A 119,985-nucleotide genomic window follows, 5' to 3' on the forward strand; every position below is an offset into this window, starting at 1 on the left:
TTCACACTTTTCTCTCTCCATCTCCCCTTACCCCCATCCCACCCCACCCCCAAGATTCCAATTTTTTGCCTGGCAATCTTGTCTATTTCCCATAGCCAGGAGGAGAAGTATATGGTTTTCCTTGGGTTTACCCTCTTGTTTAGCTTCTTTAGGACCACAAATTATAGACTCAGTGGCCCCCTATCCATGGCTAGAAACCAATTATGAGTGAGTACATCCCATGATCTTCTTTTTGGGTCTGGGTTACCTCACTCAGGATAGTATTTTCTATTTCCATCCATTTGCATGCAAAATTCGAGAAGTCATTGTTTTTTTACCGCAGAGTAGTACTCGAATGTGTATATATTCCACACTTTCTTCATCCATTCTTACATTGAAGGACACCTAGGATGCTTCCAGGTTCTGGCTATTACAAATAATGCTGCTATGAACATAGTTGAACAAATGCTTTTGTCATATGATAGGGCATCTCTTGGGTATATTCCCAAGAGTGGTATTGCTGGGTCCAGGGGTAGGTTGATCCCAATTTTTCTGAGAAATTGCCACACTGATTTCCAAAGTGGTTGCACAAATTTGCAGTCCCCCCAGCAATGGATGAGGGTACCCCTTTCTCCACAACCTCTCCAGCAAAGGCTATCCTTGGTGTTTTTGATTTTAGCCATTCTGACAGGTGTAAGATGATATCTCAAAGTTGCTTTGATTTGCATTTCTCTGATCGCTAAGGAGGTTGAGCATGACCTTAAGTATCTTTTGGCCATTTGAACTTCTTCTGTTGAGAATTCTCTGTTCAGTTCAGTGTCCCATTTTTTAATTGGGTTAATTATCATTTTAACGTCTAGTTTCTTGAGTTCTTTATATATTTTGGAGATCAGACCTTTTTCTGTTGCGGGGTTGGTGAAGATCTTCTCCCAGTCAGTAGGCTGCCTTTTTGTCTTAGTGACAGTGTCATTTGCTTTACAGAAGCTTCTCAGTTTCAGGAGGTCCCATTTATTCAATGTTGCCCTTAATGTCTGTGCTGCTGGGGTTATACATAGGAAGCGATCTCCTGTGCCCATATGTTGTAGGGTACTTCCCATTTTCTCTTCTATCAGGTTCAGTGTGTTCAGATTGATATTGAGGTCTTTGATCCATTTGGACTTGAGTTTTGTGCATGGTGATAGATATGGGTCTATTTTCATTCTTCTACAGGTTGACATCCAATTGTGCCAGCACCATTTGTTGAAGATGATTTCTTTCTTCCATTGTATACTTTTAGCTCCTTTATCGAAAATGAGGTGTTCATAGGTTTGTGGGTTAAAATCCAGGTCTTCTATACGATTCCATTGGTCGACTTCTGTTTTTATGCCAGTACCACGCTGTTTTCATTACTGTAGCTCCGTAATAGAGTTTGAAGTCAGGGATGGTAATGCCTCCAGAAGTTCCTTTATTGTATAAGATTGTTTTGGCTATCCTGGGTTTTTTTTCCATATAAAGTTGATTATTGTCCTCTCAAGATCTGTGAAGAATTTTGATGGGACCTTGATGGGGATTGCATTGAATCTATAAATTGCCTTTGGTAGAATTGTCATTTTTACTATGTTGATCCTCCCATTCCAAGAGCAAGAGAGATCCTTCCATTTTCTGGTGTCCTCTTCAATTTCTTTCTTCAATGCCTTAAAGTTCTTGTCAAATAGATCTTTCACTTCCTTGGTTAGAGTTACCCCAAGATATTTTATGCTGTTTGTAGCTATCGTGAAAGGTGATGATTCTCTTATTTCCCTCTCTGCTTCCATATCCTTTGTGTATAAGAGGGTGACTGATTTTTTGGGGTTGATCTTGTATCCTGCCACATTACTAAAGGTGTTTATCAGCTGTAGGAGTTCTTTGGTGGAGTTTTTGGGGTCGCTTATGTACACTATCATATCATCTGCAAATAACGCAAGTTTAACTTCTTCCTTTCCAATTCGAATCCCCTTTTTCCCCTTATGTTGTCTTATTGCTATTGCTAAAACTTCAAGAACTATATTGAAGAGGTATGGAGAGAGTGGACAGCCTTGGCATGTTCCTGATTTTAGTGGGATGGCTTTAAGTTTCTCTCTGTTTAATTTGATGTTCGCTGTCGGCTTGCTATAAATAGCTTTAATTATATTTAGGTATGACCCTTGTATCCCTAATCTCTCCAAGACTTTTATCATAAAGGGATGTTGAATTTTGTCAAATGCTTTTTCAGCATCTAATGAAACGATCATATGGTTTTTTTCTTTCAGTTTATTTATATGATGGATTACATTGATAGATTTGCGTATGTTAAACTAGCCCTTCATCTCTGGGATGAAGCCTACTTGATCAAAATGGATAATTTTTCTAATGTGTTCTTGGATTCAGTTTGCCAGTATTTTGTTGAGAATTTTTGCGTTGATGTTCATGAGTGAGATTGGCCTGTAATTCTCTTTCTTGGTTGAGTCTTTGTGTGGTTTTGGTATCAGAGTTACTGTAGCATCATAAAAGGAATTTGGCAATGACTCTTCTGTTTCTATATTGTGAAATACATTAAGGAGTATAGGTATTAGGTCTTCTTGGAAGTTCTGGTAGAATTCTGCATTGAAACCATCTGATCCTGGACTTTTTTTGGAAGGGAGGTTTTTGATAACAGCTTCTAATTCTTCGCGACTAACAGGTCTATTTAGGTTGTTTACCTGGTCCTGGTTTAACTTTGGTATATGGTATTCATCTAAAAAAGTGTTCATTTCTTTTACATTTTCCAATTTTGTGGCATACAGGCTTTTGTAGTAAGATCTAATGATTCTCTGAATTTCCTCTGTGTCTGTGGTTATGTCCCCTTTTCATTTCTGATGTTATTAATTTGCAAATTCTCTCTCTGCCGTTTGATTAGCTTGGATAGGGGTTTATCAATCTTGTTGATTTTCTCCTGGAACCAGCTATTTGTTTCATTTATTCTTTGTATTGTTTTCTGTGTTTCTATTTTGTTGATTTCAGCCCTCAGTTTGATTATTTCCAGTCTTCTACTTCTCCTAGGTGAGTCTGCTTCTTTTTTTTCTAGAGCTTTCAGGTGGGCTGTTAAGTCTCCAATGTGTACTTTCTCTGTTTTCTCTAAGTGGGCAGTTAGTGCTATGAACTTTCCTCTCAGGACTGCTTTCATAGTGTCCCATAGGTTTGAGTATGTTGTTTCTTTATTTTCATTGAATTGAAGGAAGACTTTAATTTCTTTCTTTATTTCTTCCTTAATCCAGGTATGGTTCAGTAGTTGACTGTTCAGTTTCCATGAGTTTGTAGGCTTTCTGGGGGTAGCATTGTTGTTGAATTCTAGCTTTAATCCATGGTGATCTGATAAGATACAGGTGGTTACTAATATTTTTTTGTAACTGTGGATGTTTGCTTTGTTACGGAGTATGTGGTCAATTTTCGAGAAGGTTCCATGAGCTGCAGAGAAGAAGGTATATTCTTTCCTTTTTGGGTGGAATATTCTATAGATGTCTGTTAAGCCCATTTGATTCATTACCTCCATTAATCCTCTTATTTCTCTGTTAGGTTTCTGTCTGATTGACCTGTCCATTGGTGAGAGAGGAGTGTTAAAGTCTCTATTAATGTGTGTGGTTTGATGGCTGCCTTGAGTTTTAACAATGTTTCTTTTACGTACGTGGGTGCTTTTATATTAGGGGCATAGATATTCAGGACTGAGACTTCATCCTGATGAATTGTTCCTGTTATGAGTATAAAATGTCCCTCTCCATCTCTTCTGATTGATTTAAGTTTGAAGTCAACTGTGTTAGAAATTAGTATGGCCACACCTGCTTGCTTCTTAGGTCCATTTACTTGATAAGCCTTATCCCAACCCTTTACTCTGAGTAGGTGTTTGTCTTTGTGGTTGAGGTGTGTTTCTTGTAGACAGCAGAATGTTGGATCCTGTTTTCCTATCCAATCTCTTAGTCTGTGCCTTTTTATAGGTGAGTTGAGTCCATTGACATTAAGTGATGTTAATGACCAGTGGTTGTTAACTCCGGTCACTTTTTTAGTAGTCGATTTTGTGTGTTTCCCTTCTTTGAGTTGCGCTGGTGAAGGGTGTCTAGATGTCTGAGTTATTGTGGTCATTGTTGGACTCCTTGGTTAGTGATTTTCCTTCTATTACTTTCTGTAAGGCTGTATTTGTGGCTATGTATTGTTTAAATTTGTTTTTATCCTGGAAAATTTTGTTTTCTCCATTTATAGTGAACGAAAGCTTGGCTGGATATAGTAGTCTGGGCTTGCATCCATGGTCTCTTAGTTTCTGCAGTACATCTAACCAGGACCTTCTGGCTTTCATGGTTTCCATAGAGAAGTCAGGTGTAAGTCTGATAGATTTACCTTTATAAGTAACTTGGCCTTTTTTTTTTGCAGCTCTTAATATTCTTTCTTTGTTCTGTATGCTTTGTGTTTTGATTATTATATGGCGAGGGGATTTTTTTTTTGATCCAGCCTATTTAGTGTTCTGTATGCTTCTTGAACCTTCATAGCTATATCTTTCTTTTTTTTTTTTTTTTTTTTTGGTTTTTCGAGACAGGGTTTCTTTGTGGTTTTGGAGCCTGTCCTGGAACTAGCTCTTGTAGATCCGACTGGTCTCGAACTCACAGAGATCCGCCTGCCTCTGCCTCCCAAGTGCTGGGATTAAAGGCGTGCGCCACCACCGCCCGGCTCGCTATATCTTTCTTTAGGTTGGGAAAGTTTTCTTCTATAATTTTATTAAATATATTTTTTCTGGACCATTGAGCTGCACTTCTTCTCCTTCTACTCCTATTATTCTTAGGTTTGGTCTTTTTATTGTGTCCCATATTTCCTGAATGTTTTGTGATGAGAATTTGTTGGCCTTGCTGTTTTCTTTGATCAGCATGTTTATTTTCTCTATGGTATCTTCAGAATCTGAGATTCTTTCTTCTATCTCTTGTATTCTGTTGGTTATGCTTGTTTCTGTAGTCTCTATATGTTTACCTAGATTTTCCATGTCCAGCCAGTCTTCTGTTTGCGTTTTCTTCTTTGCCTCCCTTTCAGTTTTCAAGTCTTGAACTGTTTCCATTATCTGTTTGATTGTTTTTCCTTGGTTTCCTAGGGTATCATTCACTGATTTACTCAATTCTTTAAACTTTCTGTTATACTTCTCATCCATTTCTATAAGGGCATTTTTTACATGCTGTTTAATGGCGTCAATCACTTTCATAAAGTCAATTTTTTCTCCTTCTTCATGATTAAGGTGTTCATGTCCTCCTGTTGTGAGGTCCCTGGGTTCTGGTGGTTTCAAATTATTTTTCAGATTATTGGGTGAATTCTTGCAGTGGCGCCTGCCCATCTCTTCCTCTGAATGCTCTCCTATGGATCTTCTTTTACAGGATCACGTCTCCTTGCCTACTGATGTACCTTCCCAGTGATGTTACTCCCCAGTGATGGTTCTCCTGGTGCTCCAGTGATGTCTCTCCTGGTGCCAATATCAGATCTCCCTGCCCAATGATGGCTATCCTGGTGCCGAGATCAGATCTCCGTGCTGGTTGGATAGTTCGTAAACAAAACGCCTACCTTGCTTGGTGCAGGCAGGCCAGTGGAAGAAAGGAACTGCCGCCCACCTGTTTGCCCTGAGGATTCGCCCCCAGCGCCCAGACAGGCTGAGCTGAGTGGTGTTATGTGCCCAAAGAGGGAAGGGGGCAGAAGGAAGAAGGGTTCTGGATGCAAGCTGGGTGGGATAGGAAGAGAGAGGCAGTATGCGGGGAGTAGAATCCCTACAGGGAGCCCAGGAAGGATGAGGGGAGGATGAGGAACTTCTGAGTTCCCTGTCCCGGGATGCTGCCGTGGGTCCGAAACTCACGCCAATGATGGCTCTCCTGTTGCCAAGATCAAATCTCCGTGCTGGTTGGGTAGTTCGTAAACAAAGCGCCTACCTTGCTTGGTGCAGGCAGGCCAGTGAGAATAATCGAATCTTTGACGTATGAGAATGTCAATTTATAATTGAAAAGGACCCTTGGGCCTTTAAAGATCAGATCAGCACCCATGGATGAATGGGTCTTGCATATTATGAATGTTGAGATACTTGACTATGGTACTGAAGCTTGAGTAGGAGAAGCAATTTCCAATGGAAAGAGAAGACATCAAAATACCAAATGTTTTAATTATGGTAGAATGGGACATCTGAGAAGAGATTGTAGACAAGGGATTCCTAGGAATAATGTCTTCTCTGAAAATGGGAGGAATAAGAGGACTCAGTCTTCAGGTGTATGTAGGAGATGTGGTGACAATGAACCAATGAATGTAAGTCAACAAAAGATAAACAAGGCAACCTGATACCATCAGTAAACACCATGGGGGGGCTTCTTGTAGGCCATGATGAACGTAGTTCAGTCATGCCCAGTTACTGTGGAGAATGTGTCCCACCAGGAAAATTTAAAAAATCCAGTGATCAATGTAAAAAACAATAGTCTCAATGATAGAATAAATGTGGAGGATGAATCAAAAACCCCAGTAGAACATAGGAAACATATATTCTGGCAGATTTCTATAAATGATCAAAGACCAAAGATAAAATTGTGTACAAATGGCATTTATATTGAAGGCTTACTAAACACAGGTGTGGATGTAAGTATCATTACTCCAGAATCTTGGCATTCAAATTGACCTCTTCAAGAGGTAGATGTTTAGTTCCTAGAAATTGGAACCCTATCTCAGATTAAACAAAGCACAAGATGGGTTGAATGCCTAGGGCTAGAAAGACAGAGAAGAAGATTGAGTCCATATGTAGCTAATGTTGCAGTGAATTTGTGGGGTTGTGACCTATTGTAGCAATGGAATACCCATATTAACATTCCTGTTAGGGTGTTGAAACCACTGAATTTATACCAATGATACAAAATTGACTTCATTATTCATCCAGGTGAAAGACATAATCAGTAATAGGCTTTGTTCTATATACATAACACACACCCAATCCCATACATGTCTGCTAGGTCCTCTAGCACAGGTAATGCACAAATTGATCAATTGTTGATTGGAAGTATGTTGCAGGCCTCTGAATTTTATAAAAAACATCATGTCAATAGCAAAGGTTTAAAGAAAGAGTTTTCTTTTACATGGCAACAAGCTAAGGAGATTATAAAGAGATGTCCTACTCGCTCTTTCTTTAACCAAACATTGTTGCCTGCAGGGAGTAACCCCAAGGGTACTCAAAGGAAAGAAATTTGGCAGATAGATGTGTTTCATTTTGCAGAATTTGGTAAATTAAAATATGTACACCACACCATAGATATGTGCTCAGGTTTTCAATGGGCAACTGCCTTGCACTCAGAAAAGTCTGATTCAGTAATCACACATTTATTAGAAGTTATGGCCATCATGAGCATTACTGCACAAATAAAGACAGATAATGATCCAGCATATGTATCTAAAAATAAAATTTTTTTGCTTATTATAATATAAAGAACATTACAGGTATACCAAATAATCTTACAGGTTAGGCAGTTATATAAAGGTTAAATCGTACTATAAAGGATATGCTGAACAAACAGAAAGGGATGGAAAATACCCCCAGAAATAGACTGCATAGTGCTTTACTAACCTTGAATTTTCTTAACACTAATAAGAAAGGAACAACAGCAACATAGAGGCATTGGATAATAGAAAAAACTTCTGAACTGAATCAACCAGTGTATTTCAAGGATGTCTTGACCTCACAATGGAAACCAGGAGATGCGCTACATTGGAGAAGGGTTTTCACTCTTGTTTCCACAGGAGAACAAAAACTATGGATACCATAAAAATTTATAAAGATTCATTTTGAAAAGGAGAAGCCTATTGAAAAAGGGAAATTACAGCTCATCCACAACAGTGACAACCATACAGGACACAAGGAAAAAGACTGTCAAACCTTACCAAGAGACTGTAAGATGTTTCTGAAAAATTTCCTGCCTCTGAAAATGGTCTGTCAGTTACACGATGCCTTAGCCAAAGTTGGTTGCTTCAACATTGCAAGTGAGACTTTGGGTGATTGCTCAGGTAGCAAATTGTCTCCATTACATTCTGCTCACTTTGGAAGCTGCTTGATTGTACTTCCTGCCTGCTCAAGTAATATTATCTCCCTTCTCAGGACTTTGATGGGGTTGAATATTAGATAGTCGCAGTTTGTACTCTTACGATCTAGCCAAGCCATTTCCAATATAAGACTTAGACTTCATAGAATAGAATTTTTATTAAAACATTTAGCATCTGTTTCTTGTTTAATATTGTTTATGATGGTTGTAATTCTAATTATAATTGATATCTGTTCCTAGTGTATATAGTTTTGTATTGGGTCTGGAACTCTCTTATTTAAACAAAAGGAGGAGGTACTGTGGAAGCACCTTCAGCCAAAAGCATTTAAGACACCAGCCCACTTGGGCATGGTCTCTTATACTGAAATGCAACTGTAAAGCATGTGCTCTCTCTCTTGCTTCTGACTCTCTTTTCTGGCTGTGAAATTCAGTTGCTGCTCCCCATTACAGCAGGGGATTGCAATCTGTGAGTCTACCCCTAATCCTACTTCATGTTCTGGCTTTGTGGGAGTCTAGACAGTTTGGATGGCCACCTTCCTAGACCTGGATGGAAGTGGGAGGACCTTGGACTTTCCACAGGGCAGGGAACCCTGACTGCTCTTGGGACTGGAGAGGGAGGAGAAGAGGAGTGGGGGGAGGGGGAGAGGGGCGGGAGGAGGGGGAGGGAAATGGGAGGTGAGGAGGAAGTGGGAAAATTTTTTTTAATTAAAAAAATGTACCCCTAGTCCTCACCAAACAGAGTCATCAACTAGAACCCAAATGTTTAAATTCCTGAGTCTAGGAGGGACAGTTCTCAATCAAAATACCACAACTTGATTTTGTTTTTAATGTATATCTTGAATTTTATTAAGCCCAATTTATAATGATGTGTTTTTAATGTATATCTTGAATTTTATTAAGCCCAATTTATAATGATGTCATACCTTAAATTTTTCTACATTGTTTTCATTTATTAATTTGTTTGTGGGTAGGGAAGTACAGGAAAAGAGGGCACAGGGCAGCTTGCAAAAGATGGTTCTCTGTCTTTGTTCCAGGGATCAAAACACCTTGTCAAGCTTGGAGGAAAACATCACTTTCCACTGGGGCATCTACCTGACTCCACTTTAAAGGTTTTAATCTGAGGTAATTTTGAAAATTAATACCCTTTTGCTCGGAGGACACATGAGTAAAATGAATACTGAACCAAAGTGGCCACCTGAATGTGAGAAAGTCTTTTGAGAACATCTGATAATATATCCATCCTTGATTTCATATATATATGTGTGTGTGTGTGTGTGTGTGTGTATGTATGTGTGTGTGTGTGCATACTATACTTTGGGGTTGAACTGAGGCCCTCCCACAAACCAGGTAAGCTTTGTACTACTGACATACAACTACATCTCTACAAAGGGCCTTTAGATGGTCTAGATTTCTCAAATACTTGTTTTTAATCAAGAAGTCCATGACCAGTTTTGAATTATGAGGGAAAAATATTCCAGCCATCTTTGCTACATGATTTTTAATAACCTCATTAAATTTATGAGTGTGCTAAACAAAATGATCAACTGTTTGACAAGAGTAATTTAAAAAATGATTGAATATAAGAGATGATACATTAATGAAAAGTAGCATTTTGAAAACAGCATGTTTCTAAAAAAACAGTTTACAACCCCTAGATAGATACAGACATATGCTGAAATCTTGCATTAAGAAAGAATAATTAAAAAAAGAAAGAATAATTATTTCAATGACACAAACAAGATACATATTTTCAGTTCTAAATACCTCCACCATGGAAACCTCTAGTGTCTCAGGAATGGGCAAGTTCTAATGCTCTTTGCAGATATGTGAGAAACACTTGCTTTGATTGAGTTAGAAGAGAAATTGCTGTTTGAAAATGAAGGCATCTCTAAAGTTCAGTGTGGTAGGGTCACCATAATCTTCACTGGAATAGTCTTTTTTTTTCTTTCCTTTGGTTTTTCAAGACATGGTTTCTCTGTAGCTTTGGGGCCCGTGGGATAATCTTAAGGACTACCCAATGTTCTGAAAATGCTATCAGTAAATATTTTTATCATGAGTAAAATATTTTTTGAGGTTCTTCAGGATAAGAAAAGAGTTCCGATAGTTTCTCTCATGATTCATAAGAACCAAATGCACAACGTTCATGGTCAATAGAAACCTCATTACAGCTTCGTTTTCAATTCTCTGCCATTCTCAACCTCAGGACTTCTGTGCACATCCATGTGCTCACTTTCCTTCTCTGTGAGCTTCATCTCTGCATGTTCAGTCTCTAAAGAGTCAGTTTCCCCAGGGAGTTGGACCTTCCTCATAAGTTTTAGAATGAAGATTGCCGGGAGGTAGCTTGATCCTCTTAGAGCTGCTGACAACCCAAGGTAAATGCGCCTGTTGAAAACAACTAATATGTATTAAATCTTACTTTGTTCAGTGAAAGAAGTTTGTATATCATCACCTATCATTTAAAATCAGGTGATTATTTTGCCCACGTACTTTATATAATCTACTTTGCTGAATTATTAATCCTGTTTGTTAAAATGTGAAAAATTCCAACATACAAGTATAAATGAACTTCTTAAGGTTGGTGATGGCTAGTTTCCTTGGTCAACTTGACTAGACTTAGGATTGTTATAAAAATGCATATCTGAGTATGCCTATGAGATGTTTTCAGAAATGTTTAGCCTAGGATGAAGTTCCACCAAGAACGTGAATACCATATGCTGCACTTCTAGGACTCAGTGCTTCCTGACAGAGCATGCGACATGACCAACATCCTCAAACTCCACCACCATGCCCATCCTCTGCCATAACCTCACATTCAGACCCATGCCACCTCAGTCATTATCACCTGTTCTCCTAAATATTCTGCCAAATATCCTGTATCAGGTTAAGGGAACTTCCGTGTTCTGTTTGCTCAAATTTTGATGTATAAAATGTATAAATTGTCTTTAAGTCACTTTTCAATATTTTTCCCTATTCAACACTTACTTGTATGCTATTTTATGCCAACAAGTTTTGTGATATTGAAATACTTGTATGTCAATAAATTTAATGACTCACTTTTATATATTAGTATATTGAATTTGATAATTTTTCATGCATATTAAACATAGAGTGATCATTTTTTCTTTATGAACTATGTGCATGTGTTGGGTGTCTGTAGTATTCATGAATTTTGGAATTGAAGTGACAGGAAGTTGGGAGTTAGACAACATGAGTTAAGGGAACTGAACTTATCTGCTCTCAAAGAGCAGTATGTGCTCTTAACCCCTGAGCCATCTCTTTTTGCAGGGCTTTCTCTCCTACACACCCTGAGCCATCTCTTTAGACCAAAATTATTTTTCTGTTTCTTGAACTTGTTCAGTTAAAGCATGAAGACTATAAAAGCTTCCTGAAATGAATTGGGTAATTTCCCCTTTCACTACTTCTGAGAATAACCTTTATACTGTTACAAGCATCTGTACTTTGTAAATTTGATAAAATATGCTTTAAGGTTTCTGGATTTAATGTGTTTAGGAAACAGGTATCTTGACATATACATATTTCTAAATAATCTGAAAACTCCCTTCATGTTCTCAACATACATAAAATCTGGTGTGATGGATACTGCTGTCAATTTCATACAATCCAGAATCTCGTGGGAAAGAAGTTTTAGTGAAGGCCTGTGTGGATTGTCTTGACCTGTGAACATTTTTGTGGGAGATATTTTGATTACATTAACTGTGGTGAGAAGACCTACCACTCAGTGGGTGGCACCATTCCTTAGGCAGGAAATCCTGAACTACATACATGTAGAGAACATGATCATGCTTTACTTCTACAATAGGAAAGTATAAAGATATTATGTATGTGATGATGCTTAAGACTTCAGATACAACAGTCTAGAAATACAATTGAAACTTTCTCTAGATGTATAATAGATTAACAAATATCTTAGTTTATTTTTCTGCCACTGTTATAAAACAGCCTGACAAAATCAATTTGAGTAAGAAGGGGTGATGTTTGCTCAAGTTCTGGGTTAAAGTTCAGCATTCTGGGTATGTCAAGACAACTGGAACTGTAACCCACACAGATACACGGACAGAAGTGGTTGACTGTTACTATAGGCATACCAAGCTGAGAATGGGACAGCAGACACCCCCAGCCATACACACATGGGAACAGGACAATGGCCAGCACTTTTCTTTCCCAGAACTTTTCAGTATCCTCCTCACCCAGAATCAGCAGAACTGGGGCCTACCTAAAGAAGGCCCAAATTCCTTTTGACTAATGAGTTTTTAGGAGCAAGAATGAGAACAGTGTAGTCTGTATCAAACAAAATTTCTCTGTGAGCTTTCTTGGGCCTGTTGCCCTAGAGAGCCAAAAAGGTAATAGCTAAAGTCTGTTTTAAGATCAGCTTAGCAAGACCTCTGGGCTTGGAACTGCAGTGAACCCACAGTTACTCCACGATACTGTTCGTGACTAGTGCCTGTGTAGCACTGAGAGTGGTGGGAACCATGCAGGAACTGCTTTTAGTCTAAGCAGCAGTATGAAAGCACACAACTGGATGCACCCAGATCTCAGAGGCCAGGCTCCCCAGTCTGCTGGTTCTTGAGGGTAATTCTATGTGTGGTAACTTCCTCCCCATTTGTGACAATATCAGCTGGCTTGTACCACAATCCCTCTGCTGAGCCACGTTTTGTTCATGAGGCAGAACAAAACCACTATGGGTTCCCAACGATGAGACCATCAAATTCATGTATAAGGTTTCTTCTCAAGATAGCCCCTGGCTACGGCACCCGATGTGTTCTATTAAACTGCAAGGGCAGCACACAGATCGGGCTCTTTTTATATCAGGCTGCAAGCGTGAGAGGGCTGTGAACTTTCCAGGAGTTAGAATATCAGGATGCGTGCTGCTTAAACGCGCTGGGACTGTCATCCTGACCCTGAAAGAAAGAAAGAGTCTCCTCACTGTCCTTAGGTAGGAACTGAGAGATTTTGTTTCCCCCTACTGTGTTATTGTTCCCGGCCTCCAGATCTTGTTGTCTTGTTTATGTCCAGTGTTCTGCCATGCTGGTGCAGTTCAAGATGCAGTTCTCCCCCTACTGCTCCCTGGCATCTACACAGACACACTGCTCCCTTAATGAAGTATTTTTGGAGTGTTAGATTAGAAAACCCACTCACGCTTATATGCATCAAGCACTTTAGAAATAATGGAGAAATATTAAAATATATAACTAAGAAAATTATACCATCCATATGCATTTTGAAAATGAAGCCAAACAAAACTTATTGCATAATAAAATATTAGATATGAATGGAAATTTAAGCACTACAAAAGTAAGTCACAAAAATTAACTTTACCTCAAATTATTTATATCATACATCCTGCATGCCCCAGGCACACCACATTTCAGAGTTCCCCAATGTATACAGGTTTGGTCTACTAAAGCGCCAAAATAAATAGGTGCCGGAATGCCAGCTGCAATGAAGAGAAAAACATCCCGTTGCAAGGATGAGAGAAAAGAGAGAGAAGTATTGTTTTATTTGAAAGTACTTCAATTTCCCCATTAAATAAAAAATATAACAAAATAAGTATCAATGGCTCTGTGCTTTTAGAAATCATAACTAACTTAATGCAAAGTTTCTAGATCAGAACAAATAAAACTATATGAAAGATGCTAATAAAGTATTCATCGTATTCATAACCATGGACCTCATGTATTTTCTTTCATGACCTATGCTTTTTTTTACACATTTAACTATCAAAACCATTTCCTTCTCATTTTATTCTTGAATATACTGAGAAATGAAAGGTGTAATTAAGTTCACGTAAACTCTTTAAAGATAAAGGGAAACATTTATCATCTCTATAGGTACTCCATTCTCAGACTTAACACAAGTTGCCATTTCCAAAGGCAAGGGTTTGTGAACTGGAGTTCAGGGTCACATGGATAGAGTATATGTATGCTAAAGAAGCCACAAAGTTGTTGAAATTCCCTGGATGTGGACAGTTGGAATCGTGTAGAACCAGAGCCAAACTGTCTTTACCTCTCATATTGATCATCCATTATCTTTTTTTTATTAATTCATTTTTTTTTGTTTTTTTATTTTTTTATTAATTTATTTATTTATTCATTAAAGATTTCTGCCTCCTCCTCCCCACCACCACCTCCCGTTTCCCTCCCCCCTCCCCCAATCAAGTCCCCCTCCCTCATCAGCCCAAAGGGCAATCAGGGTTCCCTGCCCTGTGGGAAGTCCAAGGACCACCCACCTCCATCCAGATCTAGTAAGGTGGGCATCCAAACTGCCTAGGCTCCCACAAAGCCAGTACATGCAGTAGGATCAATAACCCATTGCCATTGTTCTTGAGATCATCCACTATCTCATATCCATGCATCTATCACATGAAGCCTTTGTGGATGTACTGAATTAACAGGATGCTATCCTCCACTCACCCAAACACTAAGGATGCCATCAGATAGCATCTGATCCTACAGCAGAGAATTCCCTGCTTTGTGGTCACCAACCTACTTCACGTTCCCACAGAAATATTTGAGAAGTGCCTTATACGTGACTTCCTTTCTTCTATAACTATAAACATCACTAACTGCCACCATGTTGGAACCTGATACTTGGATGACTTGAGTCTGTATTCCCATTATGGTGACTCATGCTTGATTCTATAACAAATCCTGTTATTCCCTTTAAGGTGAGGTTTGTAGATTGACAAGATAGTTGCTATCTTTTTATTTGGAAAAAATTAATTAGTTTATTAAATACTTAGTATGGTATTGGTGTGATGTGTTATGGAAATTGTTCATACCAAATGTTCTTGTGCAAAATGCATGTAATCCAACTCCAAGTGACTTCTCTTCAGACTTGACACACCTGAAAAGTACACACACACATGAATAAAAGAACATCATGCAAACCCTGGCTGTCCTAGCATCCTACTAATGACAACGATAGTCACAATGGTTAAGCTTTTTATCCTGAAGTGATAATACAGCTCTACTTATGAATATAAAGAAGGAGAATACGAGTTCTGAAAACTGTCCTATGATCTGCACACATCTAAAGCATGGTGGAGACCATTAAATGCTTAGACATGGACTGCTAACCTAGATGGAGAAATCCTTGATTACCTTGGTGACCACTGAGCTGTACTATCATAATGAACACAAACCTTTGAAAACACAAATCAAATAAATCTTTTGTTAAGTTGTTTGTCAAGTATTTTGTCATGTTGATAAAAAAGCTAATATGTTATATAAAATTCAAACTAAATGAAGGGCAGACAAACAGAGAAAGAATCTATCATGTAGACTATGACATTAAAAAATCCTAATATTCAGCACTTGGGAGGCAGAGGCAGGTGGATCTCTGTGAGTTCGAGACCAGCCTGGTCTACAAGAGCTAGTTCCAGGACAGGCTCCAAAACCACAGAGAAACCCTGTCTCGAACCCCCCCCTCAAAATGCTAATGTTTCATAGAGATAACAAGTTTAGATGTTTGTCTTTTCTTCAACCACCTACAAAAATAGACATAAGGTGGTTTTGAGAATTATATACAAAGGGGAAGCTTATGAAGAAGTCATGATAAAATCTGAAAATTATTAGATTTCTTAGGAAGGAATTAAAGGGAAGCCCCTTTACAATTTGCTGTTTCCCCACCAAAAACACCCTTGAATAAGAAAAGATTAACAAATTTTGTTGAGATTTCATTTTGGAAGTGATTCCATGAAAGAGTTCAAGAAAACATAGAGATTTCATTTTGGATGTGATTCCTGAAAGAGTTCAAACATAACAGACTAGAAGAAGAAGAATAGCTTGCAAACAGTAGTAGCAATCATCAATCATTTACATTGCAATCATCAAATTCAGCAAGAAAGAGTAAAGAAATATGAGAATAATTTGAATAGAACTTATTTCTATTACATCAAGAAATGGCACATTAGGTTATAAGATAGCTTAGTGGGTAAACTTGCTTGCCAACAAGCTAGACAAAATTAGTTCAATACATGGAACCCACATGGTAGAAAGAGAACCAACTCCTGCAAGATGTCCTCTCATTTCAACATGCAAACACACATGTGAATGAACAATCACACACATCCACACAGAGAGACACAAAATGTTTTTAAAAATCACACATTAAAACATCAATAAGCCACATTTTCTATGCCCAGTTATAGAGTCAACTTCAAAAAGTAAGACAATTGAGAAAGACAGTGAAGCATGAAAATTGGAACAGGCATGTAGTAAACATGAGAGCACCTCTTGAGAGCGCTTGGAGATTTTAATAGGAGTGTATAACTACTTGCATGACCTTAATCTTTGACTATCCTGCTCTATGAGGAAAACTTCTCCTTATTAAATGAGCATGCTTCTTTGAAATACAGACACCTGGAGTAGTGAGGAGAAAGGAGGCACCATGTAGCCACATCAGCTGAATCAGTCTAGCACATGATGGAGTGACAGATGACACAACCAGTTTTCCACAGTTGTAAGAACTAGCAATACCCAATACCTTTATCTGTCTGTGAACCTATGAACAAGGCATATACCATATCTCCATTGTGTGGATATAAGAATATAACATCTTACCATAGAAAGCTAATATATAAGGTCATATATCAAGCCTATTCCAGTGAGTGGCTATGATGGGTAGAAGCAGGGGAAAGAAAGAACCAATGGGAGAGAAAGGAAAAATCAAGGGTGGAAAGAAGAAAAGGAAAGGGGCATAGAGAGGAGAGAGAGGAAAGGAGAGGAGAGAAGAGAAGAGGAGAGAAAGGGAGAGGAGAGGACAGAGGAGATAAGAGCAGAAAAGAGGAGAGGAGATGAGAGGAAGGAAGGGAGAGGAGAGGAAGGAAGAGGAGAGGAGAGGAAAGAAGAGGAGAGGAGAGGAAGGAAGAGAAGAGGAGAGGAAGGAAGAGGAGAGGAGAGGAAGGAAGAGGAGAGGGGAAGGAAGTGAAGAGGAGAGAAGAGAAGAGAAGAAAAGAAAAGAAAAGAAAAGAAAAGAAAAGAGAAGAGGGAGAATAGGAGGGAAGTGAAGAATGAAAGAGCAAAGGGATTTAGGAAAGGAGGAGAAGGTGATGGGGTGGAAAGGGAATGTAAGGTAGGTAACAGAAAAGAGCACAGGGAAGGGAAGGGAGGAGTGAGAAGCTTGGTCCATTCTTTAAGGATAAAATGTTATGAATCACATGTCATAGTTAACTTTGCTTCTAAATTCCATTTACATTTTCCAATTGTTAGTGCATGTGAAGTTTGCTAGAGTAGTAATAGTGACTGATAACTGATAAATATTAAAAACTTTGAAACATGACTCTGCTATTCCTCACTTTATTTAAAAATTTGAGTATCAATTATGGCATTAATGTATCCCATAGTTAGAGAGTACCTACAATTGTATTCATGTACCTCCTTGTTAGAGAGTATGTAATACTGCATTTATGGTTTTTGTTAAAGGAAGGTTGAGTTCAGGATGATATTTACATAGAGGATTTCAAAACCTGACAACCGAGTTAGCCGAGTCATAGAAAATGAGTGTTCGACAAATACTCTCTGCCTGCCAATACAAGACATCCATTCAAGTAGGCTTAAGGCATAAATGGAGAAAATAGAAAAGAGAAGAGGGGATATTCCAGCAAACTTTAAAATACTGTTAAATATAGCAACGCTCAGTATAAGAGTCTTGATAAAGGTATATCAGAGCATTGAGGTACTAAGAACCATGACTGCAAGGGTCTGTCCTGGGAAATGGAATTTTAATAAGTGACCAAAAATTCTAAATGGCATTGATTGGGTACTCAGAGTGTAAAGGTGTTTGGCACAGAGGCTAAATGACCCAAGTTTTATCCCAAGAACCCAGAAACATATGTAGAAATATAACATTAAAAAATCCTAATGCAAAGGCATGCATCTGGAATCCCAGCATTTTCATAGTGAAATAGGAGAAAACAGAATTACTTGGGAGCTTGAGGGTCAGGTAGGCTAGAGTATACAACTAGCACAGCAGTAGAAATAGTAAGGGAAAACTTGCCTCAAAAACAAGAATAGCGGGAAGAGCTGATTCCCCAGCATTGTCTTCTGACCTCCGTGTGCTCTTAGTGGCACCCACGTGCCCCCCCACTACACACACACAACATACACTCACATATGCACACACTACTAAAAAGTAAAGAGAGAAAGCTAAATGAGAGTTCCTTATTACCTCAGAAAAACCATATACCCATGTAAGGCTGCTAGCGCGTAGATGAAACTGCCAATTGATGACAATATTAAAAAGTACTGCAGCTTTACAGTACAGTCAGGGCCTTTGTTGCACAGCCCAAGGACTGCAGATGAACTTCCTGAAGACTGGATGCAACTGCAGTTATGAAACACCTGTGAAAAAAATGTATTATTTAAAGAAGAAAAATGTTGGGCATAAAGCTTCAATGTTTCTTACAAGGCTATTTAGATCAAAATGAAGAGTCTCAGGACCAATGATATATCTTAGAGGAAGTGCACTCATCTAGAAAGAACAAGGACCAAGTTGGAGCACGAACACCATTAAATAAAAAATAAGAAGTAAAATAGAGGTTTCTTTTCATTTTTATTAAGCATAACCACTGCTTTTTTGCTTTTGGTATCTCAGAATTCTATCATAAAATACAAAGAGATATACTTAATAAATTGCTTTGTTTTTCTAAATATGTGGAATTTTCAAAGAATCAATTATCCTGAAAGAACACTTTATTTTTTATATTTATTTTCTTGTTTGCTTGTTTTTTTTCTTTTAGGTATGTTTACATATGTGTGTGTATGTACCTGTCTATGTCTGAATACATATGTACCATGGCAAACATGTAGAAGGCATGGGTTAAGCTATGGGAGTTAGTTCTCTTCTTCTCTCCTGCAGGGACCCAGGATGTAGTTCTAATGGTAACACTTGGTGACAAATGCCTGTACCTGCTGAGTCAACATTCTAGACTGAACATAATTTTTAAAAAAGTAAATAAATACTGCTTTGTTTTGATTTGACCCTAGTATCAAGCCTTTCAGAGTGCTGATGGAATACTATCAATTGCATGCTTACTAATAAAGTCATGTCCCCAAGAAGAAGAGTTTAGAGTTTATTTCAACAAAAAGTCAATACTTTTTAAATTGTTGTTGTATTTCTTTTTGTTGTTTTGTTTTTGTTTGTTTGTTTGTTTGTTTTCAGGTGATTTTTATTATTATTTTATAAATAATAGGAATCAAAATTTCCACTTCCACCCCTTCTCCCACTTCCCTCCCCTCCCCCACTCACCCTCCAGTCCTAAGAGAGGACAGGGTACCCTGCCCTGTGAGAAGTCCAAGGCCCTCCCACCTCCATCCATGCCTAGGAAGGTATGCATTCAAATAGAATAGGATCCCCAAAAGCCAGCACATGCAGTAGAGAGAAATCCCAGTGCCATTATCATTGGCTACTCTGTCTGCCCCAATTGCCAGCCACATTCAGAGGGTCCAGCTTGATCCCATGCTTGTTCAGTCCCAGCTCAGCTGGCTTTGGTGAGCTCCCATTAGTTCAGGCACACTGTTCCTCAGGGTCCAGCAATACCACTCTTGAAATATACCCAAGAGATGCCCAATCATACTACAAAAGCATATGTTCAACTATGTTCATAGCAGCATTATTTGTAATAACCAGAACCTAGAAACAACCTAGATGCCCTTCAATGGATGAATGGATAGAGAAAGTGTGGCACATATACACATTAGAGTACTATTCAGCAGTAAAAAACAATTACATCTTGAATTTTGCATGCAAATGGGTGGAAATAGAAAACACTATCCTGAGTGAGAAAACCCAGATCCCAAAGAAATGAATATGGTATGTACTTACCCATTAGTGGATTCTAGTCATAAACAAAGGACATTGAGTCTATAGTTTGTGATCCTAGAGAACCTAAGTAATTGTTGTATTTCTTAATCTGATTAAAAATCAAAATTTATATTTCATTTTGATTATCAGCCAACTCTGTAAGTATTATAACATGTTTAAGGCAAGGAAAAATGCTTAACTGTCTGCTAAGCTGTAGTGATGTGGGGCTGTGGAGACAGCACAGCCTGTAAAGTCCTGCACAGGAATGAGGACCTGAGTTCACATTCACAGCACATATGTGAAAGATGCATGTGTAGAAAAAGTGCTCACAACACTGGTGCTCTGTAAGAGGGAGCAGGTGACTCCCTGGGGCTCACTTGACAGCCAGCCTAACAGAATCAGCAAATTCCAGGACAGAGAGATCCTGTCTCAAAAGCACAAAGTGAATGGGACCTGAGAGCCCACAGAGGAGGTTGTCTTCTGATCTCCATATGCACATGAAACTGCACACACACACACATACACACACACTCAACTGCAATAAATAAATGAATGAAAAAAGCTCGTGATATGGAAAGATAAGTTTTCTGCCTGCCTCAACTGTGTAACTGGCTTAAGACTGACATGGGCTTCATGAGATCCTATTACAAAAAGGACAAACTCTGTCCAGTATATTTTAAATTTTTAATTTTTATGTTTGTTTATGTCTGTGCTTCTGTATCTGTGTGTATTAAAGCAGGTATAATTGATGCCTGAGGAAGGTCAGATTGAGTGTCAGATTGCTTGGAGCTGGAGTTGTGAGCTTTATTCAAAATTTTATTAATTATTTTAAGCGTGGGCTAATTTTTGCTTTTCAGAAGATTTGACCTTAGATCATAGCACATATTAATGCAGCACACAAAACATCAGCCCAGAACACTGAAAGCGTGTTTACCATGTTGATTCCTGTTCCAACAGACTTCTCACAGCCTGCAAGGCAGGCTGACATGTACGATAGGCCGTTGTCTCCACACACTGGATCCCACGTTTTATTTGAGCATCTACACCTTGTGTTGCAGTCAGCAAGCACCTTATGATCCTCATACAAATGCTGCTGAATTCTGAAATAATGTAAAATAATGTTAGGAATACTAAAAAGGTACCCGCACGTTATATTCTTCTCTTCATCTCAGCACATTCACACACACACACACACACACACACACACACACACACACACACACACACACACAGAGAGAGAGAGAGAGAGAGAGATTTCATCTTCTCCCGAAAATAGAGACAGAAATACAAATATCAATGTATGATCTCTGTTCTATGTTTTTGACACAAGTTACCTGCTCCATTGGTCACATAACTGCTTTTTAATTACTTCAGAAACAAACATTAAGTGCCTACCATAAAGAAAAATACTTTGACTGCTTTTCAATTACTTCAGAAAAAAATTGTCTACCATAAAGAAAAATATTCTGATGTTAGAGCTAAAAATGAAAATAGTAATCACTCATTGGTCTATATGATTGGAAATAATGAAAGAGAATTAGCTTGATAAAAATGTGTAATTTACATTTATAAGATAGATGCTGCATTTAACCTACAAAACAGAGTGGCTTGAGTAACCAGACATACTCTAAAATATACAGTGTCCAGAAACTACAATGAGATTAAAAGAGGATACTGAGGGACTGAATCCAAATCTTGTCACTCAAATATAGTGTAGACTGGAGATGGAGTCAGTACAGATAATTCTACTTTGGTATTTTTGAAGCTATTTTCTGTAAGCTCATCAATCCCCCTGTTTCTCTTTTTCATATCTACAAAGTGAACAGAATAATCTTAAAAAGAGAGCCAAATCAGTAACTACATATATATTATATGTAATTACTTATGGTTTTATGTTTGAAATTACTCAAATCTTATAATTCTTAGGATTTAGAAAGAAAGCTTATTTTTAATCCCTTTCTCTGTGTGTATATGTGTGTGTGAAGTTCTTTTGTATATGTGTTGCTTTTATTGGTTAATGAATAAAGCTGTTTTGGCCTATAGCAGGGCAGAATAGAGCTAGGCAGGAAAACAAAATTAAATGGTGGGAGATAGGAGGTGGAGTCTGGGAGATGTCATGTAGTTTACTGAAGGAGACAGACACCCTGAAATCTTTCCAGTAAACCATGAGCCTTGTGGTAATACAATGAATAATACAAATGGGTTAATTTAAGATATAAGAGCCAACTAAAAAGAAATATGGTTAAGTTATTGGCCAAACGGTGTTTTAATTAATAGATTTTCTGCGTGATTATTTTGAGTCTAGGTGGCCAATGAATGAACAAGCAACCTCTGCCAACAGAATGGCACCCAATGAACATTTGGGGATGATGCCTACCACCCACATCAGATCCAGATACTTTTGTGCCCACTCGGGGTTGGGATAAAAGTAGCTGAGACAATGCCCACAGCTCAGCACTCTACACTTGGGCAAACAGTTAAATTGGGTCTGCTTGATGTACCTAGGCAGGAAAGCATGCCAGATTCCTGCCACCATACACAGAGATATTTCCAGGCTTCATAGTGCATTGAATGGAAGATTTAGCTTTTACTCAGATAAAAAGCCTTTATATGCTGCATGGTGCTATCCAGAGTTGAGGTAATTAGGAAAGCTCCTTCCTACCCACCAGTACCAGAGCTGGCAGTGAACTACCTCCACCATATTGAATGTCTGAGAGACAGAGACAGCTTCCAGGGCTGCAATAAGCACACTGCTTACCATTTTAAAGTGCTCCTATTTAGAAAAATAATAATAGATATGCAATAAAGACATATTCAGAGAGAAATAAACCTCTGAATGGGTCACAGTCCTTTAAAAATATACATAGGCTTGAGAGAGAGAAAAAAGAATATAGAAAAAAACAGTCTTTAAAGAGACAGAGTACAGAGAGTAATATATTAAAGTAGTAAAAAATCCACATAAAAAAATCCACATAAAAATGGAAGATATGCAGATAGTCTGGATTGTGTATATTATTTTGCTTTCTTTAAATGTTTTGACTACAGAGAGATATTTGATTGGGGGGCTGCTAAGTTAAACATATATATATATATATATATATATATATATATATATATATATATATATATATACAATGTATATTGACTTCAAAATTTGGGTCTAAGGATATGTTACTTTGAAAAAAGAGGTTCTGCTTTTGTTTCCACAGAGAATGAGATTTTTTCCATGTTAATATTGTTTGATAGACAAAGACCCCCTGAAAGGTCTCCAAGAACCCCAAAATTACATTGTCCAATAAAAAGCAGGAAGCAGTTTGGAGAGAACTATGCCCAAATCCCCAAATATTGTTTATAAATGTTTATTTTCATTTAAAGGAGGATATGCTCTACAGATAAAAACTTTTCATTGGTATGGATCTTGATTTATTGATAGAAATTTAAGGTCAATTTTGTTATATGTATATTATGCTCTTTATTAACATATTGTGTTTGTGAAGCTCATTTAAAAATATCATTAAAAATACAGGTTAATAGAGTCATTTATAATAGTCAAACTTGTAGTCTTGTTAGTTAGGTTTTCTAGATATATAGAGATATATTTCAGTTAGAAAGATAATCCTCAACCCTTTCAAAGACCTACAAAATATGGCATTTAAAATATTTTAATAACTTAAGACTTTCATGACAGTGAGACATATCTGCTCCTGACAGCATCAATTACTTCAAGAGAAAGATGGGTATTGAAGAGGCTCCTTATATAGTTTGTTAGCCATTTGGCTAAGAAACTGCTCTTGCCTGGACTGCTTGATGGTATGTTCTATGAACTAGACATACAGGACACACAAAAAATGATTGCTATGGTTGCCTAAAGGTAATACTGTCCTTCAGGGTTCCTGCTTCATAAAAGAGTCTGCCAGACATTCTACAGGATACAGACAAACTGTGAATAGATGTAAAACAGTCTTTTAAATTTTATGCCTCATAGAAAAGTCTGCTGGATATTATGGGACTGTAGACTGTAGATGGATGGACCAATGTTCCAAAAGAACTTTGGGTCATTCTCAAGACAGTGAGATGTCTCTGTCAATTCAAAAGTTCTGGAAGTTGCTTACAACGCACTTCCTGTTAGCTTAGGTATTATATCCTTCTGGCTTCTTTAATGGAGTTGAAAATTAGATAGTTAAAATTATAGTTTTCCTTAGTTATAACAAAAGATAAAATTGACATAAATATTGTAACTGTAATTCTTGCTTGATAACTGTTTTGTTGTATGTAATTTTACTATGTTAAAGTTAAAACCTTCCTTTTTATTAAAAGAGAAAATGAGAAATGATGGGAAGTCCTTCTGTCTATGTGTTTCTTTCATTGGTAAATGAATAAAGCTGCTTTGGCCTACAGTAGGGCAGAATAAATCTAGGTGGAAAAACTAAATTGAATGTTGGGAGAAAGTAGGTGGAGTTAGGAAAATGCCATTTAGCTACCAAAGGTGACAGACACCATGGAGACTTGCTGGTAAACCACAAGCCTCGTGGTAATATACAGAATAATAGAAATTGGTTAATTTAAGATGGAAAAACTAGCTAGAAATACACTAAGCTATTGATCAAATAGTATTGTAGTTAATACAGTTTCTGTATGATTATTTTACATCTGGGCATCTGGGAAACAAATGAGCAGCCTCCACCTACATGCATGTGTAAGTACACATAAATTAGTGTGCATGTGGAGTTAGAAGATAACCTTCCACCTTGTTGGAAACAGAGGCCCCTAATGTTCCCTGCTAAAAATGCCAGACAAGTAGGCCTATGAACTTTCAGGTTTTACTGCCGGCGCCTCTCAACTCACAGCAGGAATGCTGGAATTATAGATACTGCACCATGTTAAGCTGTACATGGATTCTGGAAATCTGAATTCAGGTCCTCCAGTCTGCTCAGCAAGCACTTTACCACTGAGTTGTCTCCCCAGATCTTTGAAAGGAACCTCCAAGTTTATGATTTATTTAATTTTAACTGATTGGTTGATTATATAATTGCCCCCAAACAAAGTGTTAAATATCCTATGCTTTGTAAAATATAATCAAGCAACCCTTAAAATGCAAAATCTAAGTCTACAGAATGCATGAAATATAACTATATGAGTGACATATATAAATATATACATTTGTTACTTACCATGTATTATATACAATTATGTTAAATTTCTCCCTATTATAGAAACCATGGATGACTCACTGGCCTGTAAAATGAAATTTGAATGCTATCTATTTATAGGACTATAAAATTGTAGGGACATAGCCCCACCCATTGGGGGCGTGTTTGCCTCGGGCTAATGTTTACGGATAAATCTGCCGGGCAGTTCTACCTGCCTTTCCAGTTGTAACAACAAAAAAAGTAGTTGGTTCCAAAAACCCTAGGGTCATCAAGGAAGATACATGGAAACCTGTCCATATAAAATACATAGATAATTTAGGCTGAAAAGTTCTAGATTATTTTCTTTTTTATACTTTATAGTAAAATAGTATATTAGCATGACAACCACCTATATGCATATGAAATCATTAACTTACTCAGTGGTGGTCCCAAGACCTCTTTAACAAGCTTACAATTTATATGGGTTGGTATAAGATTAATAGGTGGGAGAAAAATACAAGATGACCATGGATCATTAACATTAAATTGTAATAAAATGTCATACACAATCTTTGCAGTAAATGGACTAGCAATTGTAGAAATGTTATTATCTTCATGAGGAAACAGCATACCCTTCATAAGAGGTGGTTAAGCCAGCAACTGGCAAATTATCACAGGCCATCATAAAGAAAAAGAAAAATAGAAGGTGCTCAGTCAAGGATACACAGAATGCTATGTATGCAGCTTTCTTGATAGTAATCTTGAACTTCTTCATAATCAAGCCACCAGTGAAATATCCAGCAAAGATTGAAGGTAAGGTATAAATACCTATAAATGAAAATAAGATAGTGTTTTTAAAAGACAAGAAAAAGTAAATGTTATCAATTTCTTTCAAATATCTTACTTAAGAAATTATACTGTATATTTAGCTCTATTATACAGTGATCCTAACTTCTATTTATTCACATATTGCTATTATGTACAAAGAGGTTTTCAAATGTCCTACAATATCACTTTAAAAGTATTATCATTTATTTAACCATTTGCAGAGAGTTATAAATGTTTTATAAGCATCTCACACACCACACATACATACACACATGCACACATAAATGATATTATATATTCATGCATCTTATTTCTCTGTGTATTGGGAATTTGACTCAGCTCCAGTTGATTGTAAATGTAGATGCGAGTCTGTGTTTGTAAAGCATAGAACAATTTGTGTATTACTGATGCTGTCCAGAATGATTCCTCTCTGAATCCTTCCTCAGTAAAAATTCAAGGGGAAAAAGGAAAGGGAAGAGAAAAATCCTGGCTAGGTTGTCTTCATACTTCACCAGCATCAGGCTTGGAAGAATTCACCCATCCCTTGAGATCCATACCATTGCATTTGTTTTTTTACATCTGAAGTTAGGGACTGGGATTTGGACTTTCAGAGAATTTTAAATAATGTGGATGCTATCAATATGTGATCATCAGTTATCAAGAGTAAAATGAACCCAGGAAAAAAATCCCAAGTTGGGTAAAATCCCTGAATTTAGTATGTAAACAGAAACTGCATATTTGTTTCCTGGCCACTCAGATACAAAAAATCACACAGAAACTATATTAAGTACAACAATGCTTGACCAATAGCTTAGGCATATTCCTAGGTAGCTCACTTTTAATTAATCCATTTCTATTAATCTATGTATCACCACAAGGCTGTGACCTACCAGTAACTTTCCAGGATTCTTCTCTTTAAGCAACTACAAGGTGTCTCCCTTTCTCAGCTTACTCTCTATATATCCATTCAATGACTTTATGCTGTTAAGCCACTGGCCAAAACAGCTTTATTAATCAACTGATAAAACAACACATATACAGAAGGACATCCCACAGCATAGTGTACTAACAAGAAAAGCAGAGTGTGGTTGCACAAAATCCTGAGACCACCAAGGGACCAAGTAATAGAACTGAGGAGTAATGAAGAATGCAAAATTTGAAGCCCAGAAATAATATATTGGAGTAAGATACAGAATCCCAGTGAGTTAACTCTATATTCTTCTTTGAATTAACATGTGGCCTCTTGAAAACTGACTGATTTGAACATCTCCAAGATTTTCATAACAATGATAGATTCCATTCTGATTGAAGAGAGACCAGAGAGTATATTTCTGGCCTCAGCCTCTTACTTTCTTCATCTTTTCTTGGTTTCTGATGGAGGAGAGTCATCTGTAATGATGGAGGAGAGTCATCTGTTTCGTGTTGATTTCATTGGTTAAATAAAGAAACTGCCTTGGCCCTTTAATAGGACAGAAACTTAGGTAGGTGGAGTAGACAGAACAGAATGCTGGGAGAAAGAAGCTGAGTCAGTCAGTCGCCATAATTCTCCCACTCCAGACAGACGCAGGTTAAGATCTTTCCTGGTAAGCCACCTTGTGGTATTACACAGATTATTAGAAATGGGTTAATCGAGATGTGAGAATTAGCCAATAAGAGGCTGCAACTAATGGGCCAGGCAGTGTTCAAAAGAATACAGTTTCCGTGTAATTATTTCAGGGCATAAGCTAGCCAGGTGGCTCAAAACCGGGTGGCGGGAAGTGGCCTGCCATTCCTCATATTACAGATTTCCCTGGAGACTACAAAGTATAAATTTGTAAAGAATATCTTAGAGATTTACATTTTGTTGTAGTTTCTTATTTACATCATCTTACTGTTTATCTTACCCTTGGGGATACTGTTTGTTGCATTCTTGTGGAAGGGGAAGTGCTACTGAAAAAAACAATGAAACAACATACCTATGAGAAAGACTATCTCTGCAGTTGATTTTCCATATTGCTGTTCCAAGTATTTAGGCATGAAGGTAATAATAATGACAATTGAGTTGAGGTGGATCACACTTGAGAGGATGAAAAGCATGTAAATTGGATTACATAAGAGGCTCTTCATGAATGGCAAGAAATCTGAAACAAAATAGTTCCAAGATCATCAAGCAAACTTAATCTAGCATTTTGTGCCCAGTGTACTAAAATCTTCTCATAGATACATGGCTTAACACAAATACATTTGATAAATCCTCACTTCTTTGAGAATCATTATTTAAGTTGCTTCTGGAAATGAGTGACATAACTGGCTATATAAGAATCAAAACCAAATTATAAAATCAAGCAAAACTATATAAAGATGGAACCATATCTATGGCCATGTACTTTCATTTTCCCTTTTCCCTCTATTAATATCCTGTATTCAGTATAGACTGACTCGTCTTTTCACTGGAATTTGCAAGGGACTCTCTTTGATGAAGTTTGAATTCAGATACTGATGTTAATACTTATTTGTATAAGAACATGTAAGCAAAATCTTAGAAAGGCTCCAGGAATCATGCTGCAGCTCATCCATCTTCAGTATCCCTGCAGAACTTTGCAACAAAACATTTATTAGAAGAGATCTTTTTAACTAGTGATATTTTTAAACATCTTTATAAAAAAATCACACTATAAGGAATGATGACTCATTTGGTGTGCACCAATCACCTTTCAGAAGTTTTTTTAACTCACCCATGTTTGCTGACATCCCTGTTCTCCTAAATGAGTCTCTACAATTCACATTGATTTTCTGTATGTTTTATACAATGTTATGCTCTTTCATAGTTTTAAAAATTAGGTTGGCTTGGCAGACCACACAAGTCCACATAGCAATCAGTATTAGCCTTTAAGAAGAATGGTTAACATGACCATGATTCTAAGAATGTTAAAGCCTCTGAACTGCCTTCCAGTGGCCCCTTCAACTGTATCCCCAGTCTCCATACTCTCAGTTTCATCATGTCCTAGTCCCCAGTTGGAATAAAGACTCTCTGCTGCTCTATCAGACACCACTCCAGGTGATAGAAGTCTGGTCACCAACTTGGGTAGAGACCCCTGCTCAACCACAGACCACACTGACCAGAAGATAAGAGAGTAAATGGAAACCAAGGAACAAAACACACATCCAACAAAGGAAAACTCAGAAATAAGCACCTAGATCTATAATTACCCCTAACCTAGATGATTAGACACCACCATAAGAACATAATAAAAAACAACCAAGACAATATGTCACCAAAGCCCAGTTACCCCAACACATCAAACCCTGGATATTCCAATGCAGCAGAAACACATGGCAATGACCTTAAAAACAATTATGTGAAGATAATTGAGGTCCTTAAAGAGGAAATAAATAAATCCCCTTAGGAAATCAAGAAAAAGACAAATTGGAGAAAGTGAGTAAATCCTTTTACTGGACCTCAGGATCCAGCAATACTACTCTTGGGCATATACCCAAAAGATGTTCAATTATACTACAAAGGCATTTGTTCAACTATGTTTATAGCAGTATTATTTGTAATAACCAGAACCTGGAAACTACCTAAATGCCCTTCAACAGAAGAATGGATAAAGAAAATGTGGCACATTTACACATTAGAGTACTACTCAGAAATAAAAAACAATGACATCTTGAATTTTGCATGCAAATAAATGAAATTAGAAAACACTATCCTGAGTGAGGTAACTCAGACCAAAAAATATGATTATGGTATGTACTCATGCATAAGTGGATAGTAGCTATAAACAAATGACATTGAGCCTATAGTTCATGAACCTAGAGAAACTAAATAATAAGGTGAACCCAAAGAAATATATATATATATATATATATATATATATATATATATATATCCACCTGGAAATTGGAAACAGACAGGATTGACTGGCAGGTTTGGGAGCATGGGGGTTGATGGAGAGGAGATGGTAGGAGGAGAACAGGAGGGGGGACAGAGGAGAACATGGGGGAATGAAATGATTGAGATGGAGGAAGGAGAGAGATACCTTGATTATGAGAGCCATTATAGGGTTGGCAGAAACCTGGCTCTAGAGAAATTCCTAGAAATTGAAAAGGATGACCTCACCTAGGACCCTGGGCAATAGAGGAGAGGGGGCTCGATTTTGACTTGCCCTGTAGTCAGACTGATGATTTTCTTAAATATCACCATAGAACCTTCATCCAACAACTGATGGAGGCAGCGGCAGAGACCCACATAGGAGCACTGGACTGAGCTCCTAAAGTCCAGTTAAAAAGTGGAAGAAATGAGAATATAAGCAAGGAAGTCAAGACCATGATGAATTCACCCACTGAAAGTTTGCTTGAGCTAATGGGAGCTTACCAACTCCAGCCAGACTGGGAAGAAACAAGCACAGGACCAAACTAGTTCCTCTAAATGGGGTTGACAGTTGCATGGCTGGTGAAGACTGAGGGGCCACTGGCAGTGTCGCCAGGATTTATCCCTACTGCATGTACTGGCTTTTTGGGATCCTATTCTCTTTGGATGTATACCTTGCTCAGCCTAGATACAGTAGGGAGGGCCTTGGACCTTCCACAAGGCAATGTGCCTTATTCTCTCTGAGGGTTAGATGGGGGTGGGGTAGGATGGTGGGTGGAGGGAATAGGAGGAGAGGAAGGAGTGGGAACTTGGATTGGTATTTTTTAAAATTTAATAAATAAAAAAGACCTAACTATACCGTTGAAGAATATACCCAAAATGATGTGGGAGTGATTTCTTTCTAATCTGTTGCTTTCATTGGTTAATTAATAAAGAAACTGCCTAGGCCCATTTGATAGGCCAACCCTTAGGTGGGTGGAGTAAACAGAACAGAATGCTGGGAGAAAGAAGCTGAATCAGTGAGTTGCCATGATTCTCCCACTCCAGAGAGACACAGGTTAAGATCTTCCCTGGTAAGCCAGCTTGTGGTGCTACACAAAATATTAGAAAAAAGTCATTCTGAGTGAGGTAGCCAATACCAAGAAAGACAATCATGGCACATGGTCAATGATAAGTGGGTATTAGCTGTTGAATCAATTATAATCATGCTACAAAACACAGACACAGAAAGGCTAAGGAACAAGTTGTGCTCTAAGAGGGATCAGTGGGTCTCCTTGAGAAGGAAAAATAAAATATATTTTGGGAATGGACTGGGGGTAGGTGGCAATGGGAACAGGAGTGATCAAGTTTGGGGGTAATGGACGAAGAGGGAGAGGTGACTGGAACTGAAGGGTATGTACCTGAGTTATGTGGAAACCTAGTTCATTAGAAACTTTTATGATTCTAAGAAGGTGATTCTAGTGAGCACTCCTAGTAATGGATGATTTGGAGCTTAAACCAGCCATCCTTTGTAAACAGGTAGGACTTCCGAAGGTAGGACTTGGACAACAACCTAGCCACAAAATCTTGAACCTATAATCTATTCTATTTATAAAATGAGGTGAGACAGTGGAGGTGCAGAATTTTTGGGAATAGCAAACCAATGACTAGTCTAATCTGAGACCCACATCACTAATGGGAGCCCATGTTCAATACAGCCTGAATGACTAGGAACAGAAAGCTGGATAACCCAAGCACCTATGATAGAAAAAAGTCAATAAAATAATTATTAATGTCATTCTTATATACTCATAGATGTGAGCCTATCCCAGTAATCATCAAACAGGCTTCCCAACAGCAGCTGATGGAGCAAACACAAAGCCCGATAGCCAAGCATTAGGTAAAGAGACCAAATTGGAAGTTTCCATTGGGTCCTTCCCTTGGTGCCCAGGAAAGCCTGTAGAAGATAGGAGAAAGAAATGTAGAATTTAGAGGGATCAAAGACACCAGGAGAACACAGTTCACAGATGTCAACTAAGTAGGGCTCATATATGCTCACAGAGACTAAAACAGCAATCACAGAGCTTGCATGGGCCTATACTGGGTCATCTGCATATGTGATATACTTGATGTTTTGATGTGACTCCTAACACTTAGAGTGGGGGTAGTTTTGACTCTTTTGCTTCCTCTTGGGACCTGTTTTCTTCTATTGGATTGTCTTGGGTATCCTTGATGTGTGGGTTTGTTCCTACAGCTATTGCATCTTATTGTGCTATGTTGTGGTGTGGGTGGTCCTTCTGTCTATGTGTTGCATTTAATGATTAATGAATAAAAAAACTGTCTCAACCTGTTGATAGGGAAGAATGTAGGTAGGCAGAGAAAAGTAAACAGAATGCTGGGAAGAAAGAAGACTGGGGAGATGCCATGGAGCCACTGGAAATAGACATTGGGAACATTACCCAGTAAGCCACTGCCACAGATTAATAGAAACGGATTAAATCAATATAAGAGTTAGCCAATAAGAAGCCAGAGCTAATGGACCAAGCAGCGTTTTAATTAGGACAGTTTCTGTGTGATTATTTTGGATCTAAGTTGGTTGGGTGGCCAGAAACCAGACAGATTGGCACACAAACATGGTGGACTGAATCCATGTAAAACCTAAAAAGCTTAAAAATTAATTATAGACACAAAAGAAAAGAGTTAAGCATAGTTTGCTAGCGGCATTTTCTTGGACAGGCTTTGTTTGTTAGAAACAAGCAGAGGCATGGCTTTTTATAGAAAAAAGCTGCACCATTTTAAAATGTGGCTTCCTGGGCCATGCCACCAGTGCAAACTTCAGCTATGAAGCATTTCAATGGCATTTGTGGGCCCAGGTGTTTGTGTGCCCACACGGTGTTGGGAGGAAAGTAGCTGAAACCATGCCCATGGCTCAAGCCTCCCTGCCTGGGCAAGCAGTGGGATCCAATCTAGTAAACTTACACAGGTAGCAGAGTGTGGCGGATTCCTGCCACCATTCACAGAGATGTTTCCAGTCTCTGCAGTGTTCGCATGGCAGATTTAGCTATTACTCAGATAAAAAAGAGTCTATTGCTGCACATTCATTCTCAGAGTTAAAGTGCTGAGTTACTACCTGGCAGCTCCAGAGCCTTCACCATTTTAAGTGGAGAGAAGCTAGAGCCAGCATCCAGAGAAAATGCAAACAAGCTGCTTACCATTTTAGAAGCTCTTCAAGACATTAAAGAATTACAGATATGCAGTAAAGACAAATCCAGACGAGTCATAGTGTTGAATAAATGTACATATGCTTGAAAAAGAGAAGAAATAGAGTATAGAGAGTCATAAAATAAAGTTATTCTTCTTTTTAAAAAAATGGGCAAAGTCTTTAAAGAGACAGAGTACAGACTGTCATAAATTAAAAGGAGTAAAAAAGTAAGTCACATAAACACGGAAAATTCACAGAGAGCCTGGAATATGTATATTATTGTATTTTCTTTGAATTTTTTTTGACTGTGAATGAGCTAAGTACAGAGATACATTTCATTGTATGGGCTGCTAAGCTAAAGCAGCATGTATATTATAAAGGTATCTTGACTTTCAAATTTGGGTCTAAGGATATATTGCTTTGGAAAAGAGATTCTTCTTTTTTTCACAGAAGATGAGAATCTGTGGATTGTTTCCAGACCAATATTGTTTGATGGAACAAATGCTCCTGAATAGTTGCTGTAAATACCCCCACAAATAAAATGCTTTGCCCAATAAATAGCAGGAAGCAGTTTGGAGAAACTATGCCCATATTCCCAAATTGTCTATAAATGTTTGTTAACATTTAAAGGTGGATATGATATAGATATGAATAATTTGCATTGGTATAGATCCTGGTTTATTGATACACATTTAAGGTTAATTTTTATATGTATATTTCTGCTCTTGATTAAGTTGCTGGGATTATGTAGTTCATTTAAGAAATATAGGTTAATAGATAATCATCTATAATAGCCAAGATTGTAGTCATGTTAGTTAGATTTTCTAGCTATACCGAGATGTATTTCAGATGGATAGGTATTCTTTAAATCTTTCAGAGACCTTCAAAATATGGCATTTTAATGTTTTAAGAACTTAGGACTTTTCATGACAAGACATATCTGCTCCTGGCAGCACCAATCTACTCCAAGAGGAAGACAGGCATAGAAGAGGTTCCTTATGGAGTTTGTTAGATGAACTGGACATGCAGCATCCACAGAGAAATTACTGCTTAACTTGCCTAAAGTTGAAACGATCCTTCAAGATTCCTGCCTCATGAAAGAGTCTGTGAAACATTCTGCAGGATACAGAAAAAAAAGTGACTGGCAAACTGCCAATATAATCAGACCTGTCTTTGATATTTCCTGCTTCAAGGAAAAGTTTGATGGATACTATGGGCCTGTAGGCTGAAGATGGTTGCCCCAACAGTACAAAAGAGCTTTGGGTGACTGTCCAGGCAGCAAGATGTCTCTGTCAATTCTAGAGTTTTGGAAGTTTCTTACAATTCACTTCCTGTTTACTTCTGGAGTCTTTTATGAAGTTAAAGAGTAGATAGTAATAATATAGTTTTCCTTAATTATGATAAAAGATAAAATATATAGAAATATTATAACTGTAATTCTTACTTTATACCTATTTTTTTTATATGAAATTTTACTATGTTAAAGTTAAAGTCTTCCTTTTTGTTTAAACAGAAAAGGGGAAATGGTGTGGGTGGTCATTCTGTCTATGTGTTGCTTTGGTTGGTTAATGAATAAAAACACTGCCTTGGTCTGTTGATAAAACAGAATGTAGGTAGGCTGAGAAAACTAAACAGAATGCTGGGGAAAAAAAGGCAGAGTAGGGAGACGCCATGGATCTGCAGGAGAAAGACACTGTGAACATTACCAGTAAGCCACCGCCACATGGAGATACACAGATTAATAGAAATGGGTTAACTTAGTTTAAGAGTTAGCCAATAAGAAGCTAAAGTTAATGGACAAGAAGTGTTTTAATTAACACAGTTTCTGTGTGATTATTTTGCTTCTAAACTAGCCTGGTGGCTGGCAACCAAACAAGCAACCTCCCTCCAACAATGTTGAAAGGATATTTTTGCGAAGTTTACTTTTTTCTGAAGGGAAACAGGGGCAGAGTAGATCTGGGGAGAAGGGAATTTGGAGAGAACTGGGAGAAAGGTACAGAAGGGAAACTGTTCAGAATATATTAAAATCAAAAAATAAAATTAAAAATAGAAAACAATATAATTATGTGGCAAATCATATAGTCACACATAACAATCCATACTAAGTCTTTCAGGAGAATTGTTAGCATGACCATGATTCTGAGAATGTTAAAGCCTCTGAACTCACTGTCAGTTTGACTAACTCCTCAGCAACAGTCAATAGTGTTTAAGGGAGATGTGTGAATATTCAAGGCATATTGATGCTGAAGGATTTGAGTGTGGAGGAAAAAGCAATGTCATCAAAAGAGTGTTCCCTACAGTAGTCTGCATGAGAATAACACAGAAACCCAAGAATATAACACATTGTTGACCTCATTGGACAGGTGAGGAATAATACCTTCTTATCCTCGAAGTATACACTTTAAGAATTCCACAGCCCAAGCCATTCCCCCCCACACTAACTCAAATCTCTTGTGAATACTACATAAGTCACCACACACATAACTGGAAAATAATGCCCAATGCCAAGGTTCAGGTATGGGCAGTGTTGACCACTCAGCTTCTCACAGACGCACCACTGCTCTGCATCAGAAGTTAATAATATTCCTGCTTGTTTTCCAGAAGTCTGCTCCTTAGGGAACAGTTTTCCTGTAAAGTATCACACACCTTCAAATACAGAAGATTATGCCACCTCTCAGGATTTCTCCTCCAGCCTTAACTTCAAGGATGCTCACAGCTAAACTGACATTTTTCTTATCAATCTATACAGTTACCTTAGTATAGATAATTCTCTCCCATTGTCTTTAACTTGAATTTCTGGTTATTTTTTTTTAACTTGGAACAATATTTTCTATAAAATAGACTTTTTAAAACAGGTGGGAAAATATATTTGCTCATTGAGTGTCCAGATTGATGAATTTTCCATAAAGTCTAATCTAAGATGTGCTGTTTACAAATTATGTGAGTTGTAATCCAAGCAGTAACTTGGGAAGAAGTTTAAGGCATCTGAGTAGGGACCCTTAGTGACAAACTAGCTTAACTCAGCACAGCAGACACATGCCCCACTATCTGCAGACCCATCTAAACCAAATACAGGGGTTAAAGTTTGTCTGTTTGCCTTTAGTGATTCCACGTTTTTCCTCCTTGGCTTTTTCTTGGTGTTTCTCTTCCTTGTCACTTGTAGTTGCATCTTCATTATACACTAGTCCTTCCTTTGGGAGTGTTTTGGGAAAAAAGAAAAAGGGAATGCTGGCCAGGACATTCACTCCTGCACAGATTAAAAAGCCGAGCCACCAAGCACCGACCCAGCGTGTATCAGTGGGAGTTATGGTGAGGTCATCTGTGGAGAAATACAGATATTTTGTTAGCTTGCATCATTCTTTCGAGCATGAATTGTAGAAAATTATTAAGGTTCAAAATTCCATCTAAACACAAAATTTGAATATCTTTTGTAAACCCATCACACATTAGTTATTCTTCTTATGTAGACTTTGAATTTCTGATTTTCTGCCTCTGCTTCTGAAATGAGAAAACTACAGTGATCTGCCACCTGGCTTGGCTAGTTCAAACCTTTAGAAACAGTGTCTGAGAAAGATCAATTGGATAAAGATGTAATTAAGTAAGAAGAAAAGATTCTGAGAAGCTACATGGTTTAAAGGTTAAAACTTCATTTCAGAAAGACAGGAAAGAAGACTTGATGTATATTTAACAAACTAGTAGCCTGGCGGTGGTGGCGCACGCCTTTAATCCCAGCACTCGGGAGGCAGAGGCAGGAGGATCTCTGGAAGTTCGAGGCCAGCCTGATCTACAAGAGCTAGTTCCGGGACAGGCACCAAAGCTACAGAGAAACCCTGTCTCGAAAAAACCAAAAAAAAAAAAAAAAAAAAAAAAAAAAAAAAAAAAAAACTAGTGTTAATCTGATGTATTCATATCTCAAAATATCACAGTAGATGAGGAAGGGGCTACAGAGACAGTTCAGTGCCTAAGAGTTATTGTTGCTCTTGCAGAGATCCTGAGCTCTATTCCAAGTACCCTCATGGAAACTCTCTACTACATGTAATTCTGATTTAAAGAGATCTGAAACCCTCTTCTGACCTCAACAGGCACGCACACACACACACACACACACATATACATATAAAGATAATAAAAGTATCACATGGTATCTAATTATTTTTTGTTTTGTGTGTTCATTAAGAAAACTAACTAATTTTACCTAGCGGTACAGATAGTGTATTTTTCAAAAGTAATTGAGTATTTCTGTACATCTTGTGAAAATTTTACAAATTGGTGCTTATCACATAACAGAGATCTGTTTTGTTATCCACAGTGACTGCCTCATTATGTGAGTAAATCCTTTGAGATCAAAGGTGTGACTGCAATGTGGTGGAAGAATGGTGGATTTTTTTTAATCAGAAGGTGACATTTTATCCTTACCTTTGTTTCTCTTAGGTCTGAAGTCTGTAGGTGGTGATAATTGCCTAACTGAAGACCAAAGGAGGCAGTGTATAGCTATCTGGAACATTCTTTTACACTATAGAGACTAAATTGTATAAATAAAATTTATTTTACCTGTATTCACAGACCCAATGTCTACATAAATGTTTGCACAAAAGGTTGACAACAATAATCCAATCAAAGGACCAATGCTCATTCCTATTTTTAGAATCCCTGGAAGCAAACAAATACAGGAAGTTATATAAACACAAAGAATTTGCTTTCACAAAAAAAGCCTTGAGATTAAATCATTTTAAATATTAGATTTTTGTCCTTCCTTTGTCAAGCTGGGTATCAAATTCCATAGTCTAGACAAGTGCTCAAAAATAAGCTACACTCTCCCTTAACTCACATTTTTTTATATTCAATGTATAAAGAAATCGAGCTTGGTATGTATATTACATATGCACACATGTATTTCTTTAAATATTGAGAAATCTCCACTGTTTCAATATGGATTCCTAGGGATCAGCACTGGAATCTGAAGGGACTGTTCCAATGGAGGGAATGGTGATGAGATTTCAGATTATCTGGAGTAGAACCACAGCCCATTACTCACTCTGTTTTGTTTCTAGTCTCAAGTTAATGGTTTTACTCTACCCTTCCTTCCACCATAATGAACTGCCTCATGACAGGCCACCAAACAACACATTCTAGTGGCAAAGACCAAAACTTCCAAAGCTGTGAGCCAATGAATCCTTTCATTTATACATCATCATAAGAGGGATTTATTAAAGTGACTGAAATCTTAAAGTCACTTTCCAAATTCTCTTTTATGCTGCATTAAGGGAGAAGGCTATACTATCACAGGCAGTCCTGTCAAAGCCAAGATGTGTATCCTTTTGATGCTTCCATCTCCATGATTTCCAAAGGCTTCTGTGATGGTTAGCTTTAATTCCCAGCTGTCCAGCCAGGAGCTCCCTGGGAGGAGAGTCTCCATGAAGCATTGTCTACACTGGGTTTATCTGTGGCATGTCTATAGAACACGGTCTTAATTAAGTTAATTGATGTGAGACCAAGACCATTGTGAGCAACACTGTTCACTAGATAGGGAGGCATCAGCTGTGTAAAAGTGGAAAAAGAACTGAGTACTACCATGCAGAAAAAGACATAAGCATGCATAGATTTACTATTAATCTCTTGCTGGTGTGACAGGTGCTTCAAGCCCCAGCTACTGTGACTTCTCTGGAATTTTAAGTCAAATGAACCTCTTTCTAAAGTTTTATTTTCTCACAGAAACAGAAATGAAAATAGCACATTTTCAAAAGCAGTGTGTGCTAAAGAATTTCTTGTAATGTGTCTTTATGAAAACTCTTCCCTTTCTTCCAAAGAAAGAACGTGTTCTTATAACAGCAGATCTCTTGGATGCTATTCTGGTCTTCTTTATTATCTTATTATTATTTTCATTTCCATGGTCCCTTTCCACCCCATCTGGCTTCTTTGAAACCACCACAAGCATCTCCTAACTTATCTGAGTTCAGAATTTCTGTTGAGCCATCCCCACTCACAGAAAAACCAGATATGCATAATCTCAACTCTCTAACTTCTGTACACTTTACATTTTGTCTTTTCTCATTCTCGAAGGTTCTATGTGTTAGTCCTCCTCTGACCTCTCAATACCAAAGTCCTCTGTCTTTGTTCTTCTATCATACATTCCCCCACTGTTCATTTCTCTCTATCAAATGATTCCTGAAAGATCTCCAACCTCCACTGTCCATTCCTGCCCTCAACTGTCTCCATGACTCCTCACCTCTCACTCTGTTCAGATGCTTCCTGATTCTAAGATATGCTCTTGGCACCAGTGACCTCCATCATGGATAACTTTTTCCAGTTTTGATCTTTATTCTCTTACTTGACATTGTTGGCTAACTCCTCAACTGTCTGTTTCCCTTAATTTTTTCTCCATACTATACTTTTATTATTTGCTTATAGTTTCTCCCCATGGATACTGATCTTTTTACTTTTTTTTCTCTAGTTCTATCCACTAGGGAGATGAATCCCCAGTGTTCTGATATATGGATTCTTAGTACATAAATGTCTTTGCAAGGCAATCTTGTTTCTTCTTGATTTAACTTAATGTCTAACATAGACAACTGCTTTTTACATTTGGCTTCTCTATCTCTTGAGCTACAGAGACATACCTGAAAATGCATTCCTAATTTCTTGTTTATTTTATATATTTGATTATTTATACACATACATATAGTTGTATAATTATAGAGCAACTTGACATATACTGCCTGCACCAACTATATGAAGAGGTGAGTAACTGGTTTTCCAGCTGGACAACCCCATCTCTAGGCCCTAGGCCCTGGTGTACACCCCAAGCACCTCCCACACCCATTACAGCCCCAATAGCCGGTCAGCAGGTAAGAGTCCTGATGACAGGCCACTCCACCATGATCCCTGCCACTGAACTCTATATTCTACAAGTCCTACCCCACCCTATAAACCCAACCCTCGCCCATGACATCAGCGCCCCCAAAAGCAAAGACATCACCTGCACTGATTGGATAAAGAGATGGGTAGATGACAGTGTAAAAATACATTCAACAACATAAAGAACAATATGACACCCCCAGAGCCTACTAATTCTACAACAGCAAGACCTGAACATCCCAATGCAGAAGAAACAGAAGAAAATCATCTTGAAAATAACTTTATGAAGATGATAGACTACCTTAAAGAGGAAAGGAAAAATTCCTTTAAAGAAATAGAGAAAAAGACAAACAAAAAACTGGAAGAAATCAGTCAATCCTTAAAGATAGCCAACAAAAAGAATCAAACGTATGAAGAAAATAATTCAAGAGTTAAAAATTGAAATATAGGCAACAAAGAAAACACAAACTAAGGGAATTCTGGGTATGGAAAATCTAGGTAAATGGACAGTAAATACAGATTCAAGCAAAGCCAATAGAATAAAGGAATGCAAAAGAGAATCTCTGGTGCTGAACATATGAAGAGCAAATGGATTCATTGATCAAAGAAAATGGTAAAGCCAACAAAGTGACAACAAAAAGCATCCAGCAAATCTGGAACACCATGAAAAGACTAAACCTAAAAATAATAGGGATAGAAGAAGGAGAAGAATACCAGCTCAAAAGCTCAGAAAATATATTCAAAAAATCATGGAAGAAAACTTTCCCAACCTAAAGAAGGAAATTGTTATGAAGATACAAGAAGCTTACAAAACACCAAATAATATGGACCATAAAAAGACTCTTACCATATAATAATCAGAACACTAAACATACAAAATAAAGAAAGAATATTAAGAGCTGATAAAGAAAAAGCCCAAGTAACATATAAAGGCAGACCCATCAGAATAACACCTGACTTCTTAAAGGAGACTATAAAAACCAGAAGGTCTTGGATAGGTATTATGCAGACACTAAGAGACAATGGATGCCAGCCCAGACTACTATACCCAGCAAAAATTTTAATCACTGTAAATGGAGAAAACAAGATATTCCATGACAAAATGATATTTAAACAATACCTATCCACAAATCCAACCCTATAGAAATTACTAGAAAGAAAACTCCAACCCAAGGAAGTTAGCTGCACACACACACACACACACACACACACACACACACACTACCACCAACAATAACAAAGCCAATGAATTAACAATCACTTGTCATTAATCATTAATATCCTTTATTATCAATGGACTCGATTCACCTTAAAAATAGACAGGCTAACAGAATGGACACAAAACAGGAGCTGAACTTCTGTTGCATACAAAAAAGCACACCTCAACTTCATCAACAGACATTACCTTAAAGAAAAGCACTGGAAAAAGACTTTCCAATCAAATAAACCTAAAAAGCAAACTGGTGTAGCTATTCTAATATCTAATGTAATTCAATACACAAACAAACTGAAGGGAAAAAAACATACGGTCAGCTTATTTGATGCTGAAAAAGTTTTCAACAAAATCTAATACCACTTTATGATAAAGGTCTTTGAGTGATCAAGAATACAAGGATCATGCAAGGATCATACCTAAACATAAAAAAGACAATTTACTGCAAGTTGGTCAACATCAAACTAAATGGAGTTATGTCTGAAAGACATAGAAGGAATTGCTTAACATCCTTAGTCATCACAGAAATGCAAATCAAAATGACTCTGAGATACTATCTCAAATCTGTCAGAGTGGCTAAGATCAGAAACCCTGATGACAGCATATTTTGGAGAGGCTGTGGAATAAATGGAACACTCCTCCACTACTAGTGAGAGTGCAAACTTTTACAGTCACTCTAGAAATCATTATGATATTTTTGCAAAAATTTGAAAGACCCAGAATTACCACTCTTGGACATACACCCAAAGGATGTTCAATCATACCACAAGGATACTTGCTCAACTGATGTGGAAAGTCCTTCTGTCTATGTGTTTCTTTTATTGGTTGATGTATAAAGCTGTTTTTAGCTAATGGCTTAACAGAATTTAGCCAGGCTGGAAAAGATATATAGAGAGTAGGTGGAGTCAGGAGAAATTATGGAACAGCTGCAGGAGACAGAAACCAGATGCCAGACAGAACCTCACTGGTAGGTCACAACCACATGGTGATAGACAGATTAATAAAAATGGGTTAATTTAAGATATAAGAGCTAGCTAGCAATATACTTAAGCTATTGTCCAATCAATATTGCAAATAATATAGTTTCTGTGTGATTATTTAGGATCTGGGCAACCAGGAATGAATGAGCAGTCTCTGACTACAGATTGGTGTGCCAATATGGGGCTGACTAAATCCATGTAAAATCTGAAAATTCTTAGAGAGGAATTCTAGACACAAAAGAACAGAATTAGCACAGCTTCTTGGTAGCCAGCATTTTTTCCCTCAGATGTCAAGTAGGAGCACCATAGCTCCTTTAAAATAAGTACAGAAAAACTGGATAGCTTCTTTAAAACATGGTGCATCCTTGGTTCACAAGCACAAATAGTCTGACTCTTTTGGAAGTCACAGAGAAGTTTGTGAGCAGAGTGCTAGATCTTGATTAATGGCAACATAGACCCGCTGTGTGTCTGAAAATGGGGCAGTGTAGATAGCTCACAGAGGTGGCGAACATGCCTCTGCCCTGTTAGACTTGGCGGAGTCAACAGGCAGAGCCATGGAGTTTATCTTAGCCATATGCACTTAGCATTAGGGGAAAAAAAGCACTCTTGGTGGAAAATAATTACAGGAATACAATAAAGACAGATTCAAATAGAAAGGACCTCTGAATGGGTCACAGTGTTGGATAAATGTACACAGACTTGACAGAGAGGAGAAAAAGAATAAAGAGATAGTAAAAGTACAGACAGTCATAGATTAAAGGAGTAAAGATAATGAAATAAATATTAAAGTTTAAATATTAAACTTGTTGAAAAAGTATTAGATTAGAAAAAAAATAATCCATGTAAAGATGGAATATACACAGAGAGTCCAAATTATGTATATTATTGTGTTTTCTTTAAATTTTTTGACTGTGGATGAACTAATACAGAAAGACATTTCATTGTATGGGCTGCTAAGCTAAACAAATAGATATATTTTAAAGGAACAGAAGAACTTTTGGGTGACTGTTCAGGCATCAAGATGTCTCTGTCATTTCTAGAGTTTTGGAACTTGTTTACAATGTACTTCTTGTTTAATATTCTTCTGGGGTCTGTGATGGAGTTGAAGAATAGAGAGTTATAATTATAATTTTCCTTAGTTATGATAAAAGATAAAGTATATATAAATATTGTAACTGTAATTCTTGCATGATGACTGTTTTGTTGTACATAATTTTATTATGTTAAATTTAAAATCCTCATTTTTATTTAGAAAGAAAAGGGGAGATGTTGTGGGAAGTCCTTCTGTCTGTGTTGATTTTATTGATTGATGAATAAAAGTGCTTTTGGCCAATTGCTTAACAGAATATAGCCAGGCAGGAAAAGACATATAGAGAGAGTAGGCAGAGTCAGGTGAAGCCATGGAGCCACTGCAGGAGACAGACATCAGACACCAGAGAGAACCTTACCAGTAAGCCACAACCATGTGGTAATGCACAGATTAATAAAAATTGGTTAAGATATAAGAGCTAGCTAAAAATATGCTTAGGCTATTGGCCAAACAATATTGCAAATAATATAGTTTCTGTGTGAGCAACTGAGAACAAACAAGCAATCTCTGACTACACTCAACTATGTTTATAGCAGCATTATTCATAACATTCAGAACCTGAAAACAACCTATATGCCCCTAAACTGAAGAATAAATAAAGAAAATGTGATACATTTACACAATGGAGTACTAGTCAGATGTTAAAAACAATTATATTATGAAATTTGATGGCAAATGGATGGAACTATAAAAATCATCCTAAATGATGTAACATGGTATGTACTCACTCATATGTGAATACTAGATATAGACCAAAGGATAACCATGCTGTAATTCACAGCCCCAGAGAAGCTAGCTAACATGGAGGACTCTAGAGGGACTTATGGGTTGCCCTAGCAAGAGGAAATAAATGAGATCTCCTGGGTAAACTGGGGGTAGGTAGCAATAGAAGAGAGGGTATGGAGGATGCAATCATACAAGAAGGGAATAATAAATTTTGAGGAGGGATGGAATGGGAGAGCAAGGAAAGAGATATCTTGATAGAGGGAGCCATTATGGGGCTAGCAAGAAACCTGGTGCTATGGAAATTCCCAGGAATCAACAAGGATGACCCCAGCTAAGACTCCCAGCAATAGTGGAGAGGGTGACTGAGCTGGCCTTCTCTTGTAGTTAGATTAGTGATTACATCCAGTACCTGATGGAAGCAGATGCAAAGATTCACAGCCAAGCACCAGGACAAACTCCAGGAGTTCAGTCAAAGAGAGGGAGGAGTGATTATATGAGCAAGAAGGTCAAGATCATAAAAGAGAAACCCATAAAGACAGCTGACTGGAGCTTGTGGAAGCTCATGAATTCTAGACCAATAGCTGGGGAACCTGCATAAGCCCAAACTAGGCCCTCTGCTTATGGAAGACAGTTCTATGGCTTGATCTGTTTGTGGAGTCCCTAGTAGTGGGGCCTGGATCTATCCTTGGTTCATGAGCTGACTTTTTGGAGCACATTCTGCGTGGTAGGATGCCTTTCTCAGCCTTGAGTGAATGCGGCTTGGGGTGTTGGGACGTGAGGGGAGCAGGAAGAGGGGAGGGAAACGGAACTATTGTTGGTATGCAAAATGAATAAAAAATTTAAAATAAATAATAATAATAATAATACAGATTCTCATTTATGAGACTAAGCTATTTACATACAATAAATAAACAGAAGATACAATAATTTTGTATCCTATAAACTTTACTATAATTATTATATTTTAACTTTTTATTGATTCTTTGTAGATTTCATATTATGTATTCTTAACCTGCTCATCTTCTCATCCCTTTTGTATCTACCCTCTGCCTTTGCAATCTCCCTACAAAATAAAGCAAAATGAAACAAAATTTAAAAGACAAAATCTTATTGGGCAAGCCGTAGTGTGATACAATGAGTAACATGGGGTACCCGTTAGTCCATACATCTTTATTTACAAGTGTTCATTATAGTGAATCATTGGTCTGGTTTGAGGTCTCTGACTTCTGCTACACTTCGGATACTGGGCCCTCACTGGTACTCTTCTTGTATATCCGGTTGTTGCCCTATGTTGTGGAGATCCTGAAGCTTTGGATCTATAGGACTGGCCCCTTGGCTTGTTCTATCAGTTCATAGATGGGATAGATGTTGGGGTGGGCCAACTCATAGCCCTTTTTTCTGGCCCTGAGTAGTAGCTAGATTGGTCAGCACACCAACTCTTCCCCATCTTTCACCACCAGGATGAGCTCTCCAGCACTGCCTTAGCTAAACTCATCTAATGCAGCAGGCCACAAGGGGCAGGGCTAGTTCTCCTGCTCTTGTTCCCTCACTCTTAGAGCCAGATCACTCATGCCCACACCACCAGGACCAGCTCTACTGTGCTATCCTGGAGAGGAGCTGAGCCCACTTCCAGAGTACTGAAGCCGGTGAGGGGTTAAGCCAAATTTGTGCAGCTCTATCCTCATAGCCTTCATGGTAAGAGGAACCTTGTACATCAAAACAAGCTGTGACTGCAGCAAGGCTATGGACCCAAACATGGCACCTGGCAGCAGCCCAGACCCACACATGACCATGGCCCTAAGTGGCAAGCAGGCCACCCACCTCAGCTCCTGACTGCCTTCACCTCTTCAGATCTGCCCCCCTCTCTCTTTCTCTCTCTCTCTTTCTCTCCCATACCACACTACATATTTGCTCACCATAATGACATGCCACTGGATGGGCCTATGGTTTCTTCTACCTGCCCAGGGCAGGAGGGTATGTGTGTTTCTTTGACCTGTCCCATCCTAATGGTCCCAGGCAGGCATATGGTTTCTTCTCAATTATTATATTTTATATAAAATTTCTCTACAGCTTTGATAAAGAGATTCACATTCTAATAAGTTATTGTTGGAGAGTGCACATATATTTTTTCTTAGTTATTTGCAAAGGGATCTAAAGAGAAAGACGATATACACACCAGAAAAGATTATTACCAAACTAAAACATTTCCAGAAAGTGAAAAGGCTATTTTTTAAATTTAATTATCCTTGATTAATCTTAGGCTTACTCTTGTCTTCTCTTCTCCTGTGGTTCTTTGCTTGTTTGTTTTTAAGTAATATGTATACAATAAATAAAATATCCATATATAAAAGTTTATGAATGATTTATAACCAATTACAGATGGATTTTCTCAAGAACATGAGCAAATTATTCATAAAATTAAGATAATTTAGGAGAAAACATTAAAAGGTGAACTTGGCTCTTGTCTGCAAATTGCATAGACTTTTATGAAAGTTTCAAGGAATAAAACCAAAATAATGAACTTGGATATTTTGTAAAACTATGACAAATCCTGTCAAGACTTATGGGTTATAAGGAAGGAAACTGTATTATTAAATTCACAAAGAAGCAGAACGCTGAGCCCCAAGTTGTAAGTGAGAGCAGATGGAAGATAAGAAATCACTTGGTGAACATGACTATTTCAGGTCAGGGTGGAGGGAAATGAACTAGCGACCTCCCCCAATACATGGGGGTGGGAGAAACAGCTGTAGAGACAGAGAGGGAACAAAATGTATAAATACATTTTAAAATACTACAAACACAAAATGTACAAAATGAAGTTGGAATGACTTACAGATGAACAAATGAGAAGCTAAAATAAGATAAATAGAAATAACCATTGAATCTAAGGAACGTTTTCTAGGAAATAAAGATGGATTTCTAATGGTTTAGGGATAGGGTGGCAGCATCAAAGAACTTTAGGGTCAGCAGATCAGAGGGATCTCTGGAGTGAGAAGCTGCTTGATAAAGCCGCTTGTGTGGAGCTGCCATTTAATTCCCACATTGACCAATCTTATGACCAGTAGTGACATGGCACTCTGCTCACCGCTCTGGGAATCACAATCATCCAAATCAATAATTAATTTCTACCCTCCCAGAACTCTGCTATCCTAAAATGAAGACAAGGCTTAATTTCCAACTTACCGATGTATAAAGGGGAGTTTTCAGATTTGGCAAAATCTTCTATGTAGGAAATACCCAAGGGCATGATGGGAGTTTCACCAATTCCACGAATAAGATTTCCTACCATTACATATATCCACATTGAGGATTTAATTTCTTTCATGCACTCTGCATTAAAACAAGAGAAAACTGCATGAGCATTGTGACAGTTAAGTGTTACTGAGAGTAAATTCAAAATTTTCTAGAAGCCTTTCTCAGGTCACAAGCCCATGATAGCCATCCAGTGGCTTCTGATACTATGCTGCATAGCAGGCTTGCTTTTGGTACCAACCAGCTCCCAAATCATCACACAAAGGCTTATTATTAGTTATGAATGTGTGGTCTAGCCTAGGATCATTTCTGGTTAGTTCTCTTTAACTTATATTAACCTGTTTCTTTCTATCTACCTTTTGCCTTGGGGCTTCTTACCTTTCTTTCTGTATACTTTACTTTCCTGCTTCCTCCAGGATCTGGTTGACTGGCAGCTTCCTGGCTTCTGGCCCCAGGCATGTTCCTCTTTATCTCTCTTGTTCAAGTCTAGATTTTTCCTCCTACTTATTCTCTCTGCCCATCAACCACTCCTATCCATCTCCTGCCTAGCTACTGGCATTTCAGCTTTTTATTAGACTAATCAGGTGCCTTTTGCAGGCAAGGTGAAACAAATTCAACACATCTTTACATAATTAAACAAATACAGCACAGATAAATGTATAACTCTTTACATCATTAACAAAGGCAGCAGAAACAAATGTAGCACATCTTTTCCTAGTTAAAATAATGTTCCATAGCAATGCTCTCTAGAAATCAATGAGTCACCCTTACTACTTATTTTGAAAGAATACATAGCAATGGAGTGTAAATGCTATTCTAGAGACAATTCTCACTTGGGTTGGAGAGATGACTCTACAGATAGATATCTCTACCCAGTTCAGTGTTTAGTGATAACACGTTGCTTGTGAGAATTTACACCATAGAAACAGGCAAATTGTAAAACCTTGGACTTTTCCTCACCCCCAGGAGGCCAGTTTTCCATCAACCAGTGGTCCCGGTTTGTTAATGTGTGCACTGTCTCATTTCTCCATAACTTTTAAGAAGGAAAGCAAGCACACACGTGTGCATTCGTCTCTGACAACTCATTATGTGCTTACACAGCAAAGACAGAAGTTTGAATTCTCTACAGTTGCAATTATTCTCTAAAAGTTCAGGATTTTAACTGAATAGAAACTGTACTTTTCCTTAGATTTCATCATTTCCTTTCAATTAAATATTCTGGCAGTTGGAGTAGCAACTGATCAATGAAATAACAAAAACAAGGCCAGAACAAATTGAACTGCAAAAGCAGAAATCTTTGAACATTTGCATGCACCTCCCAAGTTTGTGCTAAGCTAAATGAACTTGCACTCCCTAGGGGAGCTTGACGTTGTGTTTGCAGAGAAGTGAAGGACAATGTACCCTGAAGTATGGACTGGTCGGTGGCTGCTGATAAGTGTCCTAAGCACAACTGGGTTCTGAGGTCTAAATCTTACCTATTCCCGGTTAAAGTAAAATCAGTTTCCCTCTCTAGGAATTCAGATTCTTATCTTTGATAAACATGATAATTTCTGTCTACAGATCATAGGGAGACTTTCAATCCTCTTCTAAGGCTGAATGGAAAATTCAAGTGCTTTCTTAGGACTCTATATGTGGGAGATTTTAACTTATACACCAAAATACAAGGAGCACAAGGAATGGATTTTCCAGGGTCAGTTCAAAAAGTGAGCATGGGCTAGCATAGAGGTCACTGTTCCACATTGCTTTGCTTAGAGGGTTTCTGTGACTCAGAGCTTCACAGATGGCTGTTCTTTGTCTCTCATGCTATTTTGATCTCCACAGACTCCCTGTGGAGTGACGGTCCAAGTCTTTGAGACTGCTGCAGATTCTGTGGCACGGATTTACCATAAAATGGAGATGTTCTGACCTGAGGTGATTCTGCTGAGACAGCCCCAGAATAAATGTCCAGGATATATATTGGGTCATTCAGAATATGTGACTTTTGTCAGAACACGGCCAAAAGAATGGTGTATGGTGTACTATAACCTGGGCAACTGTAAGAGAGGCTCCAGATAAGAAAGCAAAGATCCTTTTATCTCAAGTGCATTTCATTCCCTGGATTGTTCATAGACATTATTTCATGCCTCCTATGACAAACGATTACCTTCAATTTATAAGGCATATTTATTCCTGTTGGATGTCAGAACATAGCTGTAGAATCCAATCTGGTCAGTGTACCTAGAATCTGGATGTTGCCTTCTGCCTTGTTTCATGCTTTTCCAGATATAATCTATAATCTACAATATGTACCAGGCAACGGTGTTTAAATTGGTCTGTCCTGAGAAAGTCTTTGGAAAGGGAGGGTCTGTTAAGTATGTGCTTTCTGATGTTTATTTACATTTTTCTGTCATATTTTTCTGATCCCAAACAACCATTTTAGATCATTACTTTCATTGTTTCATTCATGTATTAAAGTACACTGTAACTGAAGTAAGGCCATCTCAGCATTAGACTGTAGTTCTTCCCATTCTTTCAGGTGCTCAGATACCAGACCTAGGTACAGCAGACAAAATTTGTACAGGTCCACTGAAAAGTCAACAACTTTAAAAATACTATTTAAAATGTATATGTAAATGTGTGTACCTTTATGAGCAGATGTACACCCTGTGTGTGCAAGTGCCCAAGAGGGCCAGAAGAGGGCACCAAATTCCCCAGAACTAAAATGACAGGAGCTTGTGAGCAACCTGATGTGAGTGCTGGGAACCAATCAGGCCCTCTGTGAGAACACTGTGGTGCTCTGAATAGAAATGCCCCACAGAGGCCCCAGTCTTTACTACTTAGTCTCCAGTTGGTAGTGCTATTTGGGGAGATGGAGGAAGACTGTTGCTGGAGAGGGCTTCAAGAGCTTAAGCCCTCATCCTACTTCCAATTCTCTGATTTATGCTTATAGTTGAGATGTGAGTACCTAGTTTTCTGCTCTTGTTTCCATTATCCCTGCTGTAATTAATTCCTTATCCCTCTGGAAGAGTGGGTCACCTGAAATAATCACTGAAGTATCAGATATTTATATTACAATTCATACCAGGAACAAAATTACAGTTATAAAATAGGGATGAAGGTGATTTTATGGTTCGGGTCACAACAACATGAGGAGCTGTATAAAGAGTCCCGGTATTAGGAGGAGTGAGAAGCATCTCTCTATAACCATAAGCATCACAGTGATGGGAAAGTTACTAATACAACATATGAAAGATAGGAGCCAGGACCACAGTCCATGAGCCCATAGGATGTAAGGGAGGGTACCACTGTCTGGTTGAAATGTAACGTAATTTTTGTGTTAAAGAGGGAAAAGGAGACTGAAAAACAAACTCCTGGGTAACCAAGGAATTCTGAGTTGTGACATGAGCACCTGCTTTCCGATGGTGCATTGGGTGCATAGTACAGATGTGGGAAAGCTTCTTTCTGGCTATATTTCCTATTTACATAATCACTGTGATGGATAGTTTTTGCCAACTTGACACAAATCTAGATATACCTGAGAAGAAGGAATTTCAACTGAGAAACTGCCTTCCTCAGATTGGCCTGTGGGAATAAATTTTATGAGGCATTTTCCTCTTAGTTACTGGTGAAAGATGGCATAGACCACTGTGGACAGTGCTAGTCTTGGGCAGGTTGGCCTATGTTGTATAAGAGATGTAGCCGAGCAAGCCACAATGAAAGATTCATGGTCCTCTCCAGGTTTCTGCCTTGGCTTCCCTCATGGTTGGGTACAATTTGTAAGCTAGATAACCTCTTTCCTAACTGGGTAGGTTTTAGTCCATGATTTATTACAGCAAAATTAAGCCAAATTAGACTAATAATAGAGATCTCATTATATGTCTAAATGCATCCTTCTACATTGTTTTCCCTTGAGGGACTAACTCTACAATGGTGCTGGAGTGGCTATCTTTGGCTTATTTTTAAATACTTGCTTTAAGAAACAAAGGAGTATTAATAAGTATATTCAAACTCGGGAGTCAGAGTATTCTATTTTATTAGACAACTCTGTTCTCTACAAAGGGAAACAAAGATTGTTCATTCATCTTAGGTGCCTACTAAACCCAGTATCACATTCAAAGCCCTACATAAAAGAGTGTTCTGTGACCCTGTGCCTGAGCAGAAAACAGCAAGAAACATTAGTACACCTGCTGGATCTGGTGTTGGCAGTAAGGTCTGGCTTCTGTTTCCCAAACACAAGAAGCTGTTTGAGGACAAGTTGCTTGAAGGTGAGATCGTTGTTTCATATTCGTATCTGTGTGGACACAGGAAACATTCACTGTGAGGACCTGAGTGCAATGAGAGCATCTGCAGATCATTGACTCCTGCTTCCCTGAATGCAGCATCCAGAGCCCATGCAGATATGTCTCCACAGCAGTCATTCTAACCTGGGTATGACAGCCTATGACTGTCACTCTAGCACGTAAGATGTGGAGATGTGAGAATGAGAAACTCAAGACCACTCTCAGCTCCACAGCAAGTCTGAGGACACTGTGTTTCATGAAAGCATATCTCAAAAAAAATGCAGAAAGAGAGTAAAAAAAACTGAATGCATAAAAGTAAGTTATCAATATCATCAAAAGAACTTAATAATCACCAAAAATGTGCCCCTTCTTTACAGTTAGTTCTCAAGTCTCTATGTGTGGGTGACATAGCTTTCAGATTCTCTAATGTCAACTCTCTGGGATTTTTAAAGAACAGTTTCCTAGAAATAATTGGAGTGGTATAGAAAACAAAAGAAAGAAAAATAAAGAGACTCACTAAAATAGGATTGAGAAGATAAAAGCTTTAGAGAGACACAAAACAACACAACAATAAAGACAGTTGCTCTGTGCTCTCTGAGCTATGTTTCCACCCTTCCTTTCTGAGAATTAAAACAATCATTGTCCTATGTGTTCATTAACTCCAGCAGATAAAAAGACATTAGGTCATGTTGTGTGCTAATTTAATTGTATCCTGATAAATAATGCTGGCTTAGAGTAAAAGGGTAGAACTATCCACTAGTTAACCATAGAAGTCTGGAGGTCTGTACAAAAAGAAACAGGAAGTGATAAGGTGATGCGGGGACAGGATCTCGGCCCTTTTGGATCAGAGGAACTGCAGAGGTAGGAAGTCACTGGTTCTGTTGGTTCTCTGATCATTCATGTTTTTACCCCAATATCTGACTCCTGGTTGCTATTAATTAGATTTACACTTCACCCGGCACCCAATATGTGGGCTCATAGTAAAAGAAAAAAATAATAAACAAAACAAAAGAGTTAAATTCAAAGATCTCTTTCTAGAGGAAAATAGGGAGCTAGGATATAGAAATGATAGGATAAAAGAATGTTTTTGAATCTACTTTAATCCAGAAAACACCTATTAATGTCAGACTACTTTACATTGGTTTGGATTTTAATTTATTGATACATATTTAAAGTTATTTCTGTTTCATTATTGGTATATTTCTACTCTTGTATAGGATATTGTGCTTATGCAGCTCATTTAAAAATGTAATATATAATTAAGAAATACAGAGTAGTAGTTATCTCTAATAGTCAAACTTACAGTCATGTTAGGTATTTTTTAAAAGTCATACTCAGGTATATTTAGATAGATGATCTTAAATCACTTCAAAGGCCTATAGATATGGCATTTAATATTTTTAATAACCTATGGCTTTTCATGACAATGAGTCACATCTGCTTCTGGCAGCACTAATTATTTTTTTTTTTGAAAACAAAAATTTCCGCTGCCTTCCAGCCTCCCATTTCCCTCCCGCTCTTCCCCCTCCTCTCTCTCTCCCCCGACTCCTCTCCCCCTCCCTCTCCAGTCTGAAGAGCAGTCAGGGTTCCCTGCCCTGTGGAAAGTTCAAGGTCCTCCCCCCTCCATCCAGGTCTAGGAAGGTGAGTATCCAAACTGGCTAGGCTCCCACAAAGCCAGAACATGAAGTAGGATCAAAACCCAGTGCCATTGTCCTTGGCTTCTCATCAGCCCTCATTGTCCGCCATGTTCAGAGAGTCCGGTTTTATCCCATTCTTTTTCAGTCATAATCCAGCTGGTCTTGGTGAGCTCCCAGGCAGCACTAATTTACTTCAGAGAAGATTATGGGCATCGAAGAAACTCCACATGGAGTTTGCTTTGTTTATAATACAAACAGGGCATGTGGGCAAAGAAACCACCCTTGCCTCAATTGCTGAGAGTTACTTTCCAAACTGGATCAACAAGACACAAAAGAAAGTGTCTATCAGACTTTGCCAAGATGATATAGAATGGTCTTTCAAAATTTCCTGCTTCTAAGAAAAGTCTGCCAGACATACTAGGCTGAGGGGCCAAAGATGGATAACCCAATATTACAGAAAAACTTGGGGTGACTGTCCAGGCAGTCTGCTGTCCCTGTCATTAGGTAACATTTCACCCTTCTGGGGTCTTTGATGGAGTTGAATACTAGATAATTATAGTTAGAACTTTATTTATTTATGACAAAAGATAAATTAGGTACAAAACTTTGGACTCACAATGATAAGATAGAAAATAGAGTATTTTTCTCTAATTTTGTCAAATACAAATAGACTGGATATTGTAACTGTAATTCTTACTTGATTATTACAAGGAGGGGCTACTTGTTCTTCCTGGCCTCCTGGCTAACTTAGACCAAAAATAATCACACAGAAACTGTATTAATTAAATCATTGCTTGGCCCATTAGCTCTAGCTTCTTATTGGCTAACTCTTACATATTAATTTAACCCATCTCCATTAATCTGTGTATCACCACATGGCTGTAGCTTGCCGGCTAAAGTTTTGGCATGGCTGACTCTGGTGTCTCCGTGGCTTCTCTCTGACTCTGCCTTCTTCATCCTAGCATTCAGTCAAGTTTTCTCCACCTACCTAAGTTCTGCCCTATCAACAGGCCAAGACAGTTTCTTTATTCATTAACCAATAAAAGCAACACATAGACAGAAGGACCTCCCACACCATTTCCCCTTTTCTCTTTAAACAAAAAGGAAGACTTTAACTTTAACATAGTAAAATTACATATAACACTTGTCAAGCAAGAATTACAGTTATAATATTTATATATACTTTATCTTTTATTATAACTAAGGAAAACTATAACTATAAAATCTTCAACTCCATCAAAGACTCCAGAAAGATATAATAGTACCTAAGTAAACAGGGAGAATGTTGTAAGCAACTTTCATAACTCTAGAAATGACAGAGACATCTCACTGCCTGGACAGTCACCCAAAGTTCTTCTGTTCCGTTGGGGCATCCACCTTCAGCCTACTGGCCCATAGTATCCAGCAGAAGGATTGTGACTTGTGACTCTACCTTTAAATAAAAAGCCATCTATTATTCTCAATTCTGAGCTAGTGTGGGATTTCTTTTAAGCATCCTTCTTCACTTGATAACTGTTTTGTTGTACACAATCTTTTTAAAGTTAACTTTAAACATAAAATTAAAACCTCTCTTTTTAATTAGGCAAAAAGGGAGAAATTCTATGGAAAAATATTCTTGTACACTGTAAAGATTTGTCACTCATATTGATTTTAAAAAACTCTAATGGGCCATTAGCAAGGCAGGAAGCATGGGTGGACAACCAAACTAAGGATGATGGGAAGGAGAATGGTGGAGAGAGGAGTCACCAGTCAAATGTAGAGGGAGCAGGAGATGAAGATGCCTTGTTAATAAAGGTTCCATCATGTGGCAGAGCATAGATAAGGAATATGGGTTAACTAACAAGAGTTGGCTAGCAATAAGCCTGAGCTTTCAGTCAAGCATTTGTAATTAACATAAGCCTCTGAGGGATTATTTGGGACCAGGCAGTCAGGACAAGAAAATTCTGCTTACAATATCATAACAAGAATTGACAGAATCCATTACCTGACAATGACTCTTGGGATCAAAAGTGCTAACACCAAAAATATCAAAAGTGCCTACAGTTGGGAGGCTGAAGCAGGAGAATCACCAAAAGTTTAAGGCCAGCCTGAGCTATATAGTACATCCCATGCCAGCCTGGGCTATATAGCAAGACTCTGTCTCAAAAAAGAATAGGAAAGAGCAACTGGAGATATCAATCAGTAATTAAGAGAATTTGTTGCATTGCTCTTGAGAATCCGGGTTCCTTTTTCCAGCACCTGCATGGTAGCTGACAACTATCTCTAACTCCATTTCTAGGGAATCAGACACATTTCTGATATCTGTGGGCACAAGATGCACACACGGTGCATAAGTATACATGTGAGTAAAACATTGACATACATAAAATTGATGAAAGATCTTAAAAACAAAAAGAAAGATAAACAAAAGAAATAATGAAAAAGAATAGGGGGAGACAGGAGGAAGAAGAAGATGGTGAAAGGAAGTCAAATTCAAGAATTAATGGAGGAGGGTCATATGTCTATTGGTTAATAATGAAACTGTTTGGCCTCTGATAGGACAGAAAATTAGGTAGATGGAGTAAACAGAACAGAATGCTGGGAGAAAGAAGTGGAATCAGGCAGTCACCATGATTCTCCCACTCCAGACAGACACAGGTTAAGATCTTTCCTGGTAAGCCAGCTCGTGGTGCTACACAGAACATTAGAAATGGGTTAGATCAATTTGTAAGAGCTAACCAATAAGAGGTTAAAACTAATGGGCCAAGCAGTGTTTATAAGAATACAGTTTCCATGTAATTATTTTGGGTAAAGCTAGTTGGGTGGTGGAAGGAGCCAGCTGCTCCTATTACTACAAAGAATGATAGAGAATTACAAGGAAATGGCACTGGGATGGTCCAGAGGTTTACATTCAGAGGCAGGCGGAGAACAGCAGACAACAGCAAAAGGCATGCCTGGGACAAAAGTGAAGTTTCTGACCCGTGTTGATGGCTGTTCACTCTGCCAGCCAGTGAGGGCCTTGTGAGATAATGAGAGACTCAGATGAAGTCCATCAAATGTTGCTAAATGAGCTAAGTTTTGAACCTGGATAAAAACTGAGTTCTATAACAAAGAATAGCATGATTCTATGGTAGAAAACATTATTTTGTATATCATTTGATATTAAGGTACTAAAAAGTAATAAGATACAAGCAAACAGAAGAAAGAAGTAAAAACTTTCCCCAAGAAAGCAGGAAAGGGAAAAGGGGATAATTACATAATTCACATTTACACTTTTCTATGTTATGATACAATAGTAAACATGAAAATGAAAATAAGTCTTGAATACAAGGGCTATACCTTGCTGACCCATGAATATGTCAAACTGTAGACCTCTTGTAACTGGAGTGTCTAAAAGTCAGCCCAAGCTTTGGCAGATTCAGAGAATCCATTCAGGTGTCCCAACTTCATGAAAGTGGTTTCTCAAATTTGCACTTCACCAATGGATTAGATGAGACTTAAAATGGACCCCAAAGTCACAAGATTCACAAATCATACCAGCCATGTGGAGACCATATCTTCTAATTTCCATATTAGCATTCTGTACTTTGGGGGAGCATTGCTCCTCCCAGAGAGAAAATTCTGAGCCTCATTTCCTGTAAGTGAAAGTTCAACCTAAAACATCATCAAAAACTGGGATACTCACCGGCCCATCAGGAAATGAGGTAGTGATATTATGAAACATCCTAGGCCCATAACCACACATCCAACACCAATCATGATAGGCCTGTGCAGTTTTGTTCCGAAATAACTCACAAATATAATCAACAAAAGGTTTCCTAGGAGAGGGGAAAGAGAATGTTGTTTCAGTAAAGTATTAACAGATCTTAGTCCATAGCCTCTCAAACATTTGTACTTTAGGGTTCATTGTTTAACAACCTCCTTAAGAATACAGGGATGGGTGTCTACAAGGTTTGTGTGTGGGAGCTCCTTCCGCCTCTTCAGCCAATAGCTTTTAAGATACCAGCCCACCTGGGTGTGGTCTCTTTGGCTTGAAAAAGCAGCCATAGCTGTGTGCTCTTTCTCTTGCTTCAGACTCCGCTTCTAGCTACCAGACTCTTTTCCTGGTAGTGCAGAATGCTGTTGTTTAGGATGGTGATCTGTAAGATTTTCCCTTTAAACAAATAATCCTTTTATTAATCATAATTCCAAACTGTGGGATTGTTTTGTGACTTACCCCTTTATATATATATATATATATATATATATATATATATATATATATATATATCATTTGTGACCCTGTAAGGTTCTCCTCCATTCTGTTTAATATTAAGTCCTCTATTAGGAATTATTCAGCCCTTGAAATGGATACACAAGGAGGTGTCAGCCTGCAAGTCATCCATGACCTCTCCTTTTATGGCTGCTCTATTTTGACTATTTAAAAACCTCTTTATGACTCAACATGGCCATAATGAACATCTGCTTCTATTGCTACATATTCCCTCAGACCAGATACTGTTAACACAGGGAAAGTCAGAGTGTTAAACCTCCAACTGGATCTTAGGATGAGATTACCAGAATCAAAAAATCAACATAAAAACTCATCTCTTTGGTTTAGGAGAAAGCTTTGGTTTAAAGAACCTCAGAGGGAAGCCCTATTCTGACAGGAAGGCCTTTGATAAACATGCTTAAGAAAAGAAAGTACAAGTGTGTCTTGGTGCCATACACCTGCCATCCCCGTCACAGTGTGGCTAAGACAAGATGACTGCAAGATCAAGATTGGCCTGTGCTACAGAGTGAGTTCAAGATCACCTTACTAAGAACTTCTTCAAAATAAAATATAAATAAAGGGTCTGGGAATAGGGTGGTAGAATGCTTGTCTAATGTGTCTAATGTGTGAGAGGCTCTAGGCTCAATCATAAGTATTATTCACAAAAAAAGAAGCAACATAAGTAAGATTTCCTCAAACCGTATATTTTTAGTTTGATGTAGACTATTTACCCTGCTCATATAATAGATAAAGAAAAAATCAGAAAATTCAAACACCCTTCTTTCGTGTCTTTGTAAATCTCTAAGTGATCTCAAATACTTAAAAGATAATGAAGACTTTGCTTTCAATTTGTCCAAAGTCCCTGTCATTGAGGTCATCATTCAGAAGCTCTCTGGGCTTCTTTGTAGTCTTTGTACCACTATGCACACACTGGCTCTTATCTGAAATCTCTATTGTTTGAAATGAAAAGTATTTCCTCCTCACACTAGGTTTAGATTGCATTTTATGTTGTCTTGGTGGGCCTCAAATAATTGGAGGGAAGTTGTGGGGAAATGTAAGGTGTCGTTCAGGCTAGGGGAAAGATGCTTGCAAAACTAGGTGGGGAAATGCCCACCAAATGCTGCATTCATTGGCCAATGTGAATTCCTTCCTCTCACAATTATTTCTACTTAAGACTTCCCCCAAGTCATCTATCACATCTATTGCTGGTGGAGGAGTTAATATTTTCTAATTTAAACAAGACTTTTTGAACATAGTTGAACAGATACTTTTGTCATTTGATGGGGCTCTCTTGGGTATATTCCCAATAGTGGTATTACTGGATCTTGGGGTAGGTTGATCCCAAATTTCCTGAGAAATCGCCACACTGATTTCCAAAGTGGTTGCACAAGTTTGCATTCCCACCAGCAATGAATGAGTGTGCCCCTTTCTCCACAACCTCTCCAGCAAAGGCTATCATTGCTGTTTTTGATTTTAGCCATTCTGACAGGTGTAAGATGGTATCTCAAAGTTGTTTTAATTTGCATTTCCCTTATCACTAAGGAGGTTGAGCATGACCTTAAGTGTCTTTTGGCCATTTGAATTTCTTCTGTTGAGAATTCTCTGTTCAGATCAGTGCCCCATTTTTTTATTGGGTTCATTAGCATTTTAAAGTCTAGTTTCTTGAGTTCTTTATATATTTTGGAGATCAGACCTTTGTCTGTTGCAGGGTTGGTGACAAGACTTTTTAACTTTTAGTCTAAAAGCCACAGAGTTCACAGAAATTAGTTTTCCATAAAATCAAGTTTTTTGTGAACTGGGAGAAAATTGTTTTCAATAATCATTAACTGGCATTAACATTTCTGTTCATTGCGTTTGTGTAACAACTGGCTTCCTTTTTACCTATATAATTTCATTTTGTGCGATTAAAATATCCTAAAATAGGTGGTATTGGGTTTTCAATAGGAGTCCTTAACATAGAAAAATCATGATTCTCTTCCAACTCCATACTGGCTTTCTGCCACATAAGGGATAGAAGACATACTCCAGAGCAACCCATAGTCTCTGCCCATTTTTCATCCCTGCACACTTTTCCAGGTTCATGTTCTAACAACTTCCACCTTCTCATAATATAGGGCTGACTTGATCCCCACACAAGCTATTTGATGATTCACCCTCTGTACACATCTCCCCTTCACATTTACCTGTCCATTTCTCCTCCTGGATCACCTTTACCCCTTTAAGAGACTGTCTTCCTTAGAACAATGTGTTCCATAGAACCTTGGAAAAACAACAAACTGCTCTTGTTGCATCTAACACACTAGAGCATGATTGAATCTGTGAAAAGCTTACGTAAGGCATTCATCCTGACTACTGTGAAGGCCAAGAACACAGGTGGAAGACTTTAAGAAGCTTGATCCTGATAGAAAAGATATGTGTTAGCTACTTCACAGTTCCTACTTTCTTTGATGTTTTGATTTAAAACCTTAAAAATAATTTCACCTTAAAGGAAGTAAAAACTAAGAACAAAAAATTCCTGGTCACTTTGTTTATAGAGGACATCTTTCCGTCCTTCACCCTTTGCATTCTCATATCTGAGTTCATCACCAAAAGAGGGCCTAAAGTTCATTCATTCTTCATAGGAAGTGTGTCCGACAAAACTCAAACACAGGAAAGCATCCTAATCTTCCTCAAGGTCTAGGAATGGAAAGCTGGCAACCTCAGAGACACAGCAGGGTACAAGAAGCTTTTGCTCTCTCCTTCAGAACACCAGTTCCTCCAGGCTCCCACAGCAACCTCTAAAATGCCAAAGAAAAGCCTTTAGCTTTTCTTTGAATTATGAAGTGGTAGAATTAGATATTAATACTCTAAATTTTCTGCTACTTGTCAGAAAAGAGGGACCATGTCAGGGTACGTGGCAATAATAAAATGTCATCACAAGAATATTTAAATAAGTGGTTCCTTCACACCCAAACCAGGTTTTTTAATCACAACGGGAAGCATTTATTTCAGTCAGATGAAATAGCTAATGCAGGAAATAAGAAGAGAATATCAATATATAATAATAAGTAAGTGTAAAAATAACTCACCAATCTCAAAGCTCCCATTGATCAGTCCAACTATAGCTGTGGGAATGTCAAATTGTCTTTCTATTTGTGTGAGCATAGAATTCATATAAGTTCCTGATAGTGATTTGGTTATATATGCGCATGATGTTGCCAACAGAAACATCTATGAAGAAACACATTTAAGAAAAAGTCAGAACCTTGTATTCTGATTCTATGTCTGCCATCTACTTGCAAAACAGCATCTACCATGAAGTGGGGATTATATCAACATTAACAAACCTTGAAAATGGAAAAAAACTATAAAGTGTAATCTCTACTCTGTCATGCTGTCCTAACTCTGGAAATATGGGTGGGATTCGAATAGTTGGTTAGTAGTGGTGGGTCCTGTAGATGGATATGGCCTAGCTCTTGTATCAGTGTATCTTATTCATACAGAAAGACATGGAGTTATTCTGTGTAAGACATGGCTATTGATGGGTCTTCAGCATTATACTGTTATCTACAGAGCAAGTGTTATCCTTAAGAAATAGAACACAGAACTGCACCACAGCATTGCTTCTGAAGCAAATCTATGTTCTCTCCAAAGGAATGACAGGTCTCTGGGTATCTTTGACCAGTTCAAGCCTTTGTCCACTTTGTTGACATTCCTGAGAAAAGTAAGCTACGTTCTCACTACTGGAATCAATAGTTACAGTAAAGTGACCTGTCTTATTTTTCTTTCTGAGTCAATATGTCCAATAGCTCTTTATCTCAGTAGTCCACGTGGTGTTTGTAACATGTACACCCAGGACAGAACATTTTGGGGTCCCTCGTGTGCAGGATAAAATATGGCTATATACCAATAAGACTCCTCACCACCTGCCTATGACTAATAACCTTGAATTGAATGATGTAGTGAATGCATTACTGTTTCCCTTAACTTATCTTCCTGCAGTAGGTTGATGGCAAATGTCACCATCCCAGCTTCTGAAACTTCTGTACAATCACATCTAAACTAATAGGCAAATCATCCTGTGTTAGGTTAGGGTACACTGCTTCTAAAGTTATTGCCACTAGTACCAATTAATTTGGATAAACTGAAGCAAAATATAAGCAAAACAAAGAACTGGGAAATGTGAACACCAAGTTCAGTACATACAGCTCAAAAATGCTGTACGACTTTAAGATAATGCAATTCCACCTCTAGAAGTGTGTCTTCTAACTCTAAATAGGTATTGGCACAGACGTTTCCCCTTCCCACTGCAAATCTTTGAGAGGATGTGATTGATACGTGATTACTTTCTCGTGAGTTTCATAATTCAGGTCCTGTATTTTAAAGCAAGGTCTACAAAATTAAAAAGAAAATAATCAGGTTTGGGATTTCATTTGATTTAAGATTTAAAGAGGAAAACTAAGCAGGTAGTGAACAAATTGCTCTTTCTCTAAAGAACTCGGTTGTGGACAGAAAGTAAAAGAAATCAGTGTCCACGTGGCTCTAGTCTACTGGTACATATGTCTGTATTTACAAAGCCAATCCTGCTGACTGTTCACCTCAGCACACTAGAGTCTGAAGCAAACACTTCTAGAGCATCCTTTCCTTCCTCCTAATGGAATTCTTTTTTGTATTCTCTTTCATTTCTTTGTGTAAGTGTGTATATGCTTATGAGGGATGAGTTTATGTATGTATATGCACATGAGAAGACAGAAGAAAACTGTAGGTGCGCTTCCTCAATCTTTGTAAATACTTTTAGTAACGGGGACTCTCACCTGTGTGGAATTCACCCAGGTGGCAAGGCTGGGTATCAGTGAGCACCCACGTATCTGCTGTCGCCATGCCCAGTTTATATGTCGGCTTGGGGAATGAACTCAGGTTCTTAGGCAAGCACTTTACTGATTGAGATATCTCCCCACCCCCTTGAGATATTTTCCTTTGTTTTCATTAAGAAACTTTATTGACTAAGTCACTGCTTGGTGATTTTCTATATACATGGTCCATTTTGATGATTACTTTTCTACTCTCTTCGCCCTCTCCACCAACACCTTCATTACTTGTAGTCCTTTGCTAGGCTCATGAGTTTTGGGTTGTTGGTTTTTTTTTTTTTTTTTGTTCCATATATATTAACTAGGGTCATCTGTGGAGCCACTGGGTTAGAACTAACCACTGGAATCTAATAAGGTCACCAGTGTGTAAATGATCAAAGTCCATGAAGGTCATGATTTACCCTGGCTAGGAACACCTTTGTTAATGATTATATTTCTAACTTTAGGAAGCAGAGCTTCCAATTTGTCACTATAGAATATTTGGCTACCCTAGCATTTAAGATAGCTCTAAATACAGAGAAAACTATTTTTAAACAATTACCTCTAAATTTTGTGCTGTAAAGTCATGATTTAAATTTTTTTCATAACCTTCTCACCAATACCTACTGTAGTTAATCTCCAAAGTAACAGTGGTAGTTTTTTTTTTTTAAATAGGAATAATCTCCCGGCCTCCAGGGAGTGGCATTATCAAGAGGTTTAGCATTGTTGGAGAAAGTGTGTCAATGGGGATGGGATTTGAGGTTTCAAACAATCAAGCCGGGCTTAGTATCACTTACTTCCTGCAAAGTACTTATAACACTGAGGTAAAAACACTTTATCACCACAGAATCTTCATCAGTTGACGGATCGAAATAGAGACAGAGACCCACATTGGAGCACTGGACTGAACTCCCAAGGTCCACTTGAAGAGCAGAAAGAGGGAGAAGATGAGCAAGGAAGTCAGGACCGCGAGGGGTTTGTCCACCCACTGAGATGGTGGGATTGAGCGAGCATGTGATCAAACCAGACTCTCTGAATGTGGCTGACAATGGGGGCTGACTGAAAAGCCAATGATAATGGCACTGGGTTTTGATTCTACTGCATGTACTGGCTTTTTGGGACCCTAGTCTATTTGGATGCACACCTTCCTAGACCTGGATGGAGCGGGAAGCACCTTGGACTTCCCACAGGGCAGGGTACCCTGCCCTCTCTTAGGACTGGAACCGGGGAGGAGTGGCAGGGAAATGGGAGGAGGTGGAAATTTTGAATGGTATTATTTATAAAGCAAAATAAAATGTTGAATTTAAAAAAAAATCACTTTCCAGGGCTGAGTCTGAGGCCCCCTGTCTTTTACATTAGTGTATGGCACCCACCACATGTGAATACGGTAAATCCCTGTGATAGGATGACTTAGGCCAGTGCTCAGATTCCCTGCATTAATGCACGTTCACATTTGGTGATGCAAAGATGCTTTTAAAACTATGAGAATGACAATTTGTCTCCAAAATATTGAAAATCATCAGCTAACAAGCTACACTTTTTATATTACAAAACAAGGATTGTAGTATTGCCAAAGCTTACAGAAAACATTTGTCCGGCTAGGTCATGAAGTCATCTTTGCATATCAATTAGCAGAGCACTTGTGACCCCTGACTTTCTGTCAAGGACCCTGGAGGACTGAGCTCTGGGGTTCTGACCTCTGAACTCAGACTAAAATCCACAACTTAATGCAAACCTAAATATTTGAAACACCATCTTCCTTTAACATCCTCTAAAGCATCCTGGATGGATCATCCTGGTCAGACATCCCTAATTATAAAACCAACTTCTTTAAGGCAAGAAATTAACAACAAATTAGGTAAAATGGCTTTTCTGCTGGAAAACTTCATGTAAGCTGAGCAATGAAGCAATGTTACATGGACTATCAAAGCTTACATGCATATGTACATACATGCATCCAAACACACCATACCTTGATCTTGGAAAAGCATCTTGCCCCATGAGCTGCAATCCTTTTCCCAGGTTTGGCCATGCTGTTCTTCTGATGGTTTCCAGATGCTTATGCCTTGAACATCTTACTGCTGTCTTTCCAAGGTAACAGGGAGTTGTTAAATTATTTACTGAATCATAACAAGTCATTCTTTTTTATTCATTTCTGAGGCTGAATTGTTTTTCCTTCTGTTTTCTCTCTTACATTACAACCCGACTGCAGTTTCTCCTCCCTCTGCCCACCTCCCCGGTCCCCCAGATCTCTGTCTTTTCTATTTCCCTTAAGAAAAAAAAAAGCTGCCATTTCAGGGATATAAACTAAATGAGGCATAATAAACTAAAAAAAAAAAAAAAACTAGACACAAGCCCACATATCAATATTAGACAAGACAGCCCAGTAGTAGGATAGTTGTTAAATTATTAAAATATTAAAACAGACAGTTTTTTTATGTAGGTGGGTCTTCTGTCAGTGTGTTGTTTTTATTGGCTAATAAAGAGACTGCCTTGGCCCTTTGATAAGACAGAAAATTAGGTAGGTGGAGTAAACAGAACAGGATGCTGGGTAGAAGGCAGTGATGCAGTCACCATGATTCTCTGACCCAAGACAGATGTAGGCTAGAATCCTTCCCGGTAAGCCACCACCTCGTGGTGCTACATACATTAATAGAAATGGGTTAATCAGGATATGAGAGTTAGCCAAGAAGAGGCTAGAGCTAATGGGCCAGACAGTGTTTAAAAGAATACAATTTGTGTGTTGTTATTTTAGGTGTAAAGCTAGCCATATGGGAGCTGGGCAGGACAAAAAGCAGGCCTGCTAGCTCCTATCACTACACTTTTTAACTATACTGAACTGTAACAAGGCCTCTCTTAGGGCTGGTGGGTCTTACTCAAGGCTTCTACTTCTATGATAAAATACCAGGACTGAAAGCAATTCAGAGGATAAAGAGTTTATTTTAGCTCACAGTTCTTTTTATATCATGCTTCATTGCTGATGGAAGTCAGGGCAGAAACCCATGGCAGCAACCTGGATGCAGGAGCAGATGTGGAGACCTTGAAACTGCTTCCTGCTTTGCTCCACGTGGTTTGCACTGCCTGCTTTTTTAGACAACCCAGGAAGGGTCTACCCACAGTGATCTGGGCCCTTCAATAGCAGGCATTAATCAAGAAACTGCACCACAGGCTAGACCATCAGTCAATTTCCTTGGGACATTTTCTCGGTTGATGTTCCCTCTCCCCAAATGATTGTAGCCTGTGTCAAGTTGATACAAAACTGTTTAGGACAGCTGTGGAGGTGGTTCAGTAGGTAGCATGTTTGATTCCTAAGTTTGTGATATACAGTTTGGATACTTAGCAACCAAGTAAAACTTTGGACTTCTCTGCACCTGCTTGTAACCCAAAACTGGGAGGACCCAGACAACAGTGTGCTGACCCAGTACGCTAACCAAATGAACAACTGACAAGTTCAGTAAAGAGACTTTATTATAAAACCTAAGGTGGAACATTCCAATGGAAGACATTCAGTATTGACTCATGGACTCCATAATATGCACACAGTGTTTGTGCACCTGTACCTGCACACATAACATTGTATATACACAAATACATACACACAACTACTTGAATAGGAATAATTTAACCAGTACCTTGAATATTATAAAATTATCTAGGAAGTATTTTACTCTGACTGATCTTGAAAATACGGCCTTAAGAGAAGGTTTGTTTTGTTTTATTTCTATTGAAAAGCCCAATGCAAATAACTATACTGCATCTTTGATGATAGGAAAGATAGTCTCAGAGCCTATTAGGCTCCAACCTTAGGTTAAGGACAGTGTGATTAAAATAAAGCTTTCTTCTTCTTCTTCTTCTTCTTCTTCTTCTTCTTCTTCTTCTTCTTCTTCTTCTTCTTCTTCTTCTTCTTCTTCTTCCTCTTCCTCTTCCTCTTCCTCTTCTCCTCCTCCTCCTCCTTCTTCTTCTTCTTTTTTTTCTTTTGTTTATCAAGACAGGGTTTTCTCTAGATCCCTGCCATTGCAGTGGTCATGGTCCTAGACATTACCCTAGGTAGCAGCTTATGCCCATATGTCTCTGTGGCTCCAGATGGCAGCACTGGCCAACTAGATCAGTATGATCCCAACAGCAGCACAGTCCTTGGACACCAGCATGGTCTGAGGTGGCTGACTAGACCCCAGTCATCTTCACAGCTCTCATTAGTAACAGGAGCCCTGGACATCAACTCAGACCCTGGTTACTATAGAGCCATGGACTAAGACATGGACTTCGGCAGCAGCCCTGGTCTAGATAACATTATGGTCCAAGGCGCAGGCCGTACAGATCGGCATGTCTCTGGTGGCAGCACAGCTGTGGGACACCCTCATGACTCCCAGTTTAATTTCTGAAATTAAGATGATTCTGCTAATCAAAAAAGCACCATGAATTAATGGGCAAATGTTTTCTTTAGTGGACCATAAAACAGGAGGCATCTCAGAGTGGGTTACTGCAATCTGGCTGGATATTTTCCATTCATCTGTACTGTAAATGCAAAAGTTTTAAAAAAATGGAATATACTTAAAAACACCTCCTCAGTCACTTCCTCTCCACCACCCACCTGAGGACTTGCTTCATACAGAACACAGCCGTATTCTGGAATGAAAAAATTAAATATCAATAACTAACTATGCTACCAACCGATTATTAAAATCTTGCATGCTTCAGACCTCACAGCTGAGTAATCTATGAGCCAATGTGAGTTAAGGGTCGCTTGGAACTGATTGATTGCAGAGGCACCACATACCAAAACCTCCAGTGTAGCCAAAGCAGCTCTCAGAGGGAAATTCATATTCCTAAGTGTTTGTATATGAAACAAACAAAAAATAGTGATAGGTCATATCTGCACTGAACTTGAGAGATCAAAGAACAAAATAGAAAAAAAAAACCTAAAAAATTATATATTTAAAGGGCAGGAGCTAGGAAGACGCCTCAGCTGTCGAGAAGAGTTGACGATCTTTCAGAGGGCCAGAGTTCAGTTCCCGTCCCCCATGTCAGTCAGCCCATAACTGCTTAGAACTCCAGTTCCGGGAAATATGATGTCCTTTTCTGTCCTCCATGGGCACCCAAAGCACATGTGTACACACACATGCAGACACGTGTGTGTGCACATAAATAAATAACAAAATAAGTCTTTCAAGCGAGCCACACAAAAATTATGAGACAAAAATGGTGTGGAGAGCAAGGTAGCTTTTAGTTGAATATAGCAGATATGACGGGAAACAGGCATGGATCCTCAGGGCTGTGTTCTTGCTGGAGAGGTTCCCTGGGAAGACCTGCCAAACCTAGCGCTGTCACCCACCGGCTGGGCTGGGGTGAGGTCACTAACACAGCGGACTGGGAGAGCAGTGCATGCTGGGAGCACCCCTGCCCTTCTCGATTTCCTTTCTCACGGGGAATGTTATGAAATATTGTAGTTTATATTTCATCTCTTTTCACCCCCAGCTAGAATTTGTCCATTTACTCTGAGCCCCTGGAGTGGTGAAGCGGTGGAACCCTAAAGCAGTTTCTGGCCACTGTCTTGTTAGGATTTGCTTGCCTTAGGGCTGGAGGGTCAGAAGTTAGGGCTCCCTGCATGCTAGGCCTGGGCTCTCCAGCTAAGTCTCAGCTCTTGTGCTGTTTTAGCTGCACTTTTCCTAGTCTCTTGTTTCTTGGTCCCTCCCTTCCCTATTTTGACATATTAAGCTTTTAGGTGTCCTAATATCAGATAATCAAGCGCGTGTGAGTTGTGTGTTTTTTAAGCCCAGCCTCTGAGTCAGAGCCTGGGAGAGAAGTGTGTGCCGCAAGTACGCGGGCCTTGGAGAAAGGCCGGTGTACCCATTCACACCCGCTCCTGGGTGGCCCAGGCTAAGCCAGAGGGCTGAGACTCCGGGGTGATCACTGATCGGCCATGAAAGAGAGCTAATTCCATGGGATGCGCAATTTACAGAGGTTCAAAAGCAGGATCAGTGGGAAGAAACTTCAAAAGAAAGAAGGAAAGGGGAAAAGGGAGAGATTAACAGTGTGGGAAATGGAATCAGAAGTGGAGGGAGCCTGAGATCCCCTTCCCCCAACACTGAGCTAACTGACTGATATTTAATCACAAACTCATTAGGCTAGGCAATGACAGAATGGGAGGTCCTCGGCCCAACTCAGACTATGCAATTTACAGTTAGTGTAGCACACTGCACCTTGTCCTGGGCTCTCAGATCATTTTCGCTCTTATTCAAAAGCTAGTGAGATGGCTCAGTGGGTAAAGGTGTTTGCCACCGAGTCTGATGGCCAGATTTCCATCCCCAGAGCCATCCCAGTAGAAGGAAAGAACCAGCTCCCCAAAGTTGCCTTCCACCTCCACACACATAGACACGTTTGTGCATGTGAGCACATGCACACCACACATCCACAAACACACACCACACACATGCCACATTACACACACCACACACATACTACACATACACACACCACACATGCCACATTAGATACATCACATACACTACACACGCCACACTATACACACCACACACACACCACATGCCACATTACACACACCATACACATACTACACATACACACACCACACTACACACACCACACACCACACATGCCACAATATATACATCACACACATACACACACTACACACATCACACTATACACCACACACACACACACACACGTGTAATTTTTTAAATTGTAAAACAGATCTTATCTGGGACTGGTACAAATCACATCATCCTATTCCTCCAGAGCAAGCAAATATTTCCTTTCTCCTCTATAGAACAGCCAGCTATTCTATAGCTATCAGCTATGAGCCAGGTCTCGCAGGGGTAAACAAACACCTTTCGGGGAACAACTAACTGTCTCACCACATGCACCAGGCCACCAAGGAACCCCAGAAGTCGAGTTTGTTTCTCCCTCCCCAAGTGCCACAGCAGCAGGACCCCAGCCAGCATTCCTTTGCCTTCCCCATAGCTGCTGAAGCAGATGTTCATTTACTCAGTGCCCAGAGCGATGAGCTTTATGTTTTATTCCGTTTCTTCCAAGATTAAAAAGCACTTGGATAAGTGACAACCAGAATATTTCCTAGGATCTTTTAAACACAGCCCAACACCAGGAAAGTGGCTTCGCTGTCCCATCCAGGAAGCTTGAAAGCAGTCCCCATCTTACCGTATCTCCCAAATTCTCAGACTTAGAAAAGGCACCGCAACACTTGAAGTTCTTAAGACCATCATAGAAGGTCCAAGCCCAACCTAAATATATGCCAGTGTATCTTTAAGAGGAAGACATGGTGGCCGCCAAGTTTTTAGAGTGAGTTTGGTTTCCCCCAGATACCATGCATGGTGAGCTCCTGAATTCCACACTTGCCCACTATCCCACCTGGACCTTTGGTAATGGTTCAATCTTCCCGCAGGAATGCCCTCCTCTCTTCCCACCCACCCAGTGTCACTGTGTCTTCAAGGCCAGGCAGGGGCTGTCTGAACACGCTGCAGATGCTGCCCTGTCCTAGCTAATGTCATACCCTCACTCTGTGAGCGCTGGCTCTGTGTATCTCATCCCCTAGCCAAACTGCCTGCAACCTGTGTTTCCCTCTGAGACGGCCCTTGTCCACGACCCTGTCTTCCTAGCAGGGCTAGGATTTGTTTCGGGACAGGAATAGATAGGTAGATAGCTAGCTAGCTAGCTAGATGATAGATAGATAGATAGATAGATAGATAGATAGATAGATAGATAGATAGACCGACCAAACTATAGTTTACATATCGGCATGGTTTCTGAGTACTTAGAAAGCCAGACTTCCTCCAGAATATTGTCACTATTCTGACTAGTTCCTGTGCTTACTTAGAAACTGCTGGAATTTAAAGACAGTGTTTGAATGTCCTCAGTAAGGACAACAGAGATGTCATTGTCATTTGATTCTTACAAACTCCGTCCATTGGGGAAGCAGGTGGTGGGAATCGCCTGGTGGAAATCACACGAGGAGAGATCTGCTCGTGGGTTTCAGGGGTTTCTGGTAGCTGTATTCTAGAGGGAGTCTCGGCTTCCAAAGCCCGTAGCTTGCAGGCCATTCAGTTCGTTCAGATGTGGGAGTTCTCTTACGTTCCCCACAGGAACAGCCCCCTGCTTCCCGACCTGTTTTTTAAGGAATCCCACAAAGGCCGAGGGAGCTCACACCCAGGGATTTTCTGTACTAGGGGTTTTCTGTACTAGGCTGAGGGACTCACGCCCAGGGGTTTTCTGTACTAGGCTGAGGGGGCTCACACCCAGGGGTTTTCTGTACTAGGCTGAGGGGCTCACGCCCAGGGGTCTTCCTGCACTGCCCACGTTTCCCGGTGATGACTGTATCATCTCCAGTGCTGTCAGTCTCATTGCCATCATTGCCTCTCCAGTGGCAGGAATGAATCTGTGTGTTTAGCTATGTCGCCCTCACTAGTGTTTGGTCAGCCTCGGCAGGGCTTAGGTTTACCATTAGAAAATCCCCTTTAGTTGTAATTTCATGTTCGCTAGGGTGGCAAGCTAGGGATTTGGGTTTCTCAAATATGCAACCAGGGACTCCCCCACAACACACACACACACACACACACACACACACGGTAGGGCCATTCAAGTTAGCATGAAGTTGTTCACAGAAATCAGGCTCATGCCCCTGAGCCAAGCCCAGGTGCAGAGCATGGAAGCGAGGAGAGAAAAGGAAAGCAAGCCATGGGCTCTTGCAGACTTGTCTCCGGTGATCAGTCAGGCCTGGGAAGGAATGGTTGTCTCGGCTATGTTTGCAGAGAAGACAGAGGGGCTGGATGACCTGCCACATCCCCCATGTTTATTTGAGGGAATGGTAGGATGACGTCACCTGTCAGTGTCCGCAGTCAAGCTCTGCGGTGAGGCTGGTACAGCTGTCCCTGCAAAAGTCTGAGGCAGCGCCGGGCGATGGTGGCGCACGCCTTTAATCCCAGCACTCGGGAGGCAGAGACAGGCGGATCTCTGTGAGTTCGAGACCAGCCTGGTCTACAGAGCTTGTTCCAGGACAGGCTCCAAAGCCACAGAGAAACCCTGTCTCGAAAAACCAAAAAAAAAAAAAAGAAAAAAAAAAAAAAGTCTGAGGCAGGGGTGCAGCTTCCGGAGATGCTGTGACGAACATTAACCTGCCATGTTCTCATTTCTTCCTAGCTAGCCAATAGTGAGGGTGGCCACCTTGAGTCATTCCTTTTGACGAATCCTTCCATTTAAAACACTACACTTTGCTTAAAAGTAGAAAAGTGACGAAATCAGATGTGTGCTCTGGATGCATAAAGCCAGTGAATGCAGCAGCAGCGGGGGGGGGGGGGGGCATGAAGAGAGCCCCTGTAAGACATGGAAAATGCTCAGATAGAGTTAAGGAAAGCACAGGCACCCAGAGTTTGCCATGGACACCCACTGCTCTGTCTTCCCTGCCCAGCTACATGGTTTGTGATTGCAAAAACTATGTCCACCTTTGTGTCTGTGACGTGCTTTGAGAAGGCACATAGTAGGTGCTCATCCGTGTTGGGTATGACAGACATGTGCCTCACTGAAAATCACTTGCCCAAGCAATGAAAGTTAGAAAGGGTATTCTGGGGAGAAACGTGAAGCGGACACAGTCCCAAGTGCCACTGAGCACCGAGTCAGAAGGGAGCTGGGAGACTGTGGAGAAATGAGAAAGGGCTCGGGAGGGGCACCCTGAACCATGCCCTCAGAATGTTCAGGGTGGGTCTCAAGGAGTTGACAGGTTCCCTGAGGCTTTAACAAAAAACTTGTAAGGCTCCAAAACCACAGAGAAACCCTGTCTCAAAAAACCAAAAAAAAAAAAAAAACAAAAACAAAAACAAAAAAAACTTCTGAGCTTGTTTGTACACGTGGCTGTCCTTTTCTGAAGAAAGGGGTGTGTCATTCTCACCATCTTCTCCAACATTAGGAACATTTGTAAGCACTGGCAGGCGGATAACGAGGAACAGGTTAGGTGTGAGGGTGCTGAGTAGAGAGTGGGACCCCAAAATCCTGGGGTTACACCGTACCTGTATGGAAGAGTACTTGGAGATTCTAAACCTCACCTGGCAGTGGATGGGGCCGAGGTGGGTTGAATTAGGGTGTGGGTCAGAGGGCAGGGTACACTGACTAAGGGTATGGCAGTAGGGGAGAAAGAAGGGTAGGAAAAGGAAATTCACCTCACTTCAGGGCTCCAGCCATGGTTGGCAGAAATGGAGAGCAAGCAGGTGTGAGGGAGAAATGCAGGCTCAGCCTGGACCCCTGTGCTTATGATGTCAGTGGGAAGGAAAACTAGGCTCAAGATAAAGACGTGTGTGTCTGTATGGAGAAGAGAGTTTGAGTCAGGAAGTAAAATGAGCCCCTTCTGGAGAGGGCTAGAAAGAAAGCAACAGACCAAGGATGGGTCCAGGAGCCACACAGCACGATAACCAGACTTCACGCAAACCTGAGGCCACCAAATGAAGACGTAGGACTAGCTGAGCTAATAGCTAAGGAAATGAAAGTTTTCTAATAGTGGGGAAGGATGGCTCCACAGGGCATCCCGGCTTTTCCATGCCAGCCGAAGCCTGTGAAGAAGCTGGGAAGGAATGGTCAGAGGTGGAAGAAGGGGCGGGGCAGGTGGGGCTGCCCAGCACAGGTGCAGAGGGCTAGAGTTTCAGCGAGGTGAGGGGACAGGTTTGGCAGCTGAGCCAGAAATACCGCGAGAAGACGCAAGTTCCAGCCTTGCCCATGCAGAACGTCTCCGCAGCAATAAAATGACTTAAATTTCATCTTTCAAAATAAAACTTGCCCATGCTCCACTGGCTCTGTCTGGGCAGGAAGCAGGGCTCTGCGCGGCCAGCTAGAAAGGCTCTGCATTCCTCAGAGCCCTGGAATGTGACTGTCAGAGAGCGTGGCCCTGACCTGAGGGAGAGAGAGCAGGGTGCAGTCCTCCGTGCCCCTCTGCCCTGCGGCCCTGGGCTGACTCTGAAAACACAAGTGGCTTCAATAATCCGGAGCTTCGACACTGTCCAACTTAGCAGAGATCACGAACCTGCAGCAAACCACCACCCATGAGCTCGGGTTCTTGTCCCATCTCTCCAGCAGCACGTGCTTCTGAAAGCACCGTCGCTGTCATCACGGGGACTGATGCTAGGGTGAATGAGACTGGGGCCACATAGTCGGGAAAATAAAGGGTGCCTTCTTCCTGCCTCAATTGTGAGGAAATTGACATAGGAGGAGCTCAATACTGTCTTTAGGGCTGTGGGGTAAAGCCTGGCCGAATGTGGCCAAAAAAGGGCTGGAACTGTGTTGAACGGGTTTATCAACCAACACTGAACAGGGCGCTGGCCAGAGAAGACACTTAGTGGGGGTTGAGTTACCCAGAGAATTTGGGGCTCCTTGCTTTCTAAGGTCCTAGGAAGATTTTCTTCTCTTACTCTAGAGAGCCCCTCCTCAGATTGTGGAAGCACGGGGCCTGAGAAAGCCTGCTGGAGTAGGGCAGCCAGGGCAATCCACCCTGGGGCAGCACAGGCCCAAGAGACAAGGCAGGGCAGATCCAGGCGTGCCCTGAGCTCTTGCCCCATTTGCTGAGTGAAGAGGGAGGAAAGGACCGACCTGGATCACACACGCTCTGCCCCAATACAGGAGGAAATGTCGGGAGTGGGGAAGGAACGGTCTTAACCGTCACTGTCTCCGGGCCCTGCAGGAAGATGCTTTCTCAGTTGTGCCCCAGACCATGGGCATTAGGCAGATTCTCAGCACAGCCTGGCTTGAAGACTCGGGTTCCACATTTCTTTACATTGGACAAACCCAGGCTCCTGCTAATTCCTCCTCCCTTCACTATGGCAACCCCCAAAACAAAACAGAAAAGGGCAGTGGTGCTAAGTTTTGTGTCATCCAGAGGCCTCTGTCTCCTACAGCAAACAAGCCCAGACATGATCCCACACCCCTCCCCCATGCCATGCTGTGGGTAAGAAATCCGAAATCCCTAGACTCCACCCACCAAGACAAGGTTTAGCTTTGTGTGTTTGCAAATCTTTACCTCTGCCTGCAATGCCCTCCTTGTCTTAAAGAGAGCGGCTGCCCTCATTTTGCGAGCCTAGGGAAGCCAGATGAAGCTGACATTCAGAGAATGCCACCCCAACCACTGTGCTCCTGTGAGAAGGGAGCAGGGTTGAGCATCCCTCACCTTCGGATTTCTGCCACCCATCTACATGTTCTGTTCTGTAGCGGCTCTGTGTGAGTGTAGGGTGGGGACAGGCTTGAAGTTGCTTACTGGGAAAGACTAGCGCTCCCCAGCTGGACGGTACATCCCCATGGACTGTGGCCTTGACCACCTGCTTCGTTTCCACACTGGTGTCCTGGGCATGCTGTGCGAGAAACAGGCAAATAGCTCTGTGTCTTCCTGCGGGGTCAGCATTTATTGAATAACAATAATTCACACAGTTTGGCTGTTTCGATGACAGCAATTGGTTTTATAATCCGTCGACCCTGGTGGCCTGGGTGAGATAAATACAGGTTCTTGTATGCCAATTTTAATGACCAATATTAACTCTTATCACACAGCACACAATCCATATATTGACATGCATGTATGTGGCTTACACAATAACGACAGAGTTCAGGAGGTGCCAGGAGTGGCAGGGTTTGTTAGAGACCTGGGTCAGTGCCAGCCAGAACAAGGCTGATGCTGGCATCAGGGCGTGAAAGCCACAAGGTTGCAGCTGTGAGGAAAGCTTGAACGAGAAGCATCCAGAGCTGGAAATGGTGGGTTGAGGTCTAAGACAGATGGGTGAGCAGGCAGATGGGCAGGCAGTCACATAGACAGTATCAACAATAGGGCACCCAGACAAGCTGAAGTTCCAGGGAGGTCTTTGCTTCTTGGTTTATGATGCACTCAACAGGTATTAGATGACAGGTTGGTGCATTTCTCCTCCTCCCTCAAATGGAGTTAGAAGATATCTGTAAAATGGAGTCGTCTGGGTATTCTTTAACAAATACAGTTATATGCAATATGTAATAACTCACAGTAGGGCATAGCCTGACTTAACACAGTCAGTCAAGACAAGGCCTAGGAGACACAGTTACCTGAGGACAGTTACCCAAATGGCCCCACTAGAACCCAGGCTTGTCCACATAGGCCTGATGGACAGGCAGGGCAGAGGCCCAGCACACACTGATCCAGAATCAGGTTGTGTGCAGTGGTAGCCCTTGAGTCTTCTCCTATTCCAAAATATCCAGCAACCACTTCCCAAATTACCACACAGGGGCTTAATACAAGTTATAAATGCTTGACCAATAGCTCAGGTTTATTGCCAACTAGCTTTTACATTTTAAGTTAACCCATATTCCTTATTTACACTCTGCCACATGGTGGTATCTTTATTAGCATGGCACATTCATTTCCTACTCCTTCTGTGTCTGCTGGCAACGCCTAATTCCACCCTTTTCCTTTCCATAAACCTTAGTTTGGTTGCCCCACCTATATTTCCTGCCTATTTACTGGCTGATCAGCATTTTAGTAAACCAATTCAAGTGGCAAACCTTTACAGTGTACAAGAGGATTATTCCACAACATTTCCCCCTTTTGTCCAATTAAGATTATTAAACAGTAGAGTCCCACACTGAGAATCTAGGAAGCACAAGGTACTGGCCAGCCACAGTCAGGAAGATGAGCACTGAACACTTTCATTAAAAGGCAAGCACCTTGGGAGTGACCTTGTCCAAAGTCACCCTTAAGAACCTGATGAACTGGGAGTCATAGCCTGCCCTTTGGCCTCTGATCTCTACACTTCTCCTCATGCTCCGTGACTCTATAGTATAAACAATGTTGGTTTCCAAGGAAACAAACTTGACCACTGTCAGGAGCCATGTCCCCCCAAATTATTATAGAAATCACCGCCGTGAGGAGTTTTGCAGAGAGCCCCACTTCCCAATTGTATTGAGAATAGTTTTATTGACAAAGCCTATCTCACACCCAAATTAACTGTTAATAGAAAGCTATCTGTTAACGGAACCCGCCTCACATTCCAAACTATCTAGAGAACTAAGTGGGTCAACTTGTGACTTCCTGACCAAGGAATCGTGACCTGACCGATGGTAACCTCTTGGCCTACGTGACGGGCATGGACCACGTGGCAAGACCCCATGCCCCAGCCCCCCAAGCTCTTCATCCAGGGGCTATATAAGCTGTAACCATGACTCTAATAAACAGAGGTTTCGACAAATCTGCCTAGCCTCCTTCCTCTTAATCAGCCTATGTCTTTCAGGTGGTGCCTCTCCGTGACCCTGGAATAACTGACCAGCCAGGTGGGTTACAAACCCTAGACAGAGTAACCTGTCAAGGCGGTCTACAGACCACAAGGTCAAAGAACCCCCCAAGGTAAAGCTACTCAGAGTTCCCTTGGGTGAGGATAGATGCCATATCTTGCATTTGGCCCGAGTGGCCTCTTACAGCCAGTCCAGTTGTCTTCCACCTGACTCCACAGAGTCAGATCTCTGACTCCACAGAGAAGTCATTGCCAAATTCCTTTTATGAAGCTGCAGTTACTCTGATACCAAAACCACACAAAGACTCAACCAAGAAAGAGAACTACAGGCCAATCTCACTCATGAACATCGATGCGAAAATCCTCAATAAAATACTGGCAAACCGAATCCAAGAACACATTAGAAAAATTATCCATTATGATCAAGTAGGCTTCATCCCAGGGATGCAGGGCTGGTTCAACATATGAAAATCTATCAATGAAATCCATCATATAAATAAACTGAAAGAAAAAAAAAACATATGATCATTTCATTAGATACTGAAAAAGCATTTGACAAAATTCAACATCCCTTTATCATAAAGGTCTTAGAGAGATTAGGGATACAAGGGTCATGCCTAACTATAATAAAAGTTATTTATAGCAAGCCGACAGCTAACATCAAATTAAATGGAGAGAAAATCAAAGCCATCCCACTAAAATCAGGAACACGACAAGGCTGTCCACTTTCTCCACACCTCTTCAATATAGTGCTTGAAGTTCTAGCAATAGCAATTAAACAACATAAGGGGATCAAAGGGATTCAAATTGGAAAGGAAGAAGTTAAACTTTCATTATTTGCAGATGAAATGATAGTGTACATAAGCGACCCCAAAAACTCCAGCAAAGAACTCCTACAGCTGATAAACACCTTTAGTAATGTGGCAGGATACAAGATCAACTCCAAAAAATCAGTCGCCCTCTTATACACAAAGGATAAGGAAGCAGAGAAGCATCACCCTTCACGATAGCCACAAATAGCATAAAATATCTTGGGGTAACTCTAACCAAGGAAGTGAAAGATCTATTTGACAAGAACTTTAAGTCTTTGAAGAAAGAAATTGAGGCGGATACCCCATTAAAATCCCATCAAAATTCTTCACAGATCTTTTTTTTTTTTTATTCTTTTTTACTTAAAATTTCCAACTGCTCCCCGTTTCCCATTTCCCTCCCCCTCCTCCCACATATTGCCCCCTCCCCCCGCTCCCCTCCCCCTATCCCCACTCCACTTCTCCTCCCCCTAGTCCACTCCCCCTCCCTCTCAAGACTGAAGAGCAGTCCAAATTCCCTGCTCTACAGGAAGACCAAGGTCCTCCCACTTCTATCTAGGTCCAGGAAGGTGAGCATCCAAACAGGCTATGCTCCCACAAAGCCAGTTCATGTAGTAGGATCGAAACCTAGTGCCATTGTCCTTGGCTTCTCATCAGCCTTCATTGTCCGCCTTGTTCAGAGAGTCCAGTTTCAACCCATGCTTATTCAGTCCCAGTCCAGCTGGCCTTGGAGAGCTCCCAATAGATCAGTTCCACTGTCACAGTGGGTGGGTGCACGCTTCGTGGTCCTGATTTCCTTGCTCATGTTCTCCCTCCTTCTGCTCCTCATTTGGACCTTAAGAGCTCAGACGGTTGATCCAAATTGGGTCTCTGTCTCTCTCTCGATCCATTGCCAGATGAAAGTTCCTGTGCCATTCTCCTTGGCCTCTCGTCAGCTCTCATTGTCCACCACATTCAGAGAGTCTGGTTTTGTCCCATGTTTTTTTCAGTAGCAGTCCAGCTGGCTCTTCACAGATCTTGAGAGGACATTAATCAACTTTATATGGAAAAACCAAAAACCCAGGATAGCCAAAACAATCTTATACAATAAAGGAACTTCTGGAGGCATTACCATCCCTGACTTCAAACTCTATTACAGAGCTTGGTATTGGCATAAAAACAGAGAAGTCGATCAATGCAATCGAGTAGAAGACCCTGACTTTAACCCACAAACCTATGAACACCTGATTTTTGATAAAGGAGCTAAAAGTATTCAATGGAAGAAAGAAAGCATCTTCAACAAATGGTGCTGGCAGAACTGGTTGTCAATCTGTAGAAGAATGAAAATAGATCTATATCTATTGCCATGCACAAAACTCAAGTCCAAATGGATTAAAGACCTCAATATCAGTCTGACCACACTGAACCTAATAGAAGAAAAAGTGGGAAGTACTCTACAACATATGGGCACAGGAGATCACTTCTTACGTATATCCCCAGCAGCACCGACATTAAGGACAACATTGAATAAATGGGACCTCCTAAAACTGAGAAGCTTCTGTAAAGCAAAGGACACTGTCACTAAGACAAAAAGGCAACCCACTGACTGGGAGAAGATCTTCACCAACCCTTCAACAGACAAAGGTCTGATCTCCAAAATATATAAAGAACTCAAGAAACTAGACTTTAAAATGCTAATTAACCCAATTAAAAAATGGGGCACTGAACTGAACAGAGAATTCTCAACAGAAGAGGTTCAAATGGCCAAAAGACACTTAAGGTCATGCTCAACCTCCTTAGCGATAAGGGAAATGCAAATTAAAACAACTTTGAGATACCATCTTACACCTGTCAGAATGGCTAAAATCAAAAAACACCAATGATAGCCTTTGCTGGAGAGGTTGTAGAGTAAGGGGCACACTCATCCATTGCTGGTGGGAATGCAAACTTGTGCAACCACTTTGGAAATCAGTGTGGCAATTTCTCAGGAAATTTGGGATCAACCTACCCCAAGATCCAGTAATAACACTCTCGGGAATATACCCAAGAGATGCCCTATCATATGACAAAAGCATTTGTTCAACTATGTTCATAGCAGCATTGTTTGTAATAGCCAGAATCTGAAAACAACCTAGATGCCCTTCAATGGAAGAATGGATGAAGAAAGTATGGAATATATACATATTAGAGTACCACTGAGCAGTAAAAAGCAATGACATCGTGAATTTTGCATGCAAATGGATGGAAATAGAAAACACTATCCTGAGTGAGGTATCCCAGACCCAAAAAGATGAACACGGGATGTACTCACTCATAATTGGTTTCTAGCTATAAATAAAGAACATTGAGCATATACACTATCTTGAGTGAGGTATCCCAGATGAACACGAGATGTACTCACTCAAAATTGGTTTCTAGCCATAAATAAAGGACATTGAGCATATAATTTGTGATTCTAGAGAAGCTAAATAAGAAGGTGAAACCAAAGAAAAACACATAGTCATCTGCCTGGATAGGGGAAGTAGACAAGATTGCCGGGCAAAAATTGGGAACTTGGGCATGAGGTGGCATGGGGCTAAGGGTAAATGGGGTGAGAAAAGTGAGAAGGGGAGGATGGGAGGAGCTTGGGGGAATGGGATGGTTGGTATAAAGGAAGGGTGGATACGGGAGCAGAGAAATATATATGCTAATTAAGGGAGCCATCTTAGGGTTGGCAAGAGACTTGACTCTAGAGGGGCTCGCAGGTGTCCACGAAGATGTTCCCAGCTAGTACCTTGGGCAACCGAGGATAGGGAACCTGAAATGACCCTATCCTATACTGATGAATATCTTGCTTATCACCTTAGAACCTTCATCTGGCGATGGATCGAGATAGAGACAGAGACCCAAATTGGAGCAAGGGACTGAGCTCTTAAGGTCCAAATGAGGAGCAGAAGGAGGGAGAACATGAGCAAGGAAGTCAGGACCACGAGGCGTGCACCCACCTACTGTGACAGTGGAACTGATCCATTGGGAGCTCTCCAAGGCCAGCTGGACTGGGACTGAATAAGCATGGGATGAAACCAGACTCTCTGAACATGGCAGACAACGAAGGCTGATGAGAAGCCAAGGACAATGGCACTAGGTTTCGATCCTAATACATGAACTGGCTTTATGGGAGCATAGCCTGTTTGGATGCTCACCTACCTGGACCTAGATAGAAGTGGGAGGACCTTGGACTTCCCGCAGGGCAGGGAATTTGGACTGCTCTTCAGTCTTGAGAGGGAGGGGGAATGAAGTGGGGGGGAGGGGGAGAAGAGTGGGGGTAGGGAGAGGGGAGTGTGGGGAGGGGGCAATATGTGGGAGGAGGGGGAGGTAAATGTGAAACGGGGAGGAAGCGGAATCTTAATTTAAAAAGAATAAAATAAAGAGAAAAGAAAAAAAAAGAAATCCCCTGTAGGAAAATTAACTACAAATTTAAAGTATTTGGCCCCTACTACATCCTGGCTTCATGGGATATTCACTGGGGAAGAGGCAGGGCAAATTCTTTGATAAAGGGAAATGAAGGAATGGACATTGAAGAAGGTGAGAGATAAGCCTTTCATCTGAAATGTGGGAGAAGAAATTATGCACGAGGAGAGTTGAAGGACAGACACACATGCTGTCTAAATGTGGGCACACTTTACTTTTGTTTTATAAGTATTTTTATTTAAAGGAAACTGAAAATAATTTTTCTTAAACTTATTAATGTCCACGTAGGAAGCATTGTGGTATTAAATATTCACATATCTTTGTTAGAACACAGGTTTTTAGACTATCAGTGGACTTACAAAACAAGTGGTCAAAATGTGTTTTATGGAACTCGAATGGTGGCTCAAGGGAAAAGGCATTTGCTGTCAAGCTTGAGGAACAGAGTTTGACCCTTGATGTAAGGAAAAAACTGATTCCTGCAAATTGTCTTTGGATCTCTACCTAGGAAGGAAGGAAGGAAGAAAGAAGGGAGGGAAGAAGGAAGAAAGGATGAAAAGAGTGAAGGAAAGAAAGAAGGAAAGAATTTTAAAAGATTTTGTTTTTAAAGAGATGGGAATTTTTAGTGATAATTGAACTTTTTTGTTCTCCTTGCTCCATGAGGCAATGGCAGTGTTCCTTCTCCTGAACTCAAACCCAGTAAGCAGGACTTTAAGAAGCTTTCTCTAAGTGCCTATTTGTGTCTCATGCAGTTTGAAAGACACTGGGGACTGATGTCAGACTCATGCTTAAGGAATCCTTACCAAAGCTTTGGTCTGGACACTAGCTCTGTTGGGAGAATACTTGCCTAGCATGCAGGGAGGCCTGGATTAGAATCCCAGCACAGCAGAAAATTGCTCACCTATATTTAAAATAAAACTAATCAGTAAATCTCAGTTAAAGAAGTTCAAAGTTGTCTTCAGCTAATGAGTTTGAAGCCATCCTATCATTAAGAAATGGATATGACTGATGCAGTCATCAGGTGAAATGAAGAGGAATAGATTCAGTTTTAACATTTTAATTTTTTCTGTATGCATTTATTAATTTATTTATTTATTGTTTATTTGTTTATTTTGTGACAACAGGTGTTTTACCCACATGCATGTGTGCATCCCAAATGTTTGCATATAGAGGTCAGAAGAGAATGTTGGATCCTTTAGGACTGATGTAGGCACAAGTTTCCTGTCCCAGAGCCACTTGATCCCAAATTACCACACAGAGGCTTAATATAAATTCTAAACTCTCAACCAATATCTCATGTTCATTATTAACTAACTCTTAAATTTTAATTTAACCCACATTCCTTCCTTTCACTCTGCCATATGGCAATATGGAGTGTCCATCTTTAATGACAGCCCACATTGAGCATCATTTTCTGTATCCCATGTCAACTACCTGGTCCTGTTTGGCTTATTCGTTCATGCTTGTTGGAAAGCATGAGGATTGAGAAAGAAATAGAAAGAGGCAACTGATAGAGTCAGGAGAGAATCTAGTAAATTCTGAGATTCATCTTGTGTTTATTTTTCATAGGCTTTCTATACCCAAATCCAGAAAGGAGGGGAGAGGCAAAAGGCTTTTTACCAACATACAAAGAACAAATAAAGTATTTGCCTTCTTAATAACCAAAAGATCAAGTAACCACACTAGGTACAAACATCCTGTTAGTAGCCACACAATATATCAAACCTCCTGTCATATAACCTTGAGGGAGCAAGAATAGTTCTGAAGTCTCTGACCATAGTCAAAGTGAGAGGGATCCACTTTTATGGGTTCCCACACATCTTGCTCTCTCTGTACATCTGTCCAGTGTCTTCTGACTCCACCCTTCTTCTTCCCATCATCCTTACTTTGGTTGGCCCAGCTATACTGTTAATCAGTCACTCAAGGTTCCTCTGTAATGTTAGGGCACCCATATTCAATCTGCATGCCTAAAATATCTGACAGACTTTTCTGTGAAGCAGGAACTTTGTAGTGATATTTCATTTGTATTTTAATAAATAAAGCTATCAGAAGTTCAGAGAGTAAATCAGCTGCAGTTATCAGCCTTCCAGACCAGGCAGGCAGTGGTGACACACACCTTTCACACTGTTTTGCCATATATTCTGGGTGGTAGTGGTGCAAGCCTTTAATCCCAGCACTAGAGAGCAATATAAGATGGAAGGAGACAGATCTCACATACAGTCTCATTCTGAGATTCCTGGATGTAGGACCATCATTTTGGACTGAGGTAGAGGTGAGTGCCAGTGACTGGCTGTTTTGCTTTTCTGATCATCAGGTTGAAACCCAATTTCTGTCTCTAGGTTTTTATTAATCATGCTACATATTGTTGTACCTTGTCATGTCAGATTTCAGCAATCATGTTTTTGTGTGTTGTGCTTGTCCAATTTGGACAGCACATTTTCAGTCACATGGCAAGGGAAGTTTCTTGCCTAGTGGCTAACTTTTGCCACCAAGAAAGTAAATTTCATAAGGAGTTTCATTGATGCCCATCATCTAATCTGAGGTATATTGGTGCTGCCAGGATCAGACATTTCTCACTGTCATAATAAAACCTTATATATTTAAAACATCTTAAATGCAATATTCTGTAGATCTCTGAAGTGTTTGAAAACCATCTCTATATTGGAAACATATCTTTATTTGACCTTGAAAACTTTCCTAATATGACTACAAGTTTGATTGTAAAAGGTAACTTTTAACCTGCATTTTTATATTATCTGAAATAATTTATAATAATAACATTTAAGGTCTATAAATTTACATTACAATGTCAATTGAGCTGTATAGGTATAATGCCTTGAAAAAGAGTAAAAACATATGTACAGTATATTCTAACAGAAGTAGTCTTTAATGTTCATGAATATACAGAAATATCTTAAATAAGGACAAAAGTATATATACACTATAACAAAATAACTTCAAGTCTGTATCAATATACAAAATATATATCATTGTAAAATATTTAAAACTAGTAGTTGCTTTATTGATTTAAAAACAGATTCAATAATCTACTCCTTTGTCCTACTATTTTTATAGCCCCTTTTCTTTTTAGAACGAGAACTCTGTCTCTAATCTTATTTTTTTCCCATTTTTTCTTATCCTTACCAACAACAACCTGTAAGCAATCCCCATAAAAAATGACAAATATCCATAACCTACTGAACAACCTAAAACTGCCCACCACATCTCTTGTGAGTGTGGGTGTTATATTCTTTAAATTACTTCATGTTGCTTGGGTGTGATGCCCATTTTAATGAACCCTGAAAGAAATGGGATAATTGTCAAGTCTTGGGAGAGTTACCTGTATCATTTGTTGTCCAGTCTCTGTGTAATAGGAAAGTGCAGGGCTTATCCCAAGTCCTGGCTAAAGAAGTCTGTGAGACTCGACCACAACTAGCCACCTTGAAATTGTCCTGAGCAATTTAAAATCTTAAGCCGATATGTGAGTGTTGTTTTTCTGCTTAGTGACATTACTGCAATCCCGGTGAAATTGTAGTTGTGGGGCTCCATTCTTCTTTCAGATACTTCAAAAAAGTCTCTGTTAGGAATGGTCATGGTTTACTGCAGAAAACTTACACATTTTAAATGTCATATACAGCAGATCTCAGAGAAGATAAAGGGCCATAATATGTTATGTTCATCTAGAGTATAAAAACTTAAATTCTAGTACCCAATAGACATTCAAACCCAAAATTATGTACAGGATGGTAGATGAAGCCTTTTTCTAGAATTAGTATTCTCTATGATCATTAATATGACAAAAGTTTAATATATATATATATATACATATACATTACTTTTATAAATTTACAAATAATATTCATATCTAAGAAAAGTTTTAAGGAGTCTAAAAAAGCCAAAGACTTATGATATTAGTGGCAATAAAATAGCCCTTAATTTTGTTTCTTTTTTCTTCAGTTTCATATCAAGTGGCACTTCTAATATGAGACAGAGATTTTGGTTTTTCTTTAACAAGCATGCTTGGGTTTAGAGAATGAGACAGCCATGCTCCAACTTCAGAGTCAGCTTTAATTTTAATTGAACTAGAACTACAATAAAATGCATTTTGTGTCTGTAAAGAACAACAGAAACAAACACTTGGAATTTTTTATATAAAAATTATCCTGTTTAAAATGTGATATACCAATAGGCCATGCTACTTTTTTTCTTGGGACATTTTCTCTGGATGATTCATCCTTTTTCTTGAGAAGTCTTATTTGTCCAGCCAGATTCCTTATTTGAATGCCTTCCTTCTCCCGAGAGACAAAATCAAAACCTAGCATCAACCCTAACTTTTTGGAATTTCCCTTTTGGCAAGTCATACCTGATCAAATGAAAAGAATTTGTTAGACTTATAAGTTAGTTTAGAGTGAATGTTCATGCTGTTTGATGAACTATTGCCTCTTCTAATCAAGAGGTCTTTCTTGTTTGAATCTAATTTTTTTTTATCAATTTTGATGGTTTCCATAGTTTTTCTTCTCCTGTGGAAACAAAAGCAAATCCTCTTCCCCAACATAATGTATACCCTAGTTTCCATTCTGAGATCATAACATCTTTAATGTATAGAGGTTGATATAATACAGTAGTTTTTTGCATTATCCAATGACCCTCTCTAGCTGTTTTTCCTTTCTTATTAGAATTTAGAAATTTTAAAGTTAATAAAACATTGTGCATTCTGTCTCTGGGGAGGTCTTTAATGCCCCATTCTCTTTATTTAGCACATCTTTTAAAGTCTGATTAGATATTTCTATAATTCCTTGCCCTGTAGAATAGTGTCGTGTGCCTGTAATATGATTTACTTTGTAATATGCAAAAACCTGTTTCACTTTACTTCAAACATGCATTGTCAGTCTTAGTTTTTATAGGTATCCCCATGATGGACATAGATTCTAATGTATGTATAATTACAAAATCAGCCATTTTAGAACTCAAAGCATCTGACCTTTGAAAACCTGAATATGTATCTATGATATGGTATACACTAATTTTCCAAACTTTACCAAATGAAAACCTCCCATTTGCCAAATTTCATTTCTGTGAGTAGCCTTTGGGTTACTTCTTCCAGGAAGAAGTGCTTGATTATAAAAAGAACAAGTAAGACATTGTCTTGTAAATTTCTTGGCTTGTTGCCAAGTGATGGGAAAAGTCTTTTTTAAAACCTTTGCTTCATTACCTTGCATAATTATCAGACCCCTCAAGGACGTGATAGACCTTTATGGGACCTTATGCATTATACATAAGGGTTTGTAAAAGGAGACTGTCCATTCATTTCCCAGCCACACAGACCTGAATATTCACAATTATTAGTTACAACACTGTCTGATGGCTTAGAAGGTATGTCTTAGCTAGTTCTTACATCTTAGCCCATTGGTTGGTTGGCATCTTTCTCCTTCGGCAACTACATGGTGTCCTCAAGTGTATATAATTAATATCAGACTTGTTGTTTCATAAGTGACTTTGGGAATGGGTGGGCAGAGAAAACCTGGTCTAGGGCACTAGTGGAATAGAGAATATTTGTAGCCTCAAGAATGATTTCTACTTCTTGTAAGTAAATAATAACAAAGTCAATTCTGAATTATACAGAATAAATTCAGCAGTTTCAATATGTAAAACAACTCTTTTTGCATATTGAAAGTCAGTATCTATATTAAGAGATTCTGAAAAAATCTAGTTATCTTGAAAATAGGATATGATTCTGACTTTTAAGTAGAATCATAAAGATTTGAACCACTCTGCTTAAATTTTCTGACTTGTAAATTGCCTTTCCTGATTTTTTTGCATCAGCATAGAATGTAGTGGTTCCAGAAATCGTCTTCCCATACATTGCAAAGAAGGGTCCAATTATTTCTTTTTGTAAACTGAGTTCTCTTGCTTTTGTAATACTTGTTACTAATCTCTACCAAAAATCACTGCAAGCTCTTTGTCAATGTCTGTTTTCTGCTCCCAAAGAGGAAATTTCAGCATTAGTAAAAGATCCTACAATTTCTACTTGGTCTATTCCTGCTAATTGACAAAGCCTTAATTTTCCCTTCAGAATCAACTCAGAAACATTTTCTACAGAGTTCTTTAATTTTTTGGCTCTTTTGTGTGGTAAAATATCCATTCTAAGATATGACCTTCTCTCTGAATTAAAATTCCTGAAGGACAAATCATATAAGGTAAAATAATCAGAACACAATCAAGCTTCGGATCCAAACAATCCACATGAGCATCTTTTAATTTCTTTTCTACCAGAGCTAATTATCCCTCAGCTTCATCTGATAATTTTTTTAGACTATTTGAGTCCTTGTCGCATTGGAAGGTTTAAAATAAATTACTTAATTACTTAATATATACCAATTGTTGATCATAACTAGTTAATGTCTCCTAACAAACTTAAAAGTTATTAAGACTTCACAATTGATCTCTCTTATTTGTACCTTTTGGGGTTGAATTGTTTTGTAAACCTATCATTTTTTTTTTTTTGTTTTTGTTTTTTTGAGACAGGGTTTCTCTGTGGTTTTGGAGCCTGTCCTGGAACTAGCTCTTGTAGACCAGGCTGGTCTCGAACTCACAGAGATCCTCCTGCCTCTGCCTCCCAAGTGCTGGGATTAAAGGCGTGCGCCACCACCACCCGGCCTTGTAAACCTATCTTAAGTACTGCTAATAGAATACCGTTTTTGTATTTTTATGGATCAATTTGTAATACCCCAATAAGTCCAAATTTTATTTACTTATTCAAACATATACCCTAAGTTATTTATATTGAATCATCTAGTTAGATAATGTCCATAATCAGGAAAATTATAGATTGAGTAAACTGTTTAAAAATTGTTTCCAAATGTTGTTGTGCAAAATACTGGCACAGGGTTTGGCAGTTTAATATCTCTTGTGGGAGAACATTCTCCTGATGTCTTTTAACAGGGTGCAGATTATTTTAAGTAGGCACTGTAAAGACAGACTTTTCTTTATGTTCTTGTAAAGAAATGATGAAGAAACAGTTTTTTAAATCAATCATTCTAATAGACCATCCTTTCAGTAACAGAGAAGGCAGGAGAAGTTCCAGGCTATAGAGAGCTCACTAGCTGAATTATGTTATTTATGGCTCTCAAATCTGTTAACATTCTCTATTTCTCCAGATTTGATTTTAGTGACAAATATAGGAGAATTCCAAGGGTGAGTCAAACCTTTAATAATCGAGCATTTAGTTGCACTTGTACCCAATGCTCTAAAGCCTGTAATTTTTCTGATGTCAAAGTCCATTGTTCCCGTTAGAGATCGTTGTCAGTTAACCATTTTAAAGGAAGGGATGTTGGTACATTTGATAAATCAATAACTTTGTTTTATGTCCAATCTGAGTGGCCAGTTGAAGGACAATTAATAAAAACTCAGAGGCTCCAAAGCCACAGAGAAACCCTGACTCGCAAAAAAAAAAAAAAAAAAAAAAAAAAAAACCAAAACTCAGAGACAGAAATTAGGGTTCAACCTGAAGGTCATTAAAGCAAAACAGCCAACCACTGTCTCTTACCTCTAACTCAGTCCAAAATGGTGATCCTGCTTCCAGGAATCCTCAGAATGAGACTTTGTCTGAGAACTTTCTCCTCCAGTCTTACAATCCTCTAGTTCTTGGAAAGCCATGCACTACTGAGATTACAAGCTGCAATATTATACAGTAATTGCTCAACCATCTTTTCATGAGTGACTTATCAAAGCCAAGGGTTTTGATAAAGATTTTTTTTTAACGAGAAGGCAAGACTTTTATCATTATTGGTTTGTAAATGAATAACTATCTTTTGCTGATTTTTCATTGTAGCTGACTTCCCTTTTTATTACATATTTGGGAATTAGTTCCCTAGTTCAGAACAGTTTCCCACTGCCACGCTTTGTTCTTCTCTTCTAGGTAAATTTAGAGATCTGCCTTCCTGCAATTATCTTTATCAGTAGGTATTTGGTCAGTGTTTATGGTCCAGGCATAGAGCATTTCATTTAAGATATTCACAGATCTCCAAAGACACAGAATTACTACCTGTCCTAGTTGATTTTACCCTACTTAAAAGATTCTTAACTCCTTACACTCATTTTCATCTCAGTTTACTGATGATTTTACTTCAGGATTTATGGTATGTGTTTTACTCTCAAGGACAGCAGAGTATATCTGGGCCACAGACCCACAACATGGACAGTCAGAATGGCTAATAATAGCATACCCCAGAACTGATAATTTAGAGGCCAGGTTACCCTTTTTGCTTCTACCTCCTAGAGCAAAACTCTAGACCTAGGCCAGTAGAACCTGCAGTATCTGTGCGTGCTATCTGATCAAGAACAGGCAGCTTTTCTCTCTGTTTACATAGGTTGCCTCTATGTTTGCTGGGAGAAAAGAAGCAGCACACCCATTTAAACAATTCATGCCCTATTCATAATTGTACTAAAAAAATAAACATATTAGTTCTTTCATTTACCACCTAAAAATATAGTGTAGTGCACTAACTTTCCCCTCTAGAATTCCATGATGATTTATTTCCTTTCTTAAGTAACTTTCCCAATTAAGGAGTTCACTAGCCATGTACTAGCCACTCCCATGGTTCTCTCTCTCTCTCTCTCTCTCTCTCTCTCTCTCTCTCTCTCTCTCTCTGTGTGTGTGTGTGTAAACCCTTATCTGATTTTCTATGGGGCAACAAGAATTCCAGCCCTGGAACCTGATAGTGATGAGGAATTGCTGATTTTAAGGGTATATATGACTGGGAATATTTGTAGTAAGTAGGATAAAGAAGAACAGGAATGGACAATGAGAAATGATGAAGAGAGAAGAATAAAGAAACATGGCTAGACAGAACCTGTTATAAGTAGACTTCTTTATCCTCAGATTTTTTTGCCCTTCTTAGCTCATTGTGGTGCCTTCAATTGGGTTCTGAAAGATTAAAGGCATGAACTGCCTGGTTTCTATGGCAGACTAGTGTGGCTGCTGGTATGTGTCATCACTCTCTGATCTGTAACACTGATCAGTAGGTCTGTCTTACTGTCTGATCTTTGGCAAGATATATATATTGAAATGCAGATGAAATGCCACCACATTTCCCCTTTTTGTCTAAAATAAAGATGAAGGCAATAACAAATATAAGAAAAACAATATACAATAAGTACAATATATACAATATATACAGGCCACAATGCCAAGCCCACATGCCTTTGACAAATTCAGTTAAAATTCATATCTAGCCTATCTTGGTGAGTAAAAGTCTTGTACCCAATTTACTTTATATCATAACATGCTTTCTGTGTCACGTAAACAAGGAAAACTATAACTATCTAGTCTTTAATTCCCTCAATGATCCAAAAAGGAAATAAATTAACTGAGTAAGCAGGAAGTCTAAGCAAGTGATTAAAAAAAAATATGAGTAATGACAGAAACAACTGGATGCCTGGACAGTCACTCAAAGTTCCTCTGCAACATTGGGGCACCTACAGGCCCAGCATACCCATGAGATCTTTCTGAGAAGCAGGACATTCTGAAGGGTTGTCCCTCCTGTGTGACAATATCTGGCAGTTACTTTCTTTTGTGTCTGGCTTGTCAACTTAGGACAACATACTTTCAGCAGTCAGGGCAAGGGCATTTTCTTGTCCAGTGGATTTCTTTTGCCACAAAGAAAGTAAACTACATTTGGTATTGCTTTGATGCCCATTATCTTCTCTGAAGTAGATTTGTACTGCCAGGAAGGCGCAAATATGTCTCATTGCCATAAATATTTTATTAAAGCATCTTAAATGTCATATTCTGAAGCTGTCTGACATCTTTGAAGATGATATCTCTATAAAAATATATCTGTTTGACCTTGAAAACATACCTAATGTGACTTTAAATTCAATTATAATATGTGACTAATTAACACATTTCCTTATTATTCTTAGCAGTTGGTAATAATAATTTTCAAAGACAAGTAATTTGAATTGCATTGTTAGATGAGCTGTAAAGGTACAAGCTCATTTGAACAAGAATAGAAACATAAGTACAATGTGTTTTAACAAAATTTATCACAAATATGTATCAATATACAAAGTTTGTATACAATATAAAAGTTCAATTCAATGTAAAACATTTAAAACCAGCCACTGCTTTTTAAATATAAATTCATTAATCTACCCTTTTATCTTATCATATTATCCTCCCCTTTTTCTTTTCTTTTTTTTGATGCACTTGCTATTTATTTTCTTGCATAATTAAAAGTATTTCTATCAGGATCATTGGTGCTATTGGGTTTAAAGTATGAAGTGGAAGATCTAAAATCATACAGAAATTTTAAGTGAAGATCTTTCCTCATTTGCCATAGTCTTTATTAGCATTGTGTGGGAGTGTCAAGGAAAAAAGAACAATCATGATTGATGGGAAAGCCAAAAAGAAGTAACTCGATAGCATCCTCTTACAAATTTCCTTAAGAGTAAATTCAGTAATCTACCCTTTTATTCTATCATATCTACGTCCCCCCTTTTTGTTTTCAAATAAGAACCTTGAGTCTAATTTTCTTTGTTTAGCTTGTTTCCTGACCATTATCCATAACAATTTGTAACCAACACTCTAAATAAAGACAAACACCCATAATCCATTTTTTTTTTTTTGGAATATGGGCATAGTTTTTAGAATATTTCCTCCTCCTGCTTGGGGACATTGATAATCATATGGGGATTCAAAGAAAATTCAGGATTCTGGTCAAGTTCTTACTAGAGTATTTAGTAAGCCTGAGTCATCTCAGCTAGCAGTCTCAAAGTTGTTCTGAATGTAGACCTCAGAGGAAACTGCCCCAGAGGTGCTCTAAAATGGATCACCTGTGCCATCTGGTCCCATTGAAAATTAATCAGGGAGGCCTTCCTCAATCAAACCTTATTTTTCTTACTCCAGAGTGAGTCCACAGCCTCTCACTTCCTGTGGAAGCAAAAGCAACCCCTCTCCTACAAAGTAACATATCTTTTGACTTAAATTATGAAGTCAGGGCATTTAAAAATATATTTGGATTTATCCAGCAGAATTTATAATCAAATGCCTGTTAGCAACAGCTGCTCCTTCTTCAGCCATCAAGCAATTAAAAGGCAACACAATATTATCCAGCATCCAGATTTTCTGTGTGTTTTTCATCTTTACATGGAAGCTAAACTGGGACAGATGGGAACTGGGAGTGCGAGTTTTCTTCCCAAACACAGGTGACAAGGTTTGGATTCATATCTGGCCTGTGCCAATGCCTAAATGACTCAGACCTACAAGGGATTATGAATTGTAGGCTTGTTTTTCTTTGTTTCATGTGTAAAAGCCACTTATGAGTGAGTACATATTATACTTGTCTTTCTGGGCATGGGTTAACTCACTCAGAAAAACATTTTTAGATCCATCCATTTGCCTACAAATTTCAATATATGATTATATATATATATATATATATTTTCTGCTATGTAGTACTCAAGAATGTAAATGTGCTATTTTTGCTTTATTCATTTTTAGACTAAGGGACATTTGGTATTTGACATTTTGGTATTTGACTATTTGCCTGCAATCTAATCGGAAAGTCCTTGAAGAATTGACCATGTTGGGATTACACACTCATCAAAATTCTCATTGAATCAAAAAAAGCAGTTTATCTAGTTTTATATCAAACACAGAATAAATAAGCTCAATAAGAAAATGTATACAATGCTGGCTAGAGGGCTCAGTGGTTAAAGGACTTTCCACACCAGCTTGAAGGTCTGAGTTTGAGTCCTCAGGGCCCATGTAAAACTGGACAGTAGCTTCCATACTCCAAGAACTTCTGTGGTTAGATGTGAAAAGGAGTGAGGAACATCTCTGGAAGCTTTCTATCTGCAGTGAGGACTCTAGCAAACCGCGGAACCACCCTCAAGCAAGGCAGAAGGTGGAGACTGACACCAACATTATCCTCTGACCCCCACACATGTACTGTAGCACATGTGTGCCCACACTCTCTCACATATACATGTCCATCAAACACATCACACAAACATGTAAATGGAGACTGTGCATTCATTTCCTAACTGCTCACACCTGCATAATCACACCAAAAACTGTATTAACTGCAATACTGATTGGTGTGCTTCATAGATGTAATTCTAACTAACTCTTACATCTTAAATTAACCAATTTCTAAAGCTGTGACCTACTGGTAAGGTTCTGGTGTATTTCTCCTTCAGCAGCTGCATGATGTCTCTCTAACTCTGCCTACTCTCTCTATATAATTCTGTTTGAATTTTCTGCCTCTCTTTATTCTGCTCTGCCATAGCTAAAGCTTGTTCTTTATTAACCAATGGTAATAAAACATACTCATAGCATACACAGGGAAATGAACATCATCAATACACCACACAAACACACATATGCACACTCAAATGGGAATATACTATTAAAATCATTGACATTTTGGAAGGAAAATACATACTATGAGAAAACTTTTCAAAGTTGGAAATATATGTTTCTTAGGTTTAGTGTTTACCACCTTTTATTCCAGTTTTGATTTGGAAAATATAAGATTGAAGAAAATCATTGCATACTGTTGAAGCAAAGACCAGTTTCTCAATACTCAGTTCTTCACAGTTTGCTTTAGGCAATATTTCTCATCAGAAGAGTAGAAAAATTCTCATTTTTCAGTCATGTGATACTGGCACATACCTTTAATCCCTGCACTCAATAAGCAGAGGCAGGGAGATCACTATGTGTTCAAGAACAGCTGGTCTATGCTTTTTTAGTGAAGTCCCACAGCCATTTAGTCCCAAATAAACATAAATGGACTTTTATTAATTATAAATTTTTTGACTTGTTAGCTCAGGCTTATTATTAGCTATCTCTTATAACTTAAATTAACCCTTAATTCTTTTCTATGTTTAGTCACATGGCTTGGCACCTTTCTCTGTGAGGCATTCTCATCTTGCTTCCTCTGTGTCTGGCATGTGACTGACTCTCTGCCTTTTTGTTACCAGAATTCTCTTAGTCTGATTGTCCCACCTACACTTCTTGACTTGCTACTGGTCAATCAGCATTTTATTAAATCAATGAGTGACAACTCTTTACAATGTACAAAAACATTATTCCACAGCAGTCACCCCCCTTTTTTTTCAAAATAAGTCCCTGAATCTAACCTCCTTTGTTTAGGTTTTTCCTTATCATTGTCCATAAGAACTTGTAATTAATACACCAAACAAAGAGAAACATCCATACTCCACTTTGAGAGAATATGGGCATAATTTTCTAGCCTTCTTCCTGCTGATTGGAGGTGATAGTAATGTTACGAGGACATAAAGAAAATTTAGGAATATGGTCAAGTCATGACTGGATCATTCTCTGAGATTGGTTCATCTCAGCCAGAAATCTTGAGGCTGTTTGAATGTAGAATTCAGAGAACACTGCAACAGAGGTGCTCTGAAATATTGGCCACCTGTTCCCATTGAAGATTATTCAGGAGGATTTCTTTGATAAAATCTTATTTTTCTTAACCCAGAATGAATCCACATCCTGTCATTTCCCGAGGAAACAAAAGTAAAGCCTCTTCCCCAGAGTAACATATCTTAAATTGTCTTAAATTTTGAAGTCAAGAAATTTCATTTATAATCAAATGTCTTGCAGCAGATGTTTTGACTTGCTCAGCAATCAAAAAATTCAAAAATAGCACAATAACATACAGTATTCAGATTCTCTGTATTTCCATCTTTGTGTATTTGTGTTTTAACTCTATTTTATTTTTTTTATTTTATTCTTTTTTACTTAAAATTTCCAACTGCTCCCCGTTTCCCATTTCCCTCCCCCTCCTCCCACATATTGCCCCCTCCCCCATTCCCCTCCCCCATCCACACTCCTCTTCTCCTCCCCCCAGTCCATTCCCCCTCCCTCTCGATACTGAAGAGCAGTTCAAATTCCCTGCCCTACAGGAAGACCAAGGTCCTCCCACTTCCATCCAGGCCCAGGAAGGTAAGCATCCAATCAGGCTAAGCTCCCACAAAGCCAGTTCATGTATTAGGATCGAAACCTAGTGCCATTGTCCTTGGCTTCTCATCAGCCTTCATTGTCCGCCATGTTCAGAGAGTCCAGTTTCAACCCATGCTTATTCCGTCCCAGTCCAACTGGCCTTGGAGAGCTCCCAATAGATCAGTTCCACTGTCACAGTGGGTGGGTGCACGCCTCGTGGTCCTGATTTCCTTGCTCATGTTCTCCCTCCTTCTGCTCCTCATTTGGACCTTAAGAGCTCAGACCGTTGCTCCAAAGTGGGTCTCTGTCTCTCTCTCGATCCATCGCCAGATGAAAGTTCCTGTGCCATTCTCCTTGGCCTCTCGTAAAGGGGAAGGGAAGGAGGGGTTCGGTAGCTAGGCAACTAAGTGGGGGCAGTTTGGCAGCTAATCAGGGCAGTTGCAAGGTCAGTGGCTAGAACACCTGCTTTTAGTGATAAGCAGGAAGCCATGAAGACACTCTGTGGTGCTTTCCAGAGCTTGAGTCTCCACGGTCAGCATGTAATGTTTAGGCTAACTTTAAGTTTTCTTGTCTCAAGATTTTTCCTTCAGGGCCCTGTGAGTTGTGAGAAAGGAGAAGCCTGAAATGGCTCCTGACATCTACGAATGTTCGTTTTTTCTTGCTGTTTTGTTCAAAAGACTTGGAAGTAAGCTGGGTTCAAGTTTGGAAAGTATTGATTGATATTTTTCGTAAACAGCCCATGATTTGGACAATTTCATAATATTCTAGGGAACAGCTCTCACTCTTCTTGTCCCACCCAGCTTGCATCCAGAACCCTTCTTCCCTCCGCCTCCTTTCCTCTTTGGGCACATAACACCATCCAGCTCAGTCTGTCTGGCGCTGGGGGCAAATCCTCAGGGCAAGTAGGCAGACGAGACTTCCTTTGATTCACTGGCCTCCCTGCACCAAGCAAGGTAGGCGCTTTGTTTACGAACTACCTAACCTGCAGGGAGATCTGATCTCGGCACCAGGAGAGACAGCAGCGGGGTGAGTTTGTGACCGGCGGCGGAAGCAGCCCTGGACAGGGAACTCTGAAGTTCCTCATCCCCCACCCTATACTCCCTGGGCTCCCTGCGGGGCTCTACACCCCGCATACTGCCTCTCTCTTCTTGACCCACCCAGCTTGCATCCAGAACCCTTCTTTCCTCTGCCCCCTTTCCTCTTTGGGCACATAACACCATCCAGCTCAGTCTGTCTGGCGCTGGGGGCAAATCCTCAGGGCAAGTAGGCAGAGGAGACTTCCTTTGTTTCACTGGCCTGCCTGCAACAAGCAAGGTAGGGGCTTTGTTTACGAACTACCCAATCTGCAGGGAGATTTGATCTTGGCACCAGGAGAGCCATCAGTGGGAGAGTTAATCTGGGTACCAGGAGAGCCGTCTTTGGGCATGGAGATCTGATATTGGTACCAGGAGAGACATCACTGGAGCACCAGGAGAGCTATCACTGTAGAGTGCCATCACTGGGAAGGTACATCAGTAGGCAAGTAGACCTGATCAGGTAAAAGAAGATCCATAGGGGAGCATTCGGAGAAAGAGATGGGCAGGCGCCAATGCAAGAATTCACCCAACAATCTGAAAAACTATATGAAACCACCAGAACCCAGCGACCTCACAACAGGAGGACATGAACACCTTAATCATGAAGAAGTAGATAAAATTGACTTTATGAAAGTGATTGACGCCCTTAAACAGCATGTAAAAAATGCCCTTATAGAAATGGATGAGAAGTATAACAGAAAGTTTGAAGAATTGAGTAAATCAGTGAATGATACCCTAGGAAACCAAGGAAAAACAATCAAACAGATAATGGAAACAGTTCAAGACTTAAAAACTGAAATGGAGGCAAAGAAGAAAACACAAACAGAAGGCCAGCTGATCAGGGAAAATCTAGGTAAACGAATAAAGACTACAGAAGCAAGCATAACCAACAGAATACAAGAGATAGAAGAAAGAATCTCAGATTCTGAAGATACCATAGAGAAAATAAACACGCTGATCAAAGAAAACAGCAAGGCCAACAAATTCTCATCACAAAACATTCAGGAAATATGGGACACAATAAAAAGACCAAACCTAAGAAGAACAGGAATAGAAGAAGGAGAAGAAGCGCAGCTCAGCGGTCCAGAAAATATATTTAATAAAATTATAGAAGAAAACTTTCCCAACCTAAAGAAAGATATATCTATGAAGGTTCAAGAAGCATACAGAACACCGAATAGGCTGTATCAAAAAAAAAAAAAAAAACATCCTCTCGCCATATAATAATCAAAACACAAAGCATACAGAATAAAGAAAGAATACTAAGAGCAGCAAAGGAAAAAGGCCAAGTTACTTATAAAGGTAAACCTATCAGACTTACACCTGACTTCTCTATGGAAACCATGAAAGCCAGAAGGTCCTGGATAGATGTACTGCAGAAACTAAGAGACCATGGATGCAAGCCCAGACTACTATACCCAGCCAAGCTTTCGTTCACTATAAATGGAGAAAACAAAATTTTCCAGGATAAAAACAAATTTAAATAATATGTAGCCACAAATCCAGCCTTACAGAAAGTAATAGAAGGAAAATCACTAATCAAGGAGTCCAACAATGACCACAATAACTCAGACATCTAGAGACCCTTTACCAGCGCAACTCAAAGAAGGGAAACACACAAAATCTACTACTAAAAAAGTGACCGGAGTTAACAACCACTGGTCATTAATATCACTTAATGTCAATGGACTCAACTCACCTATAAAAAGGCACAGACTAAGAGATTGGATACGAAAACAGGGTCCAACATTCTGCTGTTTACAAGAAACACACCTCAACCACAAAGACAGGCACCTACTCAGAGTAAAGGGTTGGGATAAGGCTTATCAAGTAAATGGACCTAAGAAACAAGCAGGTGTGGCCATACTAATTTCTAACAAAGTTGACTTCAAACTTAAATCAATCAGAACAGATGGAGAGGGACATTTTCTACTCATAACAGGAACAATTCATCAGGATGAAGTCTCAATCCTGAATATCTATGCCCCTAATATAAAAGCACCCACGTACGTAAAAGAAATATTGCTAAAACTCAAGGCAGCCATCAAACCGCACACATTAATAGTAGGAGACTTTAATACCCCTCTCTCACCAATGGACAGGTCAATTAAACAGAAACCTAACAGAGAAATAAGAGAATTAATGGAGGTAATGAATCAAATGGACTTAACAGACATCTATAGAATATTTCACCCAAATAGGAAAGAATATACCTTCTCCTCTGCAGCTCATGGAACCTTCTCAAAAATCGACCACATACTCAGTAACAAAGCAAACATCCACAGTTACAAAAAAATATTAATAACCACCTGTATCTTATCAGATCACCATGGATTAAAGCTAGAATTCAGGAACAATGCTACCCCCAGAAAGCCTACAAACTCATGGAAACTGAATAGTCAACTACTGAACCATACCTGGATTAAGGAAGAAATAAAGAAAGAAATTAAACTCTTCCTTGAAGACAATGAAAATAAAGAAACAACATACTCAAACCTATGGGACACTATGAAAGCAGTCCTGAGAGGAAAGTTCATAGCACTAACTGCCCACTTAAAGAAAACAGAGAAAGCACACATTGGAGACTTAACAGCCCACCTGAAAGCTCTAGAAAAAAAAGAAGCAGACTCACCTAGAAGGGGTAGAAGACTGGAAATAATCAAACTGAGGGCTGAAATCAACAAAATAGAAACACAGAAAACAATTGAAGGAATCAATGAATCAAAAAGCTGGTTCCTGGAGAAAATCAACAAGATTGATAAACCCCTATCCAAACTAATCAAACGGCAGAGAGAGAATTTGCAAATTAATAAGATCAGAAATGAAAAGGGGGACATATCCACAGACACAGAGGAAATTCAGAAAATCATTAGATCTTACTACAAAAGCCTGTATGCCACAAAACTGGAAAATGTAAAAGAAATGGACGCTTTTTTAGATAAATACCATATACCAAAGTTAAACCAGGACCAGGTGAACAACCTAAATAGACCTGTTAGTCGTGAAGAATTAGAAGCTGTTATCAAAAACTCTATTTTATATTTATTCTTTAGTTTTTGGTATTTTGAGACAGAGTTTCATTGTGTATCTTTGCCGTTCTGGAGCTCACTCTGTAGGCCAGACTTACCTCAAACTCACAGAGATTCACCTGCCTCTGCCTCCCAAGTGCTGGGATTTAAGGCTTGTACCACCATGCCTTCCTACTCTATTTCTTCTTAAGGACTTTTTAAAAATCTTTTTTCTTTTCGCTCCCAAGCCTTAATTAATTAATTTATTTTTAATTGAAAAAAAATGTTCCGCGTCCTCCCCGCCTCCCATTTCCCTCCCCCTCCTCCCGCCCCTCTCCCCTTCCCCCCACTCCTCTTTTCCTCCCTCTCCAGCCCCAAGAGCAGTCAGGGTTCCCTGCCCTGTGGAAAGTCCAAGGTCCTCCCCACTCCATCCAGGTCTAGGAAGGTGAACATCCAAACTGTCTAGGCTCCCACAAAGCCAGAACATGAAGTAGGATCAAAACCCCTTGCCATTGTCCTTGGCCTCTCATCAGCTCTCATTGTCCGCCATGTTCAGAGAGTCCGGTTTTATCCCATGCTTTTTCAGTCACAGTCCAGCTGGCCTTGGTGAGCTCCCAATAGATCAGCCCCACTGTCTCAGTGGGTGGGTGCACCCCTCGTGGTCCTGCCTTCCTTGCTCATGTTATCCCTCCTTCTGCTCCTCATTAGGACCTTGGGAGCTCAGTCCGGTGCTCCAGTGTGGGCCTCTGTCTCTATCTCCATCCATCGCTAGATGAAGGTTCTATGGTGATATGCAAGATATTCATCAGTATGGCTCCAGGATAGGGTCATTTCAGGTTCCCTATCCTCAGCTGCCCAAGGAAATAACTGGGGACATTGCCCTGGCACCTGGTAGCCACTCCAGGTTCAAGTCTCTTGCCAACCCTAAGGTGGCTCCCTTAACTAAGATATGTGCTTCCCTGATCACCTATCCAACCTTCCTTTATCTCCAATCATCCCGTTTCCCCAAGTTCCCTTCATCCTCTCCTTCACACTTTTCTCTCCCCATCTCCCCTTACCCCCATCCCATCCCACCCCCAAGATTCCAAATTTTTGCCCGGTAATCTTGTCTACTTCCCATAGCCAGGAGGATAGCTATATGTTTTTCCTTGGGCTCACCCTCTTCTACAAAAGAGATCTGATCTCCAAAATATATAAAGAACTCAAGAAACTAGACGTTAAAATGCTAAATAAACCAATTAAAAAATGGAGCACTGATTTGAACAGAGAATTCTCAACAGAAGAAGTGCAAATGGCCAAAAGACACTTAAGGTCATGCTCAACCTCCTTAGCGATCAGAGAAATGCAAATCAAAACAACTTTGAGATATCATCTTACACCTGTCAGAATGGCTAAAATCAAAAACACCAAGGATAGCCTTTGCTGGAGAGGTTGTGGAGAAAGGGGTACACTCATCCATTGCTGGTGGGACTGCAAACTTGTGCAACCACTTTGGAAATCAGTGTGGCGGTTTCTCAGAAAAATTGGGATCAACCTACCCCTGGACCCAGCAATACCACTCTTGGGAATATACCCAAGAGATGCCCTATCATATGACAAAAGCATTTGTCCAACTATGTTCATAGCAGCATTATTTGTAATAGCCAGAATCTGGAAGCAACCTAGATGCCCTTCAATGGAAGAATGGATGAAGAAAGTGTGGAATATATACACATTAGAGTACTACTCTGCGGTAAAAAACAATGACTTCTTGAATTTTGCATGCAAATGGATGGAAATAGAAAATACGATCCTGAGTGAGGTAACCCAGACCCAAAAAGAAGAACATGGGATGTACACACTCATAATTGGTTTCTAGCCATGGATAGGGGCCACTGAGTCTATAATTTGTGATCCTAAAGAAGCTAAACAAGAGGGTAAACCCAAGGAAAAACATATAGATATCCTCCCAGCTATGGGAAATAGACAAGATTGATGGGCAAAAAATTGGAATCTTGGGGGTGGGGTGGGATGGGGATGAGGGGTGATGGGGAGAGAAAAGTGTGAAGGAGAGAATGAGGGGAACTGGGGAAATCGGGGTGATTGGGGATAAAGGAAGGTTGGATAGGGGAGCAGGGAAACTCATACCTTAGTTAAGGGAGCCACCTAAGGGTTGGCAAGAGACTTGAACTTGGAATGGCTACCAGATGCCTAGGGCAATGTCCCCAGTTAGTTCATTGGGGCACCTGAGGATAGGGAACCTGAAATGAACCTATCCTATAATCATACTGATGAATATCTTGCATATCGCCATAGAACCTTCATCTAGCGATGGATGGAGGTAGAGACAGAGACCCACACTGGAGCACCAGACTGAGCTCCCAAGGTTATAATGAGGAGCAGAAGGAGAGAGAACATGAACAAGGAAGTTAGGACCATGAGGGGTGCACCCAACCACTGAGACAGTGAGGCCGATCTATTGGGAGCTCACCAAGGCCAGCTGGACTGCTACTGAAAAAACATGGGATAAAACCGGACTCTCTGAATGTGGCGGACAATGAGAGCTGACGAGAGGCCAAGGAGAATGGCACAGGAACTTTCATCTGGCGATGGATCGAGAGAGAGACAGAGACCCACTTTGGAGCAACGGTCTGAGCTCTTAAGGTCCAAATGAGGAGCAGAAGGAGGGAGAACATGAGCAAGGAAATCAGGACCACGAGGCGTGCACCCACCCACTGTGACAGTGGAACTGATCTATTGGGAGCTCTCCAAGGCCAGTTGGACTGGGACGGAATAAGCATGGGTTGAAACTGGACTCTCTGAACATGGCAGACAATGAAGGCTGATGAGAAGCCAAGGACAATGGCACTAGGTTTCGATCCTAATACATGAACTGGCTTTGTGGGAGCTTAGCCTTTTGGATGCTCACCTTCCTGGACCTAGATAGAAGTGGGAGGACCTTGGTCTTCCTGTAGGGCAGGGAATTTGGACTGCTCTTCAGTATCGAGAGGGAGGGGGAATGGACTGGGGGGAGGAGAAGAGGAGTGGGGATAGGGAGAGGGGAGTGGGGGGAGGAGCAATATGTGGGAGGAGGGGGAGGGAAATGGGGAGCAGTTGGAAATTTTAATTAAAAAAGAATAAAAAAAATGAGAAAAAAAAGCAACTTAGGGAAAAAAATATTCTAGGGAACAAAGTGTTCTATTATCCCACAAAGTGTTGCTATTTTCAGAAGGTGTCTGCTGTATTGTGCCCTTTCTTCTCATTTCTTTATATGTATGTGTACACATTACTATTTAATGTACAGTTGATGAAACTGAAGCTAAAAATTTGTTAGAAATGTACACCAATGTTTGACAATACACCCAGGATGCTGGGAGAGCTCTGCCTTGTTCCCAAATTTGATACTGATCATTGTGTCATTTGCTCAGCATGCCAGTTATGCAACTATTATTATTTTCAATATCCTTTTGGTATTTGACTATTTGCCTGCAATCTAATGGGAAAGTCCTTGAAGAATTGACCATGTTGGGATTACACACTCATCAAAATTCTCATTGGATCAAAAAAAGAAATTTTTCTAGTTTTATATCAAGCACAGAATAAATAAGCTCAATAGGAAAATGTATACAATGATGGCTAGAGGGTTCAGTGGTTAAAGGACTTTCCACACCAGCTTGAAGGCCTGAGTTTGAGTCCTCAGGGTCCATGTAGAAATGGACAGTAGCTTCCATACTCCAAGAATTTCTGTGGTTAGATGTGAAAAGGAGTGAGGAGCATCTCTGGATGCTTTCTATCTGCAGTGAGGAAACTAGCAAACTGTGGAACCAGCCTCAAGTAAGGCAGAAGGTGGAGACTGACACCAACATTATCCTCTGACCTCCTCCACACATGTACTGTAGCACATGTGTGCCCACACTCTCTCACATATACATGTCCATCAAACACATCACACAAACATGTAAATGGAGACTCTGCATTCATTTCCTAACTGCCCACACCTGCATAATCACACCAAAAACTGTATTAATTGCAACACTGTTTGGTCTGCTTCATAGATGTAATTCTAACTAAGTCTTACATCTTAAATTAACCAATTTCTAAAGCTGTGACCTACTGGTAAGGTTCTGGTGTATTTCTCCTTCAGCAGCTGCATGATGTCTCTCTAACTCTGCCTATATAACTCTATATAATTCTGTTTGAATTTTCTGCCTCTCTTTATTCTGCTCTGCCATAGCTAAAGCTTGTTCTTTATTAACCAATGGTAATAAAACATACTCATAGCATACACAGGGAAATGAACATCATCAATACACCACACAAACACACATATGCACACTCAAATGGGAATATACCATTAAAATCATTGACATTTTGGAAGGAAAATACATACTATGAGAAAACTTTTCAAAGTTGGAAATATATGTTTCTTAGGTTTAGTGTTTACCACCTTTTATTCCAGTTTTGATTTGGAAAATATAAGATTGAAGAAAATCATTGCATACTGTTGAAGCAAAGACCAGTTTCTCAATACTCAGTTCTTCACAGTTTGCTTTAGGCAATATTTCTCATCAGAAGAGTAGAAAAATTCTCATTTTTCAGTCATGTGATACTGGCACATACCTTTAATCCCTGCACTCAATAAGCAGAGGCAGGGAGATCACTATGTGTTCAAGAACAGCTGGTCTATGCTTTTTTAGTGAAGTCCCACAGCCATTTAGTCCCAAATAAACATAAATGGACATTTATTAATTATAAACTGTTTGACTTGTTAGCTCAGGCTTATTATTAGCTATCTCTTATAACTTAAATTAACCCTTAATTCTTTTCTATGTTTAGTCACATGGCTTGGCACCTTTCTCTGTGAGGCATTCTCATCTTGCTTCCTCTCTGTCTGGCATGTGACTGACTCTTTGCCTTTTTTTATTCCCAGAATTCTCTTAGTCTGATTGTCCCACCTACACTTCTTGCCTTGCTACTGTCAATCAGCATTTTATTAAATCAATGAGTGACAATTCTTTACAATGTACCAAAGCATTATTCCACAGCAGTCCCCCCCCCTTTTTTTTTCAAAATAAGTCCCTGAATCTAACCTCCTTTGTTTAGGTTTTTCCTTATCATTGTCCATAAGAACTTGTAATTAATACACCAAACAAAGAGAAACATCCATACTCCATTTTGAGAGAATATGGGCATAATTTTCTAGCCTTCTTCCTGCTGATTGGAGGTGATAGTAATGTTACAAGGACATAAAGAAAATTTAGGATTATGGTCAAGTCATGACTGGATCATTCTCTGAGACTGGTTCATCTCAGCCAGAAATCTTGAGGCTGTTTTGAATGTAGAATTCAGAGAACACTGCAACAGAGGTGCTCTGAAATATTGGCCACCTGTTCCCATTGAAGATTATTCAGGAGGATTTCTTTGATCAAATCTTATTTTTCTTAACCCAGAATGAATCCACATCCTGTTATTTCCTGATGAAACAAAAGTAAAGCCTCTTCGCCAGAGTAACATATCTTAAATTGTCTTAACTTTGAAGTCAAGGAATTTCATTTATAATCAAATGTCTTGCAGCAGATGTTTTGACTTGCTCAGCAATCAAACAATTCAAAAATAGCACAATAACATATAGTATTCAGATTCTCTGTATTTCCATCTTTATGTATTTGTTTTTTAACTCTATTTTATTTTTATTCTTTAATTTTTGGTATTTTGAGACAGAGTTTCATTGTGTATCTTTGCTGTTCTGGAGCTCACTCTGTAGGCCAGACTTACCTCAAACTCACAGAGATTCACCTGCCTCTGCCTCCCAAGTGCTGGGATTTAAGGCTTGTACCACCATGCCTTTCTACTCTATTTCTTCTTAAGGACTTTTTAAAAAATCTTTCTTTCTCTTCTCTCCCAAGCCTTAATTTATTTTTAAACACACTGTAAACCATTTAAAATTTGTTTTGTTTTGTGTCTGAATATGTCTTTAGTGTATATATCAATCTTTTTCTTTGCACATGAGTATTTAATCTGATAAGTGATATAAGTAGGATTAAGGCTATAGTTTGATGGCTGGATCCACCCCATTTCTTAGATTTTTGAGAGTCTAGCTTCATGGCAGAGGTACTGGCAGGAGTTCTTTTATTGCCACAACTCTGTGGAGTATCTAGGTCCATGCTACCACCCAAAAATTGAATGCTAACTTCTCACAAGCACTATTTATGTGTTTGGTGTCAGGACTTCTTAAAAGAGATGTTAGGTTTGTACTGCTAATCCTGAGTCAGGAAGTCTCTCTTAAAGGAACTGTGCCTCTACTTGCCTCTAGCAAACAGAGTTCACCTGAGAAAATTATGCTAACATGAAGCCATGCTTGACTCTGTTCTTTTGTGTCTAGAATCACTTCCCATGCTCTCTCAAGTTCTATGTGGATGTAGTTGCTGAATGTTGGACATCATTTGTTGATGGAAGTTTCTGTCCCACCCAGTCCAACAGCCATTCAGTACCAAATAAACATATAGAGGCTTATATTAATTATAAACAGTTTGGCTTATTAGCTCAGGCTTATTATTGACTACATGTTATATCCTAAATTATTCCATAATTCTTGTCTATGTTTAATCACAAAGCTTGGTTTCTTTTCTCCATGAGGCATTCTTTTCTTGCATCTTCTGTGTCTGGTTGATGATTAATACTCTATCTTTCCTCTTCCCAGAATTATCGTAACCTGGTTTTCCCGCCCACACTTCCTATCTAGCTATTGGCCAATCAATGTTTTATTAAGCCAATATGGGTGACAAATCTTTACAGTGTACAATAGTGTTATCCCTCAGCAATGGAGCAATTTTCAAGACAGTCAAATCTACACAGAGAAGCCATTTCTTGATAAGTCAAATATATATTTAAACTTGAGCCTTCCCATTGTGGGATTGAATATCAGGCTCTTGCACACTAGGCAGCACTCCTTCCCTGAGTGTTAGTCCCAGCCCTAGAATCTGTTTTCTTCCATATACTGAGCTGCACAGATGTATTTCCTTGGTTACTACTCTTGACAATTTATGTTTCATTACATAATAAGCTACAAGAAAATATTGAATTCTTGGTTGGTTGGCTGGCTATTTAAGATGATATTTACCAGCAATTCTGGAAATTATTACCTGTATATATATGCTAGAGTAGATAGCATATAGAACACAGATAATGGGTATCTATTTACAATGATGAAAATGAAGCCTACAAATACAGAAAGAAAGACCACTACTCGATAAGAACTGAAAACATCAGTGTGTCCTCACTTTTATTATTTTTATATTTACGTAAATATATATGAACACATACATCTATTTTCTATCTATGTATGACCATTTCTATATCTCTGTTTATGTCTTGGTTTCTACATATTATTTTTTAGTGATGAAAATCAATTTTCTGCAGGAAAGTTTGAGTTGAGAGCTCTGCTGGGGAAAGTAAGAATTAATAAATAAACCTAGATTTGTTGCAGGAGCCACTTGTTTGTTCCCAGTTGCTCAACCCCAAAATAATCACCCAGAAACTGTATTGATTAAATCACTGCTTGGTCCATTAGCTCTAGTTTCTTATTGGCTAACTTTTACATATTAACCCATCTCCATTAATCTGTGTATCACCAGGTGGCTGTGGCTTGCCCGCAAAGTTTTGCCATGCCTGACTCTAGTGGTGGCTCCATTGCTTCTCATTTGTGAGCATTTTCACTTAGTTCACTGTTTCTATCTAATATACAAGCTTCTCAAATACCTGTTCTTTGGCAGAGTTTTTAAAGGAGCTGTATCCATTTTCTTCTTTTTTTAAACTTTCTCGGACTCTATGTAGAAATTAGTTCCCCATGTTGGGCATCAAGTGTAGCAGGCTTTCTAGGACTGCCAGCCCCCAGATCTTGACATGAAGATTTATTATTAGTTATGAATATACAGCCTTAACTTATGTTTGCTCTGTTAAGAGTAGCCTGTTTCTCTTTATCTGCATTTTTCCTGGGGACATTTTACCTTTCTTTCATTCTATATGTCCTACTTCTCTATGTCCTCTGGGTCTCTCTGTCTGGTTGCTGCATGTCTGTCTGTCTGGCCCAGGTCTTCTCCTTCATTATATCCCCTTATGCTTAAATTCATTTTCTTACTTAGTTGCTTTGTCTACCATCCTCACCTATGGTTCTACTGCTTAGCTATTAGCTAAACAATTTTTTATTAAGCCAACCAGGTGCTTTATACAGGCAAAGAAATACAATTTTACATCATTAAAATTGTATCATAAACAAATGTAATACTTTTCACAGTTAAATGCAGCAAAAAATTCAACACACCTTGACATATTTGAAGTAATATTTTGGAACATAAACAAATGTAACATAATTTTACATAGTTAAGTGTAGTCTGAGTTTTCTGTCCTGCCAAGTTCTTGCATTTGAGAAGTCGCAAAGAAATCACATACACATCTACATTAGTCATAAACTGATTAGCCCATTGGCTCAGGCTTTTTATTAACTCATAACTTTTATTAACCCATTATTCTTATCTATGTTAGCCACATGGCTCAGTACCTTTATCTGTGAGGCAATCACAGCTTCTTTCTCCTGTGGTTGGGCAAGGACTGTGTCTTCTTTCCAAAATTCTCCTGTTCTTCTGGACCCAACTCTCATCTGACAGAATGTGGTGTAGGAGAATGGTCTGTATTCTGTCAATTATATTTTAAATAAATGCTGATTGGCCAGTCGCGAAGCAGGAAGTATACATGGGACAACCAGGGTAAAGTAGAGGTGGGTCAAAGAGAACAGGAGAATTCTGTAGAATTAATGTAGACCAATGTGTGATTTCTTTGGGACTTAGGACTGCAGGACCAGGCATGAGAGAAACCTCCAACAACACTTATTAATATTCCACAATGTTCTGTCAGATATTTTTTCTCAGAAATGAAAAAGACAGCTAATGCAATGATCAAGGAAGTAGACCATAACCTATTTAGTTTAATAAAAATCTAAAAGTCCGTATTGATTTCAGTTGGTAAATATTGAGAAATAAGGGAGCCAGTCTTTTAGCACAGAATATCAGCTGCTACATTTAACACAAATAATGGAATTTTAAATTATCACCGAGTGGTAAAACTAGTGAATTAATGATATACAAGAGACTGTGTGATCTATAGAACTCCACACAAATATCCTATGATTAAAATGGGGAAAAGTACCTTGATACTAAGAGAATTGGAAGATACACATGGACCACATAACCAAAACTCCCTTTATCAATACTGGGACAAATAAGCATTATGTCCCTGGGCACATTGGAATGGTATCAAATCATTCCCATAATATTCCCACACTAGTGATGTAATGACAGCCTAATCATGAAGGAACTTTAGATAGATTAGTAATGACAGGTATTTTGAACAGCTGGCATTCTTAGAAATTTTAATAAAAAATGATGTGAGTATGTGTTTCTGTCACATAGGTTTTGTTGTCAAAGGAGGCTAGACAAGGGTGTTGAATCCCGTTGAGCTGGAGTTACAGGTAGTTCTGAACCACCTGATGTGTGCTTTGGGAAGAACAGAAAGTGATCTTAACCAACAAATCATCTCTCAGCCCTCTGATGTTCTCTGTAAATGGTAGAGAATCCCCCTCTTGCCAAGAAAAGTCCAAGGCATTGGTTCTTATCCATAAACTACAGATAATCACCTAAGCACAATGTCTGAGATTGGATTTGTGTTGTGGGAATTCCTTCTGTATATGTGTTGCTTTTGTTGGTTAATGAATAAAGATTCTGGCTTGGCCTATGATAGGGCAGAGTACAGTTAGGCAGGGAAAACTAAATTGAATAGTGAGAGAAAGACAGAGTTATGAGAGGCCATGAGCCATCAGAGGAGAAAGACACGAGCTGCTAACTGGAATCTTGCTGGTAGGTCACAAGCCTCATGGTAAAATATGAAATATTGGAAATGGGTAAATTTAAGATATATGAGTAAGCCAGACATATGCTTAAGCTATTGACCAAACAGTATTGCAAATAATATAGTTTCTGTGTGATTATTTCAAGTCAGGGCAGTCTGGAAAAGAACAAGTGGCCTCCAACAACAGATTGGGACAGTGCTAGAAAACCTATTAAGAAGCCTTTACAATGGTTCAGTGGGTAAAATCAGTTGTTGCCTTGGACATATACCTGAATCACATCCCCAAAACCCATGTGGTGGAATGAGAGTAGTGACTCCTGCAAGATTTTTTCGGACCTACGCATATATGCCATAGCACAAATTCAACACACACACACACGCACACACACACAAATAAATAAATGTGATAATTTATTTATTTTTACTATTGAAAAGTTATTCATAAAAAAGTGAGCAGAGATTCATATTTGGTAATCAAAGAATATTAACGTTGTTAAGTTGGATTTTGATACTTGGACATTATTTGAAATAAGTTGCATGATTTAAGGCCAAGTAGTATTGGATTATTATGTACAAATAAAATTTTACAATAGTTAGAGAACCGAAGCAAACCCCGCTAGTATCATTGTCTTGGAGGACAAAGTGCAAAATTACCTTTTCTATCACCTTTGCCTGTTCCTTGACTTTCTGCTCATTTTCCATTTCTTTCTTTATAGATGAAGCAATTATCACCACAGGTGCACAGACAAGCAAATCATTCGATTTGCAATGTGACATGATGACTAAACTAGAACCAGGCAGTATCTGACTACCATAAATCCAACTCCAGTGAGAAAAACTTATCTTTTTTTTTATTAAAAATTTCCACCTCCTCCCCACCTCCCATTTCCTTCCCCCTCCCCCCATCCCCTTTCCCCTCCTTCTCCAGTTCAAAGAACAGTCAGGGTTCCCTGCCCTGTGGGAAGTTCAAGGTCCTCTCCCCTCCATCCAGGTCTAGGAAGGTGCGCATCCAATCAGACTAGGCTCCCATAAAGACAGTACATGCAGTAGGATCAAAACCCAGTGCCATTGTCCTTGGCTTCTCAGTCAGTCCTCATTGTCTGCCACGTTCAGAGAGTCGGCCTACTAGAGTATTGGGGATTCCATAGTTACAAAAGGTGATTGTAGTTGAACCAATGCTGTCAATTCCTTTTTTTTTTTTGAAATTTAAAGAAAAAATTTATTGAAGATCTGAAAAAGAACTCCTACAAGATTGACTTTTCCATAAAACTGTAGCTACACGATGCATTGCGTCTATCATGTTAAAACGTGCATTAGACACAAATACAAAAACCATGAAACAAGCCACCATTCTTTAACAATTAAGCAAAGATAAAATGCCTAAGGAACAACATGGATGACTTGCAAAGGATGGGCTCTTTAAGCACCATTAAAAAAAAAAGAGCACAGATGGATGAGTGTTCAGTTAAATACACTGAAGTGAACCTTTGGCACTAGGAATCAGAGCATTTTGTCATAGAGCATTGACCTGTAAACCCTTCTTAAAGCTTGCCATTACAATAGAGCTAGATGCACTGAGTCCACTAATTAATTTTTACTTCCATCTTTGTGCCTTTAAGGTCATTCAGCTAGGGACTTCTGAGTTATGGTTTTGTGGTAGCTTTCAAAAGAATTCACAATTTGGATTTTGAACTTTAAATATGTTGTGATGTTGCATTGAGATGAAACTATTGATACAGCTGCTTGTATGTTTTGTAATTAAACACAGGGAAAGATGCCAGAATCACATTTTTTTTTTAATTGAAAAAAAAATTTTCCGCCTCCTCCCTGCCTCCCATTTCCCTCCCCATCCTCCCCCCCCTCTTCCCCTCCCCTCACTCCTCTTCTCCTCCCTCAGCAGCCCAAAGAGCTGTCACGGTTCCCTGCCCTGTGGAAAGTCCAAGGTCCTCCCCACTCCATCCAGAGCTAGGAAGGTGAACATCCAAACTGTCTAGGCTCCCACAAAGCCAGAACATGAAGTAGCATCAAAACCCCATGCCATTGTCCTTGGCCTCTCGTCAGCTCTCATTGTCCGCCATGTTCAGAGAGTCCGGTTTTATCCTATGCTTTTTCAGTCACAGTCCAGCTGGCCTTGGTGAGCTCCCAATAGATCAGCCCACTGTCTCAGTGGGTGGGTGCACCCCTCGTGGTCCTGACTTCGTTGTTCATGTTCTCCCTCCTTCTGCTCCTCAGAATCACAAATTTAAGCAACAGTCCTCACATACACATCATGCCTTCATGATATGCAATGCATTTATCATATGAACTCAGATGCATTAGAGTCTGCTTATTATGTTAACAACAGAGAAATACTTTACCAGTAATACGTGAGTACAAATGCCCCCAAATTAGTAATATATTAGAGAATTTCAAAACTGTGGCAATTGCAAAATGGAGAGGGACAGAGATTTTTTTCCCGGGTGAGGTCCACAATGGACTTTTGGAGGCTGGGTACCCGTTGGTAATGATTTTCTAGCAACAGAACATATTTTCCAGAAGAAAAGCAGCTCTGGTGATGGAGTTTACAATACAGCACATGATTCTACGCTGCAAGAAGCTCTAAGATGGGAAGCTGGGGCAAATGCTTAGAGATCAGTATGCTTGCCATGAAAGTATAAGGATCTGAGTTCAGATCCCCAGAACTCAAGTATACCTGGAAGTTTCTGAAATCCTAGCATTCCCACAGAGAGATGGGAGGCAGAGCAAGAAGAAACCTGGGAAGCTCACAGGCCAGTGAACCTCAGAAGGGATCAGCAAAGAGAAGGATCCCTGTCTCAATCAAGTCAAAGTTGAGGAACAATTCCTGAGGCTTTTCTTTGACCTCCACATGTGTATCTGTTTAAATGGGTATGTGTATTTACATGCATGCATATTTGTGTGCAAACACACACACATGAATGAACCCCCCCACATCACACATGCACAAACACTACACATATATGTACCCACACGTGTACTTGCGCTCTCACACAGACATGTGCACCTCCATGTATACACACACAAACACAAAACCAAAAATGAAGAAAAGGCATTAGCATAAAATCATATGAACATTTCTTATCAAGTTACTGCCACTTCTTGGTATTTTGGCATCCCTTGCTCAACTTCCAGGGATTTGATGGCTGTCTACTCTGGGTGCTAGGGTCCAATGTACCCAATGTCCTCTACCTAATGAGCAAGTGCTCCTAACAGTAGCTCTCTAGTTCATTTCAATTTTTAACTAGAAAAAGACCTCTCATGTTACTTATAGAAACAGTATAGAAATTAACATAGGATTTTAAAAACAAACTCTGTTGTAAACTCATTCAGAGGATTCTGGCATAGGTCTTACACAGAGACACATGCACCTAAAAGGGACAACTGTCTGCAATTGGCAAGTGTCTACAAGGATAAATAGCAACTTTACTACTCTTTACCTCTCTGACATTAGATAGTTGTTTGATTTCCCATTACTTTAAATCCTGTACCTCTAAAGTTGGGATGACAATATTTATGTTACAGAATTTTTATCAGAACTGAATACACTAATGTGACAGGTATCCAGGAACAATGCTTAAAATCTGTGAAGAGTACTTCAGGTGGATGTTTATTATTTATTGTCTGTAGTCTCCCATAATATTCAATTTTGTTAGGATAATGTGTTATCTAAATTGTACCAGTGCCTTATCTTCCATTGTAGTAGCAGTTCTTCAGGAACAAAGACTCTTTGAAACTTTTCTTATGTGCTGTCACTCAACTGAACAACACAAATCTCACAGAGTCCAAAATACCACTGAGCACTAAATAAGCAGATATTTCAGAATGTGGTGGCTTGTCTTAGTTGGCAAATGGACTTCCTGTCAGTAAGCCTCCAAATAGCTGGTCATCTCCTCGTGGGCACATCATATTCTGTGAAGACCTGGTGATTATTGCTCTTTTTGTAGTGATGGAGAAGAAATAAGCCCATGCATTTGAGTCAATAAAGAAATCAGTTTACTTGATGGCAACCCTTGTGTTTACTGTGGCTCAGAGAAGTGAGTATAGGAAGTGATTACTGCTGAAATATTCAAGGAACTGTCTCATGATCCTGTTGAAACAGCACTGTAGACTGTAAATTTATTCTGCAGCAGCAAACAACTACCGCTAACTGACTCTTACTTGTGTGGTCATTTTATAATATGTGTTAAGATATTGAATATGGCAGTGATGATTATGGTGGTTTTGGCTAGTGTTCATCTGTTTTCACATCCGTTAGCTCCCATGTTCTATTTATTCTGTATCCCAGACTGAAGAAAAAGGTTCCCTGTCTATCAGACTTTTTAGGATGTATTACTGGTAAATATTTGTGTGACACTGTGGTTGTGGAGAAGGGGGAAATGCCAGGGCTTTCCTAGTTTCCCAGTGGTAGATTTCTGACATTGAGGACTCCAGCTTGTGTATCTCAGCTCCTTCTTTTCCTGATTTAACCTGCTTCCCAGTTGGACTTTCTAACTCTTCTTGAGTTTTTTTGACTGTTTTCTCACATTAAGTTCTTTTGGTTTCAGTCACAAATTCTGTTTTCTTCTCTGTACGTTGAGGACAATAGATGCTGTTTTTATTTGTGGTTAGAGAAACTGAGTGGTCTGTCCCAAAGCATGCAGACAGTTTGCAAACAGATTTTCAAACTTGTACTTATTTCAAAGCACAAGCAGCTAAACTATTATACTGCACTCGGATGACACAGGCATACGAATGGTTCTCATTAATCTTTTCCCTCTGACACTGATTTCATCATGGCAATAGCTACCCATTACTAGTTAATGATCTGTCTCTCATAGCTTCTGAGACCTCTTAAGAGTAAGCACAATCTTCATTTTCTTCATCTTCAATACCTAACATCTACAACTGTGTTTGGAATTTAGTAAAGTCACAAACTGGCAAGATTGCTGGTGAAGGGTTTGTCCATGTACCAGACTTGTTTTGCATGGTAGAATCACATGAATGGGTAATGTGCTTGATGTCTTGTTATGGTTTCTCTAGAGAAGTACATTCCAAATACCTTGAATGTAGGATATAAAAGTGTACTTGTATATGTCAGGCTAAATAATTGGAAATCAGTATTGTTTTATTTTACTCCTTACTAGAAAAGCTGACCAAGATAAAATAATTTTTTTGGACTCAAACAAGTCACTGTTGATTCTCCATGCCATTTCTTGGTTTGGTATTGGTTGATAGCATTTCAGCTGGACAAGATCCAATAGGCTGTCTCTGCAGTTAGATGTAATTTGGGGATTTCATGGAAAGGTGGTTTCATAAGACTTTGGCTGCTGTGACGTTTTTATTTTCATCATCAGAGAGAGGACCATCTCCTAAGGTTTCTCCATGTATGTATTATTTGCTTTGCCATACTAAAGCAAATCCTTTGACTCATTAATTTAATAGTACAGATTAAGGTGGAACGAATAGTAGGTATGTATGTACTAATAAATACAAACTTCATGGATCTGAGCATGAGTTATTGTGTTTATTCACCTTTAGAGAGTTGTATTCCCCTGGGTTTGAGTTGTCATTAAAAACCATTAACCCCTACTGGGGTTTCTGTTCAGTGTGTATACAGTGTCAGTACTGCAAGGTAGTTACTGTTCTAGAGATCTGCTTTGTAGTATGCTCACCCACTGACTTAGCAATTCTCCACTGTGCTCTTAAAATGTTTGAGAGAGCAGACATTATGTCATACACTTTAGCATGAAACAAACAATGCAAAATTATTCAGAGCTGTAGACTCTTTTGCTTGGGAACAACAGTGGTGTGTTCCCATGCCTCATTTGGGTGCTAAAGAAGGGAGACTTGACAGTGTTATCTGCTCAATAAAAGTGGAACATTCTGTTTTCATGAGCACTGATGAGTTATACATATTTGCTGTGGTACTGTGTGATATTAGGAATAGAAGCATTGCTTAAACAATGTTGAGCTAACAAAGGCATACTGTTCATGTGACTGCCACTTACTTGGTGCATGTTTCTCATTTAGGTTCAATGTGCAAAACTTGGGCCTGTGACATGATTCAGTGTTGGGTTACACAGGTTTTATTGAATAAATGAAACATGTTTGCTTTGCCTCATTTCCTCTATAGACATGTTTGAAATGCATCTGAAAAGATATAATGTTTTTCACAAAAGCATTGGCACAGTAGAGGAAGGTGGGTGTTAGTTTATTTACATTGAATCTGTTTTCAAGAGCTTGTCTTTGCACACTTTATTTAAAGTCAAGACACTTGTTTATAAAACTTCTCTGACAGAGCAAAAGCTTTTGGAAAGGAGTATTCAAGTTGGTGATAAAAACTACTGTGATTATGATTTAGTGTGTACGGGAAAAGCCATCCAAAGATGTGGATGACACCTCCAGTTCCTCTTGGCTAAAATAATGAAAAGTACATATAGAGAATGGTTACATTTTAAGACACTAAGGAAAGAGATGTCAGCTTTGATATGGGAGAAGAGTAAGCTTTTTTGGCAATGTTTAGGGAGACCATCCTGGACTCAGAACAGGCAAGAAGGGTGAGAAGCTAGAAAAGACTGATGAAAGATTGCACTAAGGATGAGGAGAAGAAGCAGGGAGGAGAGTCCAGAGGTTGATGTTTCATCTATATTTGGTATAGATTTAAATCATGAGTCTCATCTCTACTGAATATTACCACTTTCTGCAATTTATTTCTTAATCATTATCAGGTCCTGACAAGAAGTTAAGTGGACCTGAAGGAAGGTTTTTTATCTCACTGTGGCATATTTTTTTCTTTTTTTTTGTATTTATTTATTAAAAATTTCCACCTCCTCCCATCCCCCTATTTCCTTCCCACTCCCCCTCCACTGTCCATCCCCCCTCCCTCTCCAATCCTAAGAGAAGTCAGGGTGCCCTGCCCTGTGAGAAGTACAAGGCCCTCACCCTCCATCCAAATCTGTGAAGGTATGCATTGAAACATACTAGGCTCCCAAAAAGCCAGTACATGCAGTAGAATCAAAACCCGGTGTCATTATCATTGGCTTCTCAGTCCAGTCTCATTGTCAGCTACATTCAGAGAGTCTGGTTTGATCACATGCTCATTCAGTTCCAGTCCAGCTGGCCTTGATAGCTCCCATTAGATCAGTCACACCGCCTTTGTGGGTGGACGCAACCCTTGTGGTCCTGACTTCCTTGCTCATGTTCTCCTTCCTTATGCTCTTCATCTGGACCTTGGGAGCTCAGTCCAGAGCTCCAATGTGAGTCTCTGTCTCTATCTCCATCCATCGCCAGAAGAAGTTTCTATGGTGATATACAAGATATTCATCTGTGTGGTTATGGGAGGAGGCCAGTTCAATCACCCTAACCTCTGCTGCCCAAGGTCCTAGCTGGGGAAATCCCCTTGGACACCTGGGAACCCCTCAAGAGCCAAGTCTCTTGCCAACCCTAAAATGGCTCCCTTAGTTAAGGTATCTTCTTCCCTGCTCCCATATCGACCCTTCTTCTATCTCAACCATCCCATTCCCCTAAGCTCTCCCCAATCCTCCCCTTCTCCACTTTCTCTCCCCATATCCCCTACCACAACACAGCCCCACCACTGTGCTCCCAACTTTTGCTCAGTAATCTTGTCTACTTCTAATATCCAGGAGGATAAATATATGTTTTTCTTATTTTATTACTTATATATAAGCTACTTATTTAGCTTCTCTAGGATCACGAATTTTAGTAGTGTCTGTCTTTGAGGTTGAGGTGTGTTTCTTGCAAACAGCAGAATGTTGGATCCTGTTTTCATATCCATTCTCTTAACCTGTGCCTTTTCATAGGTGAATTGAGTCCACTGATATTAAGTGATATTAATGACCAGTGGTTGTTAACTCCAGTATTTTTTCTGGTGGGAGTGTTTTTGTGTTTCCTTTCTTTGAGTTGTGCTGGTGGAGGGTTGTCAGATGCTTTTGTTATTATGGGTGTTGTTGCCTCCTTTCGTTTGTGATTTTCCTTCTAGTATTTTCTGTAAGGATGGGTTTGTGGCTACATATTGTTTAAATCTGTTTTTGTCCTTGAATGTCTTGTTTTCTCCATCGATGGTAAACGCAAGCTTTGCTGGGTATAGTAGTCTGGACTTGCATCCATGGTCTCTTAGTGTCTGCAGCACATCTATCCAAGATCTTCTGGCTTCCATGGTTTCCATTGAGAAGTCAGGTGTAATTCTTATAGGTTTCCCTTTATATGTTACTTGACCTTTTTTTCCTTGTAGCTCTTAATATTTGTTCTTTATTCTTTATGTTTTATGTTTCAATTATTATATGGCACCGGGATGCTTTCTTTTGATCCAGTCTATTTGGTGTTCTGTATGCCTCTTGTACCTTCATAGGAATATCCTTCTTTAGTTTGGAAACGTTTTCTTCTATAGTTTTGTTGAATATATTTTCTGGGCCTTTGAGATGTAATTCTTCTCTTTCTTCTACCCCTATTATTCTTAGGTTTGGTCTTTTCACATTGTCCCAGATTTCCTAGATGTTTTATGTTAAGGTTTTATTGGATTTGTTGTATTCTTTAGTCAATTTCCTCTATAGTATCTTTAATGTCTCAGGTTCTTTCTTCTATCACTTATATTCTGTTGGTTATACTTGTCTCTGTAGTTCCTGTTCATTTACCCAGATTTTCCACATCCAGCCTTCCCTCAGTTTGTGCTTTATTCATTGCCTCCATTTCATTTTTCCAGGAATAAGGTGTTCAAGTCTTCTTGTTGCATGATCCCTGAACTCTGGTGATGTCATGTTGTCTTTCAGGTTGTTGGAGAAGTTGCATTGGTGCCTGCCCATCTCTTCCTTCAAATGCAGCCTGGATAGTCTTGGTGTCTTGGTCCAATCTTTGCTGTGACTGACTCTCTGGGTGGATCTCTTCAATGCAGGAGCAGGAACTGTTCCTGGGCCAAGGACCTCACAGACAATATGGCAGGCTTCGGGGAGGCAGGGTGATGTGGAACAAAGAAACCCCTGCGGTAGGAGGTGGAGGGCCTCTGTGCTCCTTCCTGGACCATCTGCCCCACCCCAGGATGGCACCCACTCACCGGTCTGGAAGGTTGTCCTCAGCACAGAGACAGGGACTCCTGGAAGTCCAAGGACACCACAGACAAAAGGGCAAACTTAGGGGAAGGGGAGGTTGTGTGTAAGAAAGAAACCCCTGCAGCAGAACCTGAAGGTGCCCTGCACTCCCTCTGGACCTGAAGTTTTATGTGGGAGCCTTGAGTCTGGGATTTCATTCCTATGTCTGTTCCTAACTGCCAAGACAGTCACTATAATTTTCATCTATATCCTATGAATTTTCTTCCTTATTTGCACAATAAGGAAGTTGTACCTCAGCCTTGTAACCCCATTCTATCCCAGTGTACCTCTAATTTTTTAAGAAAAATAATTTTATCTTCTTCAGAAGAAACCTATGTTCCTAGAAATTTGAAACAAACAACTTACTCTGGTGACTGAGGTGTCTCAAGCAACTTCACTCCTCTGTAGAATAGCTATTTTGTCTTGTTCTTTGTTCAATCTTGATGCTTCATGAACATAGTATATGTTTAGTAAATATTTGTTATAAATTCAAGGCAGTAAAGAGAACTAGTGTCACACTTAATTATTCAGTTGTGAATGGGATTTGAAACTATGGTAAATGTTTTAAATGTTTTATAAACTTAGAACAATTCTGAATTACATGCTGAATAAATGCTGTTCAGAGGATTTTCATAAATTAGTTTTGTCGATATGGGTGAAAAATAATACTCGCATGTTGAAATGGACTTTCTAGAATAAGTATAAAATTAAAATAGTGATGAAAACATCCTACTTTCAAGACACAAAGTAGTTTGATGAGACTGATACTGTTAAATAGACATAAAGTCACATTTATGCATTGCATATTAATATTCACACCTGCATAAAACCTATACAGAGAGGTGCATGTTTGTCCATACATAAGATATAGTGATAAACAACCATGGCAGATGTCTCTTTGAGTTTCTAGTATTTTCATATCCCTACATTTTAAAAGTTTGAAGCTTTATATTTGTCCCCAGACCATAAATGTATCTGTTGTTTATATTTATATTGTTTTCTTGATTAAAATTTTATGTCTTCCTAGGTTTCTGTGAATCAAAAGTGCCACCGAAAGTTTTTCTCATATTGAGACTCCAGGAAGCTTGGAATGTAAAGATCCCAAGAAGGAAGCCTGGAAAGCAGCATTCGTGAACTCAGTTAGGCAGAGGTTGAGAACAAACCAAGAGCTATCACTGAGTTCTTAAAGGCAGCAGTCTTCAAGTAAGTTCAAAGAGCCTCATCTCAGTTTCTTTTGCTTTGCTAAAAAATCAAAAAGCTTTATTTTAACCACATTGTCATTAGCTTAATGTCAGAGCCTAACAAGCTCTGAGACATGATTTAATAACACCAAAGTCTAAGTATAGTAATTTGCATTGGCTTTTTCAGTAGAAATCAACAAACCAATGTATACTGAAGCTATAAAGTAGTCCCACACTAGTTCAGAGTTGAATATACTAAAGGATTTTTTATTTAGGTATATTTTCACAGATCACAGTCCTCTGCACAAACAGGGAACAGGAACAAAATTCAGCAGCAGCAGGAAAGAGAGAGAGAGAGAGAGAGAGAGAGAGAGAGAGAGAAATTGAAAGAGAAAGAGAGAGAGGGAGGGAGAGACAGAGAGAAATTGAAAGAGAAAGAGAGAGAGGGGGAGGGAGAGAGAGAAAGAGAGAGAGAGAAAGAGAGAGAGAGAGAGAGAGAGAGAGAGAGAGAGAGAGAGAGAGAGAGAGAGAGAGAGAGAGAGAGATTTATGGCTGCATTTATAGTGTAAGAGACCAAGCCCAAGTGGGCCGGTATTTTAAAGGCTGTTGAATGAAGGAGTTCCCACAGCAAACCAAACCTTTTCTTGTTGCATTATTTTCAAGATCAGTCAGAATAAAAAACTTCCTAGAAAATTTTATAATATTCAAGGTATTAGATAAATTGTTCCTATTCAAGTGGTTATGTGTACATATATGTTAATGCAGTGAATATGTACATATGGATATGTATGTACATGTATGTGTGCAGGTACAGGTGCACATATACATATGTGCATATTATATATGCATACAAGTCAATACTGTATGTCTTCCTATAGAATGTTCTAACTTAGGTTTTATTTTATTTTATTTTTTTATTGAAAAAAATAATTTTCCGCCTCCTCCCCGCCTCCCATTTCCATCCCCCTCCTCCCGCCCCTCTCCCCTCCCCCCACTCTTCTTCTCCTCCCTCTCCAGTCCCAGGAGCAGTCAGGGTTCCCTGCCCTGTGGAAAGTCCAAGGTCCTCCCCCCTCCATCCAGATCTAGGAAGTTGAACATCCAAACTAACTTAGGTTTTATAATGGAGTCTTTTCACCAATTTGTCAGTTGTTCATTTGGTTAGAGTACCAGGTTGGCACACTATAGTGATCTTGCTGTCTAGGTCCTCCCAGTATTTGGGTTACAGGCAGATGTAGAGAACTCCAGGTTTTCACTTGATTGCCAAGAATTCAAACTGATGTTCTCAATCATAAGAGTCATACATGTTATCAACTAAACCACCTCCACAGCTGTGCTGAACAGTTTCATATCAACTTGACA

General features: G+C 39.4%; 1 protein-coding gene across 3 annotated transcripts; it reads right to left on the minus strand.

Annotated features, from left to right (window-relative positions):
- Positions 1-10,201: 10,201 nt before the first annotated feature.
- Positions 10,202-63,954, minus strand: LOC130874467 (solute carrier organic anion transporter family member 1A5-like). 3 transcript variants are annotated; one of them, XM_057769840.1, is made up of 14 exons: positions 63,895-63,954; positions 60,165-60,306; positions 56,530-56,662; positions 51,133-51,239; positions 46,901-47,047; positions 37,405-37,503; positions 35,951-36,172; positions 27,775-27,939; positions 25,624-25,819; positions 20,797-20,962; positions 18,228-18,400; positions 14,839-14,903; positions 13,377-13,494; positions 10,202-10,421 (listed from the first exon to the last, which is right to left on the minus strand). In XM_057769840.1, exons 1-14 carry the CDS (start codon positions 63,952-63,954, stop codon positions 10,202-10,204), a joined length of 2,013 nt encoding a protein of 670 aa, XP_057625823.1. The 3 variants fall into 3 exon arrangements, with proteins under 3 accessions (XP_057625823.1, XP_057625831.1, XP_057625838.1); XM_057769848.1 differs by lacking the exon at positions 60,165-60,306 and having other exon boundaries at positions 63,895-63,913; XM_057769855.1 differs by lacking the exons at positions 51,133-51,239; positions 56,530-56,662; positions 63,895-63,954.
- Between the last annotated feature and the right edge of the window lie 56,031 nt (positions 63,955-119,985).

This window comes from Chionomys nivalis, chromosome 1 (assembly GCF_950005125.1).
Source record: "Chionomys nivalis chromosome 1, mChiNiv1.1, whole genome shotgun sequence".
NCBI lineage: Eukaryota > Metazoa > Chordata > Mammalia > Rodentia > Cricetidae > Chionomys > Chionomys nivalis.

Excerpts from the sequence above, each read along its gene's own strand:
- LOC130874467 (XM_057769840.1), bottom strand. The coding sequence starts at position 63,954 with ATGGCCAAACCTGGGAAAAGGATTGCAGCTCATGGGGCAAGATGCTTT. Across the intron at positions 56,663-60,164 it reads CAATGGGAGCTTTGAGATTG|GAAACCTTTTGTTGATTATA; the intron begins GTGAGTTATTTT and ends CCCCTCTCCTAG. Across the intron at positions 25,820-27,774 it reads AGAGATAGTCTTTCTCATAG|GTATTTATACCTTACCTTCA; the intron begins GTATGTTGTTTC and ends TTTCATTTATAG.